Genomic DNA, 134,014 nt, shown 5'->3' on the forward strand with positions numbered 1-134,014 from the left:
TGCCTCTGAGTGGTGCACACTGAGCATGTGTGAAGCCCATTGTCCAATCAGCAGCGAGAATGCGGTGAAAACTCGAGGACCGACTTTCTGCATACGCAGCATCACGGATCGAGCCGAGGTTACGCACGGTTACACAGGGTTACTATGGTTACGCAGGCTCTCTGTGAATGGGGTGGAAAAGGGGGTGGAGCTTTGCATTTCTGAGAGCAGAAAAGAAAAAGAGAGAAAACGGCAAAGAGAGAAAAGAAATAAAGATTCTAAAATAATTTTATTGAAAGTGTTCGAATCTCTGTTCTTTCTCCAGAGCTATCAGCTCCTCTTGGCATGTCTGCCCCATGAAGATCTCATGGCAGCATTCTGCAGTAGCTTCCTGGTGATGGTAATTTGTATTTGTCCTAATACTGTAGCTTATTCTTCTGCCTAGTTGGCTTTGCAGAGGTTAGGTCTGAATAGTGTTCACCGTGTGAACTAAACTGTGTTCTTGGCTAGAAATAGCTGTACAAAATAAGTATTGTATCTTACTGAACCTGTGTTTAGTAGTTGTCTATGACCATGAAATACACTTTTTGTACGTCGCTTTGGATAAAACGTCTGCCAAATAAATGTAATGTAAAATGTAAATGTGATGTGCACCTTTATGAACCCTGGCAGGTCAGGCCCCCTCTCACCCCTCACCCCAAATCTCTGGGTGTCAATCTAAGATACATTATTGCAATATGTCTAAAATGTTCACAGTGAAATACAGCGCTTTATCGGTCAAAAGTTACAATAAAATATTCCACTTGCAGCTTGTCCATTTTATCCAATGTGCAGTTCAGCCCATACTCCTGACCTTACCCCCTCCACTTCCCCCGACCCAACAGCAATTACAGACCATTACTCTACAGCCACAGAAAACGGCACGCACAACACACACACACACACACACACACACACACACACACACACACACACACACACACACACACACACACACACACACACACTCCATGAGACCAGAGGCCGTGTAAGCCGAGCGGTTCAGGCTTTGCAATCAATCTTAGCCTAATAGCCTAAACATGCATCTGTACAGCAGGTCTGTGTGGCCTGCAGAGTCAGTGTAAGCAGGAGTGAATGAATGAATGGAGGTGTCGTCACAAACTTAGATCTTGAACGGTGGGTTTCCCCCTGCTGGTGAAACAGGGCGCTGCGCCTTTCCTGAGTGCTATGGCAGATGAAAGTAGATTACTGTGCTGTTAATGGGATTTCCTGCAGCTTGTCCTTTCAAAATGTTTCTAAAAAAAGCAACACCAAGGGTTTAAAAAAAAAAATACCTTTGGGTTACCCATTTTATAATTCACAGCAAATTATCTTTTAGGGTAGGATTACATCCAATTAAAAAATCATGCAAGTGTCATATATACAAGTTATTTTTTCATTTCTCTTTTTATCTGAACCAGTGATAAATGGGCCAATCTTTGTGTTTTGCAGGGCTCTGACTGAGGGTTAAATTCACTGTAACCTTAATGCTGATCTGTTCTTAAAGTTAAGAACGAAATTAAGCAAAAATATTTTTTCCCCAAACATTCTATACATAGTAGTTAGAAATGAATATAAGACTAGCGTAAACTTTCATTCTTACTAAGTGGTAGGGGATGACCAAAAAAACTGGGCCTGTAACCAAGAGTTTGCAGCAGGGCACCAGCACTGTAACTGAGCTCGCCGCTAACTGCGTCAGCAAATATCCTGTTTAGTCACATGCTCTGAGGACACCAGGATACAGCCAGCCACTCAGTCGATGCGCAATGAGGTTTAAATTATATGACAAAATGAACGAAGAAGCAGCAGAGCAATTAGCTTGAACACACCCCACCCACCCACCTGACTGCCAACAACTGTCTGTACGTCACTGTCTCTGGGCTTGAGAGGGTGTGTGTGTATATGTGAATGTGTGAGTGTTTCAGTTTATACATACATATATATAAATAAATGTGAGTGTATGTGACGTTTCAGTTTGAATGTACTGTACATCTGCAGGTGTATATGCGTGTGTGTGTGTGCGTGCGTGCGTGTGGGCGAGTGTGTGTGTGTGTGTGTGTGTGGGGAGGGGGTCAAGCTAACCTTGTCTATAGCAGAATAATACCATTAGCTGGGCGGTGTGGAGTCTGTTTCAGGATTGGACGTCAAACTGAATGAAAATAGCTCAGCGTGTGGTCAGTACTGACATCCGCCCGAGTGCGCCTGTGGTAATCCATTCACTGAGCTGAGAGAGGGATCACTCACCTACACACCACACACACACACACACACACACACACACACACACACTCACCTACACACCACACACACACACACACACAAAGTGAGATCTGTGTGCCTGGGCACAGGGGCAGGGTTAGGGTTAGGGAGCAGGATTAGGGGGTAAGAGGTGGGAGCAGAGAGTAGGGGTAGGAGTAGGGAGCAGGAGTGAGTAAGTGCATTCCATTTCAATATTTTTTGCAAGGCAAATACTTCGATTTACATTCACGTCTGAGGCTGACAGATTCTGAAATTGACTGATTGTGTGTGACTGAGAGAGAAAGCACATCCACACCACGACAAAATCAAATTACCATACGGCTTCGCCCTTCCCCGCCTCATGGGTTCCGGGCGAAAACAATAAACTAAAACAACAAACTAACATAACAAAGACAAAAGAAAGCAAACCTGAGCGACAGCATTTCAGCCCGCCGCTCGTAGCTGGCCAACTTTTCAGCTGCCAGCTCCAATGCTTTTCAGCAGCCGTTTCACTTCTTTCTCGTGCTCAGACAGACGGGCAAGCAAAAACTAAATAAAGAGACGCTCTCTCGGAGTGAGCTCCCGCTCTCGGCCCCAAATCGTGGAGCGGAACACACCTTTAAGCACCTGGGCTGATCAGGGAACGCAGCCCAGGTGCGCGTGCTCCCGCCACCAGCCGACGTGACCGAGACCAATCATCATCAGCAACGTTTACATATTATTCGCAAAACTGAACTTATTTTTAAGGCTTTCTTGTCACGCATCGCCAGGTAGCACCAAAACGTTTTTCAGGGACCTGATGGTGGGTTTTCCCAACGATGCAAAAAAGTTTTAAGTGCTTTAGTTTTGTAGTGAGACTTAAATCTATATATTTTTTCTCTCAAGTAGAAAATATTAGTTTGTTTTATTGCTTGATAAGAGAAATCGTCTCCGTCCATTTGCAAATCTTTTTGTCTTATTTAGCAAAAAAGTAATAGAAGTAAGAATTTAAGTCTCTAAATATAAGTCTAACATATTTGTCAAGATTGCCTTATTGTTTTTTGCAGTATAGTATTTTTCAAGTTGCGAAGGCAAGAAAATAAGAATATATTATATCAGAATAAACCCTATTAATTGTGTGAGAAGCTCACACAAAGTGCATTCTCCTTTTAAGGAAACGATTTGATTGCGGTGTGTCACCTGCTAATGCCTCAGACGCAAATCTGCTGGCGATGCAAATAGCGGCGGGTCACATGGCGGGGCACGACCCCGGCGAGCGTCGGGTTTCCGTCTCGGCCTTCGCGGCCCCGGTGGAAGGCATTACCAAAACCGCCGTGCGCCTGCGCGCTCCGACCGCGTAATTTAAGAGTGAAATAGGTGGACGGGCGCGGTCCAGGAGGGAACGCCAGCCCAGGCGTATTTCCAGCGCCGCTGAGCTCATGCGGGGCTGGTGTCCGATGACAAACACATGAGGAGTGAGCGCTGACGTAGCCAGAGGTCAGAGGTCGGCAGTGTCGCCCTTCTCACTCCGTTTCATGAGACGGGCTCGCTCTGCATGACCCTGCATGGTGTACGTAGGGGGGTATTGCTCTTTAAATACCCCCCTGAATAACACAAAACCTTCATGTGACCAGCTTCACACATGCACATTTACCCAAAAATACACACAAAATATTAATTCCTGTTACCCTGGGGGTCTCCTTCTATCTGTGAGTTTGGACCTCTGCATAGAAAACAGCGCCTCTCACAGGAGAGATACAGTACCGGTTAAGGGTGCAAAATTTTAATTAAGCAACAAAAGCAACAAAACTACACACCCACACTCACATGCATGTATACACACACACACACACACACACGCAGTACCACCTGCAAGGCCTAAAATATTATGCTCTGATACTGAACACAGACACCCTTGGTTAGTCCACCATGCCCCCGCCAGCACGTTCCCCAGGGCAACACTGCTGTTGGCCAGCGAGAAGGCAACATTCCAGGGCCTCCCCTTCCTGTTCAATCAGACAGACAGAACATTCTAGGCTGCAGACATCAGCTGAAACCGAGGGGGAGGGGCCTGGGCATACAGAACCCAAATCGGCACCAGTGACCTCGGACAGAAACACATCCAGCGATGGTCAAGTCAATTTATTTCTAAAGCACGTTTAAAATGACTACCATCAATCAAAGTACTGTAAAATTAATAAATACAAGAGTGTACAAGGTGGAGGATTAATTTTTAAAAACAGAACATAGGCAAACAGAGGCAATAATAGGCCTACATAGAACAGGGACAGACCTGATGTGGCCTTAAAAGCAAGAGAAAACAGAAGGGATTTGAAATGAGATTTAAAAGTGTTGACACAGGCTACAGATAAAATCAAAAGTGGCAACCTGTTTCAAAGGCTTGAGGTGGACACAGCAAAGGCCCTGTCACCCTTCAGCTTTAACCAACACCAAGGAACAAAGAGCAGCAATTGGCTGGAGGACATCAGTGTCCTTGGTGTGGAACAGTGGTGAAGTAGATCAGAAATATAGGAAGGGGTCAAATCATTAAGTGCTTAAAAAAAAAAAACAGCAAAACCTTACAAATCCATTCTCAAACTAACAGGGAGCCCGTGCAGGTAAGCAAGAATAGGTCTCTGTTTTTCATTAAACACTTTACTGCAGCATTAGTACTAACTGCAGGTGGGAAAGGTTTGACTGACCTAGATACAGGGAATTACGACAGTCGAGGAAAGATGAGATGAAGGCAACTGAAGACACAGATGACTATTTCCAGGTTGTAAAATGACAGAAAGGGCTTGCTTTTGGCTAGGGTTCTAAGCGGCAAAAATAACACAATGTTTTGGCATGAGGGTTAACATAGCAGGACAGTGGCCCAAGGCCATTAGAGAAACCTGCTAGGCTAATTTAACTGGAGAGTTTTTAGCCATCAAGAGTTCGATATCAGCAAGACAATTGGAACAGGTTCTAAAGGGAACACTGATCACACAACAAACATATTAAAGAAATACATACATAACTCTAACACTTGTCCCCACGGAGATCTGAGACAGGCTATGCTTGTAGCTTTGGGAGTATGAATCTAATTTCTGGAGCAGCTAATACTCATTCACCACATTAGGACATTTAACATGGTGGGGGGGGGGGGGTGTAACCTACAAACACAGTCATCTGATTGGTCTATTCCCATCAGCAATCAGAGTTGGATATTGAACACAACAATAAACCACTTCAGCCAAATGACATCCTCAGGCATGTGCACTTTCAACAACTGACCAAACAGCTGACCTAATGTTTCATCCAACAACTGACCAATCAGCTGACCTAATGTTTCATCCAACAACTGACCAAACAGCTGACCTAATGTTTCATCCAACAACTGACCAAACAGCTGACCTAATGTTTCATCCAACAACTGACCAAACAGCTGACCTAATGTTTCATCCAACAACTGACCAATCAGCTGACCTAATGTTTCATCCAACAACTGACCAAACAGCTTACCTAATGTTCCATCCAACAACTGACCAAACAGCTGACCTAATGTTTCATCCAACAACTGACCAATCAGCTGACCTAATGTTTCATCCAACAACTGACCAAACAGCTGACCTAATGTTTCATCCAACAACTGACCAATCAGCTGACCTAATGTTTCATCCAACAACTGACCAAACAGCTGACCTAATGTTTCATCCAACAACTGACCAATCAGCTGACCTAATGTTTCATCCAACAACTGACCAATCAGCTGACCCATCCACTGACCCAAAGACTGAGCAATAAACTGAAAATTCAACTGAACCACCAACTAACCAAATAACTTCTATTCCACTTTTTCCTCCTCTCCACCTCCTTCCTTCCATGCAATCAGTTTTAAAACTGCAGGATTTTATTCAAATATTACAACCAACAGTATTTGCTAAATTTTCCCTGAGCAAATACATACATGGCTCACCATGCAAATACCAGAGAAGGAGTTCACTCCAAACCAGCTGCAGCTGCTGTGTCACTCAGTCTTTACAGCAAAAACAGTACAAGCCATGTTAGAGCCCTAACTATAGGGGTCGATCGAGGGGTTCGCATCAAATGCGAGAGGAAAGGATTAGATTGTCACAGCTTTGATCGATAAAACAAAAATCTGTGTTGCTCCTACTCAGTACAATTTATGTCTTTGTATACTCTAAAGCAGAAGAGTCCAGCCTTATCTGAAAAGGACCAATGTGGGTGCAGGTTTTTGTTGGACACCTCTTTGGACACCTCTGCTGCAGATTATGCCCCAATGTGTCCTGGGTAGTTTTCCCATGAAAAAAATGAACATAGGCTAAATGATAAAAATTCTAAAATCTAGCATTGAGCTTTCATGATCTCCTGGTCAGTTTGAGCACAAGGAAGCCATTTGTCCTGTCATTCTACCGCAAGTACGCACTAAAATGTTTTCAGTAAACAGTGTGTCGAGTCTCTGTGTTGTTCTTCTTAAAACACAAGCATCATAACCATGTGCTTTAAAAAAAAAAACACAAGAGACTTGATAAACTGTTTACTGAAAACACTTATTGGTTGCGGTAGAATGACAAAGCAAATGGAGGTAACTGACCCAAACTCTGTAAACAGTGTAAACACACATGAAGTAACTAAAAACCCAACATTGAAAACATTTACTTTTTAACTGGCAGCAGGACTGGTGATACTGCAAACTGATTTCTCAGACCCACATACATGCAGGCTACTTCTGTCTTCATTCCATGACAAGTCATGCAGGTTGTTTTGCATTGTTCAGACAAGAAAAAAAATAAGGCAATGAATGAAGAGGAGACAAGTGAGATAATTTCGTTAGATCATTTATTGAAAGGCATAGATGTGGAGAATATGTGTAGCCTATCAGCTCTCATGGGAGGGAACGTCAATGGATGCCAACCATGCATTTCTCCTGGCCTGGCGAAACGTCTTTGTCTCCTCTCACCCAGGCTCTCTCACCACTGGCATTCTATAAAAACCTCTGCTCTTAACGCATTTATTATGACAACCAAATATCGCACCGTGTCTGTGCCATGAATCAACTGCATAAATTGCAGTTATTCAAATCATAGTTACCTTAACCCATGCGATTTGCACCAGTGAAGTGGCATTTTCATTTTAGTATTAATTAAACAGTAAACTGAACTGAACACATAAACCTGGGTTTTCTTTCTTCGGTGACTAGTTTCCTAGCGAGTACCGATACCCTCTCTCAAACAACGGCTCCAGGCCAAGTATTAACAACCAGCCCCGCCATCTGTATTCAGCAGGAGTGGAAACCTGTGACTGGCGTTGTCTGACACCTCTCCATGGACTGTAAGCCCTTCGTAGTCTTTCATAAAGCAGGTGCATGGACCATGTGCAGCAGTGTGGGGCTATATCTCTGCACTCACTATAGGTAGAAAGCTCATTTTCATCAGGAGGACAAATCTTCTACAAGGAAACGTTTAGTCCACAATGAAATTCTCCTTTAATATGGTGATTATTAATATTTAAGTCAAGACAACATATTCAGTCTCCATATTATGTAATTATACAGCTGGACACTTTGCTGAGGTTAGTCCGCTAAACACAGTACAGTTTGAGTTCCTAAGCACTCGAACCCTCGAACCCACAGACTCAGTCCGCTTGCTAATCCAGTTCCTTCACCAAGACTCCAATCCTGGCATAGCTGACATCTACAAATCAAAACCTACAACCATACGACAGAATATTACCTTGAATATGCTTGAAAATGGGTGTTTCTTTTAAAATAGTCAGTAATCTGAAAGGTATTTACTGGTGTCTAAAGGGTTAAAGCAGTTTAACAAACTATTTGATGTAGGCACGGTAAATGCCTCTTTTTTATTAATTATTGGTGAGGTTCACTCCTTCCAGGAATAGCCTCTATATTTTAGGAGCCAAGATTTTTAAAAATACATTGAAAAGGCCTCGGAGTAGAAACACAGCGCCAGTGTCGGACAGAAGCATCTGAAAGCTGGAGGTTGTGATTCGGAGCACGGCGGACCACAAAGGCAGCAGCCACGGGCCTGGCAGAGAGCGGGACATGGAGCAGACAAAAGCGAAAGTAAAGAGGGACAGAGGGCTGGTTAGAAAGCCCCTGCCTAACAGACACTTCCCTCCCCACCTCATCCTGCCAGCTTGCATACTGCCAGCTTGCCTTTATCTTATATCAGGCAAATGCACATCACTATCGTGCTACTGCACGCAATTTTCAGTTAACACGTACGCATGCATACACACGCACCATGGGTTTCATTTCTGTCAAATCAAGAAATTAATTAAAATTCAATTCACGAATGAGGACTTTCAAATGAATGAATTGAATTTCAATTCATTTCCTGAATAAAAATGGATTTAAATGGAATCTGCCCTGACACACACTCACACCTTGCCTAATTAACCGATCATTGGCTAACACTCAACTGCAAAGGGCTTGGCCAAATAGGCCAAGCTTGTCAGAGCACTGCACCGTCACTGGTTACATTCTGGCGCCGTTTGCTGCTCCGCATGCGTAATCTGCCTGGTTTCTGTCGTGCATTTCTGGTTCTGCCCTTTGTCCGTTTCCTTTGGGGCAGGACCAGGTGCCCGAGAAGAAGCGTGGTTCCCACGGAGACACGGGAACTACTTGACCATACGCTCACACGCGCTCGCAGAGCACCTGTCCGGTTCAATTAAAGCCAGTTCTCAGCATCAGTGGGTCCATGTAAGGAATGTCAGCTCCTCTGAGTTAAGCTCTGTACCAGCCAATAAGGATTAAGGGCCATTCAAAAGTTTTTCAAGTCAAGTTGTCACCAAAACAATGGGGTGTACTTGGAAATGAAGTAAAGGTAAATTCCACACACACACACACACACATATATATATATATATATATATATATATAATTTCTTTTTTTTCTTTTTTCTTTTTATTTTACACAGAGAGTTACCTCAACAGACTGACATGTAGTCAAGACAAAGACCCACAGGGTGCCCAGTTGTGCAGTGTTGGATAATCTCTAGGTAAATAACAAGCCTAGATGGGCTTTAAAGGCCTGCTGTCACCATTATGTAATTTATGTCCCTATGACTACCTGGATAACAGTAATTATGAAAACCCCCCTTTTGGGGGGGGGGGGGGGGTTCTGCTAGGTGGCATGTCCAGTGAATGGACTGGTCCTGGAGTCAGTGGCACGGAGAGCAGGAATTTCTCACTCCTAAGAGGCCTGAACAGACTCCCCATCAGACACTCTTTTGTGTTCCTGTCTTCAGTGACACGCCCAGGTTCGGAACGGAACCTTGGCCGACGTGGAGGGAACACTTTAATAAGCGTTAACAGCAGACCAAGGTTTTCCTTTTTTTCCCTAAATAGTCTCTACAGTGCTACAATCTGCAATTAAGCACAAAATACCCTTGTCTATGTTCATATTTTGATCTCTTGTGTTCCTCTCTCAACTCCATCAGCAAAAAACATAAGCCACTGCATCACTTGGGCCTGTCAGACATATAATTCTGAATTTTTAATAACATAGCAGAGCCACAGGCAGGTGAATTTAACCCTGCGTTTAAAAAATGCTATACGTAAGCTATATAATATTATATTTGAATCCACTCATGCCTTCAAAGCTACTGTTACCTGGGAACAAGCAGGAATAATTCATTTTCAGACTGATGGTGTCAAACATTAATACAGTTTTCAGCCTCAACCTGGTTAAGCGAATACTAAAATGCACAACGTGGATGTTTTTAAAATGCAGCTCACACTGCAAAATTCTACAGACAGGAAAACATGCTGCTATGGGATCTCAATATATCTCCGCCAACTTGCTTACCCTTTGTAGTTTACAAACAAATAAGACATAATATTTCCTGCCCTCACAATGCGTTCCTGCACAGAGTATTGTTTACACTCCACCCATTTCTCTACTTAATTATCTTAACTGCCTCTCTGTTGGCGAATATTGCTGTGATACTGGCCCTGTCCAGTGAAAAGAGAAGCCTGTGGGTTTAACATGACTCTCTGGTGTCTCACTGCAGCCTTTCTGAAGTTACAGGCTCCCAACTGTAACATTGTAGCCTATGTTACTGAGCAGTAACAAAATGCACTGAAACTCCAAGTAAGGAATGCTCAATCGGGATGTTATCTTTAATTAATGGACTAAATGAACTTATCCTTTACATTAAGAAGTGTAAAGAAAAGTCACAACAAACTATTAAGTCTGGAAATCATATCCTATCGTCGTATAAGCCGTTCAATTGGTCTGAAGGCTTCGGTTTAACTGGGTTAAAATACAACAACCTAAATCAGTCACTCAATGTGGGAAGCAATAGACTCCCGGCGCATTTCCCGTCCACCTCACGGACAACAATAGGATTCTGCCATACATCTGTCTCTGTCCAAACTAATAATTCACAATAAAAAAAACACTAATCCTTCAACAAAAAAACTGATTTCAGAGGCTTTTAATGATTACAGTAGGCTACGATGAAATAACATGCTTGAACAAGTAGTAGGCAAACCAGCGCGTGGCATGGTCATAACGCTGCGCGAGATGTGGAGCATCGGGAAGCAGCCTGACAAAGACAAAAACGCATCTATTATGATTTCAGCTTTAAAATTTAAGGACGGAAATTAGAAACTATCAATGACAATGGCGTAGAACGAAGTGTTTAACATTGCTCATATTAGCTTTGTCAAACCACGTGTGAACTCTATCATCCATGACATATTTCGAGAACAGGTTTACGAACTTGTTGCTGCCATAATACACCGGTGTATATACTCACATATCATAATGCGGCCGAATCATATATAACTAGGCTAAGTAGAATCTCCCTGAATGTAGGATTTCACTCCGCAAATACCTCAAGATAAGCTGACCAACGGATTTCCTTCAGGAGTCGGAACACAGTCTTAGCCAATCCAAACGAACATCGACAACTCACCATGAGTTCATTCTCGGTGCGATGAACGCCAAGTTTTTTCAGTCCGATTGTCAGGTCGTTGACGCAGATGCCACCATCCTTATTGACGTCCAAGATTTGGAAAAGTACTTTGAGTCTGTGCTCTTGGTCCGCTTCGCTGCAGTGCGCGCTGCCACAGGGACGCGACAATTCGCACGTTCTGGCTCCGGTCGGGCAGTCCCAGAACTTAGGTGGGGTCACAGAAGCGGAATCAACTCCCCCACCGGGGTCCGAACCCGAGGAGATATCTTCTGGGGTACACTGACAGAAGACACCACTGAGCAGAGGGGAGACGAACGATCGCTGCTGTTGCATCATGTGGTTCCAACAATGTATCAAACGTCAGACCAATGAATTAAATGCTAGCTAGCACAAATGCAGCACACCGCTCATACAAAACGTAACCAGCTACAGTAGGCTAGCGATCAGTTCTACACTTTTGTTTTACCCGACTATCCTCGTCATAAACGTTTGATCTCAATCCTTGAGCTATACAACTTTTTTCTTATTTGCGTAACAATGTCTGTGCCGTTTCGAACGCTCCTGGGCAGTCCAACAATTTTCAAAATCGCAGATAATTGTTCTTGCCTTGTTTCTTCTACTGTAGTCAACTGCTCTCGTTTCACACAGTCTCTCGGTAGTTGGATGCTGACAGCCACTATCCACGTAGGCTATTCGGTCTGGACTGATCCCGTTTAGGGCTTTCCGATGACACCGCTGGCCTCTCGTATGTAGTATAAGGTTTCCTGTTTCTATAATCCAGTGATTTACATCCAAAAATGTCTCCGATTTGCCTTTCTTACTCACAGATGATGCGTGCTGGAAAACGCCGGTAAATTGAACAGCGGTTCGACCAAGAAGGAAATGAGCCCAAATGGGAGGGGAGACATCGGAATGTAGATGATTGATAGGTCCAGTATCCAATCCGCGTCAAATGTGCAAATAGGCTCTGGCCTTAGCTAAGTGTGACCTGACGAGACTTACAGGGCATTCCTTATGGTAATACATCGCGACATTTCATTTGTAATTGCGATATATTTGCAAAACTACTCTTACACTTACCACTGTTCATCCGTTGTTCATTTCACTTGTGCACACCAAAATTTAAGATAAAAATGCTCAAATATATGTAAAATTAAATAAAATAAATGAATACATAAAACTTCACAGATAAAAAAAAGAAAAAATTGAAATTCATATAAAAGCCAAGCTTATAAGGTAAGTTTTAACCTTACGTTTAAAAAATGTAGTTTAAGAGTCATTTTGTGCATTATTGTTTTTGAAGGATTGCATTATATTGTGCACAGAGTAGGTTTTTAGCCTACATTTTTACTGAATACATTGCATAAACACAAATACCTTAGAAAAAAACAAACACAAACACAAACACAAACACACACACACATATATATATATATAATGCATACAGACAGAACTAAACAGGGGGGTATTGGCTTTACAAAACACATAAGAGACACATGTTAGCAAAATCATAACAAATTACATTTAGATATAAATATGCATCGTTTGACAGCTTTAGTTATCACAGTACTGAATGGTAGAGATGTGTAGTTTAAAAATAAATGAGAAATAAGTTTCCCATTAGAAAATGTATATTCATCAAATGGAATTTAGCTAATATGGGGATGTGCCAAAATAAGTTTAAAACAATTTCAGGTTTCACAAGAAAACACAAAACCAAAAACAGCAATATGTTATATAAGCCATTAGATGGCACCATTTAGCAAATTAGAGAACAATGACCGTGGACAAACGACCGATCAAAGATTTGCCTGGGCAGATACGAGAACTGTAGTTTGTAGTTGTTTGTAGTAGCCTATCTGGGCAGTGAATTGCGGGTTTTCACCCAAATTGAATTTAACAGTTGGTTTCGCACCGATCTGTGGAATTCAGCTACAAACACCTCAGATTAGAGAAAGCATTTGAAATTGATATAGGTCCAAATTGATATAATGGAATGGACTCCATCCTGAGCAGTAACATTCATATTTGTGTCTGTTCAGAAACTAATATAAATAAGTTAATAAGGTCATTTCCCTTTAACAACGGATTTTGTCATGGTAACTTGAGCGTTTTGCTAATATAGTACCCTCCATAATGTTTGGGACAAATATTTGACTCTGTACTTGTAATCAAACAATTCATTTGTGGTTAAAGTGCAGATTCTCAGGTTTTATTAAAGGGTATTAATACACTAATACATTAATTAATACTTTTTTTTTTTACTATGGAGAAATTATCACACTTTTTATATATAGCCCCCATTTAAGGGCACCACAATGTTTGAGACAAATACCTTCACAGGTGTTTCTCATTATTCAGGTGTGTACATTTGGCTTCCTTGGTGCAGGTAAAGAGATTTTTCAGTATCTAGTCTTGATTCTAGGCTTTTGTTTGCCTTTGGAGTCTGTTATTGGCATTTGTCAACATGAGCACCAGAGTTGTGCCAATGAAAGTCAAGGAGGCCATTATGAGGCTGAGAAATAAGAAAAACAGTCAGGAGACATAGGCCAAACCTTTGGCTGAGCAAAATCGACTGTTTGAAACATCATTAAGAATAAAGAGAGCACTGTTGAGCTCAGTAAGCGTAAAAGGCATGGTAGATCAAGGGAGACCTCAACAATTGAAGACTGAAAAATTTGTATCATAATGAAGACAAAAACCCCCAAAAACCTATCTGACAGATCAGGAAAAGTTTCAGGAGGTGGTTAGGCTAGCCAGGCTACAGTTTGCTAAAAAAAAAAAAAAAAAATACCTAAAAGAGCCTGCAGAGTTCTGGAAAAAGGTCTTGTAGACAGATGAGACCAATGTTCACTTTTTTTCAGAGTGATGGCAAGAGCAAAGTGTGGAGGCCAAAAGGAACTGTGCAAGATCCAAAGCACTTTTTCTGTGAAACATGGTCGTGGGGTTGTTTATGGCTACCACAGGTACTGGCAGGTATACTTTCATTGATGATGTAACTGCTGATAGCAGCTGCAGAATGAATTCTGAAGCATTTCATCTGATCAAGTTCGAGCAAATGGCTCCAAACTCATTGGACGGTGCTTCATCTGATAGCAAGACAGTAATCCCAAACACACTGCTAAAGAAACAAAGGAGTTTTTAAAGGCAAAACTTTTTTGACTGGCCACGTCAGTCACCCGATCTGAATCCAACTGAACACGCGTTTCAAATGCTGAAGAGAAAACTTAAGGCAACTAGCCCCCAAAACAAGCAGGAGCTGAAGATGGCTGCAGTACAGGCCTGGCAGAGCATCACCAGAGAAGATACTCAACACCTGGAAATGTCTAGGGGTCACAGACTTCAAGCAGTCATTGTATGCAAAGGATATGTAACAAAGTAGTAAACACAACTACTTTCATTCACAGAACATCAATATGTCCCAAAGATTATGGTGACCTGAAATGGTGACTATGTATAAAATGTGTTGTAATTTTCACATGGTGAAACCAAAATGTATTAAAAAATACCCTTTATTAAAAGCTGAAAATATGCAATGTAACTACATGTGAATTGTTTTATTACAAATCTAAAATTATGGAGTACAGCGCTAAATCTAAAAATATATATATATATGAATTTGTCCTAAACATTATGGGGGACATTATATATTCGCCAGCCAACCACATGGTTATGTTCCTTGGCATTTGACGTCATATATGAATTTGACTGGTGCAGTAAAATTCTCTCATGCGTTTTGATAATTGGAATTTAGTATTAATCGAATTTTTAATCCAAGAGTTGAACAAATGCATGGCACATCACACAGAGCAAAATATTACATTTTATGTTCTGAAACTACTCTGAACTTGGATTGAATCCAACAATTTTTTGCTTTGGCCCCGCTGTGCTCAAGCAGAGTCCACGCAATAAACATTCTTCAATGAAGGCGGTGCCTGGTGCTTTGGAGGAGGGCTTCGACTAGTCTATCATCAAGTTCTGAAGCGCAGCGTCGCTAGTCAGCTGGTCGAGATCTATCTCGGTCGGCTTGAGGAACTGCGCACCGGAGTTTTGGTCAGCTACCTGGCTGTTTTTGTTCTCTCACCTGTTTAATCTCTTTTTAAGATTGTCAGCAAGTGCCACGTTTTTCTGGCGAGAATTAGTTCGTTTAGCTGCATGAAGATTTAGTTTTTGCCTACGTGTGCGGTGCATTCATTTGATCTATTTCGCCGAAGAATTGCAGCCCAGTTTGTGGGTAGCTCACGAGGTCCACGCAATACCAACCCAGCGAGTTCAATGATCGGCAAGCTGTGCGATAACTACAAAATGTGAAGACCATGGTTGAAGTCCGTGGCTCAGCAAGAAGTATCAAAGTTCTGTTTTTTTGGCGAGTGTCAGTGGGGATCCCGGATTTGTAAATTGGCAACGCGCTTAACACCTTTAAAAGGACATTTACTCGGTAAGGTCCAGCAGTCTAGTAGTCATAACTTTCTTAGTTATGATAATTCTAATTGCTCGCTAAGTTTTGAATTGCCAAGGGAAAATAGTTTAATCTCAGGAAAGTTGAATTCTTAAAAGTAGGCTGAATGTCAGCGACGACTAACGAATATTTAAGTATTATAATCTATTATTGTTTTATTGAATCTAAGTTTTCTGATCATTATATGTATATGGGCCTGTCTCGTTGTCTTCCTAATTCTGAATACTACTTTGTTTTGTTTGCAGGTCGTCAAAGATCGGTAAGGCAGTTCCGAGATGCTGAACCAGAACATAATTAAAAAGAATTGCCAAGCTCCTGATTAAAATCGCATCGGAATTTAACATCGTAATTAACTTTTTTAAATGTTATTATTACATATTATATATTTTTTCAAAATAATATTTTACCGATTTTGTTTGTTCTAAAAGGTAGCCTATCATTTTTCTTTCGTGAGTACTTAAAAAGGCTCTCGTTGACACATCATCTCAACGCAAAGGATCCACGAACGATTTTTTTAGCCATGGCATTTTTAATGAGAAAGAAAAAGTTTAAATTTCAAACCAGTTTTACGCTGGAGGAACTGACGGCTGTGCCGTTTGTAAATGGGGTGCTTTTCTGCAAAATCCGATTGCTGGACGGGGGAGATTTCGTCGCTTCATCTTCAAGGTAAGTCTTCACAACACTGCCGTAGCTGTCAATTTACTTCGTGACAGCGTGAGACTGATTTATTTGTAGGCTATGTTTTTGCATGTACATTGTGGATTTTATGGACGTGTGTGCGCGCGCTTATGAATACGCGCCCTTTGATGGTACCCACTTTTCATCCATTGATGTGGTTTTACGAAACCTAATCATCATGGGGCGCGCACTTATAAGCACACACACAAACACACACACAGAGCCCACAGACATCTCTTTTTTTTAAATGTACAACAAAACGTATTTTAATCTAATGCCAGTTATACTCTCATAAAAATACTTCGCATAAGATAATAAGGAGTTCAATTTTGTTAATGCGGATTCAGGGATTATTTACGTGTCGTCAGTTTGCAAACCAATCAAGGTGTACACCTGCAATTTGTCTATCTGTATCTTGAGCAATCGCCATTCGCCCGAACCGTGTTTATTCGCAGGTGCTCTGGAAAGTCTCTGGTACTTCATAGACAGGTGGTGTTGGGAAAAGCGAGTAAGTCTGCTCACGCGAGAACTCTGTTCAATTCGTCTTTTGTATTCTGAGTAAACTCTACTGTAGCAACTCGCAGAAGTATGCAGAATTTAGTATTTATACATTTGGTCTGTTTAGGTTATGGAACAAGCTAATTTTCCCCTCACTGCTTGTGTGATTTAACTGTATTAGACTTGTATAGGCTAAACGTAATGCTTAGTGTGGTTTGCCAGAACTTTAAAAAAAACCAAAAAACAAACAAATGGCCCCTCAATTGTAAGTTTGAGTTTGCAGCTGTATGCGTTCCGTAAATTCTTGGTCAAACAATGCTGGTGTGTGTCCAGACTGATGCTGCTTTTTTATGTACACAGAGTAAGATGGGGTCATGGTCGAACAAAAGCCTGTGAGCATATAAATCCAATGCTGTTCTATGGCAGCAAATTTTCAGGTTGAAGAGTTTTATGCATATGTGAATGATGTGGAGGCCATACTAAGTAGTACACTGTGTGCGCGCGGTTTGCCTTTGTATACCTTATGGTTTTAAAAGTCTTGAGAGGGAAGGGTTTTTTTTCTTTTTTTACATTGTATCTTATGTGTAAATTGTGTCTTTGGCATGTGTTTACTCATACTTGCAGCCATTACCACATTATTATTAGATTTAATATTTGGAGGATAAGCAGTAAAGACAAGAATACATGTTATACATGTAGCTGCAAGCAGCAATGTCAGGTTCATGAAATTATGGCTGTACAACAGGTTGGACAATACTGAAAAGCTAATGTAATAGTTGGCATGTCTGCGACTGTTCAAATATTCAGACTTATTCCTAGCATAGTATTTATCCCATGACTCATGAATCGTTGCCAAGTTTCATCAATTTGAGAAAGTCAGAAATTTATGAGATTTCTCAAACTGGTAAATGTCGGGTAAAAAAATAACAGTAGAGAGCCCCCATGGTGCTCAGTTCCCAAGCGGATAGCTCAGATAAACAGGAGGGAGTCTTCAGAGTTCTTGGCCATTAATGGCTATTAATAATAGGTATATCTTTGTTACCAATAAAACTGAATTTTACCAGTAAAAAAAGAAAAAACAATAAGTAAAAAATGGCAGCCATTTCAGCTTGGCCATCAAATAATGAATAAATGCAAGCATTGTTCAATGTGCCATAAATGTGTATGTTAGCCTGGGTATTCAGTCTGTATTTGTTTTGCTCTGGTTGTGTCCCTTCCTGTGCGCAGTCAGCCTTTGTGTATATCGCCCGTGCTTCTCGAAGGAAGAAGTTGTAAAGGGGAACCTGAGAGGCTCCTACTGCGTGCACCCTGCGTTATAATTGGCATTCTGTTTCTCGCTCGTAGCCTGTGGAGACACCCACAGGGTCTTTTTTGGCAAGTGCCGTACTTGGAACTACCCAAGCTCAAACAAATCATTTTATTTGTACTTTCCAGCCTTTCCTAAGAATGTGAAGTTTTTTTTAATGTCTATATTTTTATTAATGCATCCTTGGGTCCACTTCAGGCTGCGTAATCGGGAGTTTCCCCTTGCTAAAGTTACTGCTCTTGAATAAAAACATCCTCTTCAACTGCTGTCCGTGCAAAGTCCTTAAGGCCCGGGATTGCAAGTGAATTCATTATTAGGTTTGACTGGGCGTGCGACGACGTTCCCAAGCTGTCAGGGGGTTGTTTTATTTAAAGCCAAATGTCAAGCTGTGTGAATAAATGGCAGTGCTGATGCGTGTGTCAAAGTGGCCAGGGGGGGCGTGGTTTCGGGCTTCTGGGCGGGCGTGTCTGTCCGCGATGGACCCGTTGGCTAGTGCGCAGAAGAGGGAGCAGGTGTGGTGGCATTCCAGGGTGAGGCTGGCAAGGAGCCATGGGAATCGTATTACCGCGTGTACTCTATTCATTTACTTAACCGATGCCGGCATCCACAGTGACTTGCATTTCTGGACCGTTGTGTGAGTTTACATACCGCACGCTGCTGCGTGAAGCAGTAGCCACTGTAGATACACTAATAAATTCATATGACGTAACTATACGGAGTAGTTTTTCTAGGAGAAAACAAAGAGGAGTGAAGCATACTGATCATTTGAACAGGGAGATGCGTTACTGAGTTCAGGGTTAATGGGGCACCTGCGCAACCTCACCAATCACTCTCCTGCAAATGCCTTGGACAAGAATTTTAATGTATTTTTGTATTGACCTGTTGAAGGCTTTGATAGAGTATGTCAGTCTTTCAATCAGCAAGGATTGTCTCGTTGACATTGGGAATGCAGGTGTGCTTTCTTTAGAAACAATTTATCTGAGAGATCTCCATGCACTGTGTCTGTGTGGATGGTCAAAAGTGGAGCTTCCTGGAGACCTCAAGATGGGTTCCCAAGATGCCCGGTTACCCACAGGATGATCCACTGTACATGTTACATTGGGTCATCCCTTCGCAATATGCAAAGTGGGTGATGATGTCATCACTAAGCGCCTGTCACATCTGTCCTGCAGCTGGTGGCAGGATGGGGCACGTGATGAGTAACTCACTGGCATCCTGTCAGTTTTCCATTTTTTCCCACTCTCTCTCAGCTGAAGAATAGTCAGCTGATCGATTCACTCTTTCCAGCAGAGTGGAAGAAAAACAAGAAAGACATAATGGAGGGAAATGTGTTTTTCCTGTGTGATCTTTGGACTCATGCGTACACGTAACTTTCTGAATTTTACTTCAGTGCTTTTCTGTTAATCATGAACTGAAGCCCATCCAGAGACAGGACCCGAATTTCATGTGCATGTCTCATCATCCGTGCATGTCTCTGCTTGTATAGTGTTAATAATTTGTATGTGGTTTGTGTGCGTGTGTGTAAACTGTATCTGCCTGTGTGGGTGTATGTTTGCATTATGTGACTGCTGCGCCCATCCTGGAGGTGCTGATCAGGGTTTATTGTGCGTGTGTTATGGAGACGGGAACGGTCCTTGCGTCATTTCGCCAACGTTAGGAAGCTATTTGCCGTCAGCGTTAGGGGTGTTATTCAGTAATGAGGCGACCCCACTGGAGCGTCTTACTGCAGTGAATTAGCCATGGAGTGAATTCATCTACACACTGCTGTCCTGCTGCTCCGTCTGTCCGTCCTGTCCTGTCCTGTCCTGTCCATTTGAGTGTGTGCGTCTGCATGTCTGGCAAATTTTGATTTTATGTGTCAGAATACCTGGAATTTTCATGTGTCTGTTCGCATATATGTGTGTATAGGGAGTGTGTAGGGTGTGTCCTCTCACTGAATGCGCTGCTGTAGTTGTTTAATAATTTCTGTGATCATTGGCGCTCCCTCTTATCCTGCACTGTATCCTGTTCATAATCTGAGGAGGTGTGAGAGGTTATTGTTTGGTGATAACGACTGTTAGAATTGTTCTGGCAAGAAGCAAATATTTTTCACACGCCACATTAAGGAGGGATTGGTGGAAGATATATCATTTCAGGTCTCAACTGTACCTCCAGTTCTGCCTGCCACAGGAGGTCTGTAACATATCCTTTGGTGTTAAAAGCGGGTTGTGTAAGAAATGTGCGCCTTCAGAAGAGCTTTGTCGTATTCATTTGATTGAAGTTATGTCACTTCCTGTGTTTTCCACTATGAAGTTGTATAATGAGTTACCAGGGGTGCAAAATCCAGGCTTAGAAAGGAAAAGTCCTCCCCAGGATTTTGTTCCAATCACCTGGATTTGCTAATTAGCACAATTGAACTAAGTAGTGAAATCAGTTCCTGAGTGGAATAAACACATGGCAGGACTTTCTAACCCCTGGACTTTCCACTTCTATTATGTACAAACCTACAGACTTGTGCTTGTTCGGGGTCTGTATTGGGATGATTGATGTACCCCGGGTCTCCTATGTTGTTGTAGTGCAGTTCACTTATAGCTGATTGACAGGTTGCTGACCCCATTCCCATCCAGCTGTGATGCCCTAGACTGGTGCCCCCTGCTGGCAGTGCAGAGTGGTGCTTATGGCAATTCATTATTCACTCATCTCTGCGGGACAGAAACCCTGACATTTCGAGCATGCCCTGTGCTTTGTCTGCTGGGAAACCGGAGCTCTCAAATGAGCTGTCAATCACAGGGCGACTGTGTAGAGACACACGTATCACACACACACAATTGGTAGACAGAAATGAACACACATGCACACACTCTCAAACACACACACACACATGCGCACACACACACACACACACACACACACACACACACACACACACGCACAGTGTGAGGTGTTTTCCTTGGGCGGTCGGCTGTGGGAATGCTCGGCACGTGTCCAGTGCAGACATTCCACATTCCTGGAATTTCTGTAGAAAGAGAGGGAAAACCGAGAGAGAGAGAAGGCAGTAGAGAGAGGGTGGGAGAAAAGCAAACCGTAAATACATCTGCATGTACGGCTATAAAGATATGCGTATAAACTCGCAGTTTTCTCTAAATAGCAATTGGACGGAAAGACTGATTGAGCCTGTAATTTTGCTGTGTGCCGCCCAGTTTTTTTGTGTGGTTAGGCTCGTGACAGCTACTGTGTGTGGCTACACTGTGGGTGGGGGGTGGCGGGCGGGGGGCTGTAATGGGGGGTGAGGTCAGGGGGGATAGACAGCTCTGACTGGCATGTTCATGGCCTTTTACCTCATCAGGCTCTTTACCCAAACCCCACCACGAAATTAAACATCTTCACTGGAACACGTGTGCAGAAACGCACATACACACATTCATATCTTTGCATGGTCACACACACACAAGCACACACCTGCAGGCATGCACAGAGGCCCACGCACACATGTGCATGCATGCGCACACTCACAAACACACATTCACATCAGGAGAGAGGGAGGATGTTTCTGCTATAACAGGACAGAGACTGCCCTGAAGCAAAAGGAATAGTGAAGCATGAAGGCCACATTTGCATTTTTTGAAGATGACTTCACAGCATTCAGGCCCTTCCCCCCTCTCTATTTTTCTCCATCTCTCACTTTCTCTTTCTTTCCCTTTTTTTCTTTCCCTTTCTCTTTCTCCTTTTCTCACTCTTTCTCTCTCACTTTCTCTCCCTCCTTTCATTCCTCTGCCCCCTCTCAGATCAGCTCTCTCGCTCTCACTCTCTCCCTCGCTCTCTCACTCTCACTCTCTCCCTCGCTCTCTCCCTCTCCTTCTCCCTCCCTTCCCCCCCCCCCCCCCCCCCGCTGATCTGGGTTGTGTGTCCTGGGGGGTAGATATGTCTTTTCGCTCACTGGCCCAGTTTCTCCCGTTACTCCGATTGGCGGTATCCTGCGTTTCAGACGTTAATGAGATCGAAGTCCTCTCGCAGCCGAGGTGGGGATTTCCGCCTCGTTGTAAATCACTCGCATGTCACAGTGTCGTGTGGCTGTGTTGCTGTGGTCCGCGAGGGCGCCACGACAGGGTTTAACATAAGGGTTTAGTTCTCACTGGGGTCTTGGGTGATTCCGGCGCTCCCCTGTTGTGGGGACTTCCCCCCACATCTGAAAATTCCGCTCAGCCCCCGCACCCCCCACGTCAAATACTCGGCACTGTGTTCTTCCTGCTGAAAGGTCCGTCTCCCAGATCTTCAGGTTCCTGATGCACCCTCTGAAAATTTGTGAAGGAGCACACGTGACCAGGGGCAATGTTGTAGCTGTGGGTGTTTCTTAGCATAATCCTGTCAGTGGGTTCATGTGTACGATTTAGTGCGTGTGTGAGCGCTCATGTCTGTAAATGTCCATTTTAAGCTCCATTAAATCTGGGCAGTTAAATTTCTCATTAACTATGATGGGGTTTTACGGGGGGTGGGAGGTGCAGCCATTGTCAGCCATCTGGTCAGAGTCAGCCAGAATGTGTTCTTTTTTTTGTTTTTTGTTTGTTTTTGTGTGCAGAGTTGGAGGTGGGGCTCTTATCAGGCCTATGACCCTGTGACAAAAGAGGGGCTAGCTCTGTCTGCTTCTAAAATCATTTTCAAATTCGTAATTAAATTCAGATTCAAATACAAGATGATTTACTGGCAGGAAGTGTGTTCAGAAATTTGGCCAAATAATGTGGTAGCAGTCTGAGGTGTGTGTGTGTTTTTTTTTTTGTGTGTGTGTACATGTATGGTGATTTATGCTGGTAAGTGTATAGAGGGTACAGTGTGTGGGATGGATTTGACTTTTGGAGAGATTTGTATTTTACTCTCTGCAAACTGATACCATTGTAGCACTCTCTCCGTCTCTCTCTCTCTGTCTCTCTTTCTCTCTCTCTCTGAGTTTATAGGCCAATGAACTGAGGCGTTGGTTGAAATCTCCTGGGTTGAAGCTGCAATCATTAACGCTTTACACACGCAGCCTCACCCTGACCTGTTACAGAACTGTGCAGTTATGCTCACATATATGAATTAAAGCCAGAGTCGGAATTCTGGAGAAGTGTATCTGGCAGTTGGCCAGCTCAAGGAACAGCTCAAGACTTGGTAATAGAATTAATAGAATTGTTTCGTCGTTGCTTTTCAAGGAGTCATGGAGCAAGCATGCAAAACGTGTTTTGCTAAGACATCCATCTGGCTATAGGTTACTTGATACTGCAGAAAATAAGAAAGTGAATGGCACACATACTGTACTCCAAAAAATGATATCTTTACAAGCTAACTTTCCAGTACATGATGTCCCATCGCACGTCTATCATATAATTATGAAAGTCAAAGGTTCTTAAAAGTGATTGTGCACCTGAAATGCGGCAGGACCCCCATAAGGACTGTATATGGTTCATACCATCATTAGTATTTGACAGCCTCTTGTTCAGACTGCAGTTATGGCACCCTAATGTGTTGCTGCTGTCAACCCAGTCAAATAAATAGTTGTAGTTGCTTGCATGGGCAAGAAAAGCCATTAGTGTTGCTGGGAAAGTGATTAAGGCAATATTTTGGGTTCCATATGTTAAAGCAGCTAATGGGGTCACCTCCCCCCGCCCCCTGTCCAAAAAAAGCACTGCCTCCCCAAACCCCCAATCACATGGAACAGCTCTTCATGTTCTTCTAGACATGAGCCCAGACGATTCATTTTTTTTTAAAGTGCATGTCCCATCACAAGGGTATGAGGTCTACAGTTTTGGAGTCAGTAAAATATGAAAGAGAAGACGGACACACGCACACACACACACATACACACATGCACACACACAAATATGATCAGGTGTCTTGTAGCGCATTAGTGACCCATATACAGGTAATAGTCTTTTCTTTTTTTAAAAAAAGCTCTCAAGTATACATTCCAAACCCATATCAGTAGTTTTCCTTTTAATTCTGGGGTCCTTGGGGGATTTCCCCTAAAGTTAGGGATGTGGTCAGAACTGTTATTGGGGTGTCTGGAACAGTGAGTGCAGCTGCTATACCGGAGAGATCAGTGTGGGGCATACCAGGACATGGAAGAGAGGAAGAGGGCCAGGTGTGAATGGGCTGTTTTAGGGCAGGTAAAGGTGTGGCAGAGTCGAAGAGGTTGGGCCTAGGGTGGGGCTGGGCAGGGCAGATTGGTGCCCATATCCTGCCCTCCTGGCCTTTGCAGTGCATGCTGGGACAGTGCACGTGTGTAGCCATGAGCAGTGAGCGTGGGTTGTGGGAGTCTACCTTCACATGCCCTGTTACCTGGGGAACACGCCCCTGCTGTCCGGTGCGAACCGGTCTGATCCGGTCTCTGAGGTGATCTCACGTTACTGGGCGTCTCTGGATTGTGTGGATTCCTCCATGTTGGTTAGTTTCTCTCAGATTTTAGGGCCTCGTTCTCGCCGTTTCTCTGGGAGGAGTTCACCCAGGAGGCTTTCATTTAGAAACCACAGCATTGTGTTGTCATATTTCGAATTTTTAAAAAGATCTTTTGTTTGTTCTACCATCCTGTAGCCTTATTGCGTCTGTTGAAGCTTAGCACTGGTGGCCATTTTAACTACTTCGATGGGAGACCTCCTGTGAAAACTATGTTGTTGTTGTTGGAAGAGGTGTTGGTGGGCCAGTAGGGGGCACACTTCTTTTGGATCCAATAGAAATCCTGAGCCCCAGCAGTCTTGGGGCACTGTGCTGTAGAAGGTGCTGTCCTTTGGATGAAGGGTTACACTCGCTTTGATAACAAAAGCTGCCGTGGCATTTTTCAAAAGAGCAGGGGTGTTTGGCCTGGGCATTCTGGTCAAATTCCCACAGAACCGGCTTTCTACTGAACAGTGCTCTGAAGTGTTTTGTACTGTGTAATGTGTTTGTAATACGACTGCTGTCGTACCAGAGAGAACCCCCGCCCCCCCCCATCAGAGTCACAGAGTGCTCTCCCGGTGAAACCAGCATCGTAAGGCAGTCCCCCCCCACCCTTTCTCTTCTTATGAAACAGGCGGCAGAAGACTGCATTATAGATGGAGTCTCCTTTTTTTTAGGCTCTGGACAGTAATGCCTCTGGAGTGGATTGTGTGGCTAGAGCAGTGTTAACAGAAGCGGTTACTTAACGCTACCGCTACCACTCTTGCTTAACATCCTTTTGCCTTTTGCTGAGCGTATCCTTGACAACCTGCGGTGGAATACATTGTTAGATTGCGCGCATTCTGCAATCTATTATTTCTCCATGGTTGCAGCTGCAGTGCTATATATCGTATGTGTTTTCTACTTGGTTATAGCTGGATTTTTGATATTGGAGTTCTTGGACCTGCCCAAAGCTGACCTAACATTTGGACCCGTGACCCTGATGACCAGAGTCTAGCGCCCTAACCCCTACCCGTCCATGCATGCAGAGAGAGAGGGTTGAGGGGAGAGGAAGTAGAGCAGCAATTGAGAAGAGACCTCAGACCATAGTCTGACACTGTAGACCGAGAGACTGAGACTGCAGTCTGAGTATAAGGCAGGAAGAGGAAGTAGGGGGTGACTGTCCTGTCTGACTGAGGTCTGGCTCTGCGGGGAGAGTCTGTCTGCAGGACCAGGGAGATGGAGCTCCCTCCGGTGCCCCACCCCCGGAGGCCCCCCCCCATCCTTCATCTTGCTTGAGGAGTTTGCGTGCTGTTTGTGCCTTTGTTTCGCTGATTTAAAATCAGTGCTGCCGGATTGTAGGTGGTCCCTATATTTTCCTTTTCTGATGTCACATCTGTCATGGCTGTCTGTCTTGTGTCAGTGAGGGTAGCAGTGATGGATGGCATATGTCCCCTTGTGTGTTATTGTAAGGATCAGACGGTCTGTGTGGCCGTGTGGTATCCATTAAGGCCATTTCCTGTGTGTGTGTGTGTGTGTGTGTGTGTTCATCTGTTTCTCTATCCAGAAACACATGCTTGATGTACGCTTATGTAAGGTAACACTGAGTTTTGTGTATAATGTGTGTAATTTTGTGTATATGCATGTGCATATTTGTGCATATGATCATATGTCTTGATGTGTTCTAGTTTGTACCATAAATTAAAATCATTCAGGCACCCCTGTTAAGCAGTTTTATAGGAACGATCAGGACTAAAGCACATTGCACAAATGACTTCATTTCAAATTTGAAATGAACTTTGTCAGACAGACTGGACTAAAGTAACCCATCACACCTAAAAGGGCCACCAGCACTTTGGGTTGGACTCTGTGTGTCTGTGAACACTTTGGGTTGGACACTGGTGTCTGTGAACACTTTTGGTTGGACACTGGTGTCTGTGAACACTTTGGGTTGGACACTGGTGTCTGTGAACACTTTTGGTTGGACACTGGTGTCTGTGAACACTTTGGGTTGGACACTGGTGTCTGTGAACACTTTGGGTTGGACACTGGTGTCTGTGAACACTTTTGGTTGGACACTGGTGTCTGTGAACACTTTGGGTTGGACACTGGTGTCTGTGAACACTTTTGGTTGGACACTGGTGTCTGTGAACACTTTGGGTTGGACACTGGTGTCTGTGAACACTTTGGGTTGGACACTGGTGTCTGTGAACACTTTTGGTTGGACACTGGTGTCTGTGAACACTTTTGGTTGGACACTGTGTGTCTGTGAACACTTTGGGTTGGACTCTGTGTGTCTGTGAACACTTTGGGTTGGACTCTGTGTGTCTGTGAACACTTTGGGTTGGACACTGTGTGTCTGTGAACACTTTGGGTTGGACACTGTGTGTCTGTGAACACTTTGGGTTTTCTGTGTTTGCCCGTGTTAGGAGGCTCGCCTTAATTCCCATCTGTCTCTCTCACTCATTCAAATTCCTAATGAAAATGTGCTTTATTGCCACACAAAAAGGCCTTATCACCAAAGAAATAGATTTGGATATTGACATAACCTGTAGGATATCTTCTAGTAAACCCCCATCTTCCTCCTCTATTTTTTGCACTCTCTCTATTTCTCGAACACACACACACACAGAGTCACATTCGTAACTTACTTGTCCAGGGGTAGGGTAAGAATGTGGGATGAGGAATGAGGAAGGGGTGGTGGCTAGGGAAAGACGGCTGAAAAGATGGCTGGATCAGAACTGAACTTCTGTGGCAGAGTGGAGGAACACCCCCCCCCCCAAACCCCCTTGCAAATGTAAACCCTGGCCCTAGAGTCAGCACCTGGAGCTCCAGACCTCAGCACAGGAAGCTGCCGCTGGTCATTTCCTGTGGAGTGGCAGGTGCCAGTGAAAGCCTGTTACTGTGGGCACCAGTGACGCCGTAGCGCTGTGATGAGTGCGGACAGGTGTGACAGTGAGCCCGGGCCGAACTTCAGAAGACTTGTGTTACATCACCGTGGAGACCGGGCTCGGCGGGGGAGGAGGGCTGGGGCGGGGGGTTGTTGTGGAAAAGGCAGTCAAATGAAGATAAGCATACAACATTAATGATTGACCTATTTAAACAGGCAAATGCTGTGTGTTTGAGTGTGTATGAGTCATGCTCCTTCGGAAGAAGTCTGTTAGGTGACAGATTTAACCCTTTGAAGAGTGGATTTTTTGGAATGTTTTTCAAAATTCTACGTCGATGTTCTAGAACTCCACTGAAGTTACATCAATATTAGAATGTTCAGTGCAGAACATTCTAATTACAATTGTGTGATTTTGTGCCTTGAAGGGTTGAAGATTGCACATTATATTCCCTTCATTGTGCACAGTATTGGCCGTATGATCAGTAATTCGAATGCAGATCCACCCCCCCACCCCCCCCCCTTTTCCTCCCTCCCACAGGAACTGACCCAGCGTCCTTCTGGTTTCACTTTCTTACCCACAATGCATTGTGCCACCCTGCTGCTCTTCAGGGAGGGCCTTTGCAGGTTGAGGGAGGGCAGTGTTTCTACAGTAACAGGAAGGGGAAGGATGTGTTGTGGTGACAGTGTCTCGCTTCCTGTGTGCAGCATATGAGCGATGGTGCTGGCAGGATATTTGGCTCATAAATCTCTAGAACGCCCTGTTTGTGAAATACACTGTTGGTAATAGCCGCAGTGTTTACTGGATGACTGGATTCTATGGAAACATCAACATAAACCGCTCAATGTCGTCTGACAGATACCCCTGCAAGTCTGGATCACTGCCATAATATCTCTCACTCTGGTAATAGATACTTCAGTAATACGGAAAGAGTGCACAGCTGTCCTGGCGGGCCGCAGTGTCTGCAGGTTTAACTCCAGTCCTGGTGGGCTGCAGTGGCTGCAGGTTTAACTCCAGTCCTGGAGGGCCACAGTGTCTGCAGGTTTAACTCCAGTCCTGGGGGGCCACAGTGTCTGCAGGTTTAACTCCAATCCTGGAGGTCTGCAGAACCTGCAGGTTTTACTCCAGTCCTGGAGGGCCACAGTGTCTGCAGGTTTAACTCCAGTCCTGGAGGGCCACAGTGTCTGCAGGTTTAACTCCAGTCCTGGAGGGCCACAGTGTCTGCAGGTTTAACTCCAGTCCTGGAGGGCCACAGTGTCTGCAGGTTTAACTCCAGTCCTGGAGGGCCGCAGCGTCTGCAGGTTTAACTCCAATCCTGGAGGTCTGCAGAACCTGCAGGTTTAACTCCAGTCCTGGAGGGCAGCAGTGCCTGTAAGTGTGTGAGTGTCAGCTGGCTGAGGGTAATCCTGCTACAGGCTCTGGGATGGTAGTTTTTGTGTGTAGTGGAACAGGCTTTAGATCAGGGCTGGCTAAGCTGACCTGAGTAAGAGATGGTTTTGCCCTCCCCTGAGCCCACTAACAGAGAGTTGCAGGTTTGAATCCTGTGCGGGGAGATGGTGCTGCACCCCTGAGGGAGCTACAGCGCTTTGTCCTGGATTTCTTCCTCCTGCTGTGTCACTGTGCGTGTGCCAGTGTGAGTGTGCGCACTACCGTCTGTGCGTGCGTGTTTATCGCTTAAGAAAGGTTTACGGTCCTGAATTTTTTTGGCTTCTCATGTGGTGGAAATCGCTGATAGCTGCAGCTGTTTGGAGAGCTTCCAGAATTCCTCGGAAAAGGAGGAGTTCGCCTGGGCCATTAGCAGAGAGTGGGAATTCTGCTGGGGAATATCGGGGAAAAGGGAGCAGCGTTCCTGTAAGAAGCACTCCGGAACTGCCGATCTGGATCTCTTAGAGCAGAAGAGGCCCAAAATCGTGTTTAGAACTCAACAGTCACCACGGTAACACAGCCGTGTCTCCACCTGCTATAAAAGAGTCGAGGGAGATACAGTAGAGGGAGAAATGGTCAGGAGGAAAAGAGGAGGGCGGGAGTAAGTGAAGAACAGTTGAGGGAGAAAGGAGAGGCAGGAGGAGAGTGGGTGGGTGAGATTGGGGCTCTGGCAGGGAGAGCTGATACTACACGCAACCTAAAGATATTCAGGTCAGCAAAGCGTCATTTGTCGATGGTGAGCCCTCTTTTCTGCGCTGCGTGGTCTCCGTGACGACATTGATGAGAGCGCAGGCCCGCCGTGCGTCCCACTTTCCCGCATGCTCATCTCAGCCCGGGTGCCAGAGACGTTCTAGCACATTCTATGAAGATCTGTCATCTTACAGTGTCCTGTGTGTTATGCCCTGGCTTTTCCCAACAGCACTGGCGACCATGCGCAGGCGCTAGTGAATTGGGATCCACTTTTTGATCTTTAATTAGTTTTTTTCAATAAAAAGTGTATTTTAGCAAAAGCCCTGTTGATGAACATGTTGAGAGACCCTGCCCTGACCAGTGTCCCCCCCTCTCTCCCCCCTCCCCACTGTCTCCCTCTAGGGAGGAGGTGCAGGAGAACTGCGTTCGCTGGAAGAAGAGGTTCTCCTTTGTGTGCAAGATGAGTGCCAGCTCAGCGACCGGGGTGTTGGATCCCTGTGTCTGTCGAGTCTCTGTCCGCAAGGTGGGGTACCCCAAAAACACTTCCAACACCCCCCTCTTCCCACACACACCACCACCACCATCATTACCAGGAAAAAATGTCTCTCACACACTGGCATACACAGACACACACCAAACTATCCTTCCAAAAGACAGGGCGTATGTAGAACTGGATGTAGTTATGTGAGTTGACCTAGGAGAAACCCCCCCCCCCCCCAGTAGGGGGTGCTATACCTTACACACCTGTCTATGGAATGAGTGCTAATTAAGATGTAGTTAAACTGTGTTACGCCATGCTCATTAAACATCCCATGGCTCTATCAGCTAAGAAGAAGAGTTTAAGCTAAATCCAAATTTGTCCGTGAGCTCCCCTCCCCTGCAGCTGATTGGCTGCCCGCTCCCTCGCATGCCGTTCTCTGGTCCCCAGGGCATTGCTGTAGAACAGCTGTCACTTTACTTAATGGTAAACAAAGGTGAAATGTGATATACTGCATGTGTATGTTATGTAAAGGGGGGAGTTTGAACGCACGCACCGGTGGCAGTGTGTGTGTGCTCCAGGGCTCATCTTGTCTTTTCCTGTTTGCTACTGCAGGAACTCAAAGGAGGAAAGACTTTCTCAAAGGTAAGAGTTTGACCTCAGACCTTTTCCCACTCCCCCCCCCCCTCTCTCTCTCTCTCTCTCTCTCTCTCTCACACGCACACACATATATACACTCTCACTAAAAACACAGTAACATCCTGAACCTCTTTTGATGGTGATAAATAACAATAATATTGACAATAACAATAATATTAATAAACTATTTGTATAGCACCTGTCATGCATTACAGTCTAACAGAATAAAAAGATAAAACAATGATAAAACCAGGAAAGTTTCGTAGAAGAAATAAAATGAGATTGAAAACTTGAAGGAGAAAATTGCGATAGACAAAAACATAAAATGCAATGATCAGGGAAACTGAAACAGGTGAGCTAGCAATAAGTCATGTAATTATTACTACGGTACAGACACTGTCTGTGTGTGTGTGTGTGTGTGTGTGTGTTTGTATGTGTGCGTTAGGAACACCACAGTGTGTAAATGTGCCGAGTCACACATGCAAGCAGGTAATGGGTCATTCTAAAGTCCATGCTGATTGGTTGTGGATCAAAGGTGCCCTTTGAACCCCATACCCCCCCCCCCCCCCAGTTGCACCAGTGTAGGAGGGTGGAGGTGAAAGTTCAGTTTTAGTTTCTCTTCCCTGTCAGGTCTTGTGTGACCTGTCCCACTGAGCTGCCAGGGACCTCATCAGGGAAGGGTGGGGGGTGGAGAGGAATCGGGGGAGTGGGTTTTTTTTTATCTCCAGTGACAGTTACTCGTCTCTCAGCGCCGAGTTTACCTGGGTTTCAGGGGAAGTTCTGCTTCGGACTTTGAACTGCGGCCCTAACCGACTGTTCCGCACAACACGACATGTTGCAGCAATGCAGCAATACGCTATTTACTGATAATACTTAACAAATAGTCAAATGGTCAAACAAAACACGGCAGCGAGTGTGCTAGAGCAGGTCAGATGAGCGGAAGATCACAGCAGGTCTTTAATTGGGAGTGGAGTTGATCTGCCCCTGGCAGATGCTCTGGATCTCCCGGGATACCTCTGGTGACGTCTGTCCTTTGCTGTGTGTTTGTTCTTTTGGTCTGTTCTTTGTTTTTTTCCTTATAGTTTTTTTTTTGGCGATGTGATTACTTTAGTTCAGCTGGAGGCACTCAGGGCCCCTGTGGTGCTGGGGTGTGAATCCCTTTTTGGCTGCGGAGAGGGAGAGATGGAGCCGTTCCAATCCGGAATTCACTGTGCGCTGCGCCACCTGGTGGAGGAGCTTTGATATTGACTGTGACTTTAGAAATTCTCAAATTCATGCTGAACTGGACTCCACATTTGGAGTCAATTCTGGGAATTAATTCAAATTCAGATTGTGAATTGAAAAGTGTTCATTATCTTCAATGAAACTGAGCCCAGACCATGCTGAGGGTCGTGTAGAGCTGCCATTTGTTGAATATAGAAGCAGAATGTGTAGACTGGTCTTGTGGAAATAAAAGAGGTGAACAGGATAAATGAACGAACGTGAAAGCGGTGATGGTTGCTTTAAATCGGGTGCACAACAATGGTCGAACCATTTCAGTATTTTGTGCCAACTTCTGTTCTTAATTGTTTAGTAAGCTCAATCTTATCTCGACTGGACAGGAGCGTTAAATTCACCCGAGATTTCACCATAAATTTATATAAGTACTGTTCTGTATCTGAGATTACATTACATTACATTACAGGCATTTGGCAGACGCTCTTATCCAGAGCGACGTACAACAAAGTGTATAACCATAACCAGGAACAAGTATGACGAAACCCCTAGAGAGAAGTACCGGTCCAAGTACAGGGAACAACCGCATAGTTCAACCTGGACCCTGGTGGTTAAACTGATTAACACTAACAACGAGAACGGCAACAACGCAATCTATGGAAAAATAAAAATAAATAAAAATACAAGTAGTCGTTAAGACTGGCGCATCAACTAAGTCACCTATTAAACAGCTGCCTAGTTACAACCCTAAGTTTAGTCATTTACAGGGGGGGAAGGGATGGGGAGAGGTGCAGCCTGAAGAGGTGGGTCTTCAGTCGTCGTTTGAAATGGGTCACAGTCTCAGCTGTTCTGACCTCCACAGGGAGGTCATTCCACCATCGTGGGGCCAGAACAGAGAGGAGACGTGTTCTGGAAGTGCAGGTGCGAAGAGGGGGAGGTGCTAGGCGTCCTGAGGTAGCAGAACGGAGGGATCTGGCTGGCATGTAGGGTTTGAATATCTTGTGAAGGTATGCTGGGGCTGATCCCTTGACTGCCTGGTATGCTAGAACCAATGTTTTGAATTTGATGCGAGCTATAACAGGCAGCCAGTGGAGGGTAGTGAGCAGGGGAGTTACGTGGGAGTGTCTGGGGAGGTTGAAGACCAGACGAGCCGCAGCATTCTGAATGAGCTGCAGGGGTCTGGTGGCAGATGCCGGTAGTCCAGCCAGAAGAGAGTTGCAGTAGTCCAGGCGGGATAGAACCATTGCTTGGACCAGGAGCTGGGTTGAGTAGGTGGTGAGAAAGGGGCGGATTCTGCGGATGTTGTATAGGAAAAATCTGCATGCCCGGGTTACTGCTGCAATGTTGTTGGAGAGGGACAGCCTGTTGTCCATCATCACTCCGAGATTCTTGGCGCAGGGTGATGATGTCACTACGGTGTCCCCTAAGGAAATGGAAAAGTCGAGGAGGGGAGAGGATAGAGCAGGAATAAAGATTAGCTCCGTCTTTCCCGGGTTGAGCTTCAGGTGGTGATTGTCCATCCAGCTCTATATGTCCCTCAGGCAAGCGGAGATGCGGGCGGGGACCTGTGTGTCCGATGGGGAGAAGGAGAGAAAGAGTTGCGTGTCATCGGCATAGGAATGATAGGACAAGCCATGGGCAGATATTACAGGGCCAAGGGATCTGGTGTACATGGAGAAGAGAAGGGGACCAAGGACTGAGCCCTGGGGAACTCCGGTGGTGAGGGGACGGGGTGGTGATACCTTACCCGCCCAGGCAACCTGGAAGGAGCGGTCAGAGAGGTAGGACTCAATCCAGTCAAGGACTGTGCCGCGGATCCCTGTTGCTGCCAGGGAGGACAGGAGGGTAGAGTGGTCCACAGTGTCAAATGCAGCGGAGAGGTCTAGAAGAATCAGGACAGAGGAGAGGGAGGCTGCTCGTGCGGCATGGAGTGACTCACTGACCGAGAGGAGTGCAGTCTCAGTCGAGTGGCCAGGCCTGAAGCCAGACTGGTGGGGATCAAGCAGGTTGTTCTCAGATAAATAAGCAGAGAGCTGGTTAGATGCAGCACGTTTGAGTGTTTTGGATAGGAAAGGGAGGAGAGATACCGGGCGGTAGTTCTGAATGACTGAAGGATCTAGTGTGGGTTTCTTCAGCAGCGGGGTGATGTGGGCCTTCTTGAAGGATGAGGGGAAACATCCAGAAGATAGGGATGAGTTCACGAGGGAGGCGACAAAAGGGAGGATGTCTGGTGTGATTGCTTGAAGGAGAGATGAGGGGATAGGGTCGAGGGCGCAGGTGGTAGGGCGGTGGGTGAGCAAAAGCTGGGAGACTTCAGTGTCTGAGAGGAGAGAAAATGTGGAGAAACAGGGGGCGGAGGACGCAGAGGGGGCGGAGGACGCAGAGGGGGCGGAGGACGCAGAGGGGGCGGAGGACGCAGAGGGGGCAAAGGAGGTGCGGATGTCTGCAATCTTTTCGTCAAAGAATGCTGCAAAGTCATCTGCAGTGAAGGAAGACTGGGGTGGAGGAGGTGGCACGCTGAGGAGAGAAGAGAAAATAGAGAAAAGTTGACGAGGGTTAGAAATGGAGTTATGAATTTTGGTTTGGTAGAATTTTGCCTTAGCGGCAGTGACAGAAGAAGAGAACTCTTTCAGGAGAGACTGATAGGCTGAGAGGTCAGATGGGTCCCTGGATTTGGCCCACTTCCTCTCAGCAGCGCGGAGGGTGGCCCTGGAGGTGCGCAGGATGTCAGACATCCATGGACTGGGAGGGGATGAACGTGCTGGCCTAGGGACGAAGGGGCATAGGGAGTCGAGTGCTGAGGAGAGAGATGACGTCAGGGTGGAGGATGCAGAGTTAGTGGGGAGCTTGGAAAATGATTGAAGAGTGGGGAGGGAGGCAGTCACTCTGTGAGCAAGAGAAGAGGGTGATAGGGAGCGGAGGTTACGGCGGACAGTGACAGTGGGGATGGGAGGGGGAGAGGGAGGGTGTGGAGAGAGGGGGAGGGAGAAGGAGATGAAATGATGGTCAGACGTATGCAGGGGGGTAACCGTAAGATTGGAGCTGGAGCAGGTCCTCAGGAAGATCAGGTCTAGGAGGTTGCCTGCCTTGTGGGTTGGAGGAGAGTGTTGTAGGGAGAGGTCAAAGGAGTGAAGTAGTGGTAGGAAGGCAGCAGACTGGGAGGCTTCTAGGTGGATGTTAAAATCTCCAAGGAGGATCAGCGGGGTGCCGTCCTCAGGGAAGGAGCTGAGCAGGGTGTCTAGCTCATCCAGGAAGCTTCCCAGGGGCCCCGGGGGGCGATAAATAACAATAATATAAAGGTTAGCAGGGTAGGTGATAGAGACAGGATGGAATTCAAAAGTGGATATGGACAGGTCAGGGAGGGGGAGAACAGAGAATTTCCAGGTGGGGGAGATCAGTAGACCAGTACCACCACCACGGCCAGATCGCCGGGGGGTGTGGGAGAAGGAGTAGGAGGATGAGAGGGCAGCAGGAGTGGCAGAGTTGTCTGGTGTGATCCAGGTCTCTGTGAGGGCAAGGAACTGCAGGGATTGGAGGGAGGCATAGGCAGAAATGAAGTCTGCCTTGCGCGTAGCAGACTGGCAGTTCCATAGTCCCCCTGTGACCGTGAAGTTCTCACAGGGGGTCAGCGGGGGGTAGCAGAGGTTAGAGGGGTTCTGTTGTCGGGGGGGGCCACGTCGCTGGAAGCGCCTTCTGAGGGGGAGAGCACAGACTGGAATGGGGAACTGGCTCATAAACTAGGAGGGAGCGACGCTAGCGTCGCTCCGAATGTACCTAATTAGCAGCTGAAAAGCTGAGTCGAATAACGAGATATTATGGCTGGACTATAGTCTGCCTTGCCCTGGGCGTCCTGTACGCAAATTCTGATGGGATAGAACAGTATGACTCATTGAATGAAACAATAATGGTTATGCAATAATTCTTACTTTTGTAATAATTATGATAGCGATAAGAATAATAATAATAAAATGTTGACTCATTTCCTAATCTCACAGGAAGTGCTGTAACCCTGGTCACTGCCGGGAGGTGAAAGGATGTTTTCTGTTTGAGGGAGCTCCTCTCTGTGTCCGGGATAAAGTGTTCTGCTGAGTCGGCAGAACGTTGTGAGCTGTTGTGATGATCGTGTGTCCCAGCGGCACCGGGCGGCCCAAGTACCTCAGGCAGGGGGAAACGGGGGCAGAAGGGGGTTCCTTCCCATCCTGTGATACCCAGAGAAGCTCCGGGAAGATGTGATGGGCCTGGCTGTTGTTGCTGGAGTATGTCTGCCTGCTGATTGGCCAGGCTGTGGTTGCTGGAGTATGTCTGCCTGCTGATTGGCCAGGCTGTGGTTGCTGGAGTATGTCTGCCTGCTGATTGGCCAGGCTGTGGTTGCTAATTTTTTGTCTGGCCACATTGGCCAGACTGTGGTTTGTGGTCTGAAACTGTTGAAAGTTGTCACAGCAGGGTCTATTCAGTTCTTCAAGGTGTCACATGATTACAGCTCACACAACTGTGGTCATGTGACACCATCAGTAGCACTGGTATACAGCAGAATGAGTCATCCTCAAAGTAAGTCATGTTTTTTAATAGCACTGGCCTACAGGCTGTGATCAATTGTGTTTTTAAATAGTGATGGAAAGCAGAAGTATGAGCACTACAGAGGTAAAGCTACACATTGGGAGACAGTTGGAGAAAAAGTCTAAACATAGACGTCCAAGCTATTTTTAAAACATGGACTCCACTGGCCCTGACACACATGGAGAGTATACTTCAAAACAAGTTGATTGACAGGTGCATTGAATCTAAAATAAATACATCTAGTGTGACTTCTGACAAGCAATGGAGCACCTTCCCTGTGACTCGTGGCTGTTATCTTTCTCAGTGTGACTGGTGCTGACAGGTTTGGTGTGCGTATGCGTGCATGAGCGCGAGCAAGTGAACAAACATTTGTCTCATTACGCAACCTTGCTCCCAGTGTTCTAAGTCAGTGACAGGAGTCACATGACCGTGTGGGACATTCTAGAGTTTCGAGGTTGCCAGGGGAACAGTGGAACTCTTTGTGCAGTTTGGTGACATTACTATGGAATTGCAGAGTGGGCCTGTAGCTGGCAGTCACTGTCGGTCACAGCAGTGCTTCGGGCAGGAGCACCTTTGCTGTTGTTTTTTTTTTGGCTGGACCTCAACAGCGGGGCCAGCCCTACAAACGCGAATGTCTGTGACTGACTGACTGACTGAGTGATGGAGTTACACCATTGGTCGGCTGGATCATGTGTGTTAGGTCTAGCCATATACTAGGTTTTGACCTGGTCTTGTTTTTCAATTCACTGAGTAAATTGGGTTTCAGCACCATGCTCGAGGGTACGAGCATGCCCCTCCCAGAAGTTGAACCTGTTTTTGGGCCGGGTTTATTAACCACTGCTGTCCCTGGGCCCTCAGAGAAATAATTTGTAGGCTTCTGGGTAAAATTTTTAAGTTGGGGGAAGAGTGAGAGAGAAGTTCCAGTGTGTCATAGTACTACAGGTACAGTGAGGAATGTGATAATACAGGTGTGTGTGTGTGTGAGTGTGTGGGGGAGGGGAGGAGGGCATGAATAATAGAAGGTGTGTGTGTGTGTGGTTGAATAATAGAAGGTGTGAGTGTGAGTGTGAGTGTGAGTGTGAGTGTGAGTGTGAGAGTGAGAGTGAGAGTGAGAGTGAGAGTGAGAGTGAGAGTGAGAGTGAGAGTGAGAGTGAGAGTGAGAGTGAGAGTGAGAGTGAGAGTGAGAGTGAGAGTGAGAGAAACACCGCTGCGGCCTCATGGCCAACCCCGTAACAGCATTACATCATTACAACGCCTACTCCTGACAGACATGCAGCTCAGTGTTTTCAACTGGGACAGAGGGAGGGAGGGAGATGGAGAGATATGACAGAAATAAAGACAGAGATGGATGGTGGGGCTTAGAGAGAGAGAAGGGGGTGTGTGGTCTGAGCGAGTGATGGCTTCCTGGATGGGGAAAACCTCCCAAACTCCACACAGCCCTGCATACATTACGACACACTTCAGAAATGTATCAACCTCCTTCCCACTCTCTCATTCTCTCCTCTCTTCTCACACCCATTCCTCATAATTTCTCTCTCTCCACCCCCTCCCTCTCGCCCTCTCCACCCCCACCCCCCCCCACCCCCCGGGCAGCTGGGCTTTGCCGATCTGAACCTGGCGGAGTTCGCCGGCTCTGGCTCCACGGCGCGCTGCTGTCTGCTGGAGGGGTACGACACCAAGAACACCCGGCAGGACAACTCCATACTGAAGGTGAGCAGGATCGCCGGCGGCGCGTGGGTTTGAGTCCCCTGTGTGTACACGGGGCCAAATTATCATCGGCCATTTCCACTGGCCAGTTAAGTACTGGGCAGCCGCCCCTTGCAGGCTTATGGCTCTTTGCTATGAGCTTGCTGAACAAATATTCCCCAAAACTGGACAGAATCGCCCGTGTTTGAGGAGGGGAAATGGCTGACATTTGTATTGGGGGATCACAGGAGGGTGTGTGGTGTGCCGAGCCGAGAGAAAGAGTGTTTGTTCCGCAGACGTCGAGCCGAGGACCCAGCGTTAAGTAGTCTCGCGTCTGCAGTGGAGGCTTAACGCTGGGTAACCTGAGGCCCTGCACACCGTGCGGCTGTCCCTAGGGGAAGGGCGAGACTCTAGTGAGCTGGTGTGTGTTTTTTAGGTCACGATCGGGATGACTCTGCTCTCTGGAGACCCCTGCTTTAAAACGTGAGTGTGCCCCGTGTCCCTTTCCTCTCTCCTGTGTGAGGTTTCTCTTCTCTCTACTGGCTGGTTCTCTGGCCTTCTTCTGTGAGATGTCGATGCTAAATGAAGAAAGGAATGCACTGTATTTGTACAGATATTCATCTGTAGAAGCAGAAGTCCTGGTCTGGGTCTAGGTGGAGGGAATATGTCCAAGAAAAAATATGGGGAAATCCCCTCACCAAGGCTTTTGATCAGTGTGGTGTTTTGCTATCGTGTGCAATTTGTCAGGGCCTTTTTGATGTCACTTCCTGTCCCTTAGGCCCCCAAGCACAGCCAAGTCCATCTTGGTCCCGGGACAGGACCACTCCCTGCAGCTGGACTGTAAGGGGGAAGGCACCACGAGCACACCCACCGTGGGACGGCCACTCAAAATGAAGAGCCCCATGCTCAGCTCTGGTGAGAGACTCGTGCTCTAACGCACACAAGCACTGAGGTGCACACGCCTGTATGAGCATGCACGTGGGGGCACACTCACACTCAAGCACAGTAATGCTCTCTCACGCCTTGTGTGTGCACACATACACAAACACAGATACACAGACTCTCACATGTATGCAATACCACCATGGAAACACATACAGGCACGTATACACATTCAGGGGCGTCATAGTGGGGGGAATAGTGGAATTGACTACCCTGGGCCCAATTTTCAAGAGTGGGGTAACTGGGATTGGTGTGTTGGGGTGATGTTCTGTACTGGGGTTGGGGTGATGATCTGTACTGGGATTGGTGTGTTAGGGTGATGATCTGTACTGGGATTGGTGTGTTGGGGTGATGTTCTGTACTGGGACTGGTGTGTTGGAGTGATGTTCTGTACTGGGACTGGTGTGTTGGAGTGATGTTCTGTACTGGGACTGGTGTGTTGGAGTGATGTTCTGCTGGTTCTGCATGGTTGCAGGTCTGCTAAAGGAGCTGGATCAGAACCCTTCCAGCCCAGATGAGGTTTTTCACACCGGCCACTCCCGCAACTCCAGCTACACCAGCCAGCACAGCAAGACATCAGGTCAGAACCCTCAAAACAGCACCCCCTGTGTCTGCCCTAAATCACCCACAGCCCCCCTGTCTCTCCCCTAAATCACCCACAGCGCCCCCTGTCTCTCCCCTAAATCACCCACAGCGCCCCCTGTCTCTCTACCCTAAATCACCCACAGCGCCCCCTGTCTCTCTCCCCTAAATCACCCACAGCGCCCCCTGTCTCTCTCCCCTAAATCACCCACAGCGCCCCCCTGTCTCTCTCCCCTAAATCACCCACAGCGCCCCCTGTCTCTCTCCCCTAAATCACCCACAGTGCCCCCTGTCTCTGTACCAATTTCACAGTGCCCTCTGTCAGCATTCTTCTATTGGCTTATGCCAATCCATTGGTTGTCTGTGATTGGTGGAGCTCATCGAAAAGGTGACATCACAACTGCCTGTTCCCTGTTTAATTATATCCCCCCTCGTGCTCCTGCTCCTCCCCCTCCTCGGCCCCCGCCTCCAGGCTGCAGCACGGAGCACTCGGCCTCCTCCAGCCTGACGGACCTCACTCACCGCCGCACCGGCTCCACCAGCAGCAGCAGCGCTTCTGGGGCCCCCAGCACCGCCGCGGAGGCCCCCCAGGAGCCCGAAAGGGAGCCCCCTCGCCCGGAGAGACCACCCCGCCCCCCGCTCCCCATCCTGCTCTCCAACCGCCCTTCCAGGCAAGGACGCCCCGCCCACATCACCTGACATTTGACCCCGCCTCTGTCTCTCTCAGGAACAAGCTCATGACAGGGTGTCCTTCTCTCTTATCAAACCTGTGATTGGTTGAAACCTGTGATAGCCCATGATGGCCCCACCTACCTCTGGCATTTTACTGTTGTCCTTGCATAAGGCTAGCATATTTAACTCCCAGATTTGACTCCTGTGTTGGAGCCTGTGTGTGTGAGTGTATATGTGTGTGCGTGTGTATGTGAAAGAGAGACTGCTTGTGTGCACGTGTATGCATGTTTGGCGTATCTACGCGAGTGTCCATGCGTTTGAGCCTGTTTTGACACGGTGCCCCCCGATGGCCGCAGGAGGAAGAAGGACGTGGCGGAAGAGAGGCAGCCCACCTGGGTGGATGACACGCGCATCGATGCCGATGACATCGTCGAGAAGATCGTCCAGAGCCAGAACTTCTCTCACGACTTCAACAATGAAGGTCAGGCTCATCTGCAAGGCAGATCACAATGTGGGCAGATGTAGGATCAGGGTCGACAATAAGGCACAAGGGCAGCAGCAGTTGTGGTCAATGATGATGATCATAGTTTTGATGATGATTCCAGCAGCCAGTTCTCATTTGATGTATCTGGTTTTGTAAAGTTGATGAGGATATTTAAAGTTCATTTCATATTGTTTATTTGGTAGGGACAATGCAAGTTAACATAGTACCACTTCAACTCGTTACAAACAAGTTGATGTAACTGATGTACCGCATTCAGAGATTATAGCTATTGCTAGTTTCCAACTCCTGTCCCAAGTTTGGCTTTTAATAAGTTTAATAAAGTTATGGTGACGGTAACTGAGGTGATGGTAGATTTGGTGATAAGGATGACTGAAGTATGGTAAGGAGGTGCACAGGTGTGTTGAGAGGTCACATGTTTGCCCATCCCTCCCACAGACAGTAACCTGAGACTGTTTGTCAGCCGGGATGGGACCACAGCGCTCAGCGGGGTCCACCTGGGGAACAGGTGAGCCGGGACTGTGTGTGTGTGTGTGTGTGTGTGTGTGTGTGTGTGTGTGAGCGTGCACATGCACACGCACACGTGTGTGAGCGTGTGTGTGTGAGAAAGACACTGTGTTTCCCTGTGTGTTCATGAGTAACCTGTCTGTACTCTTCACGGTGCTGGACTCATAACCATGAGTTCCGATCCCAGCTTAGACACTAAAATAGAAGTCGCTGCGTGATAAGTGCGGCCGTGTGTCTGGATGGGTCTGTGACTGTGCGTCACCCGCGCCGAGTGACTGAATGATATTTATAACTTAAGTGTATACTGGCAGCGTGATTAAAACTGGACTCACATTCCTGTCTGTGGGCCAGAGCAGGCACCGAATCCCAGCTCTTCTTCCCACTCACCAGCTGAACTGCACATAATGTATGGGATGACAGAGGAGTACTGCTGTCACAGAGGAGTAGCTACTTCTCACTAGCCCTCTGAGCTCACGTCAGTCAGAACAAGAGCAGCTAACAATGGGAGGGGCCCCCCACTCCCGTGTCTGTGAGTGTGGGATGTTTATTTACTGTGTGTGCCAGTGAGTCAGTGACAGCTGGCTGAAGGTGGGGTTTGCGGATGAGGATGTGTCATTGACTCGAGGAGAAAGCATGGGGCTTCCACAGATTCTCTGTTATAAGATATCAGCCTGTCCCTACCAATGGGTGCGGTCTTTAGCTTTAACGCTGGAGGTTCTGACTCTCTGTAGTCCCTCTTACAGACTGTCTGGCTCTTCTTCCAGTGTTGTGATCGCTTTGTCTTTTTTCTCTCTCTCTCTCTCTCTCTCTCTCTCCCTCCCTTCCTACCCTCCTTCTATCTTTCCCTCCATCTCCAGGGTATCAGCAGGAGTGTATGAGCCTGTTGTGATTGAGAGCCATTAGACCATGCAGTCCTGGAGACTCACCACCCTCCATCTTGTCCAGCCTTGTGGAAGGAACAGCAACACCTGTGTGTGCACGTGCGTGCATTTGTGCGTGTGTGCGGACAAAAACACAGCAAAACGAAAAATACAGGAAGCGGGGAAATCTGCTATAACCCTGTTTGTGGTGATTGGGTATGAGTATGTCACTTTTACATTCTTGTTCTTGTTTAAACACACTGGACCTGGAAACTTGGAAATCCCAAACTGCTTGGCACCTAAAAGAGAAGAAAGGCATTCTGGTCAATGTAGTGTGGAACACTGAAAAATAGAGATGTCTTATGGAAAGCTTCAGTACATTTTGGTGCCAAGGAGTCTGGGAAATGAAGTTTTTTTTGGGAAGTGTAATTTAGGGTAATGGGATCAGTTGCATTAGGTGAACAACCACAGCTTAGTTCAGCTCTTCAACTTAACCTGTTTAACATTACTGTTGCTATTTGGTAGTTTAAACCTGTGATTTGCTGAGTGTATATTACATTTTTGTTTCTGTGTATGTATATGAGAGGGAGAGAGAGACAAACTGAGGGAAGAAGGTGCAAGCTTATTGACTTATACACAAATCTACACGGGGGATAAAATATGGGCAATAATTTTTGAAGACCATTACGTGGAGACACTAAGGGTCTATTAAGTGGGTTTGAACACCCGGTTAGGTGTGGTCTGTCTCTCTCTCTCTCTCTCTCTCTCTTTCTTTCTGTCCCTCTTCCTCTGATTGAGGAGAGATGGAAGAGACATTTTCCTGTTTTTCTTGCATACAGCGGTTGATACTGAATAGTAAAATGGTTTAGTGTGTACACAAAAAACGAACCCTGGCTCATCGCCAGGTACGTAAATGAGCTTTTGCATAACTGGTGCAACCAAATCGCAGACTTGGGGAAAATGGGGAAATGGTGGGGCTTGGGGGGGAGGGGGTGGGGGGGTTTGGATGGTGTAATTGACCATTTGTCTGTCTTATGTGGCACTTTAACATGTTTTTTTTGATGGTTCTGATTAGTCTACAGCTGCTCTGTTTATGGGTGGTTTTTACCTCAAAGCAGGTTTTTGGGGAACCCCACTGGAACTCCCACACAACTGGGGGGCACCTGCTCTTGCATTCATTTTGGGGGGGGTCACATTTCATCACATTGATAATAAGTTCAATAATATAGTATAGTCCCTAGTCATTTATGGCAGGCCAAATCTGACTATTGGAGGACAATTGTATTACCATTCTCACCACAGAGGGGCTGAGCCCCGTTTACTTTCCGTTTTGGGGTGTCCCTGCTATATTGGGGTGCTGCTCTCACACCCTCATTTGGCTAGTGGCTACAAGAGAAAGCAAAGCACTACTTTGTTTTTTTTGTTTTTTTTAAATCTGTTGGATTATTGGTTTTTGTCTGTTTGACCCCAAGAGTGATACCTGATACAGTCTGTAATGTGTTTTGCCCCGTGATGCCTCTCCTGTGTCAGTTTTGGGGGTAGATTCCTGTCAGTGTTGTACCCACCTGCCATCTGCGAAGTGTGGAACGCTGAACAGTCTCCAACTGGATAAGCAGTTTTGCTAGGAGCTACGGTTGGTTATGAGAACAGCCATAAGATCAACCCAGCTGGAAAAGACAGAAACTGACATAGCAGAGAGCATCTGGATGTTTCCATTGATTATTCTTTTCTTTTTTTGCGGGGAGGTGGAAGGGTTGAAATTTATGCACTTTGAGACTGAGCCTTTCCAGAATTCCTTACAGAGAGAAGCGAAATGACAGTAACTGGGCATAAGCCAGAGAGCATCTGTCAAATCAGATGTCTGGTCAAATCAAATGCAAAAATGGAGGTTGGGAGGATGGTTTGCAGACAGAACGCTGGAAACCTGTTTCCCCCTGAAAAATATCTTTAAGAAACTACTGGTGGCCTGTTTAGTGTCCCACATGATTGAGACTCCGCACCTCTGGCTCTACCACAAATGCACAGCACATCAGCCATTGGCCTCATCTGATTGGATCATTTGACGCAAACTGCGCAGGTTATTGTTCCAGTCTTGTGACTCCTTGTTTAGAGGTTGGGTCTGTGCCCATCTGCATCTTAACTGCAGGACCCTGCAGGGGTGACGAGCTGTTGTCACGAGAAAAGTGAGCGATGCGTTGTGGGTAGGGTGAAATCAGAGGCAGTGGTTCAGAGAGCGGTGCATTGTGGGCACTGTGAAGTCAGAGGGAGCTGATGTTTAGCTCATTGCCCGTCTCTGTGACTCAGAGCACCTGGCCCGTCCTGGAGAACAATGGTGCTTACAATGGAGGCTTTCTGCTGCTCAGACCGCCCTCCCGGCCCCTGCCAGCCTCGCGGAACGCAGCAGGCCAGTGTTCCGCTCCCCGCGCCCGAATGAATGCGCGCTCTGTCAGCACAGTGCAGGCTCTTGTCTCCACGGAAAATTCCTCTCGCCTTCCAGTAGATCTGGAAGTTGTTTGTCGGCAGGAAGAAAAAAAACGACTCTAACGACTTTAATTCTGTGTACGTGTTGTCATTTGAGTTTTTCTGTGTCTGTGGGTGTTCAGTTTTACTCCTGTTCTTTCTTAATGAGGAGAAAGGGAATCCTCTGTGCAATATGGGAGTTTTTGTTTGCTTCATGATTCGTTTCTGCTCTGTTTATGTGCACCTTATTTAGCCACGTTTTCCAGAAGGCCAGTGCTGGCACTGGTGCTTGCTCATCACTGATCAAAGATAATTGGGTTGAAAGAATAGGTAAAGGGTTGGGGGGGTCAATTACCCTTCATGAAAATTGGCAGTGAATTAATCTAATTTCTGTTTGTTTCCTGAACTGAAATGGAACTGACCTCGTAGTAAATATACAGAACTCTTGTGTTACATGTCTAGTGTTGGGGCATATGAGGACAGTTACCATAACTGGCTCCTCCTGGTGGAATGGAGGAGTATGGCATGAAGATGCTCCTTCTGCAGAACTCTCATTCAATGGAATCTGCATTGTGAGAGACGTTGCACTTTTATTTCCAAATGGATTGTGTGTGTGGTGTGTGTGCACATGCTTGTGTCTATCCTGAAGAGAATAATTTGCTGTGCTTTAATATGTATTTCTAATTTTAAAATCTTAAATGAAAGCCATTGTCTCTAACTTCAATTTTTTTTGTATGATCTTTTTATGTTCTTTTCCTGTGTGCACTTTTCTTTAAAGATTAATGTGAAAAGAGTTTTAATCCTTGCCTGTGTCACTGTTATTGCCGTTTTGTTTGTAGAGGTTCAATAACACACCAAATGTGTGTTTAAACTCCTTTTCTTAATTCTGAACCACTGAATCCTTTCTGAAGCTGAGGGGTGGAGCTTCTCCTTTGTCTCCATGCTGCAGTTTCCTAACGCATATGTCCCTGTTTCATTAATGATTGTAATGATTGTTGTCTTTTGTATGTGCATTTCTAAACCAGCGGGCTGGTTTCATATTGAGGGAGGTGAAAAACCACCTGTCTCTCGCTGTCTCTCCCTCACTCACAGTGCAAACGCAAGAATGGTTATGTTGAATTTTGCATTAAAAGGCCATGTGGCATTTGTTTCTTGATTTCTAGGTTTTTAAGAGGGTTTGCTTTGTTGTACAGCCTTCTTTTTTCCTTGCATACTTGACTGTAACTTGTGATTTTTTTAAAAAACAAAATAAATCTCATTCTTAATGTGATGGAGTTGATAAGATCTGTGGGACTAAATGGTGTGGTGTGTGCAGCTGTGATCCATAGCGAAACATTACAACATTGATATTGTGTGTGTGCGTGTGCGTGTCATGTGTGTGTCATGTGCGTGTTGTATGCGTGTGCGCGCCTTCAGAAAGTACGCACTGCCCCTGAACTTTTTCACATTTTGTCCTATTACAGCTTCAAATTTAAATGCATTGAAACATTTTCACCCTTCACCACAACACAATAAATTCAACAAGAAGGACAGACTTGCAGTTCTAATTCACTGAAGTATTAAGCCCACTAAAGTCTGGCCATTGTAGACAAGCTTTTGGCCGCAATTACAGCTCTGAGTATGCTCGAGTAAGTCTATGAGTTTTCCACATTTAGATTTTGGAATTTTTGCCCATTCCTACATGCAAATCTGCTCCAACTCCAATTGCCACATTGGACAGAAACTTTCCAGTCATTCCAAAGATTTTGAAATGGGATTTAAATCAAAATTTTGGCTGGAACTTCCTGTTTTTAAGCCATTCCTTTGTAGTTCTAGCCATATGCTGTGGGTTATTGTGCTTATGGAACATGGCTCTTTACTGGAAATTCAGCCTTACTGCCAACTGGAACAGGTTCTCTTCAAGGATTTGCCAAGACAACCTTCCCAGTCCGTCCTGCTGAAATGCAACCCTACAGCAAGATGCTTCCACCACCACAATTAATGGTAGGAATTATGTTAACTTGGGGATGAGCTGCATTTTGTTTGCACCAAACAGCACTTTACTGTCAGGTTTACCTTTGGGTCATACAGTATTTTACTACAGATTAAGGAGTTTAGTTTTAGTCTCATCAGATTGTGAAATATTCTTCCAGAAGGGTCTGTCACTTGGCCTCTGGCAAACTCCAGTCATGACTTAACCGTTCTCACAAATGGCTTCTGCCTAACCATTCTCTCAAAGAGGCCAAATCTGTGAAGTGCTGAAGGGAGTATTTATCTCTGGGCATTTTCTTCCAAATCTGCCAACAATCTATTGGATAAGATGGACTTAACTGTGCTCCCAGGAAAGGTCAAAGTTTTGCCAAACTTTTTATATCCTCCTCAAGCTTTTTGACAACTTCAGGTCCAGCAGTTCCTTGATCTTCAGGACAGTGCCACTGATCAGACCTGCTGTTTCAGGTGACAACTCACAAAATCTGTAATAGTCATTCAACATGGATTTCATGGATTTATTCAATTGAACAATGTTAGATTCAAAATACTTGGGAATTCTGCAACAAAATCAGGTACTGTGGTGTTACTGCTGCCTTTGTGTGTGTGTGTGTGAAAAGGGCCGGTGTGAAGACCTTGATAAGTACAACCAGGTTTCTTAGTGCTGGGTTAAAACAGAAATCTGCACCCACACGGCCATTTTGGGATAGGATTGGGCACCCCTAATGAAAAGAGCATCCTAATGTGATACAGCCATTCACTCATGTGGTCAGTAGTTATATCAAACAAAACCATCTACCCTTTATATACTGTGTCTAGATACCAGTCAGAAATGTGTCATACTGTGTGTGTCATTCTGCTCGTAATTATTTAATTAGCTCAACAAGGGTGCATAACAGTCTCAATCTATTTCAAGATTTTGTACAATGATATCTTTATTTGGGGTGGCATGGTGATGCAGTGGTCACAGCAAGAAGGTCCTGGGTTTTGAATCCTGGGCCTTTCTGTGCGTAGTTCTCCTCGTATGGGTTTCCTCAGGGTACTCCTGTTTCCTCCCACAGGCCAAAAACATGCAGGTTAAGCTAATTGGAGACTCTAAATTGCCCATAGGTATGAGTGTGTGAGTGAATGGTGAGTAGGTGGGTGTAGATAGTGGATGGATGGATATCTCGATCTGACATTTGTACAAGCCCCAGCTATAGCTGAAGACTGCAAGTGTATCCTAAAGAGAACCAGCATAGTTTAGAGCTGTCAGAGAACTAAGGCTAAATGAACTGATTGGAACAAAAACCAGAAAACTGACAGACCCTCCCGGACCAGAGTTGTGCACGCCTGGCCTACAGCAACTATGGCAGGAGTGCACAACAATGGCTGATATGATCTTTGTACAAGCATCAGCTACAGCTGCAGAGTGCAAGTGTATCTTAAGATTTTATAGGACTGAATCAGGAACCAATGTAAGAAAACTAAAACTAAGTTAATTAGGTGGAAAAAAAGCACACAAACCAATTATCCATGACTGGAGTTGTGTTTTGTCCAAAGCTTTCATGTTCCCTCTTTTCAAAGTTGTAGGCCTACCTAACTGTCCTGTAAAGATTCTAAAGCATCTTCCTGTTCAGGGACTCTATTCTCTCCTTGTGGAGAACAGTCTGGCTGCAGAGCGATGCTCTCGGGACCCACAACAGTAATACCTTCTGAGCACAATTTGACGTACGGCCACACTCGGTAGCGTGTGTAAACTATTATAGCACTCAATATCCCTACAGGCAGTTCGTCAGTCAGGTTTTGTAGTTCTGGGGCAGTAGATCGCGCTACCTCGGAAGTACAATGTCCTAGTTCAAAAAGGAAGCTACACGTCGCTAGTATGGTGAGAAGAGATTATCACCCGTTTTGGTGCAATGTACAGTTATATCAGCAGTAAATTCGTTCTAAGAAAGCATTCAAGAACATAAACCTGTTTATATTATCTTAACCATCAATATATGTTCCACGATTGTATCTAAAATGTTGCCGACCCTGTTAATAGCTAATCTTATTTAACGAATTAGTAGCTAACGCTAGCTGGAAAACTAACTGATTGCAATTCTTATTGGCATTTTTTAAATGACCATGTGTAACTAATCTGTCATTATAACGAGATTTACTGCCTCTATACTCTTTCCTGATCAACGCAATACAATTTTAGTCATAGTTATTCAGTGGCGCAGTTGCACCAAAAGCAGCTCGAAACAAATGTATCAATCTTGCTAGTTAAAATGGGGTTCAAATTAGTGTTTTAATCCACAGTAGCTACTCGATGGATAGATAATATATTCTTTTAGCTAAGGGTGCACTCGGTAGTTTTTACCTTACCCGTTTATAAATGTATACTAAAATGGCGAAACGGCAGAACAGGAGATCGAGATGATCACTAGTTTTGTGAACTGACAGTTGTCAAGCCTCTACTGATACCAAATGTTGTAACGTTAGTATATTAAGTTATATTACATGGTGTGCACTCTGTGGACGAGGAACTCAATGAAAGGGATGGCTGTTTTTCTGTGTTTTTAATTTTATTTTAAAAGCAGTATTTCAATTTTACTGTATATTTAGACTGGGAAAGACAGTTCTGTGTGCTCTGGATGATGTTATAGATGGTTACAGATGTATATGATGACCTTTGGCTTTATATTCGTTGGAGTTGGAATCCTCCCGAGAGCACAGTTTAAAGGGATAGTTCAGTTTTTGATCTCGTCTCGATTTTAGCGTTTGTTTTCGATTGGCCCACATGGTATTTCTGTATGTCTCAGATACTTGGAAAAGTTTCAGATGAACCCACTGTTGGCTTTACAAATGCTCTTATAGTTGCATACACTTCATGTAATTCAAAGCAGCTTGTGCAGTGATGTTATGTACATGAAACAACCTCTGGAACTGTTACATTACTGAACAAGCTGCTTTAGAGTTAGTTGAAATAGCTTTAAATCACACGAAAGACCTGCTAATGTATAGCTTTAAGATAATAAGAAACGTCTGTTTTTTAAATATCCTTCATCACACACAAAAACTGTTTGGGCCATATGGCAAAACTGAAATGCTATTTTGTAAACTATCCCTTTAACTCCCTTCCCACTTCATTAGCTAGCAAACTAATGGCTCTTGCACACCTCTGCCCGTCGTGTTGATTTCCAGGCAACAGGCGCGGATCAAGCGGTGGGGATGGGGCTGGTGGGCTTCAGCCTTCTACTGTTCACATATTACACCATCTGGGTCATAGTTCTGGTACGTCCTCATTTGCATGAAATTCACTCAAAAACTCATCCACTGAAACCTTTTCTTCAGCCATTTTAATGCTGTTGCTTACTGTGGGCTGTTTTTTTTCTTCTTTTTTTTCTGTACAGCCCTTTGTGGATAGTGACCATGTGATCCACGACTACTTCCTGCCCAGAGAGTACTCTGTGATTTTACCCGGCGTGGCGGCACTTATCCTCATTCTCTTCGTGGGTGAGTCGGTTATGCAGCGTGTTCCGCCTGCTTCACCACTGTGTGCTGCTTTGCCCATTAGCAGGGTTGCCAGTGTCATTCCAAAATTCTAAACCTAAGTGACTGTAAAATATCTACCAGAGGAACCGAACGCATGTTCTTGAATGGCCGGAATATAAGCTAATACGACATTAAAAAAAAAAAAAAAAAAAAAAAAAAAATGATTTAACCTTTATTTACCCAGGGTAGGTTCATTGAGCATGGATGCTCTTTTGCAGGAACGCCCTGCTTCACACTCATACACATTCACACCTGGGAGCTGCCCAGTACAACCACAATCCTCTATTGTTGGCCGCTGAGCAGCTCCACTGGAGGGAGAGGACATTTTTTTAGCCAATTGAATCAGGGGATGATTAGGTGGCAAGTTTTTGTGAGAGCCAGATCTTGGATTTTAGCCAGGACACCGGGGAACCCCCTACTCTTTTCGATAAGTGTCATGGGATCTTTAATGACCACAGTGAGTCAGGACCTCGGTTTAACGTCTCATCCGAAAGACGGCATCTCCTACAGCACTGTGTCCCCGGCACTGCACTGGGGCATTGGGGTTTCTTTGACCAGAGGGATGATTGCCCCCTGCTGGCCCACCAACACCACTTCCAGCAGCAACTCAATATTCCCTGGTGGTCTCCCATCCAAGTACTAACCAAGCCCACACTTGCTTAGCTTCAGCCAGTCGGCAGGAGCAGAGTGCGTGGTGGTATGACATTCATTTTGGAAAAAAGCCCAAACTGCCATGTTGTTTCTAACAAGTCACCAACAAAAGAAAAATATGACCATGTTTGCTTAGGAACAAGTCTATATTATATTATGACAAACTGCTTGTTTTTTTCACCACCACAAGTGAGTGTGAAATCCAAGAGTCGATAAGAGACTAACCTCAAACTCTCTCTCCTTCCCAGGAACCTTCATAGGAGTGGTGACGTGGAAGAACCGCAAGCCAAAGAAGTCGGATTAGGGTGCAGAGTTCCTGGGGTGCGGGGTGGAAAGGGGGGGGGGGGTTATGGGCAGGTAATGTGAGTAGCAGACCAAAGCACTTTGACCATTCCAGGATGCTGCACAAAAACGCAAACTCAGTACAGTCTGAAACCGGTCCTTTAGTGGATGTCATTGACAGCTGTACCACAACAGTAATAACAGACCGTTGTGCTGGCACACAAACTGAGCCATCCAATCGCTGTGCGGTACTGTTGCTTGGCAGCAGCACACCTAGGCCAAATCCATAAATACCTTAACACTGGTAAAAAAATTTCAGAAGCACTCCTGCAGGTTTCAAGAGGATTTTCAGCAAAATGTGGTACCCCGCAAAATGTCCAAATGTATGAAACAGTTTTCTTATGAATATTGGGAAATGTAGATGTTTATGTTAAAATTGGCGGCATTACACCTGCAGGAATGTTACTGATGTCTAAATGGGTGAATAATTTTCAGAAAAATTTGTGACATAGGTTTGGGAAGCAGTAGGCCTACAGTCTATTGGTCAGTTCACACCCTGCATCCCTCTATGCCTGTGAGTGATGTTTTAAGTGCAGTGTAAATAACTCATGCACCTTAGCATACTTGCAAACCTTTAGTTCAGCGTTTATAGGAAAGCTGCATGGAGTTGCACAGTGCTTTAAATACTGCATAGTTTCCTAGCACAGGAACCTGACACCTGAGAACCCAGAGTATACAATGACTGTATTTGAACTCGCTTTCAACGCCCTTGTAATCCGGCTGTGATGATGTTCAGGGAGATAGCTGCAATAGTCAGATTGTAAATATTTATTTTTGCAACATTTGCAAAGCTAAAAAAAACCACACATTCACACACATTGATCTGTTGTCTCACATTTGCAAAATTGTAAAAATGCTGTAAGAACTGGTTGTAAAATATCTGAATAAAAATTTTGCACAAAAGCAAGAAGGGATTTGGAGAGATTCCCCAAAAATAGGCTGTGGTGTAAATTAGCATGACCCGCTGTTTCAAATTCATTGTTCAGAATTTTGCACAGATGGCAATAAAGTAATTGTTTACAACATCTGAAATGAATATAGTTTTGTATTTTCATGTACACTGTGTATGAAGAGTAATTGAATGAATGAATAAATACATACCAGAATTGGTCTGGGACAACTGCTATTTATTTTATAGCGACTGCAAAGGTAAATTCATGAATGGCTCCAGACTACATTGTATGGAGTTACAATGGTATGTATTAAGCGTCAGCGTCAGTAAGGGAAATCACATGTATTGCAGTATCGAGTTATATCAGTCTGAACGTTTCCATCAGTTCCTATGTGCGGATTGAATGGGCGGAGTTTGGTTTATTACAGGGCTCGGAGCTGTTGGTGTCATTACTTTGAATAGATATTTGGTGGGTGTGTACTGGATACATCCCTTTGCAATAATTTATGGCTATTTCAACTCTTTTCAACCACTTCGCAAGCACTTTAACATTTATTTAACTTTAAGCACTTTAACATTTATTATATCTATTTCCGCCAGCTTGCCACACAAGGGCACTCTCGCTGAACCCAGGGAACTCTTACATGGTCTAATGTGCGAGTGAACCAGTATTGGTGTATTCTAAAACGAATACTAAAGCAAGAAAAGAACAGAAGAGCACACGTTATAATTCCAAGACGTTGGCAGGCTATAACCAAAACTAGGCTACTGCGCCGCATAACATACAAGTTTGATTTGAAGTTATTATGAAAATAAATTGGTTTGCGGCTGCATATTTTTAAACATGGCGGCTGAAAACAAACACAAAAAAATGCTGCGAGTACTCGACCAATCAGAAATGTTCAGCGCTGCAAGCTCCACCCAAAAGGTACCTAGTTCCTGCGGTGGAAACGCACTGAGTTCCTCAAAAGGTTCCTAGTTCCGGGGTAAAGTTCCTGCGGTGGAAACGCGGCTTTATACAGAAAATATACTCATTGAGCCTGGGTATAGTTCTTGAAAACATGATGGCATTTAAATCAGAAGTGAATGTGGCCCTCCAGGAACAGGGTTCCCCACCCTGTACATTGTTTTGAAATGTAATCCTTACATTTTAATGGAATGCTTTCTGATCAATGTAGTTGTTGTAGAACTACAGTGAATACCTTACACTATAGTGAACAGAGGGGACATTGGCCCAAGACAGACAATGCAGCTGTGCCCTTGATGGATGAATTGATCGTGCTTTGTAGTTGTAGATCTCGTCATCTCAAAGCACTCGTATATTGGTGGGGGTCAGACCCCAATACCATCCCAGAGACGCGGAAATCGCTAGGAATATATATATAAATATTTTTTCAGAGTGAGGGTTTTGTACCGTATTCGTCAAAAAGTGGCACAAATGACGCTATTGGCCCTTACTGAGGTCTGTCCCCGATGAGTTCACAATGGCGCGGGCAAAAGTGGAGACTGGCTAGTGTCAATGGGGGCGCAGGCGCGTTCTAGGTTGAATTTCACTAGTTGAATTAAACGATTGACAGCCACGGACTTGATCACTCCAAATTCGCCCCATTCAAACGTTTCGGATTTTGGTTATAAACTGGAAGTGCGGTGACAAGGTTTCTGCCAAAGGCTGCGCTCCCTCTATGTTTAGAGCCTTTGGCACAGTCCGTACTAACGCGTGCAGGCCGGGTTTCGATCTGAGATACGCGAGTTTTCAATGGAGAGAGATGGGGACCTTGGTGCCTAACGCGCGTCCGGGATGTGCGCGGAGCCGAATGAATCTGCAGAGGTGGCACATGCGCCCAATTAAAAAGGATACGCAATCTGCTGCAACGAGTGAAAGAAAGCGCTGAAGTAAAAGTAAAAGCCGATGAACCGAGGACGTACAGTTATTAACAGCGACAATGACTCAAGATGAGGTAAGACTGAGATTTAATAAGATTTAGCGTTTATTTGTTTGAGTCAGGTCCGTCAGATATTAGCCTATAATAACTAAATTCCTCTGCTACTTTTTAAAACTTGGTTTGGGTACATGTGGGCTCATGGCTAATTAGTTATCCAAACGCCGATTGCATATTATGCGCATACACCACGATTTTGTTGGGTAAATGGGTTTTATGTGAAATAAATTGTCTTTTGTCCATTTATCAATGATTTTCTGTACCATTGTGTTTTTTTTAAATGATCGTTTCCATACTCATATGCGTAGTCCAAACTCGTGTGATGATGTGTACAGCATGCCTAGTCATTCATGTTTTCTTTAATATTCATATAGTTAGTACCCTACTTTAAATAATCAATCATAAAAATGGTCGTATTCACATCCAAATTCAACCATACTGGTGATATACATTGTTGGGCACAACTGTTGTGGGGTGTGGCAGTGCCCCCTCCTTCCGTTTAATTATTTAATTACCAGACGCGCCAGTACACTTGAGTGCCCCACACAATGCTCCTGTTCAGCAGCGCACAGTGTAGTGACAGAAACGGCTCGCATTCCACGTTTAACTTATGGAGGCACAAAATAGAGACCCTTTATTCGTACCAGCCGAGTCCGATCACGGCTGAATAAGGCGGCTTCAGTGATGATTCTGTGCGTGATCGGCATGTTTGTCAGAAGAACATCTGCCCACTGTTCCTTGTTGGACCGAGTCGGAAGAGGTTGCGCACGGACAGTCTAGCCACCCTGAGCAGTGTGCTGCGCACTTAGCCACTCGACTCCTCTTCCGTTGCCTTCGTTTCAGGTGCTTTTTATCTGATCATCTCTTTTGCGCCCCCCAAGTGCGACTGCTGTTTATTCTGTGTACACTGTGTGTTTGTTTGAGATGGAGATGCAGCAGCGTGTCCAGCACTCTCGCGGGCTGAAACTATGGAGCGGACTGAGGCAGCAGTGGAGGCTCTTGGGTCTTTTCGAGATCGACCAGCAGCACCCCTTCCACAGCCTCACCTGCATGATGAAGGAGGGCCTGTCTGCCGCCGTGCAGAACAGCATCGACAACCCGCCCCCGGCGAGTATAACACCGCACTAATTACACAGGCACCCGGCTCCATCCACTCACGAAACCGCACTCCGTCTGACTGTTGCCAGGTGGACTTCTGATAGTGAACCGTCAAGTGTCACAATCGGGATTAGTTAATACATTAACCAACAGCATAAAGTTAAGTGTCATATTACACAGATATTAACTGCGTGGCACTATGCCATTTGTGTCACTGTTATTGATGCTAAGTGACAGTACTAGAGTGAAAAGCCATCTTCTCTTATGAAATCTGGGTTCAATGAATAAATCATGACACACTCTTTTCCAGATCTCCTGAAAGGTGTTAGGCACTAGGTGTGGGTGGGGGGTGGTGTCAAAGTGGGTCTGGTTTCCAGGGTAACAAATATGGATGCCCTGATTGTGCACTCATACAGACTCAACTCAGTCATTTCTCTCTTTCTGCCGTGAGTATCAGAAAGGGAGAAAGAGAAAAAGTGGTGGGGGGGTCGTCGAGGGAGGACAGATGTACGGGTGGAGTGTAGGAAAATAGAGCGCAATATGGAATCAAAAAAAAAAAAAATGTAATCATTTAGATAACCCATGCAGGAAATACCTAGATGGGCTAAATGGGCTGTGTATTGTTATGGTCTTTCATATTCACGTATAAAACAGCACTGCACTGCACCTGTTGCCTCAGAAACTTTACAGCTTCTGGTGTGAAAGTTTGCTCTAGGTGGCAGAAATGAGCTGGTCAGAAAATGCTGAGAGGTCTTCTGTAAACTCAGGCTGTATTTTAATTACCTGTACATTTGGATGCAGAATGTTGCATGTTTGGTGGCAGTGAGAGGCCAATTGTGTAAGGCATTTATACTGCGGTTAATTACATACTTACACACTCCACCCCAGCCCCGACCTATCGGAGCCAACAGTCCTGCCCTGTGACACGCCCACAAAAAATCCTGCGGAGCCTTGCAAAATGTAGCATTCAGAGCCGTTCAGAGTGAATTTACTGTTCCGTATCAGGCTGAATGTTCAAAACGTAACAGAACATTCTGGCTATTGAATGAGGCCGCAGCCTGCTGTCTTTCAGTAGCCTCATTGGGCTAGAAGCATGCGCAGGCGCAATGCGATCTCATTGGCCAGCTGGCCTGACCCTTGTCGCTGTTGACCCCTACAGCCCTGGCCAAATTCCTGGAAACTTCCTGTCTGTTTGCGAGGCAACTAAAGATTACTTCCCCTTCAGAAACCCAAATAAAGAGCTTTGTGGTGTCTCAGCAGCCATTATCTACCCCACTTCACCCTGTGTCGTAACCCCAAAAGCTTTATTTAAAGAATCAGTAGGTGGAAGTGCGCCTATATTTGTATGACTACTATCCTGCTATTCTGGTAACATCCTGCCTTGTATTGGTCATAGCTGTGGTTCCTCTGTGACACACAGGAAGTGGCACCCTCTGGTCACTGACCTCTGGGGTGGCCTAGGGATAGAGCTGGAGCCGTATTCATAAAGCATATCAGAGCAGTGGTCCTGATGTAGGATCAGTGTTCCTGTATTCATATCTACCCTGCATTATTTGCAGATTATTTTTTCTTTTTAGTCTTTTTGATCTATTTTTCAAACAGACACCCAAAGAAGAAAACGTATATAAATAATAAATGAGCTAAAAGGCTAGACCAGTGTTCTTTTGCCAAGATGTTTTCTGAACATGGTTCCGGTCTTCAAGCATGTCTCTCTGTTGTTTTCCATTTTTTAAAATTGTATTTCCATTTTGTGTTTTAATGGGAAATTTGATACTTGTTTGAGAACGTCTGAATTTCTAGAAAATGTATTTGATTGAAATGACATACTGTTGATTTTCTAGAATGAACTGACTGAAGAGGATTTTAAACAGGAGGTTACTCAAATACACAAGGTACAGTCAAGGGGAATAATACGCTTTCACGGATTTTGCTTTCTGTATTTACCAGTGTTGTGATAGCCAGAGAGATGGAGGGAGAGAGGAGTGGGAGAAAAAAAGAGGGAGAGAGAGGACTGTCTGCTCTCCCTTTCTTTCTCCGTCTCCCTCAACCAACTCCCTCCCTCTCTCTGTCTCTCTCTCTCCATGTCACTCTCTGTCTCTCTGTCTCTCCCCGCCCCCCCCCCCTCCTCTGCCTCTCTCTCCCCCCCCCCCCCCCCCCCCCCCCTCAGGGATTCACGATGCAGTCATTTGCAGGCCCGGTGTTTGCCAGTCTGAGGCGTTCTCTCGGTCTGACAGAGAAAGAGTATCAGAGCTCTCTCTCCTGCACCGGCTGCTACCTGCAGTTTATCAGCAACTCAAAGAGCAAGGCTGACTTCTTCTTAACGTGAGTGGAGAAGCGTGCAAAAGGCATGTTCATTTGGATTCAGGTCAGGTTTTTGACTTGGCCAATCAGGAACATTCCACCTTTTGACCAGGACAAAACTCCTTGGTTGCTTTAGCAGTGTGTTTGGGCTCATTGTCCTGCTGCAAGGTGAAGCACCATTCAGTGAGTTTTGAGGCATTTGGTTGGATCTGAGCAGATAAGATGTTCCTGTAAACTTCAGAATTCATCCTGCTGCTGTCAGCAGTCACATCAGTAAAGACAAGTGAGCCAGTTCCAGTGGCAGCCATACGTGCCCAAGCCATAGCACTACCTCCAGAATGTTTTACAGTTGAGATGGTATACTTTGGATCATGTGCAGTTCCTTTCTTCCTCCATTCCTCTTTCCATCCTTTTGGCACAGGTTAATACGCCTCTCATCTGTCTATAAGACTTTGTTCCAGAACTATTTAATTTTTTTCCATGTAATTTTTAGCAGACTCTATCCTGGCCATTCTGATCTTGAAGTTTGCCAGTCCTTTGCATCTTTTGGTGAACCCTCTGAGGTTATGTTGTTGTGGTCTTCTCCTTATGGTCTCCTGCTGGTAATCTATGTCTACATCCTGCAGAGTGTTCTTGATTAGCTCGTTAGTTGAAAAGGGGTTCAGAACCTCAGATCAAAGCTGACAGTCTGCACTCTTATTCATTGCTTCCTTTCAAATCCAATGTGCTGGAAAACAGCCGAAAACAAAAAGAAATTGTGTCACTGCAAAGTCTTAGGGCCTGCATTGTAAATAGGTCTTTCCCATTCTGTGATGCAGTAATGACAAGCGGTTCTTCCTGAAGACACAGAGCGAGCAGGAGATAAAGTTCCTTCTGTCACACCTGAGGGTCTACATGGAACACCTGGAGCAATACCCTCACTCCCTGCTTGTCAAGTTCCTGGGTGAGAGGCACCTCAACAGGGCTTCCTTTTGGTCTGCAGTGGGAACACATGGTAGTAACAATACACACCAGTAAGATTAACTCTTGCATTGAGAGAGCTACAGGGTCTGCTGGAGACTGTACTAAATGCCTAGATGTAAAAAAAAAATTGTATTCTTGTCTCTACTGCTTCTTGGTGATTGCTGATTTTTCACTTTCAGGTGTCCACAGGATTAAAATTCCGCGGAGAAGGCAGGTAGAGGTTTGCTAAGCATCGCTTCCATAAACCCAATTACACCTGCTTCCTACTGCCGGTGACCTTAAGCATGGCCCTTTCTGTTTTTCAGAAGTACTTCATTATCATGCAGAGCGTTTTCTACCCTGATGAGAGGATTGAGGATCGGTAAGATGTCTCCTCAAAGAGATAAAGAGGTGTTCTAGTTTTACAGACTGCAACATGGTAGAGTTTAACAGTGTGGGAGAGGGGGACTGGCTGAATGCCATCATTGATCTTTGGGACTATTGTTTCCTCTTTTTTTGGCAGGTATGACATCAAAGGCTGTGAGGTGAACCGCTGGACTGACCCTGCCCCCGAGGGAAGTCAGGTGATCATGGTTCTGAAGGACATGAACTTTGAGGGCCAGTTCATCACTCTGGGTGAGAATCACAGCAGGGTCTCCCAAATGTTTAATCTCTGTAGCACATAAAATGGCTTCCCTGAGGCTAAAGACCCCCACAGTAACCGGGTTAAACGATTAAACACATCACCATGCAGTGGTTATTTAATCTGCTAGCATGTGGAAGCATGTTTAAGTTGGCCATGATGTGTGTGCCGTCCAGTGATGTGCCCGTCTTGTGCTATCAGGCCATGAGTGCTCCTGGCTGCTTCGCCAGGTGGAGATCGACACAGCCTTCCTGCAGGAGCTCAACGTGCTGGACTACAGCCTGCTGCTGGCCCATCAGCCCCTGCACCAGGATGAACGCAGCCAGAGCCTCTCGTTTGCCACCCTCATCATGCGCACCACCAAGTGGGTACCGCCCCCTGCTGGCACTCAGTAGAAATAGCTGCATCAGATTTCAGAGAACAGCCAAAAGAATCTGTGGGATTTTTCTCAGCAGCATTGCCAAATTCCTGTCATTTTTTATTTACCTTTTAAACAATTTATGTATTTGAATTTTAATACATTTATATTTTGTTTGTTTTTATTTATGTTATTGTATATTTTGTATGTGAGTGTTCATTTATATTTCCAGGTCCTGGTCTCTCTCCAACACAAGACGACCGGCAAGCAGGCATGTATCATCAACATAAAGAATAGTGGGCCTAGCTTTGTGTCTTGCTGCAGATAACCCTGTCAAACCACTAGGCTGCTCATGCTCACTACAGCTAGCCTACTCACACCTGCTCTGCATGTTACCAGTTTCTGTTCAGAGCTCTGGACAGAGTGTTTGGTGGTGTGTGTGTTTTGGGGGGGCCGGGAAGTCCTGCCTTATAATATGTAAAGTCCTGAAATCTGCTCACAGGACAGGTTAAAGTATGGATGGACCTGAATGCATGTGTTTAGCAACCTGGAAACACAGCCCCTCTTCTCACTCTTCCTCTTCCTCCCTGCTCCCTTCTCCTTCACTCCAATAGGCCGGGGAGTACGGGCTCAAGCCCCGCCCACACGGGTCCAGAGGAAGACTCCGCCCTGCTTACGTCCAAGGCCTCGCCCGTCTACGGAACGGACCGCAGGCAGGACGCGGACCACGGGTCGGGGTCCCCCGATTCGCCGGGACCTCTGGACTTCCACGCGCAGAACCGCCGGCTTTTGCCCAGCTTCCGGAACCCGCTGCACGTGATCGACGGGCCGGACCGGCGCTACTTTGTGGGGATCGTGGACGTGTTCACGGCCTACGGCCTGAGGAAACGGCTGGAGCGCCTGTGGAAGAGCCTCCGCCACCCGGGCCGCTCCGTCTCCACCGTCAGCCCCCCCGCTTACGCCCACAGACTCAGCCAATGGGTGCACAGCCACGTTCGGTAGGGCAGGGCTGGGAGACGGGGAGAGGGGATTGGGTGCGAGACGTGGACCAGGGGGGTGGGGCAAAGTCACAGGTGCCACACGTCATTGGTGCAGGGGACTGCTCACACATCTCCAAGGGCTTCATTTAGGAACTGAGAAAATGTCAGCCTGGCAGTTCTTCTATTGTATTTTCTCAGTTGCCCTTAGTGGATTATGAGGTTTTGTGTGTGTATGTGAGGTCGGTGGTTAGTGAATTATCCCTGCTTTTGTGACAGGAAGTGCCATTCACACTCTGTTGTCACACTGGGGTGTGGTTTGAGTGCTGCATGCACTCACTGGACTGTCTGCAAGTACATTGACTCAAAGGCAAAGACATTTCAGCTTGAATGATGTTTAACTGCAGCTGTGGATCACATATATGGGTGTAATACATTGAGGAAAAAAATGCATTTTTTTTCACCTAGAATAGTAAAAATAATATTGGTAATAAGAAATTCCTTAGCCCTTAATAATTTTCCTTTCCTTGTAAGCTAAAAAATAACATTGTTTTCTGTGCTCAATGTTGGCTTAGGGTGTTCAGGTGAGCTACACAAACTCTGTCCATTTGCATTTGTGGATTTTGGACCAGAGTGCATCATATCAACAGCCTATTGACAGAATAATAGCAATAAATATGGTGATGATGATGTCATCAACAATAAAAATTTAATTGAGTTCATAGTTTGGCTAATATTTGTTGAGTTGTTTATTTGTGGCGTAGACAACAGAAAATACAGACTAAATCACATATGAATACAGAAATGTGTTGATAATGATTTTAATTACTGAATTATTTCACAGTTTATCAACTCATTATAATTATAAAATAAAAACGATGAAATAATATTGTGTAACAGGGTTTATTTCAAAATGCCTTTTTTCAAAAGACCATTGAAAAAAGACTTTGCCTCAGCCTTAAAGGCGATTGCAGCAGCAGTCATTTTTATGCATCAGGAGATATTTATGGAAGAAATGTGGATTATAACTCTTAATCAAAGGTATGAGGTCATAAAAGCAATGTCCTGGTTGAGAATTAGCTAAAGCTTTAACGGCTCATGACACTGTGTTTGTGTGTGTGTGTGTGTGTGTGTGTGTGCGCGCGTGTGTGCGCGCACGCAGTCAAACTCATGCAGTCAAGGTCCACCTCATACACAGTTGGCACAGATAGTCCACAGGTGCCCATATGAGCTTAATTTCTTAATTTTAAGTCAGTGTTTAAGAACTCAATTGCTTTCAATTACATTCCATTTATTTAGCAGACACTTATCCAAAGAAATGTACAAAAGTGCAGATCATGGTCATTGGACAACTACAAAACACAGGTTCAATAAGGTACGATACACATTTTGTACAGCTATTTCTAGCCAGGAACACAGTTCAGTTCAACAGTAAACACTATTCTGACCTAACTTATGCCAAGCCAAACTAGGGAGAAGAACAAGCTACAATATTAGGACAAATACAAATTACAAAAAGTGCTGGAATGGGGGCACATGTAACATGAGTGTCATGAAAGGGGGGATTTAAAGTAAAATTCAGAGAGTGGTGGCAGTCCAGGTATAGTCTGAAGACCACGGCGGAAGATGGGTAGTGAGGAAGAGGTTCGAAGAGGGACAGGGAGTTTGTTCCACCGCTGGGGAGCTAGGGTGGAGAAGCTCGGTGATCCCTTTACTCGGGTGGGAGGGAGTACAAGGCGCCCTGCTGCCGCAGAGCGGAGTGGTCGAGCAGGCGTATAGAATCGAATTATGTCCTGCAAGTACATAGGGGCCGTCCTGTTGGCTGCAGTGTAGGCGAGGGTCAGGACTTTGAACCTGATCCTGGCAGCATCCGGTAGCCAGTGTAGTGACCGCAGCAGAGGAATGACGTGGGAGAATTTGGGATGGTTGAAGAGGAGTCGGGCAGCGGCACTTTGAATCATCTGTAGTGACTGTATGGCACAAGCTGGAAGGCTTGCAAGGAGAGAGTTGCAGTAATCAAGGCGAGAGGTCACCGTAGCCTGGACGAGCAGCTGGGTGGAGTGCGTCGTCAGGTATGGTCGAATCCTTCTGATGTTGTACAGAAGGAATCTGCAGGACCGTGATGTTGCCTTGATGTGCTCCTTGAGGTCCAGCTGGTCATCCAGGACCACCCCCAGGCTCTTTGCAGAGTGAGAGGCACTCACTGTGGTGGCATCAACCGTGATTGACAGCTCACGTAGTAGGGAGGTCTTGTATGGGTAGAACAGCAGCTCAGTTTTGTTGAGGTTGAGCTTCAGGTGGTGGATGGCCATCCAGGTAGAGATGTCAGCCAGGTGGAAAGATATTTTATCAGTAACCTGTGAGGCAGAGGGGGGGAAAGAGAAGAGTTGAGTGTTGTCTGCATAACAATGATAGGAGAAGCCGTGTGAATTAACTAAACTAAGAGATTTGGTGTATATGGAGAACAGCAGAGGACCCAGTACAGATCCCTGTGGTACTCCCGTAACAATTACCAGTAGCGGCTGTAACGTATTTGTGATCTTTCAGTTTAAAGGGGTAAAAAAGTTAAATGTGAGAGCATTTTGACTCAAGACACAATTGGAACCAAAAACCCCGCTGGAGCTGAAGACATGGATGGTGTGATTAACTGAAAAATGTCAGCGTAATGACACTCCGTCCCCTCACTGTCACGCCCTCACAAATAATGAATATCATGCAGGGATGCTCATAACAGGATGCTATTATGAAGAGTGGTATAATAAATATGTTAAGTGCTGTTATCCATTATAACACCTTATGCAGCAAGTCACATTATGAATGACATTAAATCATTTCTCACATGTACACAGCATACCAAAAAGGACATAATTTGATGTATTCCTTTTAGCCTTTAAAAATGCTGATTTGGAGTATGTAAACCATGCAATTTGACTTGCATGTCAAATGTCCAGTGTCAGGCAAACCAGTTGGCCTAGCAACCACAGACCAGGCTGGAAATTGGGATGGCAGGCATGCCATCCCGCCAAGTTACGTCTTGGCGGGGCGGCATGCCCCATACCTATACAGCAACGAGATTTTGGCACTTTTCAGGGTTCCCCACAGAAATAACCACAACAGCCACAGACACCCTTAAAAACATTCATTTCTGTACATTCTGACACCATTTCAACAGAGAATTCATAAACAACTTCACGTTCACACAATAAAACCCCAAACTAAGGGGATTTTGCGTTCTCCTTTTTGTTCCTGCCGCATAGCCCACAAACAAAATGTCTCCCCATTGGACATTTTACCAACACCAGCCAATCCTTCACCTTCACGAACCAATCAAAGTCGTGGCCCAGTGGTCAATGTTACAGTCAATGGATCATAGGGTCCTAGGTTAGGCCATTATATATACATTTTAACATGTTTTGGACATATGGCCTATGCATTCAAATGTGTCCTTATTCGTGGCCTGCAAAGGCCTAAAGTTCAAATCGCCCATAGAATGCTGCCGTTTTATCCTCCAAAAACGTCTTTACTGTATATAGGAGCTTAAATCAGGGGCTTCTTGCGTTTACCATAGAGAGAGTTCTGTACTGTATGTGCACTGCCTGGTTTGCATGAATACAAATTTGAGTTACTCTTGTGTGTGTGTGTGTGTGTGTGTGGTGACAGCAAAACTAGAAACTTCTGAAGAGATTAAGAGCACCTACAGCAGAGTGAGAGAACTGCACTGCGTTTAGTGCACCTCTGCACACCCTATTAGCATACAACGGCTACAAACCCAAGGCAAAGTTTAACTCAGCATCTGTTGGTGTTTGGTGTGGTCTGTTAAATTTGGCAAAACCTTACTTCATGAAAGCAATAAAGACAGAGTACATTTACCTTTGTTATTGCCAGACAATGTTGTCTTTGCTCCATTTGATGTTTAGTAGACATACATTTACAGATCATTTCTGGTAAAAAGATCAAGATTGGTACTGTGTTACCGAAAAGCATGAAAAATGTGACAGGTGACACTGCTTTCTGGTAATAATTATGGATTTTCACAGAAGATTAGTGAGTCCCTCATAATTAACATGGAAGAACTTAACAGCTGTCAAAGTAGAAGCAGAGTTGCTAAAACATATACAATTTGCAATGTCATGAGATTATACCACAAACCAAACATGTAAAACATTTCAGCCACTATAATACAAGTAATTGCTTACAATAAAAACTGAAATAAAGTGTGAGGGTCTTACCTGAAATAATGCTGTGATCCAGGTGATGCAGGAGTTTTTCATTCCTGCAGTAAAATCAACTGAAAAATGAAAGCTTTATTTTTGTCAAACTAGTAGGGAGGAGGGGGTTCATAAACAATGTGAAAAAACGGCCCTCACCTCCTAATAAAAATTACATTCACCCTTCAAATGTGCACACCAGAATGACTCCACTGCCTCTGGTTTTATCCTCAGATAAGGTCCTTTCATCAGTAGTTGTTCTGGTGCTCACACATACTTTCTGAAGGATGCACAGACTGGGTTTATCAGGCCCAGAATGAACTGTATGGCTGATCCAATGCCCTTCCACTGTTTCCGACTGGCTTTTTGAAGAATTTGAATCCATTCAGCAATACTTGTTGGCATGTTTTGGTTTTATTCTTGCCCACCACCACCCCCCCCTCTTTGGGGGACATCTTTGTTATTGCAAGTCTGGCCTGAGCCAAGTAGTTAATCCACTGTTATGCACTCTTCAGCTAAAGCCAGTGTGATGCTCTCTTCCTCCTGTTCAGCTGTGTTGCACATGATCTTGTCCTTTGTTTTTCTTGCCCACCACCACCCCCCCTCATCAGGGGACATCTTTCTTATTATTGCTGTGGTCTGAGCCAAGTACCTAATCCAGTGCTCCACACTCTGCAGTATGGTCCTCTTACTTCCTCCTGTTTAGTAGTTTTGCACATTGTCATGTATATTGCCCTCTTTACTACAGTTTTTTTTCCTGTATCAACTGTCTTTAGAAAGTTCTTATCCCACTTTCATTGTTAAGCACTGAGCTGTCCAGCTGTTCTCCATACACCCATCCTTAAGTGATTGGCAGTTCATCAGCAGTACTCCAGTTGTTTTCATCGGCTTACTCAAACCTCTCTTCCCATGGCACAATCAGCTTCAACATAAGTGTTCCTTTGTGCTCCTTCACTCTTACCAATCCTACCATGAGAGCTGTGATGTTCCAGTGGAAAAAGGAGACTCCTCTTCATCCACTACCAATCACATTAAGCCAGTGTGAAACTTGATCACTGCTGACCTGGACTGTTTGTCCATGCAGTCCCAGTCCTCAATGTCATCTCTGAAGGGTAGCTTGTCCTGAAGCTTTGGGAAGCTCCGATCCATCGTTGAAGTAGGAATGTCAGCACCTCACCTCAATTTGTACACTAGAAGGGGTTAGACGACCTTGAGGAGGAATGTGTGCTGCCAGCACCATGCCTTAGGTTACACAGGCACACCACCTTTCTCCACCCTCTGCACTCGGCCAGGTGCACGGTCTGTTGTTCTTTTCACACTCACTGCGTCAGAGTGAGCAGCCACACCACTTCCCCAGGCATCTGACCGGCTTCTCTGTGAGAATTGGAATCTACTCTCCACCCACTTTGAGCAGAATGTTGTCATGCTCCTTGCCGTTGCCTTTCATCAGTACTAGTATCCTCAATTCTGGGCTTGAAGGTCACTCTTGCTCAGGTAATGGATATGTCCAGGTCTTCAAGCACCCATCTCCCCTCTGTAACTGACTGTGTAGTGGTGGTTATGCCATTCGTGAAGGTTCATGTTGGTGGTTGCGGCACTTTGGATTTCGTTCTAGTTCCTCTGCTTGGTCTTTCTGCAGAACCCACAAGGATGCAGAAAGCAGCTGTGATGGACACCATGCACCTCGTAATCGTGTCCACCCCCAGCCTCTGGTAAAACAGTCACACACTTGTAACCCTCATCCTGAACCTTTTTAAAAAAATTATTTTAATTGTTTTTTCTTATTTTATTTATTCTTTTTAATTATTATTATTTTTTTATGTTTCTATTGATTCTATTTATTTTTATTTTTTAAAAAAATCTTTTAATTTTAATTTTATTAGGGCTAGGTTTAGAGTTTAATATTTTTATTTAATTAATTATTTGTTTATTATTATTATTATTATTTTATTTTTAAATTTTATTATTATTATTATAATTATTGTTATTATTTATTATTATTATTATTATTTAACCTACAGAACTACTTTGATAAGTTCAGGATGAGGGTTACAAGTGTGTGACTGTTTTACCAGAGGCTGGGGGTGGACACGATTACGTTCCAGGTGCATGGTGTCCATCACAGCTGCTTTCTGCATCCTTGTGGGCTCTGCAGAAAGACCAAGCAGAGAAACTAGAACGAAATCCAAAGTGCCGCAACCACCAACATGAACCTTCACGAATGGCATAACCACCACTACACAGTCAGTTACAGAGGGGAGATGGGTGCTTGAAGACCTGGACATATCCATTATATACACTGTACTACAAAACAAGAGGCTGGGGGTGGCACAGTTACAGGGTGCACAGTGTCCATCCTAGCTGCCATTTACATCCTTGAACTAATGGACAGAAAAATTAGCACTGACCTCTGAGGAACAAACCTTTACTACAAGCTTGTCTCGGTCTTCTGCGTCCAATTAAGCTTCTCATCCATTGTCGCTGGTACACCAAAAGCTTCCATTCTTGGTCATCAAACCTGTTTTCCGTGACATGCTCAACAGTGACTGGGAGGGCTCCTGTACAATCCTGTGGTGCCTCTTGGACATGATTCTGGCAATGGTTCTTCATTTCTTTCATCTCCTTCAACGGGTCTTCTGCCAGAACCTGTTCTTCATCCCCTGCCGTAGCCAGCCACCCTCTGATACCACGGCAGTACTCAGCTTGTCCTCCTCCAATCTGGTGGGGGGGGGGGGGGGGGGGGGGGGGGGCAGAAGGATGGAGATTAGTGTAGCAGAGGCTAGCTAAAGTGGCTAGCTAGCCACCTGGGGGCTAATGTCTTGTGTGCAGCCATGCTACAATTCACACCACCATTCCCACTCTTTGGAGGACATCTTTGTTTTTGCTAGTCTAGCCCAGGCTTCTGTTTGAATTGGAATTCACTTCCCACCCACAGTGAAGAAAGAAAGGGGGAAAAAAAAAAAAAAAAAAAAAGGAAAAATTCAGGTTTTTCTTGTCCACCACCACCCCCCTCTTTGGTGGACAACTTTGTTATCAATGGCCTGATCCAGGTAGCTGATCCACTCCTCTGCACTCTTCAGCCAAATGTGGTTTGATGCTCTTGCTTCTTCCTGTTTAGCTGTTTTTCACATTGTCATGTATGTTGCGGTCTTTGCTCCAGGAATCCTCAGTTTCCTCTGCATCCATTGTCCTTAGAAGTCTCTTATCCCATGTCCACTGGTAAGCACCTAGATGCTCAGCTCTTCCCCATGCACTCATCCTTAGGTGATAGACACTTCAGTAGATTTATTTCATTGGCTTCCTCCAACCTATGGCACCATTACCTCCATCACAGTTGTATTGCTTGTGCTCCTTCACCAACTCCACAGTCCTCATCTAAGGGCTTTGCAAAGGATCTTCCAGGGGAATAAGGTCTAGTGTTAAGTCTTCTTTTCATCAGCTGAAAATCACTGAGCCACAATGTGAACCTTGATCGATGCTCACCTCACTTAGTTCTTGCAGTCGCAGTCCTCAATCTCTCCTCTGAAAGGCATTTGCCATTTTGTTCCCCTGCCGTTTAGGCCAATTCTGCTGAAGCTTTTGGAATCTTTGAAGGTTAGCTGCTTATGTCTTTGTCCACCGGTTCCACTGCTGATACTGCAAGTTTTTATGTCGGAATGGGTTTAGGAGTTTGGTGAGGAGTGCATGCTGACAGCACCAGACCTTGGGTTACACAAGGACACCACCCTTCTCCACCCTTTGCACCCAGCCTTGTGTGTGGTGTGTTGTCCTCTTCACATTCACCATGTCACAGAGTGAGCAGCCAGACCACTTCCTCAGGCTTCTGACTGGCTTCTCGGTTTGTGCTGGAATCAGCTCCATCCACTTTGAACCAAGTGATTGTCATCCGCCTTGTCCTTGCTTCTCTTCAGTACCAGCCTCCTTGAGTCGCCGAGTCTGAAGGTCATTCTGGCTTAGGCAGTGGATCTGTCCAGGTCTTCAAACACCGATCTCTCCTCTTTCACTGACTATGTAGTGATGGTCATGCTGTCTGTGAAGGTTCATGTCACTGGTTGCCACACATTGGATCTTGTCTTGGGCCCTCTGCTTGGTCTTTCAGCAGGGTCCACAAGGATGTAAACAATAGCAATGATGGACACTGTGCACCCCATAACCATGCCACTCCCAGCCTCTGGTTGTACAGTCCTACACTATAACCCTCATCCTGAACTATTCTAAATAATCCTGGACTACTCTTAATTACTATTTATTTTTATTGCTATTTATTTTGAGTTAATTATTTTTTAAATATAATTTTCTAAAATACATTTGTATTATGGTTTGAGTTTTATCATAGCTATATTATCTCTACTAATCATTTTAGATTTATTTTTTATTTTTATTAGTTTTTATTGTTTTAAAAATGATTTCAGGGTGAGGGTAACAGTATGTGACTATACTACCAAACAGTAGAGGCTGGGCAGTAACAAGGTGCACAGTGTCCATCATTGCTATTGTTTACATCCTTGTGGATTCTGCTGAAAGACCAATCAGAGGGCCCAAGACAAGATCCAATGTGTGGCAACCAGTGACATGAACCTTCACAGACAGCATGACCATCACTACATAGTCAGTGAAAGAGGAGAGATCGGTGTTTGAAGACCAGGACAGATCCACTGCCTAAGCCAGAATGACCTTCAGACTCGGCGACTCAAGGAGGCTGGTACTGAAGAGAAGCAAGGACAAGGCGGATGACAATCACTTGGTTCAAAGTGGATGGAGCTGATTCCAGCACAAACCGAGAAGCCAGTCAGAAGCCTGAGGAAGTGGTCTGGCTGCTCACTCTGTGACATGGTGAATGTGAAGAGGACAAGACATCACTCAGATGACTAGATGCAGAAAGTGGAGAAAGGTGGTGCTCCTGAGACACAAGGCCTGGTGCTGTCAGCACAGTCTTCTCCAAACTTGTTTAGCCCCTTCCGGTGAACAAAGTCCTTCCAGTCTCAATGTGAGACCCAGGGCCGGGAGGAGGCGGAGGCTATGGTCTGGGAGAGGTTAGCAGCAGCCATGATCTGTCCATCCAAGAGTCACCGCGAGTCCCTAACAGTGCTGGTGTGGAAGAAAAATATCTCCCTCCAATTCTGTGTGGACAACAGGCAGTTGAACACAGTGACTTGCAAAGCTTCCCAGCATTGACTACATCCTGGATATAGAAGTATAGCAGGTGCATATGTAGTGCAAGCCAACCTCTGCATTGAGCCAGGTCATGCCTAGTTCTATAGCGCGATGATCCGCCTTGTCATGTTCACCCAAAAAACATGACACTTCTACAGCAGGATAACAAAGCTCTTCTCCTCCATCTGCATCCACTCAAGCATCTCTTCCACAAGTGAATAGCACATCAGCAGCTTATTTTCATCATCTTCATCAGATCTATTTCCATGATATGTTCCAGCTCCAGTGTGAGGATTTCTCCCACTCAACTTGTCCACTTCTGTCTCATTCTATTCATACTCACCTTCTCTCACCAGAGAGGGGGGTGATGGGGGAAGGGCAATGGGAGGGGAGGGAGTTCACTGGAGCCTATCCCAGCATGAATTGGGCTAGAGGTACACCTATCCATCTCAGGGCACATACACTATGGACACCATAGCCATGGACATAAGCAAACTCTGAACCTCAGTCAGTAAGCCAGTCAGACCACTCAAAAATCCTATTTTACACATTTACTCCAGACAATCTAATCAACTGCAACACAGGTAACCGCCGAGCCCTTCTAAGCTCAAAGCTAAAATCTGCAAGCATCTACAAACTACTCTGTCAGTAACATTTTCCCCTCACCTTCTCTAAAAACCACGTACCAGCACAACAAAAAAGCAACCAAAGCCCTTCACTCAAAAAACCTGAAACCATTCTAATAAAGGAATATAGAAACTTGGAATTTAAGACCATGCAACAAATCAGACATCACTGTAGCATCACCATTTTCCATCACTGCAGCAGCATCATTGAAAAAAAAAAAAAAAAAAAAAAAAAAAAAAAAAAACAGCATCAACACATTTGAAAAAACCAACAGCAAAAACCAGCTTTGAAATAAGCATGCCCGCACCTTTGACGTCTTCTGGCAACCTACAACCCACCACCAACACCAACTGTGCGGCAGCACTGCTTCCAGCTTCTCACCTAAACTACTCTCTCAAATGCCACTAACTTTCAAATCAGCACCAGATCTTTCAGCAACATACAGCTAAGATCTCTACACCTATAATTAATTCACCACAACATCGTAATGTTATTATTATTATATCACAGCATAATCAGTCCAGAAAAACAATGACAATAAGCAACAATCTCCAAAAAGCCAAAAGAAAAAACACACTTCAGCACAGCGGCATTCCACCAGTGAAAGTAGGCTACATAACCAGCTCCTTACCTTTGCAGTCTTCTGGCAACCTACAACCCACCACCAACACCAACTGTGCAGCAGCAGCAGCAGCACTGCTTCTAGCTTCTCACCTAAACTACCCTCTCTCAAATGCCACTAACTCAAATCAGCACCAGATCTTTCAGCAACACACAGCCAAGATCTCTACACCTATAATTCACCCACCACATCATATAATAATAATAATTATAATATCACAGCATAATCAGTCCAGAAAAACAGTGACAGCACCAAAATGGAAATCAAAATAATCTACACATTTTGCCCTAATTAAAAATATAATCCTCACTCCTCAACAACAATTCTCACCTAGTGTAGCATAAGCAACAATCTCCAATAAGCCTAAAGAAAAAACACAGCGGCACTCCACCAGTGAAAGTACATAACCAGCTCCTTACCTTTGACGTCTTCTGGCAACCTACAACCCACCACCAACACCAACTGTGCAGCAGCAGCAGCAGTACTGCTTCTAGCTTCTCACCTAAACTACTCTCTCAAATGCCACTAACTCTCAAATCAGCACCAGAACTTTCAGCAACACACAGCTAAGATCTATACACCTACAATTAATTCACAACATCATAATAGTTATATCACAGCATAATCAGTCCAGAAAAATAATGACAATAAGCAACAATCTCCAAAAAGCCGAAAGAAAAAACACACTTCAGCACAGCGGCATTCCACCAGTGAAAGTACATAACCAGCTCTTTACCTTTGAAGTCTTCTGGCAGACCCACCTACAACCCACCACCAACACCACCAACCGTGCAGCAGCAACAGCAGCATTGCTTCTAGCTCCTCACTTAAACCACTCTCTCTCTCAAATGCTACTAACTCTCAAGTCAGTACCAGGGCTTCGGCAACAGCTCAGCTAAGCTAAGATCTATACACCTACAATTAATTCACTACATCACAATAGCATCAGATCGCTACATAATCAGTTCAGAAAATACAAAGACAGCAGCAATGTCTAGTCAGCAGCAATCGCTTCTGAACAGCACAGCACCAACGCAGCCATAAACTAGAAGAAAATGATATCAATCACCACAAATTCCTCACAGGAATCAAAAAACGGAGATTCAAACTTAAAAAATATAATCTTCACTTCTTGTCAACAACTCTCACCAAGCATAAGCAACAATCTCCACACAACTGAAAAAAAGCGGAAGTCTTGAGCACAGCGGCATCCAACCAGTGAAAAGTACATAACTATGGTCTTACTTGGTGTCGATTGATTGATGCATCTAGTTGTCTAGGTTGATTGCAGAGCTGGGGATAGAAAGAATGTTTTAAAACTCATGAACATCTACATGCAAAGAACAGCATAGCCTTTCCTACAAACAAAGTAAATGTAAAACCCCTGGTAAATGTGAGGCTTCCTGTAAACGTAAAACAAGCTGATGGTAAATGAAAAAAACCTACTGTGGTAAATGTAGAATTTGTAAATAATTTTTTTAAAAAGCTGGTGAAGGCCCAATTATTTAAGCCAAAGTTTTATCTTTGCATTTTTTATCTTTGCACTTTGAATCTTGGTTTTGTTTGCCGTTTTGGCCTGGGCTCATCCAGGTCTTTTTTGTCTCCTTGTTGCACCGTTTTGTAAATAAAACTACTCTCCTGTACTTTGCAAAACTGCCATGTCACTTTTAACTTATGTTACTTCCCTTTAAAGGCTAAAACAACAAACAAAACCAGGACCATCTTAAAATTAAATCACACTTAACTAATATACCACAAAAGAAAAAAATACAACAGGTGAAATTGTGACATAAATCAAAATAGCCCATGCACCCCTTTGCACAAATAATAAATGGTAGACCAGGCACAAACTCACACAACACAAGTCAATGGCAAAGATGGCCGACAGGTGTGCCCACAGCTGGCTTTCTACACAGGCTGCCAGGCTGTAATTGGCTGTAGGAATTTGAATTTGATTAAGCCAATCAAGAAGCATGAGTGGCAGTCAGTGGGTGGATACCTGTTGATTGATTGATTGAAATTCTTTATGATCATTAAAATACAAGTGGCCCCTCTAGCTAAAGATGCCCCAGATACAGAAATCATCAAAAGGATAAAAACACAATAAAACCCAAAGGCTTATTTCCATTGTGGTCCATTCTTAGCATTTATTATTTGTGCATAGGGGTGCATGGGCTATTTTGATTTATGATAATCTGTTGAATTGTGCCCACTTGTCAAATTAAATGGTTTCATTTTGTCTTGACAGCTCTGGTTCTCTTATCTCATTACATCCCAGGTTAATGCAGGGCGACATAGCTCAGGCGGTAAGGGCGGTTGTCTGGCAGTCGGAGGGTTGCTGGTTCGATCCCCCGCCCTGGGAGTGTCGAAGTATCCCTAACCCCTAATTGCTCCCAACAAGCTGATTGGTACCTTGCACGGCAGCCTTTCACCATTGGCGTGTGAGTGTGAATGGGTGAATGAGAGGCATCAATTGTAAAGCGCTATATAAATGAAGTCCATTACCATTTACCATTTAATGCAGAAATTGCTATTTGTTTATTAACCACTAGAGGGTGGAAGCATACACAAAACTAAGGCATATCTATTGATAAATGGATCTTCATGCAAGATTGGGCTCTGCTAAATGAAATTCAGTGAATACTGCTGCTGTAATCACTATCCATTTAACCCAGAAGTATAATCAGAAAAATTAGGAGTAGAGTGGGGATGGCTGAGTTTTGAGTGATTTTTCACTCCAAGCTGAGTGAAAGTCTCTAGTATAATTGCTGGCAACAAAGTCAAATGGATGCCACAATGCTTTAAATGGTTCTTAAATTAGGCCATCATTGCTTTAATGAAAGAAAAAAGTCACCCGCACCCCTGGTGTCTGCGGCTGTTTTTAGTTGATACTTTCTTAATTGCAAGACACTCGGCACAATGAATGAATCGTGTTCGTTAATGCAATGCCTCACAACATTAGACATTCATTGCTTATGACAACCAAATTTTCAAATGGAGAAACTCCTGGGTTGTAGAAATAATATGAAACTAGAAGACCTCTTTCTCAAAGGATTGTTTTGTTTTTGTTTTTTGTAATAATGTAACACAGTCACACCCCACTCCTCTCCACAGTCAGTCAAAAGCATGGAAATGATTTATTTATCTGAAAGAAACGTGATGGAAGCATCAGTTCCTCATTAACAACATGACCCATGCAGGGAGATGACAATATCTCAATAATGGTCACCATAGAGGCCCATTTCATAAAAACAAAGTGAAGACGCAGGAAAATCGTAACCTCATTATTCCTGCAGAAGTGGCATTTCAAAAGGAAATGTTTAGAGGATAATTTCCTGCAAAAGATGATACTGAAGCGAAGGCCCAGTCTGTAGTACTTTATACTGTATATACTTTTTTCTATTTTAACCATTGTGATGTTTGTGTAATGCTGGGTTTAAGGTGCTGGGAGCAGGCTTGTGCAGAACGAGAGTACAGCGCTGGGACCCAGGGCAGTTCTCCCCCCTGTCAGCTCGTACCCAAGGCTAACACAAACCTGCCACGTCACATGAAGACAGGGTTAAAGAGCTGTGCTTGTAAACAAACGCTTTCAGATTCCTGATTCAGATTGCAGGCCTGAATTGATCCCATATATTACATCTCTGTGCTATGTACAGTAAATATAATAGTCAAGAATATTAGGTGCTCTAGGTGAAAGTGTGTGCTAACAGTGTGTGTAATAGTATGTCACAGTGGAATCAGCTAAGGGTTTAGCAGTTAGGACTCCTGTTTAGGGCAGTTGTAATAGTATATACTTCAGATGCTGAACTTTTGAAAGACACATGGACTCAGGACCAGCTGAGGTAATGATGCTGTCTTTCTGAAGCTCCTCAGTCCGTATAGAATACATTGCACAGATTTCTGCTTCCATGGCAACACGATGCCTCATCCTTCATCCATCAGCAATATCAGCTAATTGAACTGAATTCAGTTCCTAGCTCTTGCCATGGTCATTGTGGTGTCTCATGAGACATCACTGTTTCTTTCTGTTGCGAGTTCCTGTGTGTGCGACAGATGTCGCACTTTGACACCACTCTTTCAATGTCATGGTCATTCCTGGCCGGAATAGCCTGTTCTCTGGGACTGAGCTTTCATTTTTCAAGACCAAAGTGCTCAGCATGTATTGCATTTGGCATTTCTTTCTGCATTTTATTTGAGAGGTTTTTTGCTACCTTGACCTGTTCCTACACATTACTTGAATGCCTTGGATAAGGTGCAACATTGCCAAACCCCTCCAACTGAAAATCTCCAAAATTCATCTCCCAATGTCTCCTTTATTTATTTATTTTTTTACAAAAATCACCAAATATTAAAACTCACACTTGATAGTAGTGTGTAAAGTGTAGATGTATGTGTGTGTGGCCTACAGAGACCTGAGTGAGAGCTCCAGGTCAGTGTTGGACTTCAGACTAACTGAAGTGATTGGTGGGACACATTTTTACAAATTAAATAAATGAATAAATACCAGTGTGATATCGACTGGGAAAAGGTCAGTCTGCAGAAACAACAAATAAGCGTTATGGCAGGGCATGGCTGTTCACAATATTGGACAATGGCTGAGCTCCGTTTTTTTAAATCGCTAAAATATCGCCAAATGTAGCCTATTTAAAAAATAGGCAGTCACAAAAGATCACTAAAAGTCGCAGTGATTTCTCAAATAGTAGTCAGATTTGAGACAAATTCTCCAAACTGCCAAAACTGGTAGGTGGTTTTCAGTCACACAGCACGTTTCCTTGACAACAGATTTGAAATTTTGTGTGCCATGGCAACCATAGTGACGGTTTACAGTTTAAAAAAGACGACGCTAATCAATTTGTCCCTTTCCACGTGTTTGCGTCGTGTCTCCTCCGACAAAGTTGACTGCGTTGGCAGTGAATGTGAATATTATAGTAAAATGAATATAAATGTTCAACTAAGTATGAAGACATTTGAAACTCCCTCGGAACTCGCGCGTAGGCCTACCACCAATGGACATTCATTTATGACACAAGGAAAATAATTCTACAGGAAGGTTTAAAAAACCGATCCTGTACATATTTAAAGCTAAAACCAGTTAAGGATTTAAAAAATCGTTTTCGATTTTACCTCCGAGGGGTTTTTAACTAAAACGTGTTTAAACCCCTGGTAGTGTGGACTTTTTAAGGAGTCTAAACTGGTTTTAAGACTGGTTTTGCTAGTGTGTAAGGTCTAATGTTAAGATATTCGATATTAAACTTGTTCTTTATCATACATTGCAGCTTCTGTAATTACAAGTAGATGTAGTATCAGCGGTAGTCAGCATATTGGGGCGACATAGCTCAGGAGGTAAGACCGATTGTCTGGCAGTCGGAGGGTTGCCGGTTCAAACCCCGCCCTGGGCGTGTCGAAGTGTCCTTGAGCAAGACACCTAACCCCGAACTGCTCTGGCGAATGGGAGGCATCAATTGTAAAGCGCTTTGGATAAAAGCGCTATATAAATGCAGTCCATTTACCATTTACCATGAATTTAGAACGGTGATCATTCCTGATAACAATATTAGCTAGCTACTGATACAATTATGAATTGTCTCCTTTTTGATTTGCACCTAGCTGACTTGAGCTTCGGTTAGTCTAGTGCTTTTGAGGTGTATGCTACTGCTGCTCCATTTTGCATCGCACTACAGCTCTGAGGCCAGCTTTAGAGATGTCCATTGATAGTTTAATACCCTGTGTGATGAAGTAATATTTTACATCTGTGATCAGTGTATAAGGCACCGCAGTTTCTGAAAGATTTGGGATTAATTTTGCTAAGTATATTACCATTCCCATTATGTCATTGCTTAAATAATGCAATTTCAATTGACTACCATCACATCTCTATGTGTGCAAATTTTCCAGCGATTCAACCTGGTGAAAGTGGGAAAAGTATATAAAAAAATTTTTTTATGGCAAAATAACCATCAATTCAAGATGGCAGCAACCAAAGCATACATAGACATATCCCTACTGAGGTGATTATTCACTCTAAGCACATCATAATTTGAGAGGAAATTTAAATTTATTTTATTTATTTATTTTTGGCATCTCCAGTCCCTTCTGAATTTGGAATGCCCAACTCGTGAACTATGTACAAGCATACTCATGCACGGCTCCTGCTGCTGGCTCGGGAGAGTGAAGACAATCCACGGTTCTCCCCCGAAACAGAATAATCGCTTCAACAAAAATTTAATTGATCTATGTACATTCAAATTTTACGATTTAAAATATTATGACAACATTTTTAAAATTTCATGATTAATGTTGTTGCAACCCCCATGCTCAAGGGAAAAATTGGTGGGTCGAGTTGAGAAAGGCTGGCTCTGGTGTTTCTGGGTTCAGTTGAAAGAAGCTGGCCCTGGTGTTTCTGAGTGGGGTTGAAATAGGCTGGCCCAGGAGTTTCTGCGTTGGGTTGAAAGAAGCTGGACTTGGTGATTCTGGGTTGAGAGGCTGGCCCTGATTTTTTCTGGGTTGAGAGGCTGGTCCTGGTGTTTCTGGGCTGGGAGAGGCTGGCCCTCTGGTGTTTCGGCATTGAGAGACTGGCCCGTGGTCTCTCCTTCACTGCTCTCTCCAGGTCCATTTACCAGCACCCCTAAAACAGACATCCGTTATGCTGGCTGCAGATCTCCTCCTATACAGAAGCACACGAGATGCTGTAGCCACAATCAGCTTTTAACTGCCCTCACAGAACAGCAGCATTCGTACCTGTGCTGTATTCACAGAACAGTAGTGGTCCTACATGTACTATACTCAGAACAGCAGGGCTATTGGCATGGACCGGCTCTTGCCTGTACTCATAGAAGAGCAGGTATGCACAGCTGGCTGAGCACTGACTCCAGGTCAGTTTTCTTCACTGTTTCATCATCAAATGACAGCCAGTTTCCATCCTGGTCAGCGCATTCACTGATACAATGACCTGCAGGATTACAGAAGGGGGTGATCACATACTGAAAATAGCTCCTGATCAGACTGACATCATAGTGCTAAAAAACACACAAGAGGGTGAGGGTATCTGGTCCTTCATCGCACAGATGATAAACTAATCTAATTCATCATCATCACAGTTGTTTATTTTAATTAATATTACATTAATTTAGCAGGCATATAATGGAAAAGATGGTTCACATCAGTTTCATACCTGGGTGCCTTATCATGACGCATGCTGGACCCAATATGAGACAGCACACTGGCGAGCCTGTATTCATAACTGCCCGAGGGAGAGGGAGAATCACCCGGCTGTTCTGTGAATCCCTGGCCTGCATGTGTTGGCCTTGCTGTGGGTCTGCAGGCTGAGCAGTGGGGAGATTTGTAGTGGGTCCTGCAGCTTCTCCAACTTCAGCCTGGATTGAGCTGCATAACCTGCACTCTGGACACTGAAGAGTCCTTTACTTAGCCAGGTATGTGCTGCCAGTCTCAGGGTCCAGGCTTCATATACTGAAAGATGGATACTGACTGAGAGACTGAGAGGCTGAAAGAGGCAGTGATTGTAGTTTATGCTCCACAGAGGCAAACTGAGCAAAGCACACGTAGCACTGACACTCTACCTCACATACCTGCAACAACAAAGCACAGCATTTAGCAGTGAGCTCACAGACCACTGTAATACATTGAACACTGACTTCCACAGGCCATAAAGAACAGCAACATATTCAACCCAACCGCACAGACTAAAAAGCACAGCATTCAGCACTGATCTCACAGACCACAAAGCAAAGCATTCAGCACTAACCGACAACTTTGATGTTGCTCAGTGACGTGGGTCCAGCTGCAAGCTTTCCTTGAAGTAGAGTGCCAGACTTCCCACTCACAGGGAATTATAGGAGTCCGTTTTGCTTACCCTCATCCCGCAGCCTGGAGAGTGAACCAGAGAAACAGACGTTGATATTCACAAGCCAGGCAGGGAAAACTATCAATTTCAATTTCCATTGAAATTCATTCAATGAAGGAAATGGACTCAAAGTAAATTCATGCATTCAGTACAAGGCTGAAACTGTGTGGACACCTGCACACAATCCCCGACAGGTGCTTGGAGAGGGTAGTTTGTAAATAGGCAGTTTCTTTAATTTTTTATTTTATTTAGAATTCATCAATTGCAATTTCCTTATTTTAAAAAATCGATAAATATGGGAAATGAACACCTGCTCACAAATCTTCCTGTTTTGCTGAAAAGCTTTTTGACAGCACCCTTTGAAACTTCCTTGCATCGAGCAGAATTTATAAAACTTCATGTACTAACTCATGAGCGTCCTGCAAGACAACAGAGATAGCCTGCTAGTAATGGAGCGGGCTGCAGCCTGCAACAGAGAATCTGACAGGTTACTACCCCACCTATGTTACATCAAACACTATGTCCTCAAACTCATGTGCTGAATAGAACTACATGCTCAATCCCCATTTTGCACCTACTATTGCACCTACAAGTATGTTCATGTTTCCTACAACTATCAGTTTTGACATAAATGACTTACCATTGACTACTACTTTTATGAATCGTTTTATTTGTTCCATTGTTTGTGGAAAATGTGTGGCCTGTATGCACCATAAAAAAAATAATACTCTGGACCTCAGGACTTCATTGGAGAACCCTGCTCTGTGTATACTTATGTGTGCATGTATGTGTAGCCTAGCCTCTCACCTGTTGTTTATACCCACAGAAGTCCCAATTGTTCTGTGAGACTGACTTTTTCTGGGTCTTCAGCAAACCAGTCTTTTTATTACTGCTGCAGCTGTCCTGGACTGAGTGCACATCCACCAGGCACCTGCAGGGGGTGCCAGAGTCAACAAAGAAAGCCAGACAGCTACAAAAGGAGATCCGAGCAATTATGGCTGTAAAAGAAACCAATGTATAAAAAGGAATGCCAGGACTCAGGCTGAGAACACCACGATTAGACTGTAGTTGACCAGATTTTATATAGCAACACAAGAACAGTTTTCAGCTGTCAATCGTTAGATTATCAGTAATTTTAATTAAGAACATCAATGTTCAAGCTTGTTACATAAAAAAGCAGACATGGGCATGAAAGCCAGAAATTCACCTCTGACCTATGGTCAAGATGAAAACACTGATATTGGTGTTAACAGCACTGATGTTTGAATGCAGTACTTCAGCAACAGTAGAGGTATAAACATACTTCAGGAAGTGCGTCGTCATATTTGGCCTCTAGCTGCCCTCCTCTCTCCTGATGTCCTTGATGTAATTTTGTAAACTAATGAGACTCTGGAGAGTGGCATTCATGTAACGTGTTCTCCAGATTTAGTAACCTGTGGTGAGACAAACACTTCTTACCACCGAGTTGTACATAAGTCAGGTAACCGCAGGTCATTCAGACCTGGTGGCAGATTTTTTTTTTCTGAGCAGAGGCTGAACTCAAGGGTCTCAGAGACAAGGGGCAGGAAGATGTAGATGAAGGAAGATGAAGTATGGTGTCACGCTTATGTCAAGCAGTCCAGACTGGACTCCAGTCCAAACGTATGTAATAACGTTAATAAAAATCTTTGAAGAACACAGAGAGTGAAAGATGAGGAATGCAAAAGCTGAACCTATGACAACTTTTCTTAGACACACCTGACAATATTATACATGGCTTTAAGGAAATTTTAATTAGGCCTTGAATTAGTCTTGAAGGAACTTCTTACCCAAGTACTGTGTAATTCAGGCTGTTACTCTGGGTGTCATCCTGACTGACATGCTCTTCCAGGAACTTTTTGAAACTGTTGCGTAGTTCACCAAACTTCATCTCAGCCATAAGAAAGTGTAGAAAGATTGCCACAACTAGGGAAATATGCCTAATTATTTTATATTATTTTCCATTTTTCCTCAGAACAGTATAAATCAGACAGTATGATGAAGGCTTTGAGTGCTAGAGAAGAAAACATTACCTCCCAAGACTGATGGGAAGACAGAAGGATGGGATGGAGTACGTGCCGAGTATATGGACATGGCAGTGTGCTCTGCGCAGTCATGCTTATGTTCTGCGCAGGTGATCGGAAGGAGCCACTGCTTCTGCTGAGGTCAGGACAGTCGGGTTTGTGCAATCTATGGGCAGAGCTGGCAGCACTGCGCAGCTGGTTGTCCAGGCCTGCTCCACTGCGCATTAGGATTGCCTGCTGTGTGCAGTAAATTTGTGAAAGCAGTCCGCTGCATGCAGTTTTTTGTCAGGGCCTGCTCCACTTGTGCATTTTGGTCTAAGAGCCCGATGCTAGGTGCAGTTAGCTGTCTGCCCTGGCTGCTGTTTGCAGTTGTTTATAAGAGCTGGATGCTCTGCGCAGTCAGTCGGAACAGCCGGCTGCTCTGCGCAGTTGGTTGTCAGGGCCGGCTGCTCTGCGCAGTTGGTTGTCAGGTCCAGCTGCTCTGCGCAGTTGGTTGTCAGGGCCGGCTGCTCTGCGCAGTTGGTTGTCAGATCCAGCTGCTCTGCGCAGTTGGTTGTCAGGGCTGGCTGCTCTGTGCAGTTGGTTGTCAGGTCCAGCTGCTCTGCGCAGTTGGTTGTCAGGTCCAGCTGCTCTGCGCAGTTGGTTGTCAGGTCCAGCTGCTCTGTGCAGTTTGTTGTCAGGTCCAGCTGCTCTGTGTAGTTTGTTGTCAGGTCCAGCTGCTCTGCGCAGTTTGTTGTCAGGTCCAGCTGCTCTGTGCAGTCTGTTGTCAGGGCCGTCTGCTCTGCTCAGTCAGTAGTCAGGGCCGGCTGGTCTCTGCAGTCAGTTGTCAGAGGCGGGCTGCTCTGCGCAGTCAGTCGGAACAGCCGGCTGCCCTGCGCAGCTGCTTGTCGGGGCAAGCTGGTCTCTGCAGTTGAAGGGCTGGATGCTCTGTGCAGCTGACGATAACAGCTGGCTCCTCCGCAGACATGGACCGGGTCTTTTTGCCCCTCTTCCATGGCCATTTTTTCTTGTTCTTGTTCTTTTCTGCCTCAGGTTTTCCTGTGTCTTCATCGCGCAATACCTGGGCCCACACATTTAAGAAATTAAAACTTGTGCTTTCTTGACGGATGTACCGCTTTAATAATATATTTTCAATAAGTTGCTTACTAACATGTATTTAATTATTTCTCAATAATAGTTACTATAAACAAAACATTTATACGATTATATTATTCATCCTAGGTCTGTTTCGTGCCATTAAATTAATACCAATGATTTCAACAAATTACGCTAAAAAAAATACGATCATGAACATAAAGATAAAAAAAGACTATGCGATTACTGGACAGAAGCACAACAGCGAAAAAGCATTATCTGCACCCGCTTATGCTGGGCAGGGTCGCGGGCGGTGCTGGAGCCTGTCTCAGCGTGCATTGGGCGAGAGGCAGGAATACACGCCCTCTAGGCCGCCAATCTATAGGGCTTTTCACTTCCGGGTTTTAGGACTACAAACATCAAAATTGCAACACTATTTTTTCTATTTACGAGGCTAAATTTGAATTACGATGCGCAGTGAATTATATATTTATACATGTTAGAGATTCCAGGGTGAGAGCATTTGGCTCTGACTATGCCTACACACCAGAACTAGAGAGTGCTATTTGTTTTACCGTTGAACAGCATAGCTATAAACGTAGCTAGCTATAGATAAACTGCAAAATAACACATCCAGCATAATGTAAACAGAGGGCTAACGCTAATAACGTACGTCAGCTAACTAGCCAAAATTTGCTAGCTATCATACGTCGATTACAACAGTAGTACAACAAGCAAGATAATTACCTGTCCAGAAGAAATACAGCAAGCTCGCCGTCACTTTTGAAGCCTTTCAAATTTCTCAGCTCTCGCCATCGCTGAAAAGCCAATCCGATGTTCACTCTTGTCTTGTCTCTTGCTCGGTTTAATTTCTTTTTGGTCGACATCTTTTCTTCATCAGTCTTTCTTTTCTTGCATTTTTTATCAGTATATGCCGTTGTCGACAAAGGCGGAACTGGTAATTTTGGTAGATATTTCTCTGCCATTGTTGTGGTTGCTAGTATGCTAGGTGTCTAGAATATCTCAACCTAGTGCTTTCTACTAGCTGTCTAGCTTTAAATTAGTACTGTCGGTAATACATCTGTTGTGCAATGTCGGGCAATAAGTGAACGCACGATTTTTCGAAAAACAAATCTTTAAAGTGAACTTATCTACCGGATCATCAATCGGAATGATTCGTTCCCATGCTTGTGCAGCTAATGTGCATGAGTGTCAGGCTGTCAGCGGTAAAGGCGGGCCTTCCCGTGGAACATCCGAGCTATACCATCGAGACATACAAGATCTGGAGACAGCATCTGCTGGGAGCGTGTCATTTAAGCGCATGAAGCCAGTTCATGGAGGCTTCCATGTTTAACCATGGGGCTTTTTGGCTGTAGAGCATGCTCACTGGGCACCTAAACGTGAAAGATCGCGGTAAACCTGTAAAACACAGAGCATTGACGTGGACCAGCTGGGTACCAGGAGAAAGCTTTCAGATAGTCTGACAAACTTGCATCTAGTAGCTGGTTAGCTACAAAATTTTATGGAAGAAAACAAGTGACTCATTGTGACAAAACATTTCTGACATGGTTTCTAATATTTCTGCCTGTTAAAGTAATAATTAATATTTTTATATGAGCATTCGGCTAGTCTACACTTGACTAACGTTAAAGCTAGTTGGTAAGCTAGAAACACTGAAATAGCCAGAAGTTGTGATTACCTAGGTAACTATAGCCTATTATTTTTTACAGGCTAGCTACAACAATCCTGCAGTCAATATGTTTCCTGTACTGTCAGCCATTCTGTGTTATCATAGCTACTGTTTTTATTTTATTTTTTATAACAAAGATAGACAATGACAACCAGGGCCAGCCCAAGGTTTTTGGGGGCCCTAAACAAAAAGTCTATATGGGGCCCTCTGTTTTGGTCTAAAACCACCCCCCAAGCCCCAGCCAGCAAGATTTGGCACCAATAGAAATATATTTAGATGAATGAAAAAGCCATTGTCTTAGGGAACACAATTATTTATTAAAAATATATGTATTTATATATATCTTGGAGGGAGGGGGCCCCAAACCAATCGCAGGGCCCTAAACAAATGTTTACTTTGTTTATTGGGTCGGGCTGGCCCTGATGACAACCCAGATAGCAAGCGACTCTGGGCCAGATCTGCACCGAGTCCGGCCTGGCATTGCTGACTTCGGGCCAGAATCAGATCAGATCCGGCCCGGAGTCACATGCTATCTGGGTACCAAAATAAATAGAAATTTGGTTGGTAAACCAAATACACATAAATATAAATATGAACTGGTGCTTTCTGAAGCTGTAAATGACTTTTCTTTCTTTCTTTCTTTCTTTCTTTCTTTCTTTCGTATCCTACATCAGACTGTGCTTGCCCACTTCAGTGAATTTGCTATGGTGTCTAGCTATTCCTAGCCTATGGTAAAGGCCTTTATATGTGCTTTATATTTTTGGCTATGTATATAAACAATGTGTAGTAATAAAAGAAATGCTTGCTACCTAAATGCAATATTTGCTCTTTTTCATTATTTACAAGAAAAAGTACAGTATGGGCAAAGACAACCTTTCTATGTGATTCACTGTACTGTATTGTTGTTACTATCCTGAACTCTGGTACTAACATAATCTAAGGAGTACAAGGTGGAAATTACTCAAAAAGCCATTGCCTAGCGCCGATAAATGTGCCCCATCACCCCAAAACTGGCCTAGTCAATTATGTTTTTTGTCAGTTTTTTTATCATGAAATACACACTAACAGATGGCAAATACAGCAAAAAAAATATAAACATTTGTTTCCTTCGAAAAGCAGCAGTTTGAGTTTTGTTTCAGTTTTGTTTATCTGAGCACATAAGACTAAGGAAGAAACTGGTCAACTGAAAAGTTGTCCAGCGGATCCTAGTGATGTGCTGAAAAGCAGTCCTGGGTTTTACTTTCTTTTGTCTTTATTATTTTAGTTTGTTGTTTTTGTTTATGTTTTTTCCCAGAACCTGTGAGGGGGGTGGGTGAAGATGTTTATTTGTTTGATTTTGTGTTTGTGTGGGTGTGCTGTCTTTCTCTCCATGTGGCAACCAACTGTTTTAACTGGAACTGTAGCATCTCCCTCCCAGGGGTCACGCTGTTTAAAAAAAAAAAAAACCATTTATTAGGCCTAATTAGATAAGTATGATGTTTACTTCGTAAGAAGGCCTACACCTAGGTAACCTAGTCTGAAATGTTGTGGATGGGACTTGGTATATGGACGGGTTTCCATTTCTTTTAGGAGGGGTGCTAGCACAATACGAACTAATGTTTAATTTAATCACCGTGGAATAAATATGAATTTATATAGGCTAAATTATTTTATTACATGGTAGGCATAATGCATCTGACGGTGCAAGGACTGTAGACCTCTTAATAATTCACGATAAAGCCTAAAATGAAACTAAGAACAGCATTTTTTGTATGTCATGCACGCGTGGTGCTTGCAACCCGACGAATTCATTATAATGTCAGACAGTACGCTTTCTTTTAATTATCATAAAACCTTCTCTTCAAGGGCGCTCCTTTAAAACTAGGCCAAACAACCGATTGTCGAGTCCACGGATGAAGCAGATTAGCGTCGCTCTGCCCTCTTCAACGCTGATTGCTGTGGGAAAACCGAGACGCGCAAACAAGCCGATGCGGTGCGGACGCTGCGGACAGATTCTCTGACACCATGGACTTCAATGTCAAAAAATTAGCTTCGGATGCTGGAGTCTTCTTCACACGCGCGGTCCAGGTAGATATGATCGTGATCTCATTTTGATAGCTAGTCGTTTCCCTCCCCCCTGCCTCGGTTGCAGCATTATGACCACCGTCGCTAACGTCGGTTCATTTAATTATTTAAACAGCTACAAGGCAGCCCCGCGATGGATTAGAAACGTTGTTGTGTATTTCGTTTTATTCCAGTATCCCTTGGGGGAATACATTTCCAGCTTCGCATATTTACATGCTTGGTTTTCATACTCTCGTTTGTTTTTCCGTGGATGTTGGACGTATCTTTCATTTTATTTAGGTGTTACTTAGAATGAAACGACATAAGCCAATAAAAGGCCGGCTCGCTGGGTCTATCTATTATGTATGGCTGTTCTCGACAGCGCCCAAAGACGCATGTGACTTGGTGACTGTCACCAAAGAGACGCAGTCTTACATAGCCGCTCCGATGCGCTTATGACTCCCGTTACCTCCAGCATCATGTAATCACATACCAGTATCTTCTAAACGTAGCAGCACCTGCAGACGTATTTTGTCATTATTAACTGCGCGTTTGGAAACTGGAGGATATGGCGATATTTTTTCTAGGAGGTCACCATATTTAACATTTAAGTAGGCTATACAAACTCAAAAGAAAGCTAATTCAGTGAGAGCGCGTTGCACTTTTAATCCATTCGGCCTAGTTCCATACAATCGGACTGTACCTTTATTACACAGGTTTTAATTTAGATAAGTGAATTGAGTTGTTTATTTCCTTTGGTGCAAATGAAAACTTAAGTAAAAAAAAAAAAAAAAACTTTACACGAGTAATAATAAATATGACGTTAAAGACATACCATAATCTTAAATAAAGTTGTCATATGTCGTAGATTACAAACCCTTAGCATTCCACGACTGCCTGAAGCCGCAGATGTCATCAGATGCCGCTGATCTGCCGTGGTGATACTCTGCCAGGCCCAGGCCTGTATTGCAGCCGTCAGTTTCTGTTTGTTTCAGCAAGTGAAATGCATGCTCAGTTGAATTAAAATCATGTGATTTACTCGGCCAAATCAAGAACATTCTATTTCCTTTGTCCTGAAAAAATCCTTGGCTGCTCTAACAGTGTATTTGGGGTCATTGTCCTGCTTCAAGGTGAAGCAGTGTCCAATAAGTTCTGAGACATTTAGCTGGATCTGAACAGATAAGATATTTCTGTGCACTTCAGAATTCATCCTGCTGCTGCCACCACCAGTCACTTCATCAATAAATACAAGTGAGCCAGTTCCAGAGGCATACATGCGGCCATACATGCCCACTATAACACTACCTCCACCATGTTTCAAAAATGAGGGGAGTCTTTTGGATCATGAGCAGCTCACACTTTCCTCTTTCCATAACTTTGGAACGGGTTAATACTCATCTCATCTGTCCCCAAGACTTTGTTACAGATCTATACAGTTTTAAAAATCTACTTTTTTCTTTTTTTTTTCTTTTTTTTTTTAGCAAACTCTAACCAGGCCGTTCTATTCTTGAGGCTTACCAGTGGTTTTCATGTTGCAGTGAACCCTCTAAGATTATGCTGGTGTAGTCTTCTCGTTGTGGTAGTCTTTGACACTCTTATACCTACGTGCAGAGTGTTCTTGATCTGTTCGGCAGTTGAAAAGGGGTTTTTCTTCACAATAGAAATTATTCTTCAGTCATCCCCTACAGTAGCCTTCTGTGATTTTCCAGGCTGTTTACTGTTGCTGGGCTCACCAGTGTATATTTGCTTCTTAACAATGCAACAAACAGGTGATTTTGACACATACAATATTTTGGCTATGTCTCTGATCAATTTATTAAGATTTTTCCAGCCCACTATGGCCTGTTTTACCGACATTGGCACTTATTTGGTCCTCATGTTGAGGGACAATGGCAACAGACTCCAAGTACAAATTCCGCTCTTAGAATCAGCTCTAGACCTATTGTCAGCTTTCGTGTGCATGAACTAATGATGAAACAACTTACAGCTTAGCGGTTACTTTTGGTTTTTGTATAAAAGTTACTTTTTCCAGCATGTTTGCTGGAACACATATCTTACTCTTCATAAACATGTGAAGACTAAGACAATAGAACCTTCCCTTCACATATTTACTTTAGACGTACGAGTGCGGTTCAGCTCTGTGTTTGGCGTGGCTAAAGTAAACCAGATCTCTTGCCTGGAGTCTGTTGGCTTTGGCCACTGTAACAATTTGCTCCTGTAGCTAGGAATCACTGGAAGAGAACATTTTCTCTGGCCAGACACTCCAGGCATAGATATATATCCAGAGGTGGAGATCAAGGAGCTGATTTTTACACCCCACAACCTTCTAGTACATTTCCAATCTCAACACATGCCCACATACAGTGCGCCATGACACACGCAGGTTGTACTAGCCATGTATGGTGGCCCAACACTGTTGCCTGGCTTTCTTTGGTGCTTCCATTCCAATTCATTTGTGCAAAGAGAGTACTGAATCAATTCACATAGATTACAATGGCAGTGCTCCACATGGGAATTGCTGTGGAGGGGGTGGTCTCACACCGGTCTTTTCCCTGCCAGCCTGTCTCACCTGTGGGCACATTTTGATAAAATATATTCTGTACAGTATCTATGTCATAAAACAGCTTTTCTAGGTTTCTCACTCCAAGCACCTGCCCCTCAAAAGGTCTCTGCACAGCCCTGGTCAAGTGTGCCCAATACCCAGGCATCTAGTCACAGTCCAATGTGTGCATTCTACAGTCTTATTCCCTCTGCAGTTCACTGGTATAAGGAGTGAGATACATTTTTTAAAAATGCGATGGTGTGTTTTAATTGGTTAGTAACGTGCTTCTTTGAAAGTTCTCAAGAATCCTTGCTGGATCCTGCATATGTGAGTTTCAACTATTTCATATTGCTTTTGGACTCGGGTTTGGTTTGCACAGATGGAATTACAGTTAGCCCTCATGGTTAAGCACAGTGGTCCTCTTTCTCCTTTTCTCCAAAGTTCACCGAGGAGAAACTGGGCCAGGCGGAGAAGACTGAACTGGACGTGCACCTGGAGAACCTGCTGGCCCGTGCCGACTGCACCAAGAACTGGACCGAGAAGATCTTCCGGCAGACCGAGGTCCTGCTACAGCCCAACCCAAGTAAGGCCCCGCCCCCTAAACCCAAACCACACCTCCCCTAGAGGCCGTACCCCCAAAAACCGGCCTTCTCTGTGTGCTTTAAGAGCTTAGATCCATGTCAGGCCCCACCCCTGCTCTAAACCCTTTCTCCTCAGTCAGCTTTACCAGCCTAACCCAGGGAAAGCCCTGCCCCCAAAACTAACCACACCCTTAAACCCACTCTAGGGGCTTTGCCAAACTTGTATAAATCCCCACTCCCATATACAATCTCCCCATAGGGCTTTACCACTCATTTATGAGTGAATGAATGAATTAATGAATGAGTTCTGAATAAGTCCTCCACATTAATCTAATGGAACTATCCTTCATAGTTTATCAGGCTTGATTATTATGGGCATTGGATTGTACTTTGATATGAAAAGCTAGGTAATCCAGTTAATCCTATTCTTAATGAGAGAGAATACAGTTCATTTTTAAAAAACATTTTGTCTGAGAATGTGAGGGAACTCTAACCTTTGACCTCTGACCCCTCCACGCTACAGTTGATCACACGGGTAAGTCCTAGTCTTGGTGTCACCACTGCCAGGCTCTGTGCAGAGATGCTTTTAGGAGCATGGTGTTAAACTGGAATGGCTTTCTTGCATCACAGGGCAAAACCAAAGCAGTGTGGTGTTGCAGGGGGGGGGGGGGGGGGGGGGGGGTGTTTACAGTTGGTAAGACTGCATTCTTGAAGCACCTCGGAGTGCTGATCTGAGCCCAGGTTTCCTCTGTCCGTATCCCAACCTCATCCATTATGAGCTAACTGGCTGAACTGATTCTGGATCAGCACTGCAGTGATGCGTTCCACAGTGGCCAATTTAGGGCTGAGCGTTGCTGGGAGTCCCACGGAGCGGGTCATAATTACCCCGTTACTCAGAAAAGGGCACGGCCTCCCGGGAGAGTTCCGGTCGGCACGGTAATAGCGACTCCTCTCATTGGTCAGGTGCCTGCGGTCTGCCCGCTCTGACTGCGCTGTCCGTCGGCGCGGAAACTGCGCAGCTCAGTGGGTGGATCGCAGAGTGAAATACGGTGGCTGTCAGCACAGCGTTTAAAGGGCCTGTGTCTGAGTCCGCCATCAGGGGCAGATGGAGGAAACCACAACAATGGGCTGGGCATGTAGTTAGGGTGGGGCTTTGCTGATTAGGGTAGGTGAGAAAAGGAAGAAGATGGGGAATAAACTGTGTTTGTAAATCAACGATTGAAAGGAGGAGGGATGGTGTTTCACTCAAGGAAGTGCTTGGAACAGGGACGCATGCACTGCAGATTCCTAGGAAACAAAGTAATTACATATCCCTCAGGTCAACCGGAGAGACAGAGAGAGGGAATTTGAGGGAGGAGGGACACAGTAAAGGTCAATCTGGGGACTGGGGAAAGGGGGGTGGAGAAAGATAGGGGGAGGGGAGTAGTGGCATGTAGTGTTTGAGTTCTCAGACAGCCAGATACCAGCTAACACCTGTTCTGCTGTAGACTTGTAGCTCTTGATAACCTGCTGTAGCTGGTGGGGATTATCAAAGTCTGAGACTACACCCCCCCCCCCCCCACCCTCACCCTCCACTGCCAACGGTGGGAAAAACATGCCCCCACCCAAACATTGTCTGCTATATCCTCACTCAGGACTGCTTCTGGCTCACATCGCAGTGGTGCAGTCTTTCAAGCGCTTTGCTGTCCCCTGCTGTGACATCATCATCCGGGGGTTCGTCGCCTCCCATTGTGACATCATCATTGAAAAGCTTGACCCTACACATTGATGCTCATGCTGAAGGCACATGCAAAAATAAATCTGCAGCCATTGTTGATGCAGGGTTTTATTTATGGGGGGGGGGTATTTCATTTCTCTGGAGAATTGAGAGAGGCCCAGATGTTGTCTGAGTGGATTTAACCCTTTGTGACGCGCCCTGCAGTGTGGTCGACCATGGCCACGATGACTCTCCTCTCTCCTCTCTGCATCGTGGCCTGGCCTGGGGGCTGCGAGTTTCTGACCTGAGTCTGACACAAAGCCTCTGCAGGTGTCTACTGAACATCAAAACCTGCAGCACGTCACTCTGATTCAAGCAGAGCCTGCGCGTCTCCCATATTACACATCATCCAAATATCTCCCATATTACACATCATCCTTTCCGGAAAATTAAGCCGACAGCTGTTCAAAGGCATCGTTATGAGTGACAGCTATCAGGCGTGCATGTGTATGTGTGGATGGATGAATGTGTGTGTGTGTGTGTGGGTGCCCGTGTGGGTCTGTGTGCGCCTGTTTGCATGTGTGTGTTTGTGTGTGTGCGTGTGTGTGTGTGTTTGAATGTGTGTGTGTGCATCACGCTGTTTATGTAATGTTCAAAGGAGGCTTTGAAGCTTTGAGCTAAATCAGCTTCAACAGTGGATGAATCATCCAGTCCCTTCTGTGTGCTTTCGCTGTTTTAAATAGAGGCTCGGGTGCTGTAAACCCCACTCCCTGCGTTCAGAAAGTCTCTAAATAAACCTGTTTGACGATAAGGACACCCTGTGAGAATCCGTATAAAAGCGGTCTACCCATACAATCTCAGAATCAAACTGAGTTTGGGATGAACAGAGAAGTGTTACAGGGGCCCTCTCTCTGAACCAGGTCTCCAGGGAGACGGATGACTGACACAAACCAGCACGGATAGCCCTGCCCCTTGCATGCTGGTCGCGGTTGTTCTGGGTCCATATTGATGAAATGTTTTAGAACAGGAGTGCTGATCCCAGATAAAGTTTCCCCAGTCCACGTCCGAATCTCGTTCATAATGAACTAAACGGTGAAACTGTTCCTAGATCAGCACCGCTGTGCTGAGATGCTTTATGAACATGGGACCCTAGTCAGCGGTGCGTCTGCATTGTTAAATAACTGAATTTAAGGACGGACACTCCTCCCTGTGACCTGGCAACAGCAACATGTCACTGAGTCACTGTCCACTCTTCCCTGTGTGATGCAGTTTCTGCACCCTTCCTCCCTCCTCCCTCCTCCTCCTCCTCCTCCTCTCCTGAGGGTTCCAGTTCCTCTGGTTTGGGGGGTTTACCACCTGCAGGCTGCAGAGCATCGGTCCAAATCTCCCCCCCCCCCCCACCTCTCTCTACCATCTACATCTGCTCAAACTCCACCACCCATCCTGCTCCTGCTGCTACAACACCACCGCACCGCTAATGTTACTAAAACACACACACACACACACACACACACACACACACACACGTCTTAGAGGGGTATCTAAGACAGGCCACCTCCCACTTTCTCACCCCTCCCTTCTCCACCGCGCCGGTCCAGGTGCCCGGATCGAGGAGTTCTTCTACGAGAAGCTGGACCGGAAGGTTCCGTCCAGGGCCACCAACGGGGAGCTCCTCGGGCAGTACATGCTGGACGCGGCCAAGGACTTCGGCCCGTCGACGCCGTACGGTGAGCGCCGCGGCTGGTCTGTGGGGGCGCCGCCCCGTACGGAGGCCGCATGTGATTGGACAGCTGTGTTGTGCAGCTGGGAGGAGGACGAGAGGAAAATTTAGCAAGAGAAAAATTCCCTGCAGTTGGTCAGCCAATTTCTTCACCTTCCTGGTTTTGCTCCCTATAAGTAAAGTCTGGTTGTGTTTGTGTTTGTGTGTTTGTGTTTGTGTTTGTGTGTGGTGTGTGTGTGGCGTTTGGTGTGTGTGTGTGGTGTGTGTGTGTGTGGTGTGCATGTGTGTATGTGTGTATGTGTGTGTGTGGTGTGCGTGTGGTGTGTGTGTGGTGTTTGGTGTGTGTGTGTGCGTGTGTGTGGTGTTTGGTGTGTATGTGTGTGGTGTGTCTGTGTGTGTGTGTGTGTGTGGTGTTTGGTGTGCATGTGTGTGTGTGCATGCGTGTGTGTGTGTGTGTGGTGTGCATGTGTGTGTGTGTGTGTGTGTGTGTGTGTGTTACAGGCAGTACTCTGATTAAGGTGGGGGAGAGCCAGAGGAAACTGGGCGGGACCGAGCGGGAGTTCATCCAGAGTTCGGCCATCAGCTTCCTCACGCCGCTGCGGAACTTTCTGGAGGGGGATTGGAGGACCATCTCGGTGAGCCTGGGGGGGTTCAGGGTTCAGGCTGCCTGGGTTTCGGGCTCCAGGGTTGGCTGACCTGAGGGCGTAAATAAAAGGGCGTTTGTGTGGCCCTGCGCAGAAAGAGAGGCGGCTCCTGGAGAACCGGCGGCTGGATCTGGACATCTGCAAGGCCCGCCTGAAGAAGGCCAAGGTGGCTGAAGCCAAAGCCTCGGTGAGCTTCTGCCCTCCTCTTCCTCTGCCCTCCTCTTCCTCTCTCGCGTCCCTCCCTCCCCACTCCTGTCTGTGCCTCTCCTTTATGTTGTTTTTGGTGTCATTATCGCAATGTTTTCTTTCTTTTTGGAGTTATCTCGCTCCCCGCCCCCACCTCCAACCCCCGATAGTCAGCGACACTTCACATTTGGGAGGTTGTTTGTTTGCAGTGAAGCAGATAACATCTTCCAGATTTTCAGTTTTCTTCCATAGACTACTTTTTCTTGTTTACTTTTTATTTCGGTTCTCTTGGTTAAATCTCTTGGTTTCCATCTGCGTGGCTTCATTCTTGTGTAGTGCGTTATTCCCAGTAGGAGACGAAGAAGATTTTTTATTAGTCTATTTAGTATTGGGAACAATCCCACAATACAAAACGAACAATGGAGACAGTCCGAAAGCCGTTTGTCACTGAGTTCTCAGAGTTCCCGCCCCTACAGCGCGTACATGTTTGTATTCCTCAGCGGTCACTGGGAAACAGAACTGAACACCGTTAGAGAAAAGGAAAGAAGAGTTTTTCCAGTGTGGCATTAAAAATTTCATTTCATCCCCAAACTTTATATTTCTTTAAAGGGGCCATGGAGCACTCCGTAATATGATATGGCGCTGCATTCAAATCTGTCTTAGACATTACTAGACTGCTGACTTTCAGTAAGCTCAAGGATGAATTGTATGGAAGAAACAAAATGGAGAACCCAGGTTGGGTCCCTTTTTGTTGTCCTGGGATGCTCAAAGGAGTATTGCCAAACAAAACTTTTCAATTTAGCTAGCCCTCAGCACAGTGATTGGAGTCTGGTCAGGCAATTAAAATTAATACGTTTTGCTCAGTAATACTCATTTGAGCATCCTTGGGCAATACAGATGGATCAGCTTCAGGTTTGAATGCGGGGCCTTATCTTATCTAAGATAAAAAGCAAATGAACCAGAATCATGTTACCTAGCGCTCCACATCGCCTGCAAACGTGTCATGAGCTGCCGGTGTGAAATGTCGCCCCCTGCTGGCTGTGCACTAACATGTCTCTTTGTTGTCCCTTGTACAGTGTGAAGGAGATGTGAGTATCCCTGTGTGCCTAACTTTGCAGTGATCCCTCTTTCATCTATTCTGCTGCTTTTTATTTTTCCATTTGACTTTTTTCCTCCTTTGAAGAACTTTTTTTCTCACAAGATTAAAAACCCCACCCGTCACAATTCTTTTCTACAAACCCAAAGTCAAACTATTGCTTTCCAAAGGAATGTTTCCCGATAGAGAAGGAATAATTTGTTTGGAAGGCAGATGGTTTGCAGAGGTGATCCCCAAAGTGTGGGTCCAAATCCAGGCCTTTTCACTCCTCTGTCTGGATCAGTGCTAAAACAGCTCATCCTGTTTGTTCATCTGACAGAGTAAGATTAAAGTGAGTCTAATCTCACGGTGAGATTTTAAGATTGGAAAAAATTTGTTTTTTAAGATTATAAAAGTGAGTCTAAACTCACAGTAAAATTGTAAAAGCGAGTCTAATCTCACAATGAGGTTATAAAATGAGTCTCATGTCATAGTAAGATTATAAAAGTCAATCTAAACCCACAGTGAGACTATAAAATGAGTCTGATCTCACAGTAAGATTAAAAATGAGTCAAAACTCAGTGAGATTAGAATGGATCTAACTTCACAGGAATATTATAAAAGTGAGTCAAAACTCAGTGAGATTAGAATGGATCTAACTTCACAGTAAGATTATAAAAGTGAATCCAAGACCACAGTATGATTATAAGAGTGAGTCTGACCTCACATTAATATACAGTGAAATCCATAAGGATTAAGAAAGTGACACAATTGTGTTGTTTTGGCTCTGTACTCCAGCCCGCTGGGTTGGAAATGAAATGGTGAATAAGTTAAAGTTCAGGCAGTGCTTTGAGTTGAGAGCATTTGCATCCATATCAGGTGAACTGTGTAGGAATTGCAGTCCTTTTCGTACATGTTTCCCCCATTTTAGGGGACCAAATGTAATTGGACAATTGGCTGCTCAGTTGAGGAGAGCGAGGAGAAAGAAAGGAACTTCTCTGTGGCTTGGGTGTGTGTAGGCATGTGTGCCACCGGGACTGGCTCGCTTTATCGACGATGCCTTCTGAAGTGTACGGAAGCATCTTATCTGCTTAGATCCCGCCGAAATCCCCCAAAACTCATTGGATGGCGCTGCACCTTGCAGCAGGACAACGAGCCCAAACACAGCACTATAGGCCTGGCAGGGCATCACCAGAGAAGGTACTCAGCACCTGGGGATGTCTAGGTCACAGACTTCAGGCAGTCATCCAATGCAAAGGATTTGCAATCAAGTACTAGACATTTAAGACTTTATTTAAGATTATGTACAATTTTCCAATTAGATTTAGTCCCCTAAAATGGGGGAACTGTATATAAAATGGGCTGTAATTCCTACACGGATCACCTGATGTGGATGTCTGTGCCCTCAAATTAAAGCTGACGGTCTGCCCTTTAACCCCGTATTTGTTGTTTCTCTTACAATCCAATGTGCTGGAGTAGAGGGCCAACGCAACAGAGAATGAGTCGCTGTCCAAAAAAACAGAGAGAAAGCAGGTGTGCTGAACAGAGGCGGAGTTGAGAGCTGGAGAGGTTGCTATGGTTACCGTGGCTTCAGGTGGAAAAGGGTGGATCGGCCGTCGTTATCAGATCTTAAAATCTGAAAGCCGAACAGCGCTAACCAGTTCTGTTTGTTGGGGACTGCAACAGGTGACAAATCCTAGAAGGTCTGTTTATCGGGGATTCTGCTGCGCAGGCTGCGTTCTCACGTGCGCTTAGGGCGTGCTGCTCTGCTTCAAGCGGCCTGCGATCATATCTGAAGGGGCGTGGCCGTGATTGTGTGGTTCGTGACTGTGTTTGAAGTGGTGTGTGACTGAAGTGATGCGTGACTGTATTTGAAGCGCCGTGTATTTGAAAGGGTGTGTGACTGCATTTGAGGTGGTGTGTGACTGTGTTTGAAGCAGTTTGTGGCTGCATTTGGAGTGATGTGTGACTATTTGAAGTGGCATATGACCATTTGAAGCAGTGTGTGGCTGTATTTGAGGTGGTGTGCGACTGCATTTGAGGCTGTATGTGACTGTATTTGAGGTGGTGTGTGACTGTATTTGTAGCAGTTTGTGACTATTTGGTGTGATGTGTGGCTGTTTGAAGTGGCATATGACCATTTGAAGCGGTGTGTGACTGTATTTGAGGTGGTGTGTGACTGTAATTTAAGTAGTGTGTGACTGTATTTTTAATGGTGTGTGACTGGTTTTGAAGTGGTGTGTGACTATATTTTGAGGCGGTGTGTGAGTATGTTAAGTGGTGTGTGATTGTATTTGAAGTGACGTGTGTCTATTTGAAGCAGTGTGTGACTGTATTTGAAGCAGTGTGAGATTGTATTTGAAGCAGTGTGAGATTGTATTTGAAGTGCTATATGACTGTATGTAAAGCAGTGTGATTGTATTTGAAGTGCTAAATGACTGTATTTGAAGCAGTGTGACTGCATTTGAAATGGTGTGTGACTGTATTTGAAACGGTGTATGACTGTTCTCAGTCTGTATGACCATGCTTGAAGTGGTGTGTGACTGTTTGTTTCCTCTGCTCCCCCATTATCCGTAGGCCACACCCGATTTTCAGGAGACTAGACCCCGAAATTATGTTCTCTCTGCCAGTGCATCTGCGGTAAGGAGTCACACACACACACACACACACACAGGCACACACACACACATACAAAGAAAGCAAGAGACACTCACACACAAACATTCTGGTTGTATCATTCACACATTTGTACAGACACACATGTACGCACACAGTTTAAGGAAACGCATTCACTTAGTTTTTCACTGGCATAGACCACTGAATAATCTCTCTTGATGTGTTATATTCTGTACTGAAATATAGGCACTTCTGCATATTATAAAAGGGTACATTTTGAACTTTGCCTCCTGCATTTCAAACATGCAGCTCAGCGACTTTGACTTTGGAGACTCGTCCACAGGGGACCAAGTCAAAGGAAGGGGGGTACGATAGTGAGCGTAGAACCCTGTTAGATGTGACCCCAAAGTGTCCAGTCTAGACCACGGGATACTCAAATCTGGTCCTCGAGGCCAGTAGCACTGCTGGTTTTCATTCCTATTCGGGGAGCGATGTACACCTGACGCACATGCTGAGTGTCATTTCTGGACAATCGGTGACATTATTGGACTAGGGACAGTGGGACAGAAGAGAAAACCTGCAGCACTGCTGAACTTGAGGAGTCTGTCTGAGTATGATCGTTAGATCCTGTTTAGCCAACAGTGAATTATTCAGTGATTTAAAAAAAAAAAAAAAAAAACCTAGAAAACTGTACATTAAATCCCAATTCCCATATAACCCTTCCAAAATCCTGGTGACCCCAAAAGTGAGTCTCTGCCCCATACATCCTCATCCCTCCACCCTTTGAACTACAGTGCCCTCTGTGGGACATAACAGTGAATTCTTCCAATGATTTTCCCTGATCTGTCAGTTTAATGGATCTGCCCAGAACATAGATAACCTATTTATTTAGCCTATCCATGTACTGTGACGCAATTATCTTTGAGGTAAAAGAATAAAAGGAGAAGCATAATATGGTGTAGTGACATATATATTTATAGGGTCTGCATCTAGTATGTAGTGTAATTTGTCTTTGTGTTGCTTTGCCTGTTTTATTTTGGTTTCTTTTTTTTGTGTCTGAAGTCTGAAATAACTGAGGGATACGAAATTCCATTTTTTTTTTGTCTCATAGTTGTGTAATGATACTGTAGTGAGTGTTGGCGATTAGGGATGTCCCTGGTTATCTGCGTTCAGACAGGGCAGAGGTAACCTGAAGCAGATTTCAGGATTTTCCTAAGGAAAATCTGATAAACATTTTGCTGGTGAACATTTTGGCTGTGCTGTACTGCGCTGTGTTGTCACGTCGTGCTGTGCTGTGCTGTGTCATGCTGTGTTGAAATGACTTGTGAGCTACTGAGCTGTGTCTGTTGTTGTGTTGCTGTGGTGTGTGCTGCTCTTGTGTGTGTTGCTGTCGTCTCGTTGTTCAGTCACGCAAAGTAGGTTATGGTGTATACGGCATGTCCAGAGAAGGTAGATCAGTGTGATTTATTACTCTCAGTACAGAAACCTGAAGCCGTCCCTGTTATTTTACTGAGGGCAGCGTGGAGCCAGGCTGGTTCTGTTCTACCATCACGGATGCTGTGCTGGTCCCGACCCGCCCGTGTTTGGCCTTCCTCTGATACACTGGCGCTGCTCTTCATCTCTCCATCTTCTTCCTCTTCAGCTAGAGCCCTGACCCTCAGAAACACGTCTGCACAGAGCCGTGCCTTAAAAGTCAGTTTGGGCCCAAACACGACTGCAGCTAGCAAAATATACAGTGCCCTCTAGTGGCCCACTGTTGCCACGGCCGTCTGGTCAGGGCTTCGGCAAATCAGCACTACATTGGTCCACTAGCAGGCAGTTAAAGTGATGGCGAATGGATGGGCTGCGAGCAGACCGCTGTAATGCTGATTGGCGAAGTGCTGGCGGGCGGATGCTGGGTGGAACCCTTGCTTGCTGGGGAAACTCTCTCAGCGGTTCTCCCTGGACCGTGTGTTCAGGGAGCCTCGTCTCTGCATGCTGCTGTGAGAACTGGTTGCGGTGGTGACTGGCCTCTCCCATTTCCGACCCCGAGGATCCTTGGGAGGGGGTGAAAACTCTTTCATCAAATTTTTAATCAAACCCCAATCTCAGTCAATTGCAAGCGCTTTTCCACAATGCAGATAACATTTTGAGTTAATTTGTTAGCTATTGCGACAGATGCCAAATTGTGTTTGTGAAGGAAGAACCCGACATTAGCATTTAGATATGGACCAATGTTGATTGAATCCATTTGGGTCCACCCCCCGCCCCTCCCAGAATTCTGAGGAAATGGAGGGTGTGCTGATGTCTTGCCCGTTGTGATGTCATCAGTGTGTGACTGGTAGTCTGAGAATGCAGCTCTCACCCCTTCTCTTGTTGGCATGCTGCTTTCACAGCTGTGGAGTGAGGAGGTCGACAAAGTGAGTATCCCGGGCAGCTGCTTCCGTTAGAACACGCCTTCTCCCTGTGGCATTCAATCCCATCTCTGCGCTGAGCTGTGAACAGCTTATGCAAGCATCATAGTGGAGTATTTTATTATATGTGTATATATTTTGGCTTCGTTTATACACCTCATGTATTTTTTTATTATTTTTGAAACAGGAAAGTAAAGTCTCATTGCGATCTGCATACAGGTTTTTTGATTTTGCAAAGCTATTTTTTATATCTAATTTTAATTATTATCTTTATATTAATTCTGAATGTCTTGCAGAAGATGCCACAGTGCGGGATTCCTATATATAGAGTGGCCCCCTTAACTGCTGCTTGCAGCTGTATTCTAGAAGTAGTTTTTCTATTAATGATAAGAGTTTGATGGAACAGATTTCAATGGGATTGTTTACCATTTAAGCAACCGTTAGAAGATGTCCTTTATGACAGAGAAAAGTTGTTATGTCAGGTAAATAGACTCTGTTAGAAAGCAACACATGACAGAAGTTAGAAGAAACCATTTACTGTTTTGTCATTTTTTAATGAATATGAAATAACAAAGTTCATATGCATCATTTATGCAAACTGAATTCCACATTTCTGTTATTTATGTGCAAAACCCAAGAACAGCACAGGACTATGTACAAGTTATTGAATTATTAAGTTAAATTAGATTATTATGATGATAATCAGCAACAGTGTGAAGATGATGCCCATCATGCACTGGGGGAGGGCATACATAGCAGCTCAGCTGGAAATAAAATGTGTATCACCCACCGCGCCCCCCCCACCCCCCCCCCCCCCCCCCGATGTGTCTTTTTTCCTGCTCTGAATTTCCAATTATATACATAAGCCTGTCTCATCTGTACAGCACCCCTGTTCAGGTCGGGTTCAGGTTCAGGTCTATTCAGGTGAGCTTAGACAAACATCCTGCTCTTCCCCTAGTGTGTCTCCTCCAGAGCGCTCTGTCAGCCCGTGCCCTTTGCCCTTTGCCCTTTGCCGATAGAGCTGCACCATCGCTATTAGCGTAATTACCATAATGCTGCACCATTAGCATAATGTTCTTTCACTAAGCTATCCACTTATACCGCAGCGTATTTTTACTCAGGTACCTGCCTTGGCAGTCCCCACCTGGGATTTCCACCTTTGACCGTTGGGTTACGTGCACAGTTCCCTAACCGCTAACCGACCCTGCCTGTCTGTTTGTCTTAGTGTCTCTGTCTGTGGGTCTAATTATGATAATGATGGGTTTTGGTACTGCCGTTCATCTCATGACCTCAAAGTGCTTTACAGTAAAGGGGGGAACCTCGCCCGAACCACCGCCAATGTGTTTCAGAGGCGAAGATTGTAAACAATTACAAACGTCCTATTCTATGCAGTAAGTCTCATGGGATCTTTACTGGGCACAGCGAGCTAGGGCCTGTCTGTTTGCCCTGACGCTGTATGCGCGTTTGTGGGCCTGTGTGCCCCGCCTCCCTGTTTGTGCACCAGCCTGCCCACTGATGAGGTCACTGTGCCCACTCCCTCTCCCCCCCCCCCCTACCCCCCACCCCCATCCCCAGGCAGAGATGGAATTGCGGGTGGCGCAGACAGAGTTTGACCGGCAGGCTGAGGTCACCCGGCTGCTGCTGGAGGGGATCAGCAGCACACACGTGAGTCGCGTGCGCACGCACACTGCACCTAACTACAGGCTCTGTGTGTTTACACATCAATAAACACTTAACCTGCCTGTACATGGATTACTTGCAATTACTTACATTTACACTGTACATATAATACACTATAACAATGTTGGGAGCGTTGTGTTTGGGAGACGGTTTTAAGCGTTTTGTGAGAGAGTGTTCTGGAATATTGGAAGTATTCATCTTTAGAATGTTCCAAAAGTTTGGGATAACTGTTTGAGAATGTTCCAGATTGTTGGGATAGTTGAGTTTTACAGTGTTCCATAATGTTGGGATAGTCGAGTCTGAGAGTGTTCCGGAATGTTACGATAGTTGAGTTTGCGAGTGTTCTATAAGATTGGGTCTGGACTAATTGCTTGCTGTGCTGTGTCCATGTTTCTGTCCTGCCAGGTGCACCATCTGCGCTGTCTGCATGAGTTTGTGGAGGCCCAGGCTGCCTACTATGCCCAGTGCCACCTACACATGCTGGAGCTGCAGAAAGAGCTGAGCAGGTGAATTGGGAAGCTGGAAGTCAGATTGTAAAGTCATCTGATTTATTCAGTGTACAGGCAGTATAGTACAGTAGTCAGGGAACTTTGATGTTTGGTTGTATATATGTATATAAAAATGAGATGTTGCCATTTCTCAGGATTAATGTAACCTATAAATTGTAATTGTTCTAATTGTTCCCTTGGTCTCTGTATCAGATTTTAACAACACAAAATGCACTAAAGTGTCATCTCCTGTGGGATATATTATCACTGTGGGATAATGTCCTGTGGGATATATTATCTCTATGGGATAATCTCCTGTGGGATATATTATCACTGTGGGATAATGTCCTGTGGGATATATTATCTCTATGGGATAATCTCCTGTGGGATATATTATCACTGTGGGATAATGTCCTGTGGGATATATTATCACTGTGGGCAAATCCCCTGTGGGATATGTGATCTCTGACTCCATGCCTCTTCCTCTTCCTCAATCTCTGCTCTCAGTTCTGATGAAGATGTGTAAGTACAGGTCTCTTAGCCATTGTGTGTCTTCTAGGAAAGAGCATGAAATGCTTAATTGTAGGTGAAACTTTGTGTGAGTATTTGTGTGAATGTATATGTACACCTGTATGTTTGTGTATATGTACGTCTCTCTCTCTCTCTCTCTCTGCATTACCCTGTCTTTTGCTCCACAGGTTGCCCAATGCCTTTGCTGTGAATCCCTCCTCCCTGGCTGCATTTTCCAGCCCCTCCCCCTCCACCTCCGCCAGCCCTGCCCCGCCCACCCCCGCCACCTTGGAGACGGACACGCTGAAGGGGGAAGAGGGGCGCCCCCCCGCCTCAGGCTCGCGCAAGGCCAAGGTGCTCTACGACTACGACGCCGCCGACACCAGCGAGCTCTCCCTGCTGGCGGACGAGGTACGAACCCCCAATAACCTGGGTCCTGGGGTACCCACCCCCCCCCCCCAAGTGTGTGTGCTGCCATTCACTACAGCCAGCCTGGAGATTAAAGCCTCACTGCAATCAAAATCATCAGTTTTAATAGTTATAGTACACATCATATGGAGCCATGCTTTCAGCATTCAGAACTTTGACTTTCAGTCAATCACTCATTCAATCACTCAGTCAATCACTCAATCAATCAATCAATCAATTGTACATAACTGAAACCACTTTTGATAGGAGGGTGGCTTGTTCCTTATTTTTTCTGCATTGAAGGTTGCAACCATAGTAATTACTGCAACGGTCAATGTTACAACACAAGCTTTTGCCTCCTACCCTTTTAGGCCTGGATTTGAGTCCTGAGCAACGTCGGACATATGTTAACGCCCCAAATTTATGCAACTGATGTAAAGTTTACGCCTGACTGAACATCTGACATTAGAACTTAGTCCCAGTGTAAAGTTTTAGTGCAGCTGGCCCCAGGAGTCTGACTGTGGGGAAACCATGGGCTGTAATGATCTCTGGCCACTAGGGGGAGCCTTGTTCATCAGTCTGAACCTACAGCTGTGGGAAAAATTGGAACCACCTCGGGGGTTTATTCTACGGCATTTCTCATTGCATGCATGACCGAGTTCACCAAGAGGGCGCCCACCCACGCACACACACCCCACTGCACACCCACACATTTCTACGACTCACACTTTTCTGATCGAGTATGAGTAAACCAATAGCCCAAACCTCCACATAATTAAGCAACCTAGTTGAGGCCTCACTCCACATTCAACAGGCGCAATTACCCCCATTCACACAAATGTGCAACACCTCATCGTGTTCTGTCATCACCTGTACACGCAAGCGCACCCACACCCACTCCCACACGCACATACATGCACACACACAACACAAACACGCATACATACACGCTCTGTTCAGCCTGGGATGGGGGGGGGGGGGGGGGGGGTGGGGGGTGGGGGTGGTGTACATCTATGAGTAAATTAAACACAGACATCTACCTTGTCTTCCAGCCCTTTGCGATAAAGCTGGCCATCTTAAATATTTCATTTGCATTAAATTAAGTAGGAGTCCACGGAACATCATACAGTGCACGTACATTTTTTGCATTTTGAGAGTTGTCTCCAAATAAATGTCCTGAATGATAATATTTTTGGTTGGAATTCAAGTCAAATGTGGTCAGTAGTTCTCGAAAGAATGTCAAGTTAGATTTTACCCAGACGCATACCCGTGAACCCTGAAGCGGAACGTTTAATGTGGTGTCTTAATTTTTTTTTCCAGAGCTATAAATTTTGTTATTAAGCTCATACTGTAATTGGATGATAATCATTTAATGGCTAATAGTTTTTCTAGTAAACATCTAGGGACCTTTTGCTGGAAATGCACGGCAGTTTAGTGAATGGGCCTTTGTCCATTGGCCTTTTTGGTTTCTGAGGAAGAGTCTGTTTTGGTTCTGTCTCACGCACGTGGTGACGTAGGGATCTTTTCCTTTCACTGGTGAGCCGGCGCGTGACTAAGAGCCCCACGTTCACTGTTAGCGCCCAGACTGACTCAGCGAAATGAGTCAGGGACCGTTTGCTCATTGCATTTGCAGTCACTTTCTCATGTTTATCTTGACTTGGTTTTCTGGATTTAAATCAAGTGTGTCCCCTCCATATCGACATTTTCTCTGTTGTTAATGTTATTATTGGGAATTCGTAAAGATCACGGGTGTGTCTGTGAATATTTATTTCCTTGGGAGTTTTTTTTTCTTGCTTTATTGCCATGCCAAATGGCAGTAAGCCAAAAAAAAACATTAGTGTGTCCTGCACTGCCAATTTAACACCACATTGTATTAGTTTACACACACCTGTAAAAAGAAATACTGGGATTGGAGATGCCCAAATGAAAAAATAAAAAAAATATTAAAAAACAAAATCAAAAACAATGATGAAATCAAAGACAAAGCTTTGCTGCTATTGCAGTGTTACTTGCCAACAAAGCAAGAAAAACAGGAAATGGTGGAAGAAACAGCCAGAAGCCCAGCAGGAGTTCAATTTAGGCTCAAGTATGTTTGTCATATTTCAAAAACTCAAAAAAAAAAAAAAAAGTATTTCTGAAGCCGATGGACCGATTTGCTCATAATTTTGGAGCTGGGCGGTGGGCGATCACCTATTTACAAAATTATACACAGACTTAAACATCTTCAGCAACCTTATCTAATGAAAATATTTATGTGGAAGGAAAGCTGGTGCATGCAGGCGGGCCCCTGGCTCTGGGTTGGGAAACTCTTGTGGAACAGTACCCAGCCCCGCCTCAGATCGGCTGGGTTAAACTCCCCAAGGCTCTCTGTCTCGACTGCCTGACCTGGCAAGCACACAGTCGTCTGAGAGACAAACTGATATTTACTGATATTAGTGTGACATGTCGTAAATGTACATACTTCACCTTGTGTATTCTGACACTGTAAACCGGTGAAGGGGTGCAGTGGTTGCGACAGCTATGAAATGAACAGGCTGACACCAGCAAAACCAGAGTCTCCTGGTGAATGCGCTGTGGTGTTTATTTTGCAGCGCAAAGGTGCGAAAACAACGAAACAAGGTTGTCCAAGCAAACGCTTAGCCCCACCGACCCCAACTGACGGTGGTCCCTCCCTAGATAGCCGAACAGCTAAGCTGTTTCCCATCTTCAGATCCAAAAGCGAGGCAGAAGAGCAGTCACAGCCAGAAGCAGAAGGTCTGAACACAAGAATGTTACTGACACTAAGCAAAGGGGAGCTTTCAGAGACTCTCCCATGTGAACATCTTTAGTGCCGCATTCTCTCTAAAGAGACTGCAGTGTTCCCCAACAGTGCTCTGAGATGTATTGCTCCAGTTGTTGGGCGTGCTGGGGGTGGACCCAGAAGCAGTTGAGTGGCATGTGTAACAGCAGGTGTCACATCATGCAATTGCCCTGTCAGCTTGCAGCAGTAACAGTGGCCTGAAACTATGTTTAACGCAGCGTGACTTCTGTTTATGAAACAGTTTGCAACATATATCTTATCTTGAACACAGCCCATATGTCAAGAACTGTTGCAGAACATTTTGCAGAACTGTTGTAAACAATGTTTTGTTCTAAACAAACCTTGCAGCACTGTTCCCCATGTTGTGTCACAGGCATATGCAAACTGTGTGAAATATATCTCCCTGTAGGGTCTTATGTGGTCGGTGCTTTGATTTACGTTTTTTGTTTTGTGCATTCCAGCTCATTACGGTCTACACTGTTCCAGGAATGGATCCTGATTGGTTGATTGGAGAGCGAGGTAACCAGAAAGGGAAGGTGCCTGTTACTTACCTCGAGCTTCTGAGCTAAAGATGGGAGAGGGAAGAAGGAAGGACGGAGGGAAGAAACCTGGGACGGACTAACAGGCTGACACACACATACACACATCTGTGCACTCGCATGTACACGCACACACACACACACACACACACACACAAATAGGCAAGCAAAACTGGGGAACAATCTTAAATATAAAAATAGATAAATGACAGAAATGGAAGTGTACCTAACTCTGGTGGTGAGGTGCATGCTTACCCACAATGCCCTGAGGGTTTATTTGTGATATGCCCATAATGCCTCTACGGTTTGAAAGGATAATTAGTGACATACCCATAATGCCCCTGCAGTTTGAGGGGTTAATTAGTGACATACCCATAACGCCTGTAACTGTTTGAGGGGATTATTCGTGACATACCCATAATGCCTCTATGGTTTTAGGGGATAATCTGTGACATACCCATAATGCCCCTGCGATTGGGGGGGGGGGGGGGTTAATTTGAGGCATACTTACCCATAATGCCTCTGTGTTTCCAGGGATAATTTGTGATGGGAGTCCTTGGCAGAGCCACACGGCTGGGTTTTGCTCAGCGGCTGAGATCTCACTGTCTATTGGGTGTGTGGTTATGATTTTCTCAGCAGTTGAGATCTGTAGTATAGTATAGTATAGTATAGTATAGTATTAGATTTCACTGGTTTAACAGCAAGGCTATTTTCACTACACATTCTAGAATTTGCCAGACATTAACACGGTTTATTAGATTAAGGTTTCATCTTTGTGGTCTGAAGAAATCGAAGCCCTGCTGTTGCTGATGCGGTCTCTTGGCTGTGGGGAAATTCTTGGTCACGGAGCTGAAAATGTCTGAGTCACACACTTGATACTAGGCCATGCTCTGAACACAGTTTCGGTTTTATTTAACATTGGTCTGTGTAAACATTGCGTGCATACAGTATATCTGTATATAAAAATATAGTATGTATATTTTGTCATTTATTTGGATTCTTTTGACATTGTTCTGTTGCACTCTGTGGTTGTTTGTAGTTTACTTTTGTTGAATTTTTTAATGCTGGGCTCAAACTACAACCAACAAAATTTTAAGATCGCTGTGCAGCTCACACTATCCGAAATTCTATTCTGTACATTTTCGTCACTCAGACATAGTGGTGCACATACTTCAACATTGTGGCACAGACGGTGCGTCGCTAACTACAGCTAACTCTTCGGTGGATTTTTGTCTTGAGGGATCTCAATATTCTGCTGTCTTGTGAGAAAAAAACGCAAAAATGTGATGGATTTCGTCAGTTGTTACCCAGAATAAACGCTACCTTGCTAAAGCAGAGACTGATTGAGCTCTGGGGAATGCTTCACGCAACAGAAAAATACTAACAAAACAAAACAAAATGAGTGTTGTGCCGCTGCTGCTCTGTCACTCCGATTGTGCTGTTGTCTTCCTGAAGAGGCAATGGTGTTGTTGCCAGAGGTCAACCAGCCTCTCTTTCATCTCATCCGTCATTGTAGAACCCGGGGTGCTGTTTTATATGAGGCCATGATGCTACTAGAGTGTTGTGTTTTATTTCCAGCTTGCACCACCTGGTTTGCCTGACCTCCGAAATTCGTCCCAGTCCGCTAAATCCTGGCAAAAATTCATGTTTTGTGAACCCAGCATTAGTATCCTTTTCCTTCTCCTGTCTTTTCTCATGAAAAATCTTATCACGATCAAGGTACTCACATCAAAATATTTGCTCTGACTATCTTGGCTGATGTTACTTCCTGTCAATTTTCTTTTTGTCTGTTTTTTTAGTGTTTTTTTGTCCTTTAAAGGCATTCTATGCATACTATTCTTAGCCTGTGTTTACCATTGAATAAATCTCCTTCGCCTTCAACCCCACCCACTCACACTGCATTAATTACCCAATGTAACATAGCTAGCTGGATAGCCAGCGTTAATGGTAGTACCCTGAAATGAGCAACTATGAGGAATAGTAAGAAGGTAGATTTTATCATCGCTTAATTAATTACATTGTGTTGAGCGTAATAGTGGTTTTATCGTTGAACTTTAAATTTGAAAATTTCAGATCCTCGGGAATGTCCATATAGTCACCAACTTCACACTGCCGGTATTGTTACTTACAGGTCCAACAGAAAACAAGCCAACTCCGTGTGCTTTTCATCCCTTTAGCGAACTTCAGCTTATGAGGAAAAGCAGTTCCAAGGTTAACTCTAGTTCTTGAACGAGCCCTGTCGGATTGTCTTTTTGCTTCGTTTTATCTGGAATTTCGCTAGCTAGCTTTGCAGCCACACCCTCCCCTCCCTGCACAGAAAACGGTGCCACACCGCAGAAATGTCCCGAACCTTTTTAGAATAACAAATACGCTACAGGTAAACGTGCCCGAATTCAGCTAATGTGCGTAAAGACAGAGATTGCCAGTGCATCAAAGATATGTCTTCAAAGCATAGTTATTTTATAATATTTTCAAGGTAATAATCCTGCATAAGATGCCTTTAAATATGTGATTGCGCAGTCATTGGCAAGCGTGTGCACAGTGTGGGATGCCCCAGCCCCACCAAGTTACAGCAGAAAGGGCTTGTCAGGCTTCTGTCACATTTGTGTCCAGCTGTCTTTACTCCCGATTGAATTTTTCCCCTGTTTTTGTTGTCTTGTTGAATAAGTTTTGTTTTCCTCTTCACGTAAGGAGAAGCAGAGAAATCTCAGGTTGTGGAGAGTTCAGCCTTCCCCTACCTGACCATTTTTCTTTGTCATTAAAATTCCCCCAAACGTTAAAAAGGTTGGGGTGAATGTGAAGTTTTCTTGGAGATCACATTATGTCACAATGAATGTTGCATGAATGGCCTTAGGATGATATTCGGTTTCGATCAGTGATTCGCAACAAGACTGGATGCGACTTGCAAAATTCCAAGACGTCTGATTGTAAACGTTCTAAAAAAGCATTACAGTTGTGCATGGCCATCTGTCCGTCATGTTGAGCAAATTTGCTATTTCAGTACTTCAATTCAAAGCATTCTTAAAATGGGTTTGGCACACATGCTCCTCGATTCGTCTGAAAAACACATACCCTCCATGATTGTTAAGCCTGTTAAGTTAGTAAGCAACATGTCTAGTATGCTTTTCTGTGTCTTTGAGAGTACATATTTTGAAGAACAAAATGTTGGGCTGTTTGGGAATGTTCTCATTGGAACTTTACCTCAAAACCAAAGGGGAATCTAACTGGAATTTTCCCTAATATTCTGGGAACATTTTGTGTTAGCTGGGTCTGCTGATGTCTCCATGTATATTGTCCTGCCTCTCTTGTGGTGTTGAACAGATAATAAAACAAAACTTCACTCTAATGCAGCTGTATATGTATGGTCTTGTGTGGGGCTGGGTATATTTAAAATAGGGGCGGGTCAGATCTTGTCTGAGAAGCAGGACGAGCAGAAAATTTTGTTCTAACCCAGCACTAAGACATCTTTAGCTAATAAATGATTCAGCTCATTCAGACCTTGATTTTGGATCACAGTTACTTGGTTGGTTGAATTAGGTGTTTCAGTGGTGTGATAGAACGAAAACCTTCACCCGCAACATCTATTCTAAGATTGGGAATCCCTAATTTTAAGTTATAATGTTTTATACTTCATCACAGATGCCAGGGATTCCTCTGCTTTCTAAGCTGATGGCTTCACATATGCAGTGAAGTTAGAGGTCTGCACGGGCATGAAATTGAAGCCCAAACCTGGCCCGTACTTGAGACCTTGAGACCCGACCTGACCAAGCCCGACTAGTTCTGCCAAATTTGAAAACCGAACCCGACCTGTAACCAAAATCACTCACAGGCGTGGTATCACAATGCTTGGCTGCTGTGCCTAGAAATAATTATACTGCGATTCGCTTTTTTTTTTTCTCCATATGGGATAGAAAATAGTAGCCACATAGTTTACCAAGGCACGGCAGCCTATCAGGAGAGCAGTTTGATAGGCTAATAAACCATTTGTCTTACTGTTTAGTAGTGATCAAGTACTGTACACATCCAGTTTCTGTGTGCTGGCTTACCAAACCCATTTGCTTTACATATCTCACTAGTGCCTTTGCTGCCAGGTAAGTTTCTGCTATTTCTTGAACAACATCTCTAAGTTCAGTGTGATCAGTCTTCTTGCTGTCACAGGTCAAACAAGCATTGTAATCCTGTATGTGACCAGTGAGCTTTTTATCTGTTGTCACAACAAGGTCATGATATTTCCACACCGTAGCCGTTCCCGACTCATTTGGAATTTTAAAAAGCTCCTTCGTAAATCTTTGTTTAATTTCATCCACTGAGAAGTTAGAGGCCCTCACATATGGACTAGACAGAGTGTGTGCAAAATGATTTAAAATAAATGTATTTCTTCAAATAAAAATACATTTAAAACATAAAATAATAGTTCATTTTCACTTACTAGACAACAAATTCGGCCCGAAATCAGACACTTTGTTGGGTCCTGTTGGGCTCGGGTCAGGTTGCAGACCTCTAAGCCAAGTCTTAATAAATGTGAGTATCTGGGAATGGAGTTTTAGGTCAGTTTGGAGTTTGAGAAATATTACAAGAAATATTTGATAATGTACCCATATTTTCACTCCCTCTGACACCCACACACACACACACACACACACACAATAAACATTACAGCTGTTCATGTTGAAGTGTGTACCCTTGTGGGGTGGTACTTGTCTTATATATGGTAACCTTTATTCATAAACTTTACATGCAGTTAAGTGTTTGTGTTTAAGTGTAGTGCCCACGGTTCTTCATTCCAAACATTCTTTCCAGCGTTTTTGTTAAACATTTGTTTGCCTGCCATTTAAGTCTCGTAAAAAATGATTTTTGTCATTCTTGGCTCCCTGTAGGAATGGCTGTGCTCTGACCCACCCTGACTCACTCGTTCCTCCTTTTCCTCCATTGTTCTTCTGGCACTATTTGTTTTCTGTATCCCTGGTTTCATTTTAGCAAAACATGGACGGACTTGCAGTTTGAATTTCTGTCGGATTATTCTTAATTTTTTAAATTTTTTAATTTTAGACTGGCCATAGACATCCCGGAATATACGGTTCTTCAAGTACTCTGCGTATCATTCATGTTTTAATAATTACTTTTCATGCAGTTAATGTCATGCATTTAATGTCATTAGAGGCAAGCAACCAAACTAAATGTGAGTCACAGCTCAGAACACTTCCCTTGGGTTCTCGCACAAACAAGAGAGACCACATTACCCCAGCACTCCTTACACTACACTGGCTACCTGTGCGTTTTAGAATAGATTTTAAGGTTTTTCTCCTGGTTTTTAAAACGATAAAAGGTTTAGCACCAAAATACTTAAGTGACTAGTAGAACCCTTAGATCCTCCTCTGCTTCTCTTTTAGTGATTCCGAAAGTTAACCATAAGAGAAGCGGTGAGGCGGCTTTTAGCTTCTATGCCCCTAGGCTTTGGGATGCCCTACCAGGCAATGTCAGAGAGGCAGACACTCTTAATACTTTTAAGAAACTTCTTAAAACACACTTATTTAAACTTGCCTTCAGTTAGCCTGCTTTGCCTTTTGTTTTTCTCACCTTTACTGATAGTGTTTTTATTATCTATTACCATTGTTTGTATATCTTAACATGTACTGTTGTTTTTATTTCCTCTATTTCACTTTTATTCTATTGTATTATTGATCTGTTTTGTATTATTGATGGGTTTTCTTTCTTGTTTTTTATGTATAGCACTTTGAGCTGTATCTCTGTATGAAAATGTGCTTTATAAATGAATATATTATTATTATTATTATTATTATTATTATTATTGGGTTGGATTGTGGCATCCCTTCTGTAAGTCTTGGTGCACCCACATTGGGGAGGAACCACAACCAACATGCTCCAGTCGTTTTCAAAATGAGGAGCCTTCTGATTCATTTCAGTCTTTAATTTGATCAGTTTTAATTTGATGTGGTTTAAGAGGGCAAATAATCCCTCTAAACATGATAAGGCACTGAATAAAGAAAATTTCTTGTTAAAATTCTGGGATCGCAACTGTGGCTGGAACAAAAAAACATGATCTGATCATGAACATGCTTTTTCTTAATTTCACGGGGAAAACATGGCACACACGAAATTAACTCAGTTATATTTTTTCAATGTCCTGTACACATTTTGTATGCACCGGTGTTGTTTGGGGTGTTGTTAGACTTGGCACTGGTATTTTGGCTTTCCAACTTCAATCAATATGTTCATGTTCAATACCATTTAAAAAACCATAACCTGTGTGCCACACTCACTCCCAAGGAATACATATTTAATTTAATTTTAAAACCTTTTTTGAGCTGTCCTTGGCCTCTATTAGATAACAAAACAAAAGCACAAAGCATACTCCAAACCTGATGAATGCCTGAAACTTCTTATTTTTTATTATTAATAATAATAATAATAATAATAATAATAATAATAATAATAATAAGACTGCTGTAAACATGTATGTTATTATGAGCCAGTGCTGCACCTTTTAATTTGATCTGGCATTCCTCCCCCCCCCCCCCCCCTTTGGTTAATATGTCATCTTGTGTGAGTAATCAATTGGAATTTGAATTTTAAGGAAAGAATGTGGTGGATTTTTCAACTGTCTATAAAAACATAGGGTTAGAGGGTTCAGTATGAGAAAAAATTTAAGAAAAACATGTTTTCAGTGTACAAAAATGCCAAGTTACTCACATATACAAAGCACTGTCTGTAAGTCATTAATTCAAAATCTAGACCTGCCATATCTCTATCAAAATTAGGCCAAGTTACGAGAAACAAAGTTAGCTCACACAAATTAAACATGTTTTTTCCAAAGCTACCCAATGTTTCGTTTGTAAGATGCAATATTGCCACCCATGTGTGGTTTATTGTCTTTAGGACAGGTGGGAAAAGGTGACTCCCCCACCCCCCCAAATCCCATTATTTTCAAATCAGTTTGTATATATTATTCATGAATCTTGTGCCATGTTTAGCTGTGTGTAAGGTGGTTTTCACATTACAGAAGTACGTTTCCTGTCCTACTCCTTCCTTACTCAACCCAGCTTTTAGTCTTGGCCTGTGTACGATTATCTGTATAGTTGTACCTTCTTTTGTTACAATACTAATTGTTGTTTGTTTGGTTAATATTAGGGTACACTTAGTGATTATAAATAGGGGGGTATGTGTATTCCTAAGAGAAACACAGATATTTTCCAGTACTATTCATCACTGTCAAATGATTGTAATGTCAGGTAATAGCAATCCTATTTGCTAGATCCTGCTACAGTAAGTCACAGGCAAGGCTACGTTTCATCCGTTTTATATCTGCCATTTGGCGCGTTGAGTTCTGTATTCGTTGTGTCGTATTGTTAATAACGTGACTTTTGTGACTTCTTTAGTGCTGATTTTTAAAATCTTTTTACTTTGACTTTTTACTTTTAACATTTTATTCCTTTGTGGTGTGGAATGTGAACTGAGGATGCGGACTGGAGGGCATGTTCCTACAGTACTGCATACCTTCCACCTGACTGTACCCATCTGAAGGTGGGAGAAGGGTGACTGAGGGTGGGAAAGTGACTGATAAAATCTGTGATATTAGATTTCAGGTCTTTAGCAAACACTCTTACCCAGGTGCTTATGTTGATGAGTTGTGTCAGAACAAGTGGGTGAACCTCTGCTATATGTGGGTTCACTCATAGAAAAGCAATAAAACTGTGATTTGTTCCCTCCCATTCCCTCTTTAGCTAAGTGACATCATAAAATCTCTTGTTGTGCAAGAGTGGGTGATGAAGGTCAGGGTTTGAGACCGGCAGCATACCTCTTTCAAAGAGTACACGTTGCACTGCAGTACAAACGGGACTGTATGAATCTGTGGGTCAGTAACTGTGTGACTGTTAGCTAATGTGCTAGCAAACGACCTACAGGTTAATAACTAAGTTCAGTGTATTTTATGCTCGAGTGGCATCCTCAGGGACCACGGGGCAACAGTTGCTCAAAGTATTAAGCAAATGTCACTGCGACCAGCAACATCCAGCGCACGTTGTTGGTCACAGGGACACTCTATCGCTGGAATACGAACTGGCTTTAAGTGTTGTTTTTTTCCAGTTTGTCAGAGGAACATCTGTTCCTTAACCGATTTGCTGTACAGCCACATTAAATGAACTCCCCCTCACATCCTTTCAGACATTCTATCAGCATGTGTTCGTTGAGTGGGTTCAGGGTTACCTTTGTGTCTGGGGGGCCAAATTTCGAACATTCGAGGGTACAGACAAAAATCCCGTGGGAGAAACAAATTAGTGCTGGTAAATATGAGTCACCTCCACACCCCAGATACACTGCATTCCACCCGTGTTTTGGTCTAGCTGGCATTTGTCATTTGTCATCTGTATTTTATTTTTTGTGTTTATATCTGTCTGGATGTCTGTCTGTCTGGCTATCGGCCTGTATCTCTGTGTCTGGATCTAGCTAAAATTGGATCTGTCTGTCTGTCTGTATTTTGGCATGTCTGTGTGTCCATCTACATGAGATTCTGAGATCTAGTACCGACTGCACCAGGGACAAGACAAGTATTGCCACCTAAACCTCTGTCCTTACCGGGCAAGATGAATTACCTGACTCTCAGGTATCAGTTTTTGCAAGTAGACAGTATCCTACATGCTTTGGCTCTGGTTAGAGAGAATCATAACAGTGACCACCTCAACCAACTGTGAATTTTATTCTACTGTACGACCTCTAGCACTCCACCACAGCTCCTGGATACTGTGTAGGTGGGCTGTAGGATTTCAGGTGTGATGGAACAGCAGTTGCATGCATGTGAACTGCACATTAACACTTCCTGCGCATGATGCACACCATGCCTGAGTATGGAGGCACATGATTGGTTGCTCTCAGAGGGCAAGATGTTTGAGGTTCTGCGAGGGAACTTTCCAGGGAGCTAGTGGTGAGCCAAGTCAGAGCCAGTTTTAGCAGAAACTGGTCAGGTGTTTGCATTTTCTGTAAAGTTCATAGAAATGAATGTTTGCAGTGTCCACAGGTCTGCTGAAGCGTGTCTTCATGTGATGCAACTTGGTGAATTCAGTTCAGTCAGTCTGAGCATGTCTTTAATCTGTCCATATGGCTGTTTGTCTGCCCACAGCGGGCCTACCACATCAATCAAAACACCGGCCTTCGTCTGCCTAGCCTCCTGGCTGTTTAGTTTTCACAATGTATTAGCTCAGCAATGCAGCATATTGTTTTTCCATTTCTATTTTTAACTTCTGGCATGTTCCGGGGGAAGACATAGCTGTGTCCGGTAGGTTTTCTTAACTATATCACACCACAATTTCCTGCTGTTTTTCATTCTGCTAATCTGGAAGAAGAAACGGACAATAATGTGTGTGCTATTAATACTTTAATAGCTGCCACTTTTTGTGGGGGAGTTATTTGCGTTGGTTTTGGCTGGTGCTGTGACGTCTGTCCCTCGGTCTCTGTTTGTAGAGGGACTCAATAAGGATGTGTAATTATGTACGCATACCAGAGTTATCTCTCAGGGGACAATTTTACTCCACACTCTCACACAGAAAAAGAAGTAATAAATCACATGCACCGTAGTCGTTTTCTAAACATAGATGCTGAGCTGCAACTTGGGAAAACCGGACTGTGATTTAAACAATAGTAAAAAAAGAATCTTTGAAAATTTGAAATAATAATAATAATAATAATAAGTTTGCAAGTTTATTACTTTGATATTTCATTTGGATTGTGTGTATGTGGCTATGGTCACACAGATGTGTCATTTTCACCAGTCAGGCAGATGTTTATGCACTTTGCTGTTCTTACTGCTGTCAATGTTTTTTTCTTCTTTTTTGCTAATTTCCTTATCGATCTGACTTTTTTTTTTACCAACAGAAAACTGACATACATTAGCATAGCAGCTCAGTTGTTCTTTACAGACATTAATTTCACACCGAAATTACCTTAATTTCCCCCGGTCGATCCAACAGTAAGTCCAACAGACTTACACACAATATTCAGTTCAGATACCTTTATTCGGCTGAAAAGGAGAATCCACACAGCGCCACAACACGTCTGTATGAAAGCTCTCAGAACAGTTGAAAAGCCATTCACTTTATACAATTAAAAGAAAGGCGGGTTCTGGAATTTTCCCAAAACTTGTGGGGGAGTTATTTGAGTTGGTTTTGACTGGTGCTGTGACGTCTGTCCCTCGGTCTCTGTTTGTAGAGGGACTCAGTAAAGACGTGTAATTATGTACGCATACCAGAGTAATCTCTCGGGGGACATACGGTCAATTTTACTCCACACTCTCCACGCAGAGTGTCAGCATGTAGAATGCCACACGCTGTGTCAGTGTATGAAATGCCACGCACTGGCTGTACTTTTGTTGCTCATTTTAACAAAAAAAGGGATTTGACTCCAAGCCAGGCAACATGTTTGTTGTACAAGTGTGTTGTACAAATAAAATTTTTTTGTTGGGTGGCCCAGTGTTACCCACAGTCTCAGCTCTGTCATGGGGTCAAAGCCAGTAATAACATCAGCTCCCTCTCTGGGCACAGGGATTGGCGGTCCCTGGAAGGCATCCAGCTCTATCGCTGACCGGCCACTTCAGATGTCAGAAAGTTGGTCTCACGGATGACGTGCATGGATGAGAACTGGAGGTGTGATGACTTGGTGGTGGGGAGATCAGAGAGTCCAGAGAGTCCAACTGCACTGTGTAGACCATGCTTTTGAGGGCAAGCAAAACACTGGCTGGGGCTCGATGGGTGGATTTCCTGTTCCATCCCTTCCTGTTCTGACAGAGGAGCAAGACCTTCGCAGGTACCCTCTCTCTGTGAGAGCCCTGCTCTCCCAGAAGCGGGGTGAGGACTACTTTTGTCGGAGGTGGTGTCCATGGAAATATCCAAGCCTGTCAACTCCTCAGAGCTTCCTCTCTCCCCTTCAACAGTCACTGTGCAGAAGGGTGTGGGTGACAATAAATCCTTCTCCTCCTGAGCCACAAGAAGGGAAATTGCCATGCTCTCGCTATGGGACTTTGTACTGAATCCTACGGAGCTGTCCCTTTTATGCGGAGCAGCTGCCTAATAGTTCACCCAAAACCTGCAGAAGAAACAGAAGAAAGGCTGACGGGGACAGAGCTGGGTCCCCCACAGGGGATATTACAGGCAAGTCCACACAGTGAACCACTTCTGCCTGCGCAGCCACCAGAGATTCCCCAGATTCAGCAAGAGAAGAAGGGGGAGACCACAGGGGGGTGGGACAGCGTCCTTGATCTGGGCGGAGTGGGTAGCAGGGGCCGACTGCAATGGATCAAAAGGAACCTCTTTTGCCTGGCTCACATCACGGCGTTCATGATGTCCTGGAAAAACGGCTCCGTCTATATTCCCATGAATTCCACGGGGAAAAAACGGAGGCTCCCAGTCTCTCTACATTTGTGCTTGCATGCAGTGGAGTCCATGGCGATGGGGGTATTTGTCGAGGTAGTTACTCAGAATGAAAAGAAAAAAGGAACTTCGACATTTGGTTACAAAGCGACCTATATAAAATGGGAAAGGGAATGAAGCTTTCCAAACTGTGTCCTCTTGAGCTAATTTATGGCATCCAAACTTTCATCAAAGCCTGGGTCCTGTTGAAGAAATAAGTTCCGATTTCTGTATCAACATCTACACACTCAGTGCAAACCTCCCCTTTACATTTAGGATAGCATAGACTGGCACCTCCCTAATTTCTCTCCTTTGCAACTGGTCCATGTCTGGTTACAACTTAATTTAAAGACTTAATTTCAGAAGAGATTGTATAATTTATATAGTTCACCAGTCTGCTCAAAATCTTATCTCGGTGGAACCTCCAATCTCTCAGGAAAGTGAGGATTAAATTGAATATATTTTTAGATATCTAGTGTTTAAATGTTTAAAAGTGTGAATTGGATACAATATTATATTATTTCTAATGTGTTTAGGCCTGCTCTCCCCTCCATAAACACGAAGCAAACGTGATTGTGGAAATTTAATCTAGTCAGTCGATCTATGGGTCTCACCTCCTGCAGAGTTTCTCTTGGAACAGAAACCAGAAGACACAGGATATTATTTCAGGGATCAGAAACCCTGCATGGCTACATCCCAGGCATATTCCTTTATGTTTGAATGCATCTGTGACATTTAAGTGAAAGCAGTGAGTGAAAATCTATATGGATAATAGTGTTGAGGCCTGAAAGTTGAAATTTCCATTTTTTTAGAACCAATTCCAGTTTCAAGCAAAAACCATCAATCTGGCTTATCAGTCACTCTCTCTCTCTCTCTCTCTCTCCCTCTCTCTTCTGGTATTCTCAAATTAATTGCTTAATGTTTTGTTTAATGTCTTCTGTTTTGTGATTGATAAGTAGTAAGCCTGGATTCAACAAAGAATGTATGATTTTAATTCATTATGCTAATTGACTGCTTCTTATTGAATTCTATTATTTAATTTAAGATCTGATATAGAATTTGTTTTGACTTGTTTTTTGATTCCACTAGTCTACTGTAGACTGACCTGTTAATGAATTTGGCGATTTCATTGATAATATTTCATTTCTAAAACTAATTATTAAATTAAATCACATGAAATATATTTTTTATGTAAGTGAAGTGAGGGGTTCTAGCACACAATACCACTTGTGTTCAGTATTCGGAGTGCTGAACATTTTAACAAGGGCATTAACTATTGGAACCGCTGGATTCAGAAAATAAGCATATTTTTAATTCGTCCTTGCTTATCAAAATGTATTTTCTGAACCAGCTGTTTTAGCACACAATAACTCTTGTATTCAGTATTTAGCATGCTGAAAGCTGTACTGGGGTAATGCTCTGTTAAAACAGCTCGGTCCAGAAAATAAACATATTCTGTTTAATCCTCGCTTCCTCAACATGACGTCATCTCTCAACGTCATTCTACGCATGGCTTTCCTTGCAAGTGAATGTGGATTTCAGTGTCCAAGAGAATTTGAGTGTGTGAGGCAATTATGATAAACAAAATGTCTGTTTCAGGCATTTCAAAACTGTGTTATGGCTTACCTAATATTTTGATTGATTGTCATTCAGAAGTGAAATTCTCTTGGACATAGGAGTAGCTAAATGACAACCAGGTTGGGATTCCAGTGAACAAATTTCTATATTGTCAGACAAATTCTCACTTCAGAGTGATGCCATCACTTTCAAAATTTACATTGGCCTATCTACCAATATGTGACTAAAACCTTTACCACAGAAACCATGACTATGCTCTTCCAGTGAACACAGGATTGCTCAAAAATTGGAAATGAGGAGGTTATTTATAGCCTGGGTAAAAAGAATGGGAAAATAGGCTATATAGTCAGCAAGGATGCATCCAGGTTTTTATTCATTCTTTGTGGATGACTCACCTCGTCTCAGACATGAATGTAAGAGTGTGCAGGGGCGCTACCTGCATCCTGAGCCTACCTGAAATGATCATGGAATGTACATGGGGACTGGAGCGGGTAGAAGGGGCCAGAGAGTAAAGCTTAGGAAATAATGGGAAACAACCTCTCTTGCGCATGTTGAGTGTAAAATAGCTTGTGGCCCACTGAATCCCTGGGTTGAAAACCAAGCTGACCTGACAACCAAAGAAAACTTCACTGGCCAATTTCATTATGTGTAGCAGTTTGTGGAACAATGATTGCCAGGATGAGGCAAGGATGTGAAGCACGGGAGGAGACTGGAGACGGCCTCTACTGTGCATGCTGAGGGCAGAAGCATCTTCGTCTTCAGCATCTTACTGTGTCCACAGGAGCACAGGGAGAACATGCAAACTCCACACACAGTGTGGAGAACATGCAAACTCCACACACAGTGGCCCTCAGCCGGGGTTCAGTACTTCCTTGCTTCGAGGCAAAGGCAGGATCACAATAAAGCTTCATTACTCTTTTACATCTTTTTGAATTTGACATATTTAGTGGCCTGACACAGCTGAGTTCCCCACATTATTTTGCATAGCAATCGTGCATGCTGAGTGCACTTCTGCCTATTGAAGCTCAGTGTAGAAAGCCAAGCTTCTCTAACAACCAAATAAAACCTTATTGATCATATTTTTGTGATCATTAATTTCATCCATTCATCCATTATGTATACCCTCAAAAATGTCATTAATAAAGCAAAACTTCCAACATGAAAGTAACAAGGCAAGACAGCATGTGAAATTTGAATGTATTTATTCAATTACTCTGCATAAATTGTGGCATCCTTCCACACTGAGAAATAGTATACAGTTACACAGTAATAGCATGTAAGTGAAATTTTAATGTAAAACACACTGGTCTTCTTTCAGATCCAGGTAAAGAAGTTCATTTTACATAGGTAATTACCATATTCTTAAAAACCAAATTTAAAAAGCCACTGAAAAATTCATTATATAAATGTCATTCCTTTGGAATATCTTTGAATCCCCAAGTGAAGATGAGAGAAAATGGGACGAAAATTCACGGAACATTAGGAGACATTTTAGACAACTTTACTTGCAATTTCATATACTGGATTAACAGTGACTGAATCTAGAGGTTCCTATCTCTGAGGTTCTATGGTATACATTTCCATTTGGAAAATACAGTGAATTCTCTAATTAGCAGTTTAATCATACATTAAAAACACACAATAATAATAATAATAATAATAAGAACAAGAACAACAATAACAAAAATAAACAACAACAATAATAATAATAATAATAATAACAATAATAATAATAATAATAATAATACAAACTAACCAGAATAATTAAAGCACAGATAGTATTATTGTAGATTTCCTACCCAAAAGACCATACCATTTTTCAGCATTTATTGTTTTTCCACATCAAAAAAAAATGCCCCAAAGTATGTTTTCGTTTCACTGTACCTGTCAACCAGGTCGATACGACTGACGTTCACACTAAGCTCGGTGTTGGATTCCAACAGGTAAATGCCAGAGGTGAACACAGACTTGCGGTACAGTCCAATGCAGGGCATGGACTCGTAGAGAGTCATGAGGGTGGACTCGGTGTAGCTGGGGATTCCGGCATACACCTCGGCCGCCAGGAGGATAGGTCCGCGCTTGGGATCGCAGACGGGTTCCTCTGGTTTCCTGAAGGTGATCTGCAGGTAGACGACGTAAAACCCTGTCGACTGGATGACGAGGGCCTGCTTCTTATTGTCATAGTGGAAACTGTCGGTGTGTGCCAGCCCGTCCTTCGGTTCCCATGCCAGGGTGTTCGTTTTGGTTGTTGGGCAAAGAGCAGCAGGGTCCAGAACTGACAAAAAAAAAAAAAAAAACAACCAGGTGAATTGACAGTGAAGGACATCCACAGTTTTAATGCGCAGCAAGTGAGTCTGATCAGCCCTTTTATGAACCTATTGTGCATTCCCATGACACCTTAGAAAAGCACACATTCAGTTTAATAACAGGAAACCCCACAACAAGGTACTGACATAATGTGAAGGAAACTGGAGATGCAGGTTTGAGTACAGGGAAAAGTAGGCAATTAAAAAAATTCTTCCTCTCAAGTTACTGCGGTACCAGGTGTTCCCATGACAGTTACTATTTTCAGCCTTAAAGTAGGCCACACAGTAGCACAAGTAGCACAAGCACAATTTTTATCTTTTTTTTTATCTTGAAAGCAACAAAGTTCTTATGCTGTTCAGTGGATTTTTGTATTGTTATTCAGAGACCATGTTTATTGTGTAGCACGGCATTGACCCTTTAACAAATCAGCAGTATCAAGATTTAGTGGGCTGCCAATCAGAAGTAAACTTACAGTGAATATGTCTACACATAATGGACACATAACGCGTCAGAGCTCCAGCCGCTGTGTTTAGAAACTAAAAGTTTTACATCAATAGGAAATTTCTATTATTCTCCTGTTTATGAACTTAGAAAACATAACTTTACATATTTACCTTGTGGCATTATCATTACTTTAAATAGAATAAAATTTTTTGATTGCATAGGGGCGTTCATTTTTGAGTACGCCATTGCAGTAATAACAGCATAGTTGTATTAATCAGTTGGTAGAGCCAATTACTATTCCCTCCGATTTTCCATTTTTCCACATTGGTTATCGCGGACCTAACTGCTCGCAGCAAGGCTAGTTAGCTGCACCACGACCACAAGCTACTCAACAGCTGCATGTTTAAGAGAAATTATCAAAAACAGCAAGTTTAAGGCATGTTGCCCACATGCTCACATTGAAAGATTCACCTGATAACGCAGATTTGAATTAAGAAGGTAGCATTTGCCAGTGGAATTAAACCTCAACATAATGCCCTTCATTTCATCTTTAGATATTGAGTGTGACGTGTGAGCAGTCACTCCTGCTCTTAGTTGCATGGTCCGAGCATTCACCTCTAGGTCTAGTTCTGCTGCTGCTGTTATAACTAATCACATTTTCCATTTATAACAAGCATCGTTATTAAAATGTACACTGTATATATTTTACATAATTGTGCACACTAATCTAAACAATTTCCTTCCTTCCTCTCACTCCACTCCTCACACACAGGCATGTGTAGAAACACTCAGTCACAGACAGTCATACAACGAATTACGAATATAAAAATATTATTATTATTATTGAGTTCCGTAGGTGAAAGCTCGCCTGCTACGTCATGCTGCAAAAATTAGATTTGAACTGGGAACACCAGCGAAGGGCTGCCTTCCAAATTCAAATCTGATTTTTGCAGCATGACATAGCAGGCAAACTTCAGCCTACTTAACTCGATGTAGCCACTGGCTTTGCGTGAATTGGATCATTAATAACAGAGCCATACTTGTCAGGTGTGCATGCGGGTTGTCACGTTGTTGGCGAAACTGTGAAAAACCTGTGAAGTAAAGAAAAACAAGATTAACACACTAATCTCATGCTCTATGTATGCATGGGAAACAACATGAGATGGGTTGGGGGGGGGGAGGAGTGAGGGCATTGAGTGTGCAACATTATTTGAAATTCAAGTTTTCCGCTACAGCCCTGTGTCTCTTTAGTTGTATGGTGTCCATGTGCGAAGGCCTTCGGTCAATCAAGCAAGTAGTTCTGCAATGTACTCTCCACCAGTGGTTTCCAAATTTCCTCCTGGGGACCCGCCGGGTATGCCTATTTTTGTTACATCCATTCATTTGTCATTTAAGGCTCCTGAAATCATATATTTAATTAAGTTTTACTGCTTTCTTTCCCTTTAACGTAAACACTGTGTAGGTTGCCGTTTGCATTCAACTCTTCAGGTTCCACAAATAGTTTATTTTCAGGTGCATACCCTTTCAGCAATAAGGAGTTATATAAATTGCTACTTCGTCACTACTATTTTTGAAAATAATAAATAATACCTACCGTATTCCCGAGTAGAATCCACATGCTGAAAAAAGACAAAAAAGTGACAAAAGCTAGATTTTAAAGAGCATAAACTAGCAGGTGAATTCAGGTATTAATGGACACCTTTTTGCCAATTCGTATTCCACAACCTCTGTCGCCACCAGGACAAATTATAATACAACATATTAAACATTTATGAAATCCTCAGGATGTTTCCTTAATATCCAAGAAGGAAAATTCTGATACCATTTTCCAAGGTAGGCAATAAATGACAATTCAAGCCTAACTCTGTCACATATAGACCAAAATGATTTAACTTTTTCTATATTCTATTTACTTTTGTTATTAATATTTAAGACAAATTATCATAGTATTAAGTATTTATTTATGCTCAACGTAGGTCTGTTGCTACCTTGTTGTACCAAGAAGATCTTTTCTTGAACTGAGATCAAATTACAGTAAAGTACAATAAAGTTTTTCATAATAACCTGCATTTGAGCTTATTGATTCAAATACTTTCTTTTTTTTAGAAAAACATTATACATTGCCAGCTCAGGTTGACCTGCCTGGTTTCTAAAGCAAATGGTCAACTCTGCCGTGCGCCTCTGTCAAATGACTGACAGTTCCAAACCGCTTCAATAACCACGGCTTCTGGCAGACGCTAGTCCGTACCTCATGGCATTGTCGTTTCAACACCTGTATGATCTTAAGCCTGTCTTAAGATTCCAGTGCCACCACACTGCCATTCAAAATTTACCTGAGGAGTCATCCGAAAAAAGAAGAAAACTGCTAAACTTGATATCAGTAGGAAAGCCATGGCGAGACGCGAGAGGCACTCCTGTCGCCTCGCTGCCCTACAGTGGTCGAGGAGTATCAGGACAGCGACGTTGTCCCCCGACTGAAGTCCGTTTATCTCCCCCTCTTCGCACTGGATCCCGTTGCTCTCGCTGCAAACTCGCACCATGTTCCAATGTTAAGTTCCCGCGTAACCAGCAAAACGCTTGAAGTTTAGAGGAACAGAAACAGTGGGGTCTCGTGCCGTTTGTATCCCACTCCATTCATATAAGCACAATTTATACCCGTGTCGAACCATAATCTATTTTTAGTACCACCTACGCACAATCGGTGTGTTTTCGCCGCGTTGCCCTCGCTGTTGCACTGATTAACCGTCTGGAAAGTCCCGCCGGATCCCAAGATATTGGTTGTTGTATTCCAAACCAGGACTCACAGGGCGAATCTTAGTAATGTGGGAGTGGCAGCGCATTGAATCACATGGGTGAGCAGAAAATGTGAGACGCCGATATAGCGAGTGAAAACTGTAAATTGTAGGATTCTCGGCGTAAGGATAAGGCGCAGCCTACCCACTCATCGCCGTCAGTCGGCTACATGTGATTATTTGAATGGGATTGATATAGTTTTGAACTCACGTAATTAACTAGCGGGATTAATGTTAAATCCGTAGAAATAACATAAACAATTGTCATATTCCAGGAGTTCACTTTGCCAAGTCCATATGATAAATATTTTTAAATTAAATTAATATTTTAAATACCTATAAACACAAGGAGAACTGAAATGCATCAAAGCAAAACAGAACACACAGATACTATCCCTATGCTGAGTATAGCAAACACGGATTTTATTAAACTGTAGATGATCCCATAAATAGAATACTGGCCAAGACAACACAGGTGATAGGCCAACAAATCACTTCTTATACTGTCAGTTAAAAGCTCCTTGATTTCCTTTATTTATTATTCATTTATTTATTATTCACCACTGGCCCAATTGTTGCGACTGCATTATTATAGAATGTTCTCATCTCCCGTAATCATCTGGCCACGTGAACACTTCACTTTACTTCTACGGATTCAATATTCTAAATAAGAACAAAAATGCATCAGTATGTTGAGAATTTGTTTATTTTTTGTTTATTATAAAAGGCATACAATATGCAAGTTGAAATTTGATATTGTTTTGCAACCTTGAAATTGTTTGAAAATAACGTTCGCCGAATTCGTGAATGTTTACATGTATTTGTTCTAAAATGTGTTCGGGGCCCTGTCACGAAGCAGGATTACTGAGTTTAGCTGGGTAACTGCGCTGAGTAAAACCTGGAACCTGTAGCATGGACTGCAGTAAAAAGACCTGTTCCGAGCTTTACTTTGCTAACTCAGTAATCCTGCTTCCTGAAATACCACAGGTTCTTTCTGGGTGTGGCGCAGTTTTCTGTGTGGGGAGGGATGGGTGTAGCTGTATACAGCGAAACAAAAACTGGCTTGCTCCAGAGGTAGAGTTAATAATGGAATTACTTTTCCTCGGCGGTCAGTTGTTGTTCGCAAATGGGATTAAAAGCAACGCAGAGTTGGCTTGTTTTCTGTTGGACGTGTAGCTGGCTACAATAAGGCCTTTCGCTGGAGTCTTACATTTTATAATTTAAAGTTCCAACGATAAAACCACTATTATGTTAAACGAAATTGAATTAATTAAGCAATAATCGAATATGCCTTCTTACTGTCGACACGGTCGCCCATTTCATGGTACTAACCATAAATCTGGCTGTCCAGCTCTACGTCAGGTGGGGAAACTTACTTGACTTAAGTGGGTGGGGGACGGAGGAGGAGACTTGTCTGATTGTAAAGACAGGCTTAAAAATCCTGTATAGTACGCCATTAAAAAGAAGACAAGCTAGTCCACCATACGCTTCCAATGTTTCTGAATGCCACCTAGTGGACTCGTGTTGAAACAAAAAACTGGCTAGGGAAGTAGTTTGAATTGACTTTAACCTAGGTGTATGTAAACATTTGACCTCAACTGTATCATAGCATCATGATGGTATTGTTAATGTGAATATAACATTAGCAAGCTTGGTTAATATGTCTGTAGTTAGCAAGCCCATATCAAGCTATGCACAGTACTAGCTATTAATAGTAGTGTGACTACAATTAATTATTGTATGGGACAAAAAGTGTCTCAATTTTTTTTTTTAAATCCCTGCGCACTTGGGCACTTAATAAATATTTAAGTATATATGCAAATTACGTTCCACGTCACAATACATCGCCAAAGTGTGTAAATACCCAAGCACACTTAGCTAAGTGTGGAAAAATGGGAATGACCATTGGGTTCTTGGTCACCTCCTTGACCAAGGCCCTTCTCCCCCGATTGCTCAGTTTGGCCAGGCTGCCAGCTCTAGGGAGAGTCCTGGTAGTTCCAAACTTCTTCCATTTAAGAGTGATGGAGGCCACTGTGTTCTTCGGGACCTTCAATGCTGCGCAATTTTTTTGTACCCTTCCCCAGATCTATACCTTGACAGAATCCTATCTCAGAGGTCTACAGACAATTCCTTTGATTTAATAGGTTGGTTTTTGCTCTGACGTGCACTGGCAACTGTGGGACCTTATATAGACAGGTGTGTGCCTTTCCAAATTATGTCCAATCAATTGAATTTACCACAGGTGGATTCCAATCAAGAAACATCTCAAGTATGATCAATGGAAACAGGATGCACCTGAGCTCAATTTTGTGTGTCATAGCAAAGGGTCTGAATACTTATGTAAATGTATAATAATTTCAGTTCTTTAAAAAAATAATTTGCAAAAATTTCTAAAAACCTGTTTGCACTTTGTCATTAGAGTGTATTGTGTGTAGATTAATGAGAATAAAAATGAATCTAATAAATTTTAGAATAAGGCTGTAATGTAACAAAATGTGTAAAAAGTGTGAATACTTTCTGAAGGCAGTATAAATGCCACAGCTAAAACAAAAACAGATACGGCCCTTGTTGCTCAGCTCTGTCCTAACATATGGAAGCAGTTCAAGATGTTGGGGTCCCTTCACGTTGGAACCGCCAACGCCAGCATTAGTAAAACGTCACCGTTTCCCTCTGATGCAACATCTCCCCGCCTTTTTATGCTGAGCCAAGTCCAGTCACGCACAGAAAAACTTGCCAAGTGCAAGTTTCTGCCTAGTCTCTGCAAGTTCCTGCAGTTGTTCCTCCGGTTTTGAGTTTATTAATAAAAGGAGGAGGCAAAAGAGATCTAGTCAGGTGGTGCGGTACAGTACACAGTTTCACAAAGGAGTCCAGTTTCAGTGCCCCACTTCCCCCTTATTCTCGATTGCTTCATAGACCCAAGGGTGAAACTACGTCTATCCTTGGTTTTACATCCACGCATAGAATGTTCTCCTTTCAGAGTAAGAATATGAAAATAAAACGACCTATTGCAAAATGCACGGCGTAGATGACAGCATGGCATTTTGCAACTTCCTGGCTTTCTGTTGCGTATTGCAGATCCAAGCCTCCTGCCATTTTAAGGATCAGCCCTCCGCGTGCTCAAGAGTGGTCAAAACATTCTTGGATATTTGGAGCTTGTGAGATAGGCTACCCAGAACAGTCATTTTATGCCCTCTTCGTACTGCAAGATATGCACATTAAAGCCACAGATATACTCCTGCCACTGAGCGTTTGTCTCGGGTTACCAGGTTGATTTCATAATACCAGTGCAAAGCGATTTAACCTGTTGTCTGAAAAGATGAGGCCCTGATGCTGCACAGCAAGGCAAAGCACTGTGTGAACATACAGTTTAAAACGATGCATTCAAACCCAATGCAAAAAGAAAAAAGAAAAGTTGTTGCCAAGTTGTTTCTTTACCACACTATGCCCTTGTTATGGCGTACTGCTGAAACTAAGCAGGCCTGGCCTTGGTTACTTGTTAGATGTGACATCCTGAGAAAACTAAACTGCAGGTAGTGGGCTAGTACATTACAATGTAATATAATATAATGCCAGTAGGGGGCATTCTTTCCTCAGGGCCTAAAGCTCCAGTACAGTAATATGGGTAGCTCTGCTTGGAAAGTGCTGATTTTTAAGATATCAAACTAAGGGCATCATAGATGGGTCTTTTGAAAGAGCAGGATTAGTTGGGGTCAGTATTCCCAAATAATCTCATGTTTTTATTTCATATTTTTTGTGTGATACACAATACATATCTCAATATTGATGGTGAAATTGGTTAATAAACAGGAAGGAAAAGGAGGAGTGTAAATGCATTAAAAATAACTAAGGAGCATTTCTTTAGAAAAATACAAATATTGGTGAAATTGTTTCCTTGTTGGGAGTTTTTGGTGAGATCATTAATAAACCACTGGATTAATATGGAGTTGGTCCACCTTTTTTGCTGTAACACCCTCTACAAGGCTTTATACTAGGTGTTGGAGCGTTGCTGCAGGGATTTGCTTACATTCAGTCAGAAAAGCATTAGTGAGGTCAGGCACTGACTGAGCCATTAGGCCTGGCTAGTTGGCTTTCCAATTGATTCCAGAAGTGTTGGATGGAGTTGAGTTTACATTACATATCATTTATTTGGCAGATGGTTTTATCCAAAGTGACGTACAATAAGTGCATTCCGAAGGTCATTGGAACAATTACAGAACACAGGTCCAATAAGGTAGAATACTCATTTTGCAACAGATGTTACTTCGGAGCTGTGATCCCTTCTGTTATCCTCTTTGCCACCTGTCTGAATATCGCAAATAATAATAACAATAATAACAATAATAACAATAATAACAATAATAACAATAATAACAATAACAACAATAGTAATAATAATAATAATAATAATAATAATAATAACACAAATGGTGGGTTGGCTGTCTGCTCTCAGGTAATAGATCATGGAAGTTGTGGCAGAGCGGGACAGAGGTAATTTCAGTGAGGAGGAAGGGGGAAAAAAGAACACAAAATAGTGATCTGAGAGGTGGAGGGGAGTAACCGTGAGGTTTGAGGTGGAGCTGGAAAACCAGACCCGGCTGATTGGCTGCCTTGTTCACCCTAGAGTGACTGCGAAAATCGCAAGTTTTAAGTGGGGGCGGAACATCTGGCTGGCCGTGCCAAAGCTGATGCAACTGAGCAGGATCACGGGGGTTCCCTGCTGGGAGAAGGGGGCGGGAAGAACGATTTCCAAGACTCTGAACTGACTCAGGCAGTGCCAACACCCATGTTGGATGTGTGAGGTGTGTAGGAGGAACAGTAGGCAGCGATGATGAAAACCCCTGCAGACATTAAAGTGACATCTGGTGGGCGTTCTGGTTTTAAGGTATGACGTAGAAGCTGAACTATAGAGAGCTTAGGGAAGCACAAATCGTGATGCAATCAGTACAGACTATCATGTTAAAGGCCATCAGGAAAGGCAATGTCAAAATTCCCCCAGTACTCCTGAAAATGAAAGCTGGCCCATGATATGGATTCTCATCCCAATCCACGTCTTTTTTTACATTTTTTAATTTTTTTACAGATTTATCGTGCTTTGCAAAGGTTATTACACCCTAGGACAATTGCTACTGTTTTTATCCATTTTATATTTTTATTCAAAACTTACATGCTGAAACTTACAATTATAAGGGTAAATTACTTGGAAGGATTTAAAATTAGTGACAGGGAGGAAAACAAGTTTATCTGACTCCATTAGCATGTAATGCGGATGTTTGTGCAAATACAGGCTTGCGTATACATGCATTGACTGGGGTGAGCTGAAATAGTGGCAAGACTTGTACCCCGGAAAGCAAGACGATCAACTGCTGCCAGGCATTCATGTAGGAAGCAGTGTAGTATAATGGCTAAGGAGTTGGTCGTGTAACCTAAAGGTCACGTGTTCGATTCCCCGGTAGGGCACTATCGTTGTACCCTTGAGCAAGGTACTTAACCTGCATTGCTCCAGTATACATCTAGCTGTATAACTGGATACAGTGTAAGTTGCTCTGGATAATAGCATCTGCTAAATGCCTGTAATGTAATGTCATGTAATTGATCACTGACACCAATGGCACCTTCATTCCTGGCAGGTAAAGGTGCTACTCATCCAAGAATCTTGCTTCCTTGTTTTCACATTATTTGCTGTTTAGATTTCCCCTATCATATCTGTTTGCATGTTACACTTTCCCCTGTATGTGTCGAAGGTGATGGCCCCTCTAATTATGATATTATACTTTGTTATGCTTTTCATATCCTCCTGTCATAGCCCATGCATTGGTTACAAATATTAATCAAATCAGCCTCAGAGCAAATACACCCACATACCCATCTTCAACACATACAAGCATTTAAACACCCAACCTGGGAACATACCTGAATTGGACACATATTATGGACACAGTTTTGTGATAACATAATCCACTCTTTCATACCATGGGAACCCCCTGAAGCCAGAGAACACAATCTATGGCCTGATTTTCTCAGACAGAAAGGGCGTCTTGCTTCACACGAAATCGGTTCTTTGCCACTAATTAAATCATGTTCAACAGATTTAATTAATGGCATAACATTTTCTTTTTCTCTTTAATTTAGGCCTTTACAGAAAATTGATAGCGTAGCGAGGGTTGAAATTTAATTTGGGCCCTGATATATTATGTCATCTATTTCAAGTTTTATTATATAACTTCACTTTTGGTGATTATTTTCTGATTTAAAGAAATGGCTAAAATTGAATTCACCTTCCTCATGTCAATGTCAGTTGTACTCTAATTCAACTAATTAATATATTCTTTAAACATAATTTCTGGTGCAATTTTAGAAATTGATGTAATATCCTGGATTAATTTTATTTCTTCTTTCTTTCTTTTTTCAATTCTATCCCAGTTTACACAAACGGTCTCAAGTGTGGTTGCATTTTACTCGAGATGATATTGACTACGCTCATTGCCACAAATGTAATTAATCAATTTCCAGTAAATTAGGTAATACGAGCAATTTGACCAAGAATCTGTCGACAAAAATAATATATATCTGCACAAATACGCCGTTTGACTGCTTTACTTGCAGTTCTCCATCTTACATGGTCCAGTCTTTGTCCACTGCAGGTACGTCATAAGTAGCCTAGTAGCCTACCAGAGCCATAAATGCAGAGTTTGCTAGGCTAATAAAGAATCATGTTTAGGTTGAACTTCTGAAAAAAAAAAAAAATCATGCTAAATTAAGTTCAGTGTTGTCTGTGGCAAAGGAATATATAAACATAGCCTAATGTTTTACTCTAGAATGGAGACAAAAAGGTGTGTGTTTGGATGTGGTTGCTCGTACTGATTTATAAATGGTTTCATTTACACACAGCTCTGCAATGCATGCAGATGTTCTGCATATCCAGGTCTGTCATGAACAAGTGTCAACAGTTTGAGACACTTAAATTTTGGGGATAAAAACCACCTAGCAACCCATACAATTTTCTCTTGATGTGAAATGTCCGTTCTAAACAGGAGCTGAAGGTCTGCCCTGGCATGTGAGCTTCCACTAATCCACTTCAGGTTCACTTCTGACCGAGAGGCTATACAAGGCCACAGCTGGCAGTCACGCTCAGTCCGATTGCCCCACCATCTCCATTCTCCATCAGAAAGCAGAATTAGCGAGGGAGCTGTGGGTGTGGCACACCCATATGAGCAGCCACAGCCCCCCCCCCCCCCCCCCCCCCCCCCCCCCCCCCCCGAGCACTCAGACATAGACACCAACTTCAGCCTAATTCATGAAAAAACTTTGTTTAGTGAATGTTGGCAAGTAACACTGTATATGTTTGCATTTAAAAAAAAGAGATAATATATTTTTATAATATAATATAAAATTTATTATTTTAATCACAGTTGACATTGAAATGTATTGTATTTTTTAAAAAATGAACTGACTCTTCCTTTGTTGTGCCAAGCGTGACACTCGATTTAACCCTCTAGGGCTGCCCTGTTGGTTTTGTTTGATGGCTACCGAAAGTATGACCCAGAGGAAAAAATATTTTGCTCAGGATAGTCCTTTCTTTCTTTAAGAAAGTAATAAGATCTCAATTGTAAATCTTTTTGAGATCACTTCAATCTGAATTGTTGCTCCTAAAACCCCCTCAGGAGAAAAGATGAGATAATGAGAGGATGAGTTTGAGACTTAGGATATTGGGATGAATGGATATTGAATTGAGATGCGGTTGTTTCTCATGAGGTCACTATGATAAAACTGAGACATATTTGAGAAGAATCATGAGATCCTAGGAGTCATAGCTGAGTTTTCTTTGAGCTCTTTCTCTGATCTCATGGCCCCATGTTCAGGAGACTTAAATTAGGCTTATTTAAGATCATTTAAAGATCTCTTGTTTTGATCAGAGTAAGACATAAATGAGATTATATGTGGTTGTTTCTCCTGAGTTGAATTTGAGAAGTAGGAGAAAAAGCCTTTGGTCTCGCCTTAGTATTAAAAATAGCTCATTTGTGTCTAGGAGAAATGAAAGAAACAATTATGAGATCTCTTCTTGGATTTTGTTTTCCTATGGGGAGTGAAACCAGACATCGTTGTGTCGTCTAGCCCGTGTAAGGATTTAGACATTCATCTAATTGTTCTCTGACGACCTTCTATCCAAGCAGGTATCTTATAAACTGTGTTTCTGCACCATGAAGAAAAGCTGAAAAATGTCTGCCTGGCATCAGTGGTTGATAGTCTTGCTGTCTGGGTTACAAGTCTTTCCACCCTCTATTTCTGCAGACCCCAGTCAACACACGTATACGCAAACCCGCATTCGCACAGGCATCCACATTACGGGTTAATGGAGTCAGGTTTTTCCTCTGTGTCACCGCGTCTAAATCCTTACACCGGGTAATGTTTCCTGCCTGCAAAAAGCCAGGCAGGCATCGTGTGTCAGGATAAATCTGGTGCACAAAAGCGAAGAGAAAGGGAAGAAAACCAAATTTCTTCAGTCGAGTTTCTCAGGGCGGGAGGCTGCACAAATGACAACCCCGTCCATGATGCTCCTTATGCTAATGACAGTGGCAATGGTCACTCTCACTCGCCCAGCGATCAACACTGTATTGTAACTGTGCGGTAGTGATAAAACAAGGGAGTTGGTTACTTGTTGGTAAACTAATGCAACTGATAGCCTAGGTTTTATCATACTGAGCCTGAACAGTAGCCTATTAACATTTCACAATATAGATGTGCTTACAAAATGGACACTATAAAAACTTGCTGTGATCACTGTCTAGCCACAAAGTGACAGCATGCCCTTTATTGAGCAATGCTTTTAGGATTTTCGGGTAGGGCTTTGCGCCTTGGGTAGGGTGGGGGCGGACACCATCGCCATGCTTCGCACCCAAATGTGACAGTTCAGCTCTGCCCCGCTTGTAACAAGTGGCACACTGTTCTATGAAGGTCTCAATGGGTTTTGAAGATCATTCCCTTCAAGTTAAAATCTTTGTCTGTAATGATTAAGCTGGTTTTACTTTGATATAATCTGAACATTTTAAAGAGTGAATAAAGAATACTATGGTGAGAGAAAAGGGAATTTCCAATACACAGAATTATTCATAAACTTGAGGACCCCTTGTGTCCTGCGGATAGGGGTACTGTTGTCCTGGAAGACACCACTCCCATCATTATAAAAATGTTACCTCATAGGATAAAGGTGATCAATAACTTTGTATTGATTTGCAGTGACTCTTCCCTCTAAGGGGAAAAGTGGACCCCAACCATGCCAGGAAAATACCCTCCAAAGCTTAACAGAGCCAAACCCTCTTGCTGTAGGGGTCAAACATTCAGGCCTGTACCGTTCTTTTGGTGTACGTGCACTCGCGCACTTGTCGAGAATATGAGGGATGATTCATCTGGCCAAATCACTTTTTTCACTTCTCTGTAGACTAGTGCCCATGGTTTTTGCACCACTGAACTCTCAAATTGCGTTCATCTTTGTAATAAGGGGTTTATACACGGAAACCCTATTATAACATCCTGTTCTGTGTAGTTGTCGACCGACTGTTCCTGCTGACACAGTTTGATCACGTCTTGCATTGACATTCTCAGTCACCTGAGCAAGAGTTTCTCTTCTGTTTTTCCTTACATATCCCACTAACATGTGAGCACCACAGTCATTGAATGTGTGCTTTCAACCACAATTTACGATCCTATTTACTGATGTCTATCTAGATCTAATTGCAGATGACATTTTAATAAAACTAGCCAGCTGAGCAGTCTTTGTGACTGAAGCTCCTGCCATCTGTGCCCAAATAATGAACCCTCTTTCAAAGGCACTTAGATCTTTTCCTCTAGCTATCTTAAACAAAAACCAAGGTCAACTGGGCCTGCTCAGCATTTTTATATGTGCCACAGAGCATGACAGGATGTTAATTGCTTAATTGTATCATGCAGTACACCAGTATGGAAGCATCTGCATGAATTATGTTTCTCTGCTCATTTGTTCAGGTTTTTTCTTTAATTTGTCACCCTTCTGTATATATCTGTAGATTGTTAATGTCTACTTAAAAA

General features: G+C 43.9%; 6 protein-coding genes and 3 long non-coding RNA genes across 32 annotated transcripts in view; 4 read left to right on the plus strand and 5 right to left on the minus strand.

The window, feature by feature from the left end:
* slc25a25b (solute carrier family 25 member 25b) overlaps positions 1–12,074 on the minus strand; it is a 33,775-nt gene extending 21,701 nt beyond the window's left edge. The window contains exon 1 of one of the 3 annotated variants that reach the window (XM_035391050.1): positions 11,181–12,074. In XM_035391050.1, coding sequence (XP_035246941.1) covers positions 11,181–11,516 — 336 coding nt within the window. In that variant the 5' untranslated portion in view covers positions 11,517–12,074. The remainder of the gene's footprint in view (positions 1–11,180) is intronic. The other 2 variants (XM_035391055.1, XM_035391051.1) reach the window with 2 other exon arrangements.
* Positions 10,683–11,170, minus strand: LOC118212802. The gene is made up of 2 exons (XR_004762316.1): positions 11,022–11,170; positions 10,683–10,808 (listed from the first exon to the last, which is right to left on the minus strand). It is a non-coding gene; the product is annotated as an uncharacterized LOC118212802 (long non-coding RNA).
* Positions 12,075–15,161: 3,087 nt separating the features above from the next.
* On the plus strand, positions 15,162–43,103 carry LOC118212786 (protein FAM102A-like). Its single transcript, XM_035391083.1, has 12 exons — positions 15,162–15,618; positions 15,885–16,305; positions 29,887–30,007; positions 30,578–30,607; positions 37,967–38,083; positions 38,496–38,542; positions 38,838–38,974; positions 39,477–39,581; positions 40,056–40,254; positions 40,612–40,736; positions 41,196–41,265; positions 42,122–43,103. Exons 2-12 carry the CDS (start codon positions 16,160–16,162, stop codon positions 42,165–42,167), a joined length of 1,143 nt encoding a protein of 380 aa, XP_035246974.1. The 5' UTR covers positions 15,162–15,618; positions 15,885–16,159; the 3' UTR covers positions 42,168–43,103.
* Positions 43,104–48,330: 5,227 nt separating this feature from the next.
* On the plus strand, positions 48,331–52,175 carry dpm2 (dolichyl-phosphate mannosyltransferase subunit 2, regulatory). Its single transcript, XM_035391104.1, has 4 exons — positions 48,331–48,419; positions 49,724–49,813; positions 49,933–50,035; positions 50,974–52,175. The coding sequence occupies exons 1-4, from the start codon at positions 48,417–48,419 to the stop codon at positions 51,027–51,029; spliced, it is 252 nt and encodes an 83-aa protein (XP_035246995.1). The 5' UTR covers positions 48,331–48,416; the 3' UTR covers positions 51,030–52,175.
* Positions 52,176–53,435: 1,260 nt separating this feature from the next.
* Positions 53,436–60,947, plus strand: LOC118212781 (phosphatidylinositol 4-phosphate 5-kinase-like protein 1). 3 transcript variants are annotated; one of them, XM_035391060.1, is made up of 11 exons: positions 53,436–53,917; positions 54,824–55,006; positions 56,839–56,889; positions 57,165–57,319; positions 58,117–58,292; positions 58,441–58,475; positions 58,567–58,622; positions 58,764–58,876; positions 59,085–59,247; positions 59,474–59,512; positions 59,856–60,947. In XM_035391060.1, exons 1-11 carry the CDS (start codon positions 53,903–53,905, stop codon positions 60,241–60,243), a joined length of 1,374 nt encoding a protein of 457 aa, XP_035246951.1. In that variant the 5' UTR covers positions 53,436–53,902; the 3' UTR covers positions 60,244–60,947. The 3 variants fall into 3 exon arrangements, with proteins under 3 accessions (XP_035246951.1, XP_035246952.1, XP_035246953.1); XM_035391061.1 differs by having other exon boundaries at positions 53,437–53,917; positions 58,117–58,241; XM_035391062.1 differs by lacking the exons at positions 53,436–53,917; positions 54,824–55,006; positions 56,839–56,889; positions 57,165–57,319 and having other exon boundaries at positions 58,154–58,241; positions 58,441–58,471.
* Positions 60,948–62,458: 1,511 nt separating this feature from the next.
* Positions 62,459–65,941, minus strand: LOC118212800. The gene is made up of 3 exons (XR_004762314.1): positions 64,448–65,941; positions 64,089–64,159; positions 62,459–62,575 (listed from the first exon to the last, which is right to left on the minus strand). It is a non-coding gene; the product is annotated as an uncharacterized LOC118212800 (long non-coding RNA).
* Positions 65,942–76,749: 10,808 nt separating this feature from the next.
* LOC118212799 lies at positions 76,750–83,294 on the minus strand. 6 transcript variants are annotated; one of them, XR_004762309.1, is made up of 9 exons: positions 82,554–83,293; positions 80,742–81,792; positions 80,499–80,634; positions 79,994–80,123; positions 79,498–79,621; positions 78,592–78,713; positions 78,001–78,415; positions 77,568–77,778; positions 76,753–77,454 (listed from the first exon to the last, which is right to left on the minus strand). It is a non-coding gene; the product is annotated as an uncharacterized LOC118212799 (long non-coding RNA). The 6 variants fall into 6 exon arrangements; XR_004762308.1 differs by having other exon boundaries at positions 76,750–77,454; positions 80,499–81,792; positions 82,554–83,294; XR_004762311.1 differs by lacking the exon at positions 80,499–80,634.
* Positions 83,295–85,317: 2,023 nt separating this feature from the next.
* On the plus strand, positions 85,318–108,763 carry LOC118212783 (endophilin-B2-like). 15 transcript variants are annotated; one of them, XM_035391065.1, is made up of 14 exons: positions 85,324–85,563; positions 88,523–88,664; positions 89,186–89,197; positions 91,957–92,085; positions 92,580–92,713; positions 92,817–92,909; positions 93,985–93,996; positions 96,561–96,623; positions 98,975–98,998; positions 100,568–100,657; positions 101,078–101,178; positions 101,668–101,682; positions 101,859–102,081; positions 105,340–108,763. In XM_035391065.1, the coding sequence occupies exons 1-14, from the start codon at positions 85,501–85,503 to the stop codon at positions 105,445–105,447; spliced, it is 1,209 nt and encodes a 402-aa protein (XP_035246956.1). In that variant the 5' UTR covers positions 85,324–85,500; the 3' UTR covers positions 105,448–108,763. The 15 variants fall into 15 exon arrangements, with proteins under 15 accessions (XP_035246958.1, XP_035246966.1, XP_035246970.1 ...); XM_035391067.1 differs by lacking the exon at positions 89,186–89,197 and having other exon boundaries at positions 85,318–85,563; XM_035391068.1 differs by lacking the exon at positions 101,668–101,682 and having other exon boundaries at positions 85,322–85,563.
* A 10,831-nt stretch (positions 108,764–119,594) lies between these two features.
* On the minus strand, positions 119,595–123,987 carry LOC118212791 (tumor necrosis factor ligand superfamily member 15-like). Its single transcript, XM_035391091.1, has 4 exons — positions 123,494–123,987; positions 122,755–122,779; positions 122,201–122,251; positions 119,595–120,684 (listed from the first exon to the last, which is right to left on the minus strand). The coding sequence occupies exons 1-4, from the start codon at positions 123,698–123,700 to the stop codon at positions 120,236–120,238; spliced, it is 732 nt and encodes a 243-aa protein (XP_035246982.1). The 5' UTR covers positions 123,701–123,987; the 3' UTR covers positions 119,595–120,235.
* Positions 123,988–134,014: the final 10,027 nt, after the last annotated feature.

Source organism: Anguilla anguilla, chromosome 14, assembly GCF_013347855.1.
Source record: "Anguilla anguilla isolate fAngAng1 chromosome 14, fAngAng1.pri, whole genome shotgun sequence".
Lineage (NCBI taxonomy): Eukaryota > Metazoa > Chordata > Actinopteri > Anguilliformes > Anguillidae > Anguilla > Anguilla anguilla.

Excerpts from the sequence above, each read along its gene's own strand:
- LOC118212791 (XM_035391091.1), bottom strand. The coding sequence starts at position 123,700 with ATGGTGCGAGTTTGCAGCGAGAGCAACGGGATCCAGTGCGAAGAGGGG. Across the intron at positions 122,780-123,493 it reads TTTTTCGGATGACTCCTCAG|CATGTGGATTCTACTCGGGA; the intron begins GTAAATTTTGAA and ends GTCTTTTTTCAG. Across the intron at positions 122,252-122,754 it reads GGATTCTACTCGGGAATACG|GTTTTTCACAGTTTCGCCAA; the intron begins GTAGGTATTATT and ends TTTACTTCACAG.
- LOC118212786 (XM_035391083.1), top strand. The coding sequence starts at position 16,160 with ATGGCATTTTTAATGAGAAAGAAAAAGTTTAAATTTCAAACCAGTTTT. Across the intron at positions 30,008-30,577 it reads GTCGAGTCTCTGTCCGCAAG|GAACTCAAAGGAGGAAAGAC; the intron begins GTGGGGTACCCC and ends TTGCTACTGCAG. Across the intron at positions 40,255-40,611 it reads CTCTCCAACCGCCCTTCCAG|GAGGAAGAAGGACGTGGCGG; the intron begins GCAAGGACGCCC and ends CGATGGCCGCAG.
- LOC118212781 (XM_035391060.1), top strand. Across the intron at positions 58,623-58,763 it reads GATGAGAGGATTGAGGATCG|GTATGACATCAAAGGCTGTG; the intron begins GTAAGATGTCTC and ends TTTTTTTGGCAG. Across the intron at positions 58,877-59,084 it reads GGGCCAGTTCATCACTCTGG|GCCATGAGTGCTCCTGGCTG; the intron begins GTGAGAATCACA and ends TTGTGCTATCAG.
- dpm2 (XM_035391104.1), top strand. Across the intron at positions 49,814-49,932 it reads CCATCTGGGTCATAGTTCTG|CCCTTTGTGGATAGTGACCA; the intron begins GTACGTCCTCAT and ends TTTTCTGTACAG. Across the intron at positions 50,036-50,973 it reads TATCCTCATTCTCTTCGTGG|GAACCTTCATAGGAGTGGTG; the intron begins GTGAGTCGGTTA and ends TCTCCTTCCCAG.
- LOC118212783 (XM_035391065.1), top strand. The coding sequence starts at position 85,501 with ATGGACTTCAATGTCAAAAAATTAGCTTCGGATGCTGGAGTCTTCTTC. Across the intron at positions 96,624-98,974 it reads TCTCTGCCAGTGCATCTGCG|CTGTGGAGTGAGGAGGTCGA; the intron begins GTAAGGAGTCAC and ends CTGCTTTCACAG. Across the intron at positions 102,082-105,339 it reads TCTCCCTGCTGGCGGACGAG|CTCATTACGGTCTACACTGT; the intron begins GTACGAACCCCC and ends TGTGCATTCCAG.